Below are 120583 nucleotides of genomic sequence, written 5' to 3'. Positions count from 1 at the left end.
TGAATAGAAAAACTTAGCTTATCATGGAGGAGTTGTTCCTCCTATATTTGACAGTTCATGTTATCTTTTCTTCTGCTAGAGTTTCTTAAAATGGATGGAGAAGAATATGTTAGAGTAGCTGTGACTGTTTGTAGCTGGAGGGTGATGCATCATCATTCCTGACCGAGATAGAAGACACATAGTAAGCAAGCGTTGCTGCAGGTCATTAGCATACTCTGGATTTTTGCAGTCTTAAATTATTTGGAATACTGTGGTAGCTCAAAATCTTCTTGGGGGAGAAACAGCGCTGATGTTTCTGTCAGCACCTGCTGCCCCACGGATCTGACACCGCCTCCATTTTCATCATCAGAATTTTCACTGTGAGGTCAAGTCAAGGGGAGCAGGAGGGACAGGAGGACTGACCCAACAGGTGTCCAGAAAACACTGTGGGGAACGGCATATAAATGTAAACATGGTTATATGTGTAGTGGCCTGAGAGGAGGTAGTGAGGATGCACACCTTCTGGGGCTTGCCTTATTTTTGTAATTCTTGATGCTGTCTAGAGTTTGCTGTAAGTGTTGTGTGTACGCAAATGTCATACAGCAACAACATTCAGTGTATTTTATGACGATGAGTATTTTAATAAAAAAGACATTACTGGTTCTTGTGGGTTTTTTTCCTCAAGATTTTCTCAGGGAAATGTTACCAGGAAGCATAAAACTTAGTGATCTAGATGGATGGAAGAATACAGAGAATTAACTCTTCATCAGTTTTTTTCCCATACCTAAAAGTTTAGCTTCAAGGGTTTTTTCTGTACATAAATGAATAAAATAGAATTTTATTACTACTCAGAATGTTCTTTCTGACAAATCTAACAATTTTGGAAAGTTATTTATTTAGTCTTACTCATTTTGCAGGAAAAATCATAATTTATTTTGGCCTCTATTATTTTACCTGCATCTGGATACCAGAAAACCATCGCCTACATAAGTAATTTAGAATAGTTAAGAACATGTTTTAAAAACTTTTTTTTTAGCTAGGAATGTTCTCCAGGTAAAGCATTGGCCACTTTTATCACTGTCCTTTGGGACAGAATTGTAAAACACTGAATGTATAGGGAAGCAAAAAGGGAATTCATACAGTAAGGAGTTATACTAGTCCCTAGTGTGTTGGGGGTCTGACTGAAAAGGGGTTGAAGACCTTTTGTTCTTTCTCTAAAAGTAAAGAAAGTTTTTGTTCAGTTGCTATGGGTTTGGTTTGTTGGGGTTTCTTTGTTTTGTTTTTCCTCACCTTTTGCTCTTAAATTTCAGAAGCACTGACATTGTGCAGAAAGTGAGTACAGTGGTCATAATGTGACATTGCTTTCCTGTCATTTCTTAGGCTTCCTGGCTTGCTTTTACTACACTTAATGGATTTCACATCTAATACTTCAAAAATAAATTTAAGTACACTGATTGTATCTTTAATAATATATCTATGATCACTCCAGTATGCCTCCCAAAATTATGGTTGCTCTGCAGCCCCTCATCCTGCTGGCTGGTGTGCCCTGGTGTTTGCTGGCAACCACACACAGACCCACACAACACGGGCACGCTCCAGTCTCTCCAGCCTCATGACCTGTGGTCCCCTCTGCGATGGCTGGCACTTACACCCTCATGAGCAGAGCATGAGGACTTGGCACCCAGTAGAAGTTTAATGAGAAGACAGGACAGACCATGGTGATGAGGTACCTGCAGGGCACAGCCAAACAAGTGTTACTGACCAGCAACCTATTTACAGCTGACCTGCCTCTTTTATCTTATCCTTCTTTTTCTCCGCCTTTGTTACTCCCCAGACAAACCTCCCTTTCTTTGCCTTTGGTCTTGTGCCATCACAAAATGCTCTTCCCCTATGTCCCAGGAGTGTCATACTCCTGTAGGCAGTAACCCACATAATTCACAGTGATGGCTGCCACAGAATCACAGAATCATAGAATGATTTGGGTTGGAAGGGACCTTAAAGATCACCTAGTTCCAACCCCTCTGCCATGGGCAGGGACATCTTCCACTAGACCAGCTTGCTCAGAGCTCCATCTAGCCTGGCCTTGAACACCTCCATGGATGGGCCATCCACAGCTTCTCTGGGCAACCTGTTCGAGTGCCTCACCACCCCCATGGCAGAGAACTTCCTCCTAATATCTAATTTAAACCTACTATCTTTTAGTTTGAATCCATTCCCCCTTGTCCTGACACTACATGCCCTTGTAAAAAGTCTCTCTCCATCTTTCTTGTAGGCTCCCTTTAGGTACTGGAAGGCCACCATTAGGTCACCCCTGAGCCTTCTCTTTTCCAGGCTGAACAAACCCAATTCTCTCGTCCTTTCCTCATGGGAGAGATGCTCTATCCTATGATCATCTTGGTGGCCTCCTCTGGCCTTGCTCCAACAGGTCCATGTCTTTCTTGTGCTGGGGACCCCAGAGCTGGATGCAGCACTCCAGGTCAGGTCTCACCAGGGCAGAGTAGAGGAGCAGAATCCCCTCCCTCAACCTGCTGGCCAAGGGGCTTTTGATGTCCTGGGACAGTCCTGGGAGGAGCTCATTTCTCTGGGTACCGTACTGGGGTTCCCCTACTTTTCACTGTGCCACTGGGCTCCTTTGTGCTCATGGAGAGGAGTGTTGATCAGAGAACCTAACATTTTGCTGATCATACTATCTGTTGGGTTTTGCAAAGGAAACACTTGTATCAAGATTCCATATTCTCTCACCAAATCACCAGTACATCATTCAAGTTTGTGCTACTCACATAGAAAAACATACTTGGATACAAAACGTTGCACAGAACAGAGCAAATTCCTTTCAGACAACTCTATCTACGATGTAAGAGTGGCCAAGACCCAAGTTTTCTTACACCCTCTTCATTGTTTAAGTATTTATACATTTTCTTCCTACTGCAGAGAACTTGGAATTATTTGACTTTAAGCAACCTGTTCTAATGGAAGATATCCCCACCCGTGGCAGGGGGGGGTTGGAACAAGGTGACCTTTGAGGTCCCTTCCAACCCAAACCATTCTGCGATTCTATGATTCTGTGACTCCTTAGTACTGCCCATGGGGATATTTTAGGCAGAGTTCAGTGTCACACAGTTTCTTAGCTCTCTTCTGCTCTGTGGTACGTTCTAGAAACATCATACTTTTTCCTCCCAAAGGCATTAATTAATTTACTACTTCTAGGTTTCCTGATGTATATTCAGGCTCTTGTTTCACATGTTTGTTTCTGTATGAGGCCAACTAGTTTCTTTATGACTGCTGTATATTCCTTTATTGCTCATGAGAATTACACAGCATGTCTTAAGTTTATCCCAGAATGGTACAACCCACGTAGACTCCCATCTTTCTAAGACAAACTCAACCCCAGACTGGCTTTCTTGAAGTTGTAAAAGAAGGAAGGAATTATTCATTAACACAGCTATGCCTTTTCCCTTTTTTTCTCACTGACTAAATGGTTTCTAAAGTTCCCCTCCATTACCATTTTATTGTGTTTATGAGGCTCAGGTGAGACTGAATTTCAAAGCAGAGAGCTTGCCACCTCCGAATCCTTGTTTCATTTTGTTCTTAAAGCAGTAAGAATTTACTGAGTGAATGTGCAGCATGTGGAGGGTGTAAGAAAGTGCCTGGGTCTGTGTAAGTTGGCCTCAGACCTCAGTAAGTTTTCTAAGTCAGAAATCATCCAAATGTGTTTCACACGGCAGTAAATTGGTATAGTCAGTACTGTACACAATCACTTGTTTGTCCTCAAAAACTGGGAGAAGATTCATTCTGGGTTCATTAGCTGATGGGCCCATTGTGCATGAACTTTTCTTGGCAAAGGCCTCTGATAACACTCATTCTTCAGAGCTGAGAGCCTCTGGCCACTGTCACTTCAAGTGGAGATCCTCACAGGCAATCATCCTGAATTACTATGGAATGTTACAGAACTAAACTTTTTCCTCTTCTTTTGCCAGGAGTAACGTGGGTTTTGTATAAAAAAAAAGAGAAACGCATTCAGCTGTGAAGTTAAGTAGCCCAGTGAACCCTTGCTGTTAAACTGTTTCTTCTGGAGAGGAGGAGGTAGACTGGAAGTTGCGTGGTTATGTAATACGCAGTGGAGACAATATCCCTGTGCTCCAACACTAATCAGAGTGTTTACAACCCTCCCTTTTGTATCTTCTACTGAATAGCAGAAATTCCTGTGGGGGACCTTTTACATTACCGCAGGAGGTGGCACAAAGAGCTCATTTGACAGGGACTAAGCAGCATTGAATCTCAAGTGAATAAATGGAGCAGGTGGCACGCTGCCACAGTATTAATGTGTCCAATAGGCTGGGGATTATGCTTGAGGCTGTGGGAATGAATCGGCCCTGCTTCTGGCTGAAACAAATTCTTCTGTTGATGAAGAATCCTGAAAGGGATTCAAATTATGCAGGTGCTTAACATAACAGAAACTTGCATTGTAAGAGGCAAAAATTTGCAAAATTCCTTTCAGCATCACTGTAAACAGGATGCACATTTAGATGGAGATGTGTTCCTTGGCACAGGTTGCCTCAAGTCACATCCAGACTCCATTTCCTCATATTTCAGAGAGTGGCAGAGAGAGTGGGCAGCGACTCAAGGTCAGGTTTGTTATGCAGGATGAAGCCAAAGCCGAAGCCAACAGCTGCTCCCCTGTGAGCTGAGGAGGCAGCCCAGGTGCCCCCACCTATGGGGCTGTGTCAGCTGCTGTGCTGGGACTTGTAGTGTTCCCAGACTTCCCACTCTGACAATTATAATCTCACAACATGTTTGGCTGTACCCAGCTTTATCACTACTAACAGAATTACAGACTCCCAGAATGGGTCACGTTGGAAGGGACCACAGTGGTCCCTTCCAACCTCCGGTCCAACCTCCCTGCTCAAGCAAGGTCATCCCAGAGCACATGGCATGGGATTGTGTCCAGATGGTTTTTGAGTATCTCCCATGAGGGAGACTTCACAACCTCTCTGGGTAATCTGTCCCAGTGCTTGGTCACCCACACAGTAAAGTTATTCCTCATATTCAGGTGGAACTTCCTGTGCATCAGGTTCTGGCCGTTGCCTCTTGTCCTATTGCTTGGCAACCCTAAGAGCTTGGCTCCATCTTTTTGGCACCTCCCTTCTGATACTTATAGACAGTTGTCTCTTGTTGAGGCTGAACTGGCCCAGCTCTCTCAGTCTTGCCTCATAAGAGAGATGCTATAGTCCCTTGATCATCATTGCTCATTGGATTCATTGGATCTGCTCCAGGAGCTCCATGTCTCTCTTGTACTGAGGAGCCGAGAACTGGACACAGCACTCCAGATGTGGCCTCACCAGGGCTGGAGGGGCAGGATCACCTCCTCTGACCTGCTGTGAATGCTCTTCCCAATGCCCCCCAGGAACCCACTGGCCTTCTTGGCCACAAGGGCCACTGCTGGCTTAAGGACCAAGGACCCTGGCGTTTCTTGTAAACCTGCCCAGAGGAGCGGTGGGGCCGCTGCCCGCCGGCCCTCGGCGGCTGCTGTGGAAGCTCCATACACATATCTCGGCTGTCCCCGCCAGGCAGGGAGGAAGGGAGGCCGGGCATCCCTCAGGCAGCGGCTTCAACAGCCAGGGGGGCACGAGAGGCACCGTCGCTCCCCCCTCGCGGCGCGCGGGCCGCTGGGAGCTGTAGTGCGGCAGCCGCAGCCGCCTCGCACCCCCCAGGCAGCGCCCCCGGGATGAACTACAATTCCCGTCATACTCCGCGCGCAGCGAGACCAGCGCCTCCCGCCCCGCCCCCCTGGCCGCGCGGAGCGAGGCGGCGTGCATGCGCGGTGGCTGCAGCTCGCGCCGCTCCCCGGCCGTGCCTGCGAGCGCCGGGCGGCGGCGGCGCCGGGATGGGGCGCGAGGCGGGGCGTGCCCGCCGCGCCTGAGGCCGAGGCGGAGCCGCTGCGCCAGCGAGCGGGACCCCCGACGGTCAGTGCGGGGACGAGGGGGCGGCCGGCCCGGCCCGACACCCCCGTGGGGGGCGCGGGAGCCGTTCCGTATCCGGGCGGGCGGGGGCGGAGGAAAGGAAGGGGGGGGACAACGAGCGGCGCGAGCCGCCACTTCCCCGCAGCGCGCGGCTCCCGGGTGGGGGAGGGGCCGGGCCAGGCTGCCCGCGCGCGGGGGGCGTGGCCGCGGAGGGCTCCACCCACTTCTCCGTCTCCCTGTTACTCCCTTCCTCCTCCTTCCTCCCTGCCTCTCTGTCCTCCCTCCCTCCCTTCTTTCCCTCCCTCCGTCCCTGCTTCCTTCCTCTCTCCCTTCTCCCTCCCCTCTCTCCCTCTTCGTGTTCACTTACCTCTCTCCGTGTTGTCCCTCCTGCCCCTAAGGGAACAGGCGCCCTGTGCGACCTGTTTCCTGAAGCGTTTACTCCCTTTGGATCGTGCGGGGTTCGCTACAGCTCGGTCTCGGATGAGAGCTCTGCTGGACTGTGGGTTGGCTCCCCGCGGGGTTGTTTTGGGTTGGTGGGGGGTTTTTTTGGTGGGGAGGGAGAGATCAGGGTTTTTTATTCATTTACCTTCACCTAAAGGTCACATGTTTCAAAAACCAGAAGACTTGCTGTTATTGTCATTTTTACACATCTGGTGTGGTTAACAGTTGCTAAGGATGCTGTTCCCTACCTGATAATGTTTAGAAAGTGTATGTGTTACTGTACATCATAGAATCACGGAATGCCTTGGGTTGGAAGGGACCCTAAAGATTATCTCGTTCCAAGGCCCCTGCCATGGGCCGGGAAACCTTCCACTGGACTAGGTTGCTCCATCCAACCTGGCCTTTGAACACTTCCAGGGACATGTCAGTGTGTGATGTATGAGCAAATACATGACCCACTGATGAGGTCTTACTTTTAAGTGCTTATGTATGTTAAAATGAGCAACAAAGAAAACATCAGCAATACACATTGAAGGTGTCTGTTCATGAGACCGGTGTGGTTTGGATTCCCCCACCCCATCGCCTCTGAGGTTAATGATCATCCTTAACGGGAAATAATAATTAATAAAACAGGCTAAGGTCTTTTTGCCAGTTGCATAAGCCAGATGGATTTGTGCAGGTCCCTTGTTCCAGCACAGCAGAACAACCCTAATTGCATTCCTAAACGTGTTTCTCACCTGGAAAAGGCTTGAAGCGCTTACCATGAGAGTTCAGCATTGCCATAATGCACCCGTTCAGGGTGATGCTGAGGCTCTGTTGGATTTAATGGATGTAATGGATGTAAATGTATTAATGAGCTTAAAGGAGTGATCCCTTAGATCCCTTAGATTTGGGTTTTGATGTCCTCTGAGGTGTTGCACACAGCTCATGGTGAATGATGTCGCGTGACTTCTTCAGCTCATTTCGTTGGGGACTGTGTAAAGTCCATACAGTGTGTGTGACATATGCTTTGGGGGGGCTCTTTTCTACTGAGAAATAAAAAAAGGGCCCTTCCAAACTGTTGTAGTTTTGACTGTTTAGTACTTCTGAGTGTTTGAAATTTATTAACCCCCTTGCTGTAGTGTTCCAGGTAATTATATAAAAAATGGAGTGTCTGTTACAGAGAAGCAGGGAACCTTACATTCTCTGTTCTAGGGATCTTTTTTTCTGTCTTAGAGAAAATAAGTTGTATTCTGTAGTCTTCCCACATCTGAAATGGAAGATAGGAATAGCTGCCTCCAAATTTTAATACTCCAGGTGCAACTTTGGCATCGTTCAGTCCTAGTTACGGTGTGTTCAGGGGTGGAAGGGTAGATTTTGTGATTTGGTTTGGTGGGGTTTTTTTCCCCAAAGGAAGGATTTCACTGTAAAATCCCTGGTGTGATTGTAGTTATGCAGGGAACAAAGTTCTTTTTCTATAGGGAAGCTTATTTCCATTTCTGTATGTGCATGTCTATGCCAGAATATATTGTCCTGGAACTGCAGTAACTGCATTCTTGCTTCAGAGCTGCACGGCTTGATTCTGCAGGTGTGCCTAAAGCAGAGCTGATGTGTGTGAGCTTTGGGGTTTGATCTCTGCTGTACCCTTTAGGCACATTTCCCTAATGTGTTTTAGCTGTATTTTCTTACAGAAAAGATTTGCATATTTTCTAAGGAAACATTACTGTTTCTTACAGGCTGTTTTTAGACTAACATGGAAGATGCTGCTGTTCAGCAATAAATAGCAACAAATGCAAATCTATTTTCCTTCTGTAAAGTTCGGTGTCATGCAGCTGGCCTCAAAATGCCAAAATATAGTATGACATTTACCTTCAGTTTGTTATAATATAGTATAGCAAAATTACTAAGCTTTTCTCTGAACTAATGTGTCTGATTATGTTGAATCAGTGAATGATTCACTACCCTTAAAACTAGACATGGTTTGCCATGTGCCAGCTTCAGATTTTCACCTAAAGAATTCATCTCTTTCTACTGTTCCCCAGAGCCTCATGGACCATAATTTTCAAATTGTTGGTCAAAAAAAAAATTAAAAGTACATCAAACAGTCCCGTAGTTGGGCTGGAAGTACCTTATGGAGTGGGAGGCTTGTACTTAGGCTGCATCCCCAGACATGGTGGTCTTGAGGGGTGACTGCTGTCCAAATGATGTGCATCCTCTGCCTGCCATGGCCAGAGCCAGAAGGGTAAGGATGCAGGTTGAGTTTAGAGAAAGGAACGGTATGACATCTTTCCTGTTCATACTTATCCTTCCCATCCCAACCATCCCTCACCTTTTGGGTTTGACATCAGGGAATACAAACTCGGGTAAAGCTGTGGACATACAGTAGACTGAAAAATATTTTGATGGTGGCAGCAACAGCAAGTCTCTGAAACTGAATAGCAGCAGGGGTCCAGTGCTCCCTGCTTTTCTTTAGGCTGCAGTAGAAATTGGAGGATGAGTGCTTACTTGGAGCAGGTGCTGGGAAGTGGGATGTGGAAGGATGTATATGATATTACCCAGGTAAGGAGTGGTGATCCAGTTAGTCAGCTCGTGCAACCCTCAGCTCTAATATATCCAAAGAGCTGCTAGTTTTTTCTGTCCTGTTACTGGAAGATAATGTGCTAGGAAAAAGTGTTTTATTTAGATTTCATCAATAAAGTGCTGTGACACTAGTAGGGAAGAATTTGTGAAAAAGATAAATACGGAGTACAGTGGTTCTAGTGGATAGTAAGAAAGTAAATATGAAAGTTAATACCTAAACAAAATATGTTTGACCGAAAATATTTGGGAAAAATAACTGGAGTCTGTAGTGTTGTTTATTATTACTTGTGCATTAAAAAAGCAGTAGGCATCTCTTTTCCTTGCCTAATGATGAATTCCAAGTATGCATGGGAGACTGAGATCTGCAAATTCGAAAACATGAGATTGCAGTGTTTAGAGTGATCAGTTCAGTACCTACAGGTAGTATTTCCTTTGGTAATTAAATAAGATGTGTTTTAATAGAGAACATGATCTGGTATTTTTGTCTTGTCTAGCTCCTGCGATACTAAGTAAACAAAAGTACAGATAATGAAGATGTCCCAGTTTCTTCCAGAAGTGGCTTGGCATAACATCCAGACTGAAAAATAGCAACTAATTATTTAATAAACACAAGTTTTATAACAATAAAGTAATAAATAAAGAAGAAGTGCTCATCAGATGCTAAAACAACAATAATAATGTAGATCCGAGTAAGTATAGTGAAATGTTAATGTGTATCAATATTAATGTGATATTTAGCCCAGTTAAAAAAAATTATTAGAGAAATGTTATATTTTAAATAATCAAATCTAGTGTTGTGTTCTGTGTGCAGAATAAAATGATGCAATTATTCTGATATAATAATTGAAGTGTGTCACTTCATCTGTATTGGTGTGCCCTTAATTGTTAATAGTTTGCCATCTGTCCATTTATTTTAAGGAAGATACATAGAAATATAAACCTCAAGCAATCGATGTAACTTTGACATTTCTTTAAAAGAAGCTTTATGATCCTTGGTGTTACACACTAATTTATGTTATGATCTTGTAGACAGTCTGTGGCTTGCTTCCATCCAGGCTACTGCCTTCCCTGGAGGAAGCAGGGAATGGCTTAAGGATTCTTGCCAGCTACAGACCAACACAGAGCACAGTGCTGGGGAAGACCTTACCTAAAGGTGCAGAGATGCACTATTTTGTCTGCTGGGGGCTAAGCTTTTTTGTGGGAGTAGTTCCTGCCCTCTACTGCAGTACAGTGGAAGGGGCAGCAGCTTCTGAACCCGTAGGTGCAGATTTCTCATTGCCATGCTGCCTTCTTTATTCTCCTTCTTGCCCACAAGAAACAGAGCTTTTTTAGACTGGCTATTCTGGTCTCTGGAGGCACACAAGGAAAGAAAGGGATGAGTGATGGCTGTTTGCGTGAGGTGGGAACAGCCAGATGGTTGCTGTAGAGGAAGAGTGAGGAGCGAGTGCTCAGTGCTAAGGTTTGACATTCCAAATCAAAATGCAGGTTTGGACCAAGCCGAAAATTATTTTAAGGAAAACAAATTTAGTTTTGGATTGGTTATTTTGTACGTTTGTTAGCAGTGAATAACTCTCCACTCAAGTCAATTCATAGTTATGTATAGATAAAATGTATTTTTGTTTCATTTTTATCCTCTGTAGAATGAAAATTTCATGTGTTTCTGTGATCTGGGTTAAGGCAGCTCATGAAGTTTGCTTCCTGCTTTACAGTTCAGCAAGGTGCCTGGGCTTTTTGTATTACAAGTAAATGATCTTTGTGGTAGAGGACAAGACATCTGGCAGAAAGGAGCTCTTGGGACTGAACATCTATCTCTGGTACTACCGAAGCTTGAGTTGGATACATGTTTTTTAAAAACACAATATATGATGATAATACTGTTAACTTGACACTTTTGGAAAAAGATCTATCACAGCTGACAAAAACTGCAGCTTCTCTTTTTCACAAAACATTTAGTAAGAATTCTGCGAGAATATCACTTCTCTTTAAAACCATACCTAACTTTGTAAAATAGGAGTTACACCTAAGAGTTTGAAGCTGTAATTTTAATGTTTATCCTCTAATGACTTTTGTTAAGTTTAACATTTAACTTACCCTGGTAACGAGGCTTGTTGCTACTTTAACATTTCTAACCTGCCCAGTTAAGTTTTTTAAATGTGAGCATCACCAGTCAAGGTGCAGGATTTTTTTGGATGTTAGCATGAAAATAAATTTTCACTGATTTTTATTAACATAAATTACATTGAATGCTAAATGTAAATTGTAATGCTAAACATGCCAGGAATTAAACTCTAATTTCATGGGATTAGTAGTGGTTTTCTATCATATTACTATGGAAGTCCATAATAATCAATTATTATTGATTATACTGCTTTCGCATACTTAATACTGAGTCTGTTAATTTAGTGTATAACTATTGATGAAAGATAATTAAGTTGGCAGATATTTTACTATATTTGTAATTCTGTAACTCCAGTAGGTTTTAATATTGTGAACCAAATGCTATATAAAAGCATAATTCTAATCTGTACAAAACCTAAAATACCTTTTTTTTTTTTACAAATTGGATTCAAAGAAAAGTTTCATCTCCTCTTTTAATTTTCAATTGTGGTGGCTTCAAAGGAAATGCTGTTCTTTTAAGGTAGCCTAAAGAACTTTTCATATTTTATGGGATATTTTTAATTGATTGAATGGACTAAAACTGTAAGAGCTTGGGGGGGGGAAACAGCAAGTGATTGAACAGATTTACCCAGAAACTCATTGGATTATTTCAATCTACTGGTTGTAGCTTTTCTTGTTCTTTAGATGTTTTAATCTTTACAAATTCTGTAAGTTCTCTTTGTGCTGGCCACTTGCAAGCTAATCTTAGACGCAGAGATCTTTCACAGGTCATGCTTCTGAAGTTATAATCCTGAAATTTGGGGTTGCAGTTCTCTAAAATTTATACAGTGTGTACCAGTGGTGAGCAGGTGTGTTTTTAGCAGTCATATTTTGAAAAGGGTTTTAAACATTGTTGGGGGAAATGAAATGCAACTTTCCAGCTGAAAGAGGAAGTGATGAATATGCAGAATTCTTACTTTGCTGGCTGCATGGTTCAGTAAATTAATGTGACTGATATACTAAGATGTAGATTTAAATGTAAGTTCCTCCACAACAATAATTAAGAACTAATTTTCTGGCCATGTCCTTCACAAATGTATCTTTGAATGTGCCAAAATTGGTATGCTCTACCAAAAAGCAGTGGAAAAGTTGCATCAGTTTTATCTGCATCACTCCTTTTGTGTGCTGCAGTTTTATGATATTTTGTTTTATGATCAAGCTTGCTTGCGGTTTTCTGTTGTCTTCTTTTGGTTACTTCTTCTTTATAAATGCTTTAGTACGTAAGTTTTTAATATGTTGCTTCATCAAACTTTGAAGACATCCAAAAGATACACAAACGTGTGTCGCAGAGGTTTGCAGTTAGTGAGTATGATTAGAACAGTCAGCTGTAAATGGATATTTTCAATGGGTAATTGCAGTTGGTGTGTTCTAGAACTTAAGTGCAAGGATTTCACCACTTTTAAAATTGCCTTGTACCAGTGGAGGCAGTTTACCTTTTTTTTGGGGAGGGATTGGACAATGGCTGTCTTTTTCTTTACATATGCTGGGGCTCCCATTGAACTACCATTAAACTACCTACTCTAATTTTAATTAAAGTAACGTGACTTATGTTTAGACAAGGCTACACCACAGATTTGGGAATGGCAGTTAGAACTTATTTGGTCCTGTGCTATCAAATACTGAACTTTTTCTCCATCTATCTGAAGCATACATAGTTTTAGTGTCTTGTTTATGTTATTATTCAGTTCGATTTTATTATATTTTGCAAGTAAGTTGGAAACTTCAATCAGTGTGTATTTATTAAGCTATGGGGGAGGGGGTTTATGATACTCTCAAGACATAGGATTGCTGAAAATTACTACAGTAGGTGCTTCAAACTGAACTGAATGAAATCTGTTTCAGAAAACATATGTGAATTTAATTTTAAATTCTAAGGATGTTTATACATTTTTCTAGAGGGCTGGTGTTTTATGTAAGTTTTCTTGTAAGGGTGTTTGGCTAGGTAAATTGGCATAGAAGACAAATACTGTGAACTTGTGGGTCCTGCTGCTGTTTCAGTAATTGCCATTTTAATGAATGATGGATGACAGATTCCTGTTTCCCAACCATTCTCTGAAGAGACCAGCAGCTGTCCCAAGATGCCACACCTTGCATTGGATGTATTTATGAATGCTTTCTGTGTTCACATGCATGGCATTTTGCAACATCTCAGCCCTGGAGGTGATGATGTTAATCATAATTAATAATCTGCTGAGCTTGTAAATATTTAAATTGACTTTCCCCTTGGGTATTGAGTGAATCAGAGGCAGACAGAATCGGAACACAGAACTTGTTAATCCCATCTCTACATATGGTACTGAAAAAAATAAGTAAAACTTCAGAAATTTGCTGAAAGGCAACATCATGTGATGTTGATGAAAAGTTGTCACTGGCATTGATGGGAATATGTCTGAAAAGAGGAGATGATATAGTCCTCCTTCTTGTGCAGAAACCATGCTAAAAATAAAAAGAAAAAATTCTTTTCCATATAGCATGAGTTTGACAGACATCGACATCTATTGCAGCAGGTTCCACTGCTGTAGACATAACAAGAATCAACAAAACAATTATTTTGTTGGCTTGTCTCAAAACAGATCTCCAAGTGAAACAAGCTGCATCAGAAAAAAAAATCCTTGGGTAGGTAAAACTGCATTTGCAATAAGGGTTTGCTAAAAACTGCTGTACTGGGAGCACAGAAACAATATTCTCCTATCCATTATAGTTAAGTTGGGAAAACATTTGCGTGCAACTCAACCTACACTTGATTTTACTCAAAATGGGCCTAATAAAACAACCAGTGAAAGCAGAAGGAGGAGTCTTTCCTTTTGCTTTGGTTTCTAGGTCAATAGCCATTGATGTTAGCTTGGACTTTTAAGCCAAAAAAGTGATGCAGATAGACATAGTTATCAAATAATCACTGAAAATAATCAGCAGATAGACATGGTTATTAAATAATCAGGAAAAATAATCAGAGAAGTTATATAACCAACTTTTCTAGATCAAAGTCTTTCTTTACTTTCCCTTTCTTTTACTTCAGAATGAATTTTGTCTCAACCACTGTAGTTCTGTTTAATATTCTCTAAAAGTTGCATATGACTTGCCTGTTACATTTGAACATGCAGGGTTTTAAACATGAAAAAGAATGGAAACTGGTCATCTGTGTCATGTATCACTTGAAGAGATCCAAGCAAAGCTGTTCTTAGTTTCTCCTTATGTTGCAGAGTTGTCAGTTTGAGTGAGAGCCTGTAATTGATAGATCTCCTCATCTGTGTTCAATACATGGTGTCAAAAATTCAATGTAAAGCTAAGGAACTTAATTTTCACAGTTTTAACCCTAAAGGTTTGTGTGCCACTAATGTACTTTCAAAACCTGCTTACTTCTGGGAATGATAAAGCCTTAGAATTGAATATTCTTTGCCTTTGGTAAGATAAACTAGATAGTTTGTGCTGACCTTCCAGTTAAAGGATTATGAAGTGACTTCTGTAAAATTTACTTAATGCTGTTAGAAAATTCTATGAATAAAATAATGATCACAGTTCAACCAATTCAGTGAAGAAGCATGGTACTTCTAATTGATTTTTCTATATCCAAGCTGAGAGATAATATCTCAGTAGTGGATAAAAAAGCAGCACTGTCTGGATTCAGCGTGCAGTACTCGGTGCAGCATGTGCGCTCTGCCATTCCCTCCATATATTGAGCAGGTTTATGACAAAGAGTGGCAGGGCTTCGTCCATATGGACTCTGTGGTGGTGGGTGGTGGCGAGTGGCTTCTGAAGGGACTAAGCAGCAGACACCAGATAAGCGATGTCCGTGGGAGGCACGTGGGTTCTGGTGTCTTTGTAATTGGCAGGGTAAGAAAGATGACGGTAAATGCGGCAGCGTCTGCCTGTACATGTCAGCTGAGTGTGTTCCCAGGATTTTTACAGAGCTCGAACTCTACCTGCTGGCAGGAGCCTCATGTGTGTTACTGCTGCTGTTGCATTTCCAGGTGAATTACTGCTGTCACAGAAATGCCAGTGCATTATTTTACACATTTCTGGTGTGTGGGTGTGTCCCACATTTGTTACCAATGTTAAATCCAAAGCAAAGAGTCTGTAATAATTGCTGTTTACCTTTGTTATTTCTAGCATTTTAGTATGTGTTAGCTAGTGCACTCTTAAAAAAACCTCACAAAACTCAAAACTAGGCTTTTTGACTGGGTGATGGAACTGAATGCATAGAGCTCTAGCCTCTGGGAAACTGGATTCCATTCTCTGTTGTTTGCTCTGTCACAGGTAGTCTGTAGATTCTCTTGAAAGAATAGCAGAAACTTAAAACTCCAGTAAAATATTTTATACTAAATCCACTGGTTTCTCTTCTGCTTCATTTTGATTTTTTTTTCACTCTGATGAATAGCACTTGCTCTTTTAATAGCATTTTTAGTAAATTCAACTTAACAGTCAGGTTTAGGATGTTTTGGTTTTTTTCAGTGAGTCCACTGAATTGACAGCTGTTCTCAGGTTGGCTGTATGTTGGTGCTGGATGATGCTGTAGTTGAAATCTCTGATGGGGGGAATGTATCATTAAATAAACTCAGCCCAGGAACTGATTAAAGTATAAATATTAGTCTTAATTTGCTAAATCATCAATTGCTATTCCACTTGCTGCAGACCTTTATTGACTAGGGATTAGACAACTCTTCAAAAGACTTGTCAGAAAACATGACTTGTAAAAAAAACTTGTATACAGTCCCAAGGGCAAACAAAACCTGTGGTGTTACTATGCTTATAGTGATTGTTAAGAAAGTAAACTGCACATCTTTTGTTGTATTTTCCTGCCTTCCTCTCTTAAGTGGTAAAAGCAAAACTTTCTGTTTTGTTTTACAGGCATTAGTGCTGGTACAAGTGGGAATTTGGAGAGGTGGACAGGAGAGAAGGGGCAGGGGTTGTCACATCAGGAATAATTCTAAGGCCAGTCTAAGCAATAGTGGGTATTATATATGTTGCACAGTGTGGTGTTTTTCAAAAGTATAGGAGGGTTTGCTGTGTTAGCAGGACAGTTGGTAACATTCAGTTCAGCTCTCAGTTGTTCAGCTTTTATCAAGTTACCACATCTGGGTTGAAAAGCTGGGTTTCAGAGGCTGGTGTTTAAAAATTCAAACAAAAAAGCACTAACCAAATTCTTCAAACTGTTTCTGAGAATTCATCTAGCAGGAAAAAAATATCTCTTTTCTGTAATAACAAATATTTGGGCAATGAGGCAAACCTTTTTAATGCTATTTGTAGTTTAGAATTTGTAAATTTGGCTGGAAAAGACAGCCCAGATTTCCTTGCTTATGTGTGGCCCATAATTTTCAGAACTCTTAATTAGAACTGAGTGTGGGAGAAACAAAACATGGCAAGGGAAACCTGGGAAACAGTGAGCAGCCAAGAGGTGAGGTTAGATGAGACACTGGGTACAGAGAACAGGAATGGGGAAACTGGAATTGCACAGGTCTAGGAAGTCAACAAAGGCTTGGTGAGGAGGAGATTGTGAGATAGATGAGGTATAATCCTGATGGTGGAGGAACTGGACTGCAGGAGAGGGGAATGAAGAAGCTAATAGAGAGGGACTGAGCCTGGAAGGCAGTGGGATTAAACCATGGAGTGGGAGACTAGTGTACTGGGCTTGAGTACTATTACTGGAGATACTGGATTACTTTGTGGTGACAAGACCATGGGAACCAGGAGCAGGATTCACAGGTGGTAAAAATAGGGAATTCTAAACAGTGGACCAGCACATTCCCAAGGACTTTGAAGAATGAGAAATTATTCTCAGGGTGGGCAGTAGTAGTTGCAGTGGAGGTGACTGGTTAGTCAAGATCCTCCTGTAGAAGTCAGGCCTGATTACAGTGCCCATCTGCCTTTTGATGCGGAGCCCAGACCTTCTGCTTGTTCCTTGAGAAAGTTGTGATGTAAAGCAATTAAACAGCTCGTTACCTGGCCAGTTATTTCCAAGAATGCCTCATATGTGTGGTTGTGATCATAATACAGTGCACTGCTTTGAAACTGCTTCCATGACAATTGATTCAGCTGGGGAAAGGTCTGTGGCAGGGCTTGTTGCGATATCCCTGAAAGATAGGAATGAGCATGGGAGTCGCATGTGGCATAGTTTGTGTAACCTCTGTATAAGGCTATGTTTGTTACTCTAACAAAGATATGTGCTGAGGCTTTTCTCCTAGATTGCCTGCTTTAGCTTGCTGTGGAACAAACAGTATGATGTAAATTGTCACGTCACCCCTCACCAGGGAAGTAGGATGTTATGTCAAAATAGGCAGTGTGACGGTGTAGCCATTGCAGGGGCAGTGTCACGGGGCCGGGACTTTTCCCTTTTCAGGTGTGCTCTCTCCAGAGCAAAGCACTTAACACACACTCACACAACCCCCAGGAGTCCAATTTTTGTTTTTCCCAAGATGTCTGTTGGAAACAGTGTGCGAATTGCCTCCTGATGGAGCTCTACAGAATTTGTAGGCTAGGGGCTGTAGTACTGTTTCCCCTGAAGCGAACCAAACTGGAAAGCACGTGCTACCACATATTTGGAGATTTTATCTTCATGCAATTATATAAGCCTTTATCACAATAGGATTGGGAACCTTGTTTCTGGTATTTCTAAAATGTTTAGGGTATTATTTAATTATTTGTTTTAAGGCTGGCCCTCTGCTCACTGGATGGATTATTGAAGACCTGGAATACGCTCAATAATAGGGAATAACCTGGATACAGCTGCATATTCTAAATGTGAGCAGGCTCCTCCAAGAGTCCACTCAAACATGGATGTGGTCTAAAGCTCACTGATTGTCGACAGCTAAGTAGTTTTGTGTATTAGTGTATCGCTCCTTCTGAGCTGGTATGGACTCTCAGAGCACAACTTGAAATACTTGGGATGGTGCTGTGATTGCGGCAGACTTTATCCACCTACAGGTAAATGAGAGAACACACAAAAGCTGTTTATGTTACTTTTAGAGCTGATTTGATGCTGACATTATTTTTGAATGTACAGCTTGCTCCTCTACAGCTTCAGTTGTATGGTTGCATACTCTCCTTTGAAGTAAATTTTCTAACATTCTGATAGGATCACATATGCTGTAAAGTAATCTGAGGTTTAGGAGCTGAATGCTGCTAAACAGTTTGTATTTTATTCTCCTTATCCAAAAAAATTTTGTTAAGTCCCTTCTTGAGGCTTTAATTCTTGCCAGCTATGAAGAGTGTGTGACTCACAAGGGAGTTACTTAACGCTGTGTTTGTGTGATTACTCGTGACTTGCTTTGCCTGTCTACATGAAGTACTTCCCTATTCCTTCTCCTTTCATGGCCATGTTGCCTTATTAAAGAAAGGAAAGGGCACTGTTTTTGTACCTGGCTACTGCTTGTTAAATGAAACAGATGGCCTCTGATGTCATTTTGACACTTGACTGTATGGCAGCATTTCAGTCTAAGAAATGTTCAAGTGAAAGCAGTGATTTGTATTAAGCCTTTCACTATGTTGGAAAAAGTGCAATAGATACAGAACTTAGATGTGACACAGACCCTGTATAGTCTTGGTGAATAACTTCTAACTCAGACTTCTCATCTTATTGAAAAGTCTCAGCAGTTATATGAGTACCACTCATGGTTTCTGAAGTGTTTTGACATACTTAGACCACAGATGGTAGTTTTTATTCTTTCCTCTTATAGTTCATTACTTTCCAAAATGGAGCTGTGTTTGTTACAGGATAATTTTTGTCTAAACCTGATGTGCCTCATTTCTTCAAGTACTGTCAGGTTCTTAAACATGTCCAGATCTTTTGGGCTGAAGGTCTGTGATGATGAGGTACTGCTGTTCTCTCAGCCTTGCTTTTGGGTAGTTGTGATAGAGCAGGTACTGCTAGCTGAGTGAGAGTCCCCACTCTGCCTCCATCCTTTGATTACTGACTTCTCGGGATTATTTTCAGTGTAACACCCAGATATTCAGAGGGTGTCTGTTTGTGCCAAAATGGAGTGACCTGGGGACACCCACTGTGCTTCACGTGTGGTCTTGCATAATGCTTGTTGCAGAAAAACTCCATGTCCTCCATTCCGCCCAGCAGCTTTACAAAATAACATCTGTGCATGAAATCACCTGCTCTAATTTGCTTCTGCTGTTGCAATTGGTTACAAGGCAGAAAGTCACAATAGACTCAGTGCAAAACAGAAATAATGGAGCCTTCTGTACTGAGTGAGTCTCAGTCTTTGGTCTTTCAAACTGTGCCTCTCTTTAATGTGTTCGTTCTTAGATGACACACTGTTACAAGTGAGACCTGTTAAAGTTGGCTGTCATGTCTCTCTTGTCTTCTCTTTTCTATGGTTTTTCTAAACTTCATCTTTACTTACTAGATACGTAGCTCAGACTGAATTTTTTTAGGAAAGAGTTCGGTTATTTTCATAAATGATGCTTGAAAAACCACATTATTTTGCCTATGCAGGCATCTTTCTTCCTTTCCCCAATCCACTCTCCCGTGCTTGGTGTATGATCTAGAATGATGGTGATGGTGTGATGTGTAAGAGTTTTTGTGTTAGTGACATGTTTAAAATGTCTTATAATTTAGTCTTTCCTTGGGGGATAGAGGAAAGGTCACAATTTTGCACATGTTCAGTGAAGGCTTATTTTTGACATTCAGTTATTCTGCAGGCTTGACTCAATGTTGAGCAGGAAGATGGTTCAAGAAACTGCATTTTGGGAGTACTGGAAAAAGTAGCTAGGTCCGAGGAGGTGCTTGAACTGCAAGAAGCTCTCTGGTGCTGTCGTGTAACAGCATTTGTGGCTCCTGTGGAAGAAGAATCAAATGTCAAGTGAACGAGAAGTGGTGGGCGTCAAGGAGTGTTCTGTTGGTAGGGAGGTAAGGAAGAAGGTGACTTCTTGTGATACTAGGAAGAGAATGAGAGCCTGTGGGAGAAATGGGGACAAGGTGAGATGATGAGGTAGATAATCAAGAGGAAACAAAAGACTGCAGCAGAGAACAACATCCAGGATAGAAGAAACAGAGGAAGAAAAGGGAGTAGTTTATCTACAATAAAGCAGTGTGCAGCAGGAGAGTAGGAACTACCTAAAGAACAAGATGAAGGGAAAGTGGGAGACTGAGCTTGAGTCACAGAGACCAAAGCAGATGAAGATTATGTTGTGTGTGATACACTGAGGGTGAAAAAAGAGTACTGAGTCAAGACAAGAACCGTGGGAGTACTGACACTGGGTGGTAAAGAAATCAAAGCTTTATGTTGTGACAAAGATACTACGAATTAATTGAAGTCTGAGGAGATGAAGCTTTGCGTGCAGAATCACAAAACAGAGCTGCCCAAAGAGGGAGGTTGCACTCCTGTCCTTGTGGTTCTGCTGCTTCTCTGTTTGTCCTTGTTAGTGCTTGCTGAGCTCTTCCACACGCCAGCTCAGCAGCAGAAGCCTGTTGGAGCAGCCAGCAACTTGAATCATCTCACAAAGGGATCTCGAGAGAGCAAACTACTATAATTGGAGGCAGGGGAGAGTTAATAGGAGGGGGGGTGGTATGGCCTCATGTGGCAGAAGTGAGCTCTTAAATCTCCTGACTGATGAGAACTGCAAAAGTGAGGAAAAGCAGTTTGAAGGAGGGAGCCTGCTGCAGAGGAGAGGCAGGACTGCAGCAGTAACAGATTGGGAAGAAAGGGTCAAGTCTGAGAGGGAGAAGTTGGCAGAAGACTGAGCCTGTTGGAAATGTTCCTTCTCAAAATGCCTAGAAGATCCCTGATTTTTTTCAGTTTCACCATTTATTTGTCAGAAAAAAATTGTAAAAGCGAGAGGAAAGGTGCGGATTTATATGGCAGTAATACATTAACATCCATTAGTAAAAGTGGAAGAGGTTTTTGCAGTAGGCTTAAAGGCTCTCATTCTGCTGATACGTCATATAATTTGAGCATTCTAGAATTTCTCCTTTATTTAAAGGCCTAGGAAATTATGCATATAGGAAAGTAATTCTTCTTTAAGCTGTAAAATAAAAAAATTAAACCTAAGTGCAGTCTTAATTTGTTGCAGTTACAAATATACGCCATTATCTTTATTTTTAGTCAGTCTCTGCTTTAGCCAGAATAAAGAATGAACAGTATTAAAAGACCTCATGAATATTTTGTTTCTCATCATAATTCTGTGTCTTACTGTGCCCTATTCAAATTCTGATCTGAGTAACTGATAATTTCCATAAGCACTGTGAGTGATCTCCTTTAGTGAGGTACTATTGCATACATACATTAAAATTTCACTCTGATCTGCATACAGGGAGCTGAAAGATGAGAATTAAAAAACTAAAATAAAAAATCCCATCCCCAAAAAAATAAACCAACCACCCTCCCCAAAACCCACTTAGCTGGACACATCTCTGGCAGAACACAATTCTGTGTTATATTTTTTCTGTATGCTACCAATCTGTAAATAAAACCCTGGGAGTTGAGTAATACTGCTGAACAGTGTTGTGGAATGTATGGGCTAAGTCTGTCTTAATCCCAGAAGCTCTGCTGGGTTCCAGAAGCAAAGCCTGTGTGTCCTCATTTTCCAGGGTGATGGTCTGTGCCTTTGCAATGACCTTGTTCTTTCCTTCCGTGCACTTGCCCACCTTGTCCACTCTAAACATGGATTATTTGTAGGTACCATCCATCCTGTTCATTTAAAAAAACTTTATGCAATATTTCTAATTTAATTCCATTAGTTATTATTGAAATACCGTCTACTGTTTATCAGCTGCTGGTGGGGTGGGTTTGGTTCTGTTTTTCTTAGAGCAGGGGTGAGGGATTGGTTATGAAATGCAAACAGGCGCTGTGCAGGAATTTTACAGATCATTCTGATACTGAGATGAGATGCAATAATATTACCAGTCTTTGTCATTGGCAATACTGAAAATGCTAATGTAGTTGAAAATTTTGACATTTTTTGATAGCTGTAATTCTGAAGCTTTAGATACCTGGATATTTTTTGTGAAATCCCATGTTTGAGCATGCCATTTACTTGTTTAAATACAGTATCAAATAAGCATGGCAGAGGAGTATTTGATATCAATTAAAAATATAACAAAATACAACAAAATCCTTTGTGACCGTTTAGATACAAGGGGCCAAATTCAGCCAAGTGGACTCCAGAGGTGTGATGTCCCATACAGCATACCTGTTCTGTGGAATTTCTGAAATTTATCTGTACTAGGAAGAGGTTTTTTGCTTACAAGTTCCATTGCTGAGAATTTATGTATTGGCTTCCTTCAGTAATTTTTTTATTATCATTTATTTGTCTGTAACTCTCAAGCAAATTTACCAGCATCTGGGCGCAGATAACCTGATATAGCCTCTTCAAAGGTGAAGTTGTAGTATACCAGAAAAATTTAATTATCATTCTTTTACCTTCTTTAATTTGCATTTGCATAATTAAAAGATGGATTTGCTTTAACTCTATTTATTTTATTTTTTTTCCCCTTTATTGCAGCAGGCTAGGCGAGTTCTTATTTGCATCTATAAAATCTTCTTGGGAAAGATGAAAATGATCTTTGCCTTAAGGGCAATGCTCACAAACACTCTGAACTTCCAGACAAATCCATTTTATGTCAAAAACTTAAAGTTAGCTGACTATTTTGTAGTAAATTTTACCAATCAGTATGCAAGATGCCTATGAATTTTGTAAGAATTATTTCAACTGTTAAAGTGTTCTGATACTTAAATATATATTAAATATATATAATATATATTTAATATATACTACAAAGTAGAAATGGCTAAAATAGCAGCTCTCATATTATGTTGATATGGCTTAGGAGTTAATGAACAGATTCAGCAAACGCTGAGCTGATGTTGTGTTGCTGTGTCTTGACATAAGTTGGAAGATTCATTGTAGAAGGTGGTGTTTGTGATTTCAGGATAGAGCTCTAAACAAGGGGTTCTGAAATTCGTTGATTAAAATAGTGTGGGTTTCTTTTTGTTTTCCCCTGCTGCAGGTGTGATGGACAGGTAGCAGAAGATTTCGCTTTGATATCAGGGAATCAGAATGACCGAGTGCTTCCTGCCTCCCACCAGCAGCCCCAGTGAACACCGTCGGGTAGAGCACAGTGGGGGTCTTGCTCGTACTCCCAGCTCTGAAGAAATCAGTCCTACAAAATTCCCTGGATTGTACCGCACCGGTGAGCCTTCACCCCCTCATGACAGCTTGCATGAGCCTCCAGATATAGTATCTGATGATGAAAAGGAGCATGGGAAGAAGAAAGGAAAATTTAAGAAAAAAGAAAAAAGAAGTGAGTAGACAACTTCTCTTTGTAATTTGATGCTTTTAATGTTTCTTTCTTTCTCTCTCAAAATTGCTTAGTATTGCCACTGGGGTTTTTTGAACTTGTTTAGGTGTGAAGGAAGTTAACTTGTTACAAACAGGCTTTGTGCAGTACCTATTTCTCTTCCAGAAAAACCAACACCTTAACTAAACAATTGGTTGGTTTTTTGTTGCACAGATACAGGTACCAAAAGTGTGCCCAGAGTTACTAAGAAATTGTGTTTATCCAATACCTTTAATGATGCATTGGTAAATGCCTTGCATGGGTTTTTCTAATCTCATTATGAGTTCACATTCTAAGTGGAGGTTTTCAAATGTATTTCCAAATAGGTCCTTTTTTAATTGTAGCTGAAGTGCTGTCTAAAATAAAACTGTATGTTTGACCTGAATCTTATGCTTGGAAATTTGGAAGAGTCAGTTTCAACAACTTTAACCTTTTTTCCATGTATCTCCCGTACCATTTCAAATTTTCATGTGCACACTACACCACTATTTGAGGAGTAGTAAAATCTGTGACCTTCTTTTCTCTAGCTTCTCAGTTTAGTCTGATCGTGCAGGTTCCTCCACAGTGCCAAAGTATTATTGCAGAGGTCAAAAATATGCAAACCAGCACTGAGATCTGAATTTTCCAGAAGTGACAGAGCAAAGATTAGAAGAAAGTAAAGCTTTGACTATATAATCCATTCTTTGTCTTTCTCCCAAACAACAGAAACCTTACATTCCACCTTTAGATTTGTGCAGAAAATTTTGGAAATGTGCAAGATTTTATTCAAGAATGTTTTTCTATGTATTCTGAAAGAAGAAAGCACTTGGAAATACTGAGCTGATACTTAGCTGTCTCACTACCAGAGACACTTACTGTCCAAGTCTCTCAAACCTAAATATCACATCCTACGTGCTAGTGCTTTTTAACTGACATTTGTTTTAGCACAATTTCAAAATAATGTTCCTCTTCTACAGTACCTCTATCTTTGATGCCAGTGTATCTTGCTACTTCTTACATGTGGAATTTGGAAGATCAGAAACAATGAGGCAGCACACAGTATGCTGTTGGAATTAATATGGTGACTGTAATGTGCATGCACATATTTAAATAATTACTCTTTAATAATTTGCTGTCACTGCACTGCTTTTAATCAAAGCAGTTTCCTGGAATACAGGAATTGTTTCTACTGCAGTTCAGAAGGACTATTGCTGCTTTAACTAAAAACCGTGTGCTTGAAGAATACTGTAACTCAAAAATGCATCCTCAGGTAAAAACCAAGAGTTGAAATTCCTACAGGTTTTAACAAAAATGATTCCTTAGGGTTTTTCTCTAATGTAAACAACAGTGACCTAATAAGATTACTGAATTGGTGATGAAAATTCGTTGCTGATTGGCTAGGTCCAAATTCAGGCTATCAGTAATTGCTTTTTTTTTTTTGCAAACAAGCTTTCTGTTATCGTTCTGCATTGCACACCTCTAAATTTGGGGTTGGTAGAGATCAGCGTTGTACATCATGTGGGTTTCTTTGTGGTTGAATTCAGCATGGCTCATGGTGATAGTCTAAATGAAGGCTGTTGTTTAAGAGGAAAAATGCTTCTTCAGCAAATCCATGCAGGTCTGTGCACACTAGCACTGTAGCTGCTTTCTTCTGCAAGAAATTGCAACACATTTTATAGCTGATGTAAAGCAGTTCTTGTTACTTAAAAGACACCTTAAAGATATGAAAAATCCTCATAGAACACAAAAATGTAAAACATAGGAAGAATCAAATCATCTCTTGCAACTCTAATGTAAAAAGTATTCATCGTTTCTTAGCCCTAATACATATCTGTCATGTAATTGCTACTCAGATAGAAGAGTGAGTTACATACAAAGCTTTCAGTACATCTCATACAGTCCAAAAGTAGTCATTATTGTAGATATGCCCTGAACAGGCATTTTGCTTGTGTAAATGACAAGGGTTCTTTACAGTTGCTTATCATGGTTGATTTTTAAGAGTTTCCCTTCTGGCTTTGGCATTTTTTATTCCTCCCATACTTCTGATTCTTCAGTTTCTTCCAACTTTTAAATTCTGTTACATGTGTTCAGATTCTTTCTTTTCATATTTTTTGACTACCTGCTTTGATTTTGGACAACCTGCCATGATCATGTAGTTTGGGGCTTAAACAAATATAAATGAACATGTCAGTATAAAAACAACAAGTGGACATTACATTGTGGCAGAGTTTGTTGAATTTGCAATTAGTGAACTAATGACAAGGTCATTCTAACTCCTGAAACTGTAACTGTACCTTGGGCTATTTTGATAATACTCTAAATGTAAACTTCAGTAGTGCTTGAAGCGCAGGAGAGTTTATAGGGAGGGAAGGATAAATATCCCACAGTTATTCATTTTAGTTTTTCAGGTCAATCCTGTTTTCAAGAGCGATGCACTCTTAGCTTCATTATTAGTACCTATATCAAAAAAGCATTTTTTTCCTATGTGGTTAATATAATGATTTGATGTTTTTCATGTTAATGGCAGTAGTCTAATAATACACAGCAATTATTCTGGAGGAAAAGTGCTAGAAATGTTTTGGAGATAATAGAAAATTAAATGGAATATTGTTTTTTACATGGCATGTCAGGTGCTAGAAAAATATCTCAGCCACTAATTTCTATTCTCCACTCCTCTGTGATAGACTGGGTGTTGGTTGGCTGTGGAGTGAGTTAGATTAGGGGACTTATTAGGGATTAAAAGGAATTTTCCTTTTAGTGGCATAGTTTTAAATCAGATCTGTTTCCTGATTGAATCAGAACTTGTACTGTGACAGCAGGAGAGCAAAAATGGATCTGTTTTAGGCAGTAATGGATTATCTGAAACAGTGACCAATGTAATTGATTTTTTTTTTTAATGTTTAAATACCTGTCAGTAATCATGTGTTGATACAGTCATAAAATTTGCAGTTCTTTGCAAAAGAAAAAGGTTATAAGAAATACTTAAGAAGAAGCAGCTGTTCTACTCATTAGAGTTTCTGTAAAAAGTCTGTATGTGGTAGATCTTACTCTTACTTATTCTTTTTACTTCTGAGATTGATGCTGTTGGACGGGATGGGTTCAATATGCAGCTAGGATTTTTTTGTTTAGAATAATTTTCTTACTTTTTATATAATTCTTAGGAAAATCTGGAGTTGGTTGAATTATAAACCAAACTGTCTTTTGAAGGGACTAGTAGTATCACTAGTATGAACTCTTCTGAAATTTTCAGGAAATATTTTTGAAGGCCAAATCCCTAATATGTTGGCCAGGAGGTCCATCTCTTCTTTTGGGAAGTAGATTAAGGCAATAGCAAGTCACTGCTATTGCAAATAAAACATTATTTTAACTCATCTGATGAGTGGAGAAGCTCTGAATAGAGTTTCCAGATCTACATACTAAGAAGTTACTAGAATTGTCTACCCCGGTAAACATTAGAGGCTCTTCATATCAAGGTTTTCTTTGAGATAAATAGGATGTGTAGCTACATCCTATTGTACTGACAAATTACTGTGAATCTCTATATACCACTGTGCATTTATCTAGCAAAGTACCATTTGCAAATAGTTTAAAAGTCTACCTTTCAATGCCAGGGATTATTTTAAATCAAAACAAAGTAAGGCAAATTTCTTATTTCAGCTTCATTTGCTCTGCTGGCATAACTTTGTAGAGTAATCTGAATGCAGAATTTGTTTGGGATTGCTGTGCTCACATCAGTGAGTTGAATACATATTAAAGACAAGCCTTTCTAATTGAAAGTTGGATAGTAAGTGTTAGTAGTGTCTGTAAGGTGGAAATCTATGTTGATAGTAATGATACGTCTTGTGGGCAGGGAGAAGAAATAGAAGCCATCTATCTGAGCTCATTGTCCATTCATGTATCTTACAGTTCTGCTTAGAAATGGTATGCAGTTGGAAGGCAATCCCTCTGACAAATTGAAATTAGGTAACTAATGCTAGCATTGGAGATCGGTCATATTTGACCTACTAATTCTTTCATATATAAAAGCCATCCATGTTTTCTTTCAGTGAATTAATTACAGATGCTGCAGATTTCCCCAGGGAGCTGAATCATCTCTAGAGTTATAAATTACTTTAAAACTCATCAGAGACACGATGGACAAAAAGTATCTTGTTTGATAAGTGGCAGTTCTACATAATGCAACCCTTTGAGTTAACAATAAATAGTGTATAGCATGACTTTATAGCTTTGTTGTAAGAGTGCAGGAGGAGTATTCCCAAGTATGCAGAGTGATAGAATGATAGTGGCCTTGCTGCATGACAAAGCTTTTAAGCCTGTAAGTTAGATTTTTCCAATGTAACACTAGATTTTTTTTATTATTATTATTATTTTAAAAGAGGTTTTCATAATTTTCAGTAAGATAAGGGCTATACTTTTTCTGTAGATAAAGTAGGTAGTAGATCTATATGTACGTAGTAGATCTTACTCTTCTTATTCATTTTACTTCACATTTAAAATAACTGCAGTGAAGACATGCTTGTGGAAGGAAGGTCTAACAAAGCCTGAGCAAGGAACTGGCAGATAGTCCATCATGCCAGTGGAATTTGAGTATTTATTACATTAGTACTGGTCTCCTACATTCCTACTGGATGTAGGAAAATGTCATGGACATGTATTAGAGTGATGGGAAAATGGGGACTATTAGTACTAGAAGTCTTGAGGAAACAATGAACAGAAATATCAGTTTACTAACAGTAGATAATACTCTTTCCACATTTAGAATTACCTGATTTGTCAAGTGGTTTTGATAATATTTCTTCTGTATAAATTTAAGTTCTTTGTATTTCACTATATTGCGTCACTAGTGAAAGGGATGCAGTAATTTTATTACCAAAAATACAATAAAGTAAACTGGGCTTTTCTGAGAGACGTGCAAACCCCCTCTTGGTATGGGTGGGTTAAGCTCTACGAATCTGTATTAGTATTAGTAGATATTTCTAAACTTTGTTGACTTATGTTACTGAGACAAATTACAAAAGGCTGGTTTCGTATTTAACTTGCTGCTTCTTGTCTTCTCTCATGAAGTCAAGAATTACCAGTTTCAGTAATGTGCTATTGCTGGTGCTACATTACCACAGACCTAGAAAGGCACCAGGGTTTGCGTTGCAACATGGAGTGTTGAGACATGTGAGGCAGGAGCTCTCTTGGTGGCACCGACCTCCAAGCTTGGATCCCCTGTGCTGACATGTTCCTGGTGTGCGTGTGGAACCCCACGCTGTTTGACTGGGAGTTGTCTCAGCTATCCAGCAGGAAAGACTGGGGGCAAATTGTCCTGGGGTCTGTCTGGTGAAGGTATGGCTTTCTGTTTGGAAATTACATCTGTGGAGTCCATCTTGAAACTCAGTGCCACCCTGTCGCATTCTCACAAAGGCAGAATGGTGATGTGTGCTCCTCCTTTGTCCTGCAGCTGGTGCATCCACAGTTCTTTATAAGAGTGAGATTTGAATCCTTAGTTTTTGTAGTGCAGGTTTTCCTTACCCATTTCTGGTTTTTGTTTACAAAACCAGTGAATGATATAGCCAGTAAATAGAGAGGTTGGTGGTTGTGCTCCAGTTAACATTTGCATTTTTATATTAAAATCCATTTGGACAGTAACAGTTCTATGGTCTTTCACAGTCTGCTATGAAAGTGTGTGTTTGGTAGTCCTAGGGGAAGAGTCCCAGCTGGGAAGGGCAAGCTGGTCAAATAATTGTAATTATATTATAGTAGTTCCATGCTTTAATACATTTCCTATATTTATTTGGCTATTAAAAGCTATCTTCTACAGAGCTACTGAGGAGGCTTCAAAATACAGACAGCTCCTTAGATGTGCTGAAGTAATGCTGAGAAACTTTGCAACCTGTTATAGTTCAGAACTGGAAGAATAAAAGACCAAATGTCCTCTGGTTCTTTTGCGTCAGATCTTTCACCTAAAAAAATTACAGCCTGTAGTCTCATACATGATGTGCTCTCATATTATCTAAGAGGGTAATTTTCCTCTACCCAAAACTATTCACACAGCAAGAGCACTTGGCTGTCAGTGCCTCCTCACTGGAGCAGAGGCACTGCCGTAGGTAGTGGAAGAGCCTCAAAGGATCTGTATGTAATGGGGGCTTCGCCTTGAAGCAAGAGCTTGGTGCCCACTGCCTTGGGGGACCTGGCTGGTGCAGATGGCACATGAAATGTCATCCTTGTTGACCAGGTTTCAGGCTTACTTTTCTTATATGGGGTACTGAGTATGTAAAATTAGAATTAGTGGGCTTGGAAGTTGTGTTGGATTGCATGTTGTTTGTGGGTTGTTTTTTTGTTGGTTGGGTTTTTTTGTTAATCCACCTTTAGAGATTTTCATGTTCTTGCCTGAAGGCGAGGCAGGGCTGGCTGCAGAGGCGTAGTTAGTTAAAAGCACTGGTGCATGTTTTAGACAGCACTTGGTGTTTTGCTGCTGGAACAGTGTACTCAGCCCAGGGACTTGTTTGAAGCTCTCCCATATGCTTTTTAAGGCAAATTTGCACCTTCACGGGCAGGTATTGTGCTAGTGTTACTGGAATTGTTTTATTCATCTAGTGAAAAGTAAGTGTGCTAGTGCTTTTTTAGTTTTGAGTCTGGGTTTTTTTCTTGTGTTTTATTTGAGGCTGAAACTTTACTAACTTTATACCTTAAAATTCATAATATTCTGGAAAGGGATTGGGGTTTTAAGTGGCTGAAGTTTAGTTTGTTCTTAATAGATATTTGTTAGACTTATGTGTATCTAGTAGATGATCCTTAACAGCAACTCTTATACTGTTGATTACAGGAACATAGAGAAGTTGCCAGACAGTTGTTTTTATTTTGCATTTCCTTGACTATTAGATGGGAATCTAGCCCATAAGATGGACATTGCCATTATGAGTAAGTATATAAAGTATTCATTGTTTAGATCATTCAGGAGCTCTGTGGCTTATCTTTAGTGTGTTTATGCAACCTTGATTTAATCCTTGTCCACTAAAGTATGTAACAATCAAAGAAAACCTTTTGAGGAGTCAGGCAGGTGCTATTTTTTAATTCATGTTGCTTCTCTCCCTGTGTATGATTTTGTGTTCTCTCCCTCTTGCAGTATGCTGTTTAGAAACTCACAGCTGTCCTCTTCCCTTCTCTTCCTTTGCCTAACAGCGGAAGGTTATGCTGCATTTCAAGAGGACAGTTCCGGTGATGAAGCTGAAAGTCCCTCAAAGTTGAAACGGTCCAAGGGAATACATGTCTTCAAGAAACCCAGCTTTTCCAAAAAGAAGGAAAAGGATTTTAAGATAAAAGAGAAACCCAAAGATGAAAAACACAAGGAAGACAAACACAAGGAAGACAAACATAAAGAGAAGAAGTCGAAAGACTTAACTGCAGCAGATGTTGTAAAACAGTGGAAAGAGAAGAAGAAAAAGAAAAAGCCAATTCAGGAGACAGAGATACCTCAAGTGGATGTTCCGAGTCACAGACCCGTGTTTGGCATTCCTCTGTCTCATGCCGTAGACAGGACCATGATGTATGATGGCATCCGCCTGCCAGCAGTTTTCCGTGAATGTATAGATTACGTAGAGAAGTATGGCATGAAATGTGAAGGCATCTACAGAGTTTCAGGTACTCTGGGCACACTGACATGAAGGTTCCTAAGGTCTTTACTTGCCATCTTATTATTATTTACCGTTTCCAACACCTAGAGACTCTGTTTGTAGCTGCAGTAATTTTGATTATCCAAAAGTTAATCAGGTAGCCAAAGTTAAGGAAGGCTGTAGGTATGAAATACCAGAAGAATTGCTAATATGGTGGTACTGCCTAATGGCAGTAAAAACACACCTATTTTGGCCTTTTGTGATAGGATGGTAATAATGAATAAAATGCGTATGGCCAGCTTGTATTCTTTTTCTTCTGCAGTAGAAATACAATGGTAGCTGATTGCAAAAGCAAAAATGAGATATAACCATTTTATCACATAAACTTCTCACTAGGTTAGTTTCTCCAGTTAATTCCATTGTATGATTTTTTTTTTCTTAAAAACTTGTTTTCTTTCAGCAAATATGCTAATAACCAGAAAATACAAGTTTCACTGTTTAAGCTTAGCAACAGCTGGCTAATTAACCATGGTAGTTGCATAACACCAGCTTACATAAATGAGACCTCAGTTTTAGTCACATTAAACAAAACAGTCCCTTTATTTGTGAGCTACATCAGGAACGTAACTCATGTAAGTACCTCTGTGGGTACCTGTAAGGGGGCAAGAACAAGGGAGAAAAGGAATTTGAGGAAAAGTATTTGAAACAGGTTGGCCAGCACTGTAAAGCAGTAATCAAATGATATCAAAGGCTTCATTAAGCTGTCTTCATGCTGTCCATCTGCATGGTATTAGGTAGGTATGCATAAATACTGCAGCAGCTTAAGCAGTTGCTTTGTCTAGCCCCATGAAACATTTTGGTTGCTTGTTTTTTCTAGACACTGTGTGTTGGGAATTTTCACAGGTGTGTTTTCTGTAAATCATTTCTGCTCTGTGTACTTCATAGGTATTCTCCAGTGCAACAGCACCCTCTTGTGCGTGTAGGATTGTTTAAACTGAGAACTGAAAGAGAGCATTGCATTGGCTTAATTGCATTGCAGTTGCCAGCTGTTGTGAGGGCTCATTTTGGGCATGAAACTCAGCCTATTTTACCTGGGCTGAGTGTGCCCAGTTGTACTCATTGGGTATGAACCAAGCCATGGCAGCACGCTGAGTTGGTGTAACTCAAGTGGGTGCTGAGCTTTAATGAAATTTCTCCAAGTTCAGGAAGACTAGAATGTCACTGAGTTATAAAAACACCTTACAGAAAATCTTGGATGGGCTGAATAATTATGTGAACACACTTTTATTCATAGGATGCCTCAAATCAAAAATCTTGTGTGAGATTCTTCTACTGAGGAGGGCCAACTGGAAATCTGGAAACTAAGAAGTGTGGGTTTTATTTTGACAGAGGAAACCTGTTATAGGTAGAACTTGCTGCACAATATTTGAATTGATAACATATTTGCTGCTTGGCTTAGGGATGTATAATTGAACAGCCACAAAGGTGCTGAATGCAAATACAAAATTGATCTTAACGTTTCCCTACCCTTCCTCACCCTATTTTATGTTCCTTGATGAAGGGGAATTCTGGCAGCAGTTCTGATTCAGAGCTCTGTCAGTGCTGTGGTTTTGCTTCGTAGTACTAGTCAGTGCTTTTAGAACCAGTGATCATGTAATTGTGAGTCGTGATTTTCCCTTTGTTACGTGTGGATAACTTTTAAAAGGTGTTCCTCAATCAGCTTAAATTGTAAAGACAGGTGAAATAAGTGCATTTCAAAATAAAAAAAAGTTTAACTATAACTGTTATACATTTAGAGTCGAAATTCCCCTTAATTCTTGATCTGAATATTTTAAGGAATAAAATCGAAAGTTGACGAGCTAAAAGCAGCCTATGATCGCGAAGAGTCTCCTAACCTGGAAGAATACGAGCCCTACACAGTGGCCAGCCTGCTGAAACAGTACCTGCGAGAGCTGCCTGAAAACCTGCTTACCAAAGAGCTCACGTCCCGCTTTGAAGATGCTTGTGGAAAGAGCACAGAGGCTGAGAAAGTTCAGGAGTGCCAGAGGCTGCTGAAAGAGTTGCCAGAGTGTAACCACCTCCTAATTTCTTGGCTGATTGTGCATATGGACCATGTTATTGCAGAGGAACTGGAAACAAAAATGAACATCCAGAATATTTCTATAGTGCTCAGCCCTACTGTCCAGGTACGTGCACCACACAGCAGGTGTTAGAGCACAACTTCAACCCAAGAAGGACTTTTTTGTAGCAATTGTTGTGCTGGTGGGAATTGGATATTGTCTGATACAGTTAAGCTAAATTACAGCTTCTGCTTATGCCTCGGGAACCGGAAATTCTGGGAAAGGGGGAACAAAAGGCTTTCCACTTGTGAGTTTGCATACTATGGGTCTGATATCTGGGTTACTATGATAGAAAGACTGCTGTCTGTGTTTTAATTCTGTCATGAACAGCAGTCATTTAATGTTGAAATTGTCCAATAATTCATGCAGATACACAATTTCTGGGGGCTTCTGATTCAGTGATAATTTAGTGAAGACTAAATTGTTGCTTAATTTTAATATCAAACCGATGAACCCTGTCCAGCACATAGATCTTCTGGTGCAGTGGTGACATGGGTAGAATGGCTTTGGTGTCTGCAGACAAATGGCTGGGGAAAAACAACTGACTTTATTTTCCAGTAAGATATTGTGGTTTCTAGATTGATTCCTTAATAAACATCTTGGAAACATTTAATTTAAATTCATTCTGTGCATCATGAAAACATGGCATTATTGGGTGTGGGCCTTCCAGAACAAACCCCACACTTTAGAAAAGCTTGACTTTATAATTAAGAGTCCAGGTGGAGGCCCAGTAGCAAAAGGGCTGGGTGTTATTCTTGGCTGTTTTGCTGTGCCAGACACCTTTATAGCTGAGAAAAGAGGTAACAATTAACATAAAACAGTGCAGGCCCAATCATGTTTTGTTGGTAACTAGATCTTAGCAATTAAAGTGCAGGTAGTGACAGAACTCTAATATTTGTTTCAGGATAATTTTTTTTAATTTTAATGGAAGATACAGTGTCAAAATACGTACTTGCTTCTGTCTCATGTTAAAATGGGATACATTGGAAGATCCTTTCAAACTACTTTTTTTCTACTCTATTAAATCATCTGAGAGAGAAACTGTAGAAAATACTGCAGGTTGGGGTAGGAGCGAGAAGGTGTAGCCAGCCATCAGCCATAACATAGTACAGTTGGTGTTCCCTTTTACTAACTACCTTTACCTCAGTACAAAGAAAGATTTAATATATTTCTGTAGCTACCAGAGATGGAAATAATTATGGTAGGCTAAGACATGTGAAGATTCCGAGTTCAGCATGAAAATACCTCAGATGCACAGGTAAGAGAGACAGTGAAGTGACTCCTTATTGCCAGTGCTGCATTGTTCAAAGTGTCATTTTTAATCCAGATTTGAATCTCTTAGTTTCTCATGAAACTGGCATGACTGTAGATCATAGAAAGACATACTGAAGGCTGCTGTTTCCAATATCCTGTCTGTCCTTTCTTTGCAGATCAGCAATCGTGTCCTGTATGTATTTTTTACACATGTTCAGGAGTTCTTTGGGAACGTGACCCTAAAGCAGGTGACAAAACCCCTTCGCTGGTCAAATATGGCAACAATGCCAGCACTTCCAGAAACACAAGAAAGCATCAAAGAAGAAATCAGGCGACAGGTTGGCAATTACTTTAGTATCTTTCTGTTTATCTTTGCCCCGGGTTTTATACATTCAGTAGTAAATTCTGATAAGTTTCTAACATACTTTTTAATTCCATCACAATTATCCTATCAGTGGACACTGCTGGAAAGAGACTGATGGTTTTCTTTCCTTTTTCATGTGTATAAGGTTGTTACAGTCTTGTGATGATCATAACTGTGTCATTCATAGAGTGCTTTGCTATATAGTTCAACACTTTTATTGTGGGAGGAATGTCAGGAGAGCACATTAAAGAGCGTGGTTTCTTTAGTATTGCACTTCACCTGGCTCTAGGTCACGTGCTGAGTCTATGTTAACACTTGTTTGTTGACATGTCAGGGTCAGAAAACCAAAATTCCCAGCCTGTTGCCACAAAGCCAAAAAGATTTTCCTTTTCACTCTGCCCTACTGTGATATATTAAAGACACTTAACTTCTTTGGCAATATTTCTAGGAGTTCCTACTGAACTGTTTACACAGAGACTTGCAGGCAGGCATAAAAGACTTATCCAAAGAAGAGAGACTCTGGGAAGTGCAAAGAATCTTAACAGCTCTTAAGAGGAAGCTAAGAGAAGCTAAGAGACAGGTGAGTAACTTTTCTATTTATTGGCCAGACATCTAAATCATGGATCCGTAATCTGAGACAGTGCAGAGGCACACAGATCAAACCGTGTTTCAATCTTTTTACTGCAGATTTTCTTATCTTAACTTTACATTCCTGATGAGCAACTGTGTTTTCTGCTTAGCTGGCTCTCCCTAGGGACAGAAAGATCTTTGCAGTTGTTCACAAAAAAAATACGTGTGTGATGAAAAACGCAGTGTTTGACAGGGCATGTATTCATTATATGCTTAAAACATCGTATCCTGGAGTGCCAGGAGGAATTCGTGGAAGACTCAGGGTTAAGAAGCTTGAGAAGCATTTTCTTAAACTGTTCTATGTCCCAGAGAAGGGACAGACCTCACTGAAAGCTTTCGAGACAACTGAAATGGTGGTTCTAAATTCAAAAGAATCTTTCTTAGAGTAACTAGAGTGACTGGGGAAGGTGTCCTTTTAAATGTTGTTCTCTTTCTCTGGCAGGAGTGTGAAACAAAGATTGCACAAGAAATTGCTAGCCTTTCAAAGGAGGATGTCTCCAAAGAAGAAATGAATGAGAATGAAGAAGTTATAAATATTCTGCTTGCACAGGTAGCTGGCAGGCACTCACCTGTTTGCCTTTTGGTATTTTATATTTCAGATATATTGAACGCTCCTTTGTCCCTTCTAATGCAATGGGACATTGAAGGCTTAACAGGGTCTCTCTGTGCATTAAAACACAAGGCTTTGTTTTAAAGGTAAGTAAAGCAGGGAAGGAAAGCTGACTGCAGGAGTGAACCCAGAGCTGAGCAGACTCTTGTTAACAGCAGGAAGGAGACACTGTGCAACAAAAAAAATTAAAAAAAAAAAAAGAAAAAAGTAGTGTTTGTTGTTAATGTACTTAGAAAGCACTTCCAAATCAAGCCAGTTTTAATACCATTAAACTGCTTTCCTGCTGATCAAAGGAAGTAAGGCAACTATTTTGGCTTTTTTGCCTTCCGTTGCTTCCCCCAGTAGCTTTGATCTTCTCCCCACTGTACCTTCCTCCTTACATTCATCTTCAAAGACATATAATTTAGTTTTTCTAGTTATTTTGCTGGTTGGCCTGAGCTTTCCCTTGTGATTTAAGGAAAGGCAACCAAACATGCCAGGATTTGGTGTGTCATCAACGCAACTATTCAGTACAGCAGTCATCTTGGGGATTCAGAACAGACATGGTTGGGTTTGAACTTATTTTTGCTTTGAGGTCTTGATGGATCAGAGTTCAAAGCAGACATGCTAACCAGTGCTACTGGAAGTGTTTCAGGGGACAGCATCATCTCGTAAAGTCAAGACTTTAAGTGAACTAACTGATCATTGCAGGAGAACGAGATTTTAACAGAACAGGAAGAACTGCTGGCCATGGAGCAGTTTCTGCGGAGACAGATTGCCTCAGAGAAGGAAGAAATAGATCGTCTCCGAGCAGAAATAGCTGAAATACAAAGGTAAGAGGGACAGTTCACATCAGAGCCCTGCCAGGCAAGCACACTTTGATTACAACTACACACATGCTTTGCTGAAGTAATGCTCTAGACTACACTTGAAAGCTCACCCAGCAAACATCACAGTGGAAAGCCACTTATTTTTATTCAAGTCTCAACTAATTTGGATCTTTCAGGATATTTTCTGTTGTTTTAACTGGAATTATGATCTTAGGGAAACGAGGCCCTGTGCTGTAGAAAAATCCCCCTTGGAAATCACTGCTTTATTAAGCATTGAAAGGAAAGTCTGATTTATTTATTTTTTTAAAAACCATTGGCAGATGATTCGGTGGGTGCAAGTTAACTGTCTTATGCTGCCACAGTTCTGGCAGACTTGAGGAAGTGCTTAAATCAGGATTTGTCACTGGTCTTTCAGTCGCCAGCAGCATGGCCGAAGTGAAACCGAGGAATATTCTTCCGAGAGTGAAAGTGAGAGTGAAGATGAGGAGGAACTGCAGGTCATCCTGGAGGATTTGCAGAGACAGAATGAGGAACTGGAGGTAAGATTTGGTTCTTAGCATTCACTGGTTCTCTTCCCTTAGCAGTTACTTGCTGGAGCCTGTGCAGAGATGTTTGCACATGTGCAAACTGGTTGTTTGCAGTTCTGCCAGGCTGTGACCCACACACCCACGTTTTTAAGTTACTGTTGTGTGCAAGTCCCCGCTGCTGTCTGGGCTGGCAGCAGTGCTTCACTGCAGTGCTAAAACCCCCCAAGCTACAGCAGTTCTTTGTCAGAGGGAGCCCTGATGTTTGGTTTTCCTTCCTTAAAAGATAAAGAACAATCACCTGAACCAAGCGATTCACGAGGAGCGAGAGGCCATCATAGAGCTGCGGGTGCAGCTCCGGCTGCTGCAGCGAGCCAAGTCAGAGCAGCAGGTGCAGGAGGAAGAGGAGCCAGAAAAACGCGGGGGCGTTTCTCAGCAGCAAAGAGACAGTGTCCTGGAGACAAAAGCAGCCAAAGAGCAGCCAAAAGCAAGCAAGGAGCAGCAAGTCAAGCCATCGCCAAGTAAAGACAGGAAAGAAACTCCGATTTGATCAGGCTCCTTGGCTATGCATAAAATCAACTGAACTGTGCAAATTACTGTAATTTGAGTCTAACTGCACAAATTATTGCTGGCTGTGTACATTCTGTAAAGAAACTTTTCTTTTAAGCCCTGGAGACTTTTGTCTCTAATACTTGTGGCTTCTACTCATCAGACTCAGGTGAGTTTGGAGAGGCCAGAAGAGTTTTTCAGTTAGTATCAGATTATTTCAAAACTGGTTTCCTTCAGGTGATTTAAAATAATTCAGTAACAGTTTTATTTCAAACCAAAATCATTATTGACATTCACTGGAGCAGAATTGGAAAATATCATTTTCAGTAAACAAAAAAAAACCCACACACACTTACTAATTATTTGCCTTGTGGATCTGTTCATCCTCATTCACCATTATTTCTGCTTATTAACCGAGTCACTTCTTGCTTGTGCCTTTGATACCTTTCTGATGCAGATTATATACAAGGGAGCTTTAAATTTACTCTGGGTTGGCTGAAACGGTGGGAGACTGTGGGGTATCGTGTTTACCTGACATGCCCTTAAGCTTCATTTTTGTTCTGAGAAGTACTGAGCAAGTGTAAAAACTTGAGAGATGTTATTTATGTCCCCGTATGATGGAAATGTTCATCAAGAGCCGTTCACGTCTTTTAGCGGTGTAGGTAACACACTGACTCATTTATCAACCACCCTCATCACACCTGTTCAAGACAGGCCCTGTTCACACTGCTGCCATGTAGCCAAGAGCTTTGTCTTCATCCATCCTAAATGCTTCCATCCCTCAGAGATAGCCGCTGCTTGTAGGCAGGGATGGGAATGGGTTGTGTCACTTGGGATGTGTCTGCCTGACCAAGCAACACAGCGCTTCCCCTGCACGAGTGACGGTCACTTGTGCTTTCTCAGCAAGCCCGAAGGATGACGCCAAGGGGAAGCACCGGGGGTTCAGCAATAGCCTCCCTTGTGTTGTTGTTTAAAAAACCAACCACCCCCATCTGGGACTTGCTTTTGGTTTGGCTGTTTTAACTGCTTCTACCCTTCAAAATCCTCCACCCATGCTGGCATTTAAGGGCCATTTAATGTTTTGGATACACTCATGAGACTCATCCATCAAACCATATATAGACAGAAACTCCACAGAGTGCATATAGGCTATCTTATTTTTTAATCTGGATATTTATTTTCAGCACCTGTTGGATGTGGTGGTATTCTTTATCTATTGCACTGTTGTGAATCATTGGCCATGATTTGATTTTGTACAAATAATGCTTTGATATGTTATAGAAAACAGCATAGTATTTTTTTAAAATTTGGAAAAAAGTTTATAAACACAGAAAATGTGATCAGATGACAAATGTAAACTAAAGCATTCTCCCTTGCCTTCGTTACATACATTTTATATTTGCTGGCAATATTTAAACATTTTGTTTGTTTAATTCACACTAATTCCTATTGAATTGTCATGGATTTTTCTAATGTTCTTCAGACAAATCTCTTAATATCGGTTAACTTTTATTTTGTTAGGATTGTATTTATCAAGCAAATAAATTCAACAGCCATTTGAAAGTAGTTTCTCATTTATCTACTTCATAGTGCAAATCACAGTGATTCATCTTGGGTGGCTACCTGCAGTTCAGAAGTTTCTATGAAAAATTAATTTGGGCTTTGTTAATAACTCTTCTCTGAAAGAGAAGGCAACTGAATGTCATAGAAAGTTCTGTAACTCAGGAGAAGATCAAGTTAAATTTGATCAAATTAAAGATTTTAAGCCTTTGCTTCCCTGTTACCACTGGAGTTTTGAGTTATGAAGGCAAAACCATCCTGTTTACTCACATCATTCCTTCTACCACGTGGTTGCCACAGAGGTCTGAAACAGAGGTGGAATTGCTGCTCCTGCAGCAGTGCAGCAACTGTAACCAGAGACTTGTTTCAAACCCCCTGGAAGATGTTTCTTTGATGTAATCTGTCACATTCTGTGCCACAGCCCTACCAGGAGGGGGTGGGGCAAGGCCCTGCTCTTCCTGCTGCCCCTTACCCAGTGCTTCCCATGAAACAGCCCCCGACCAGCAGCAATTGGAGAGGCTGCTGTGGCAGTTGTGAATAATTGGCCAAAAAAGCTAAAGCTAATTTCAAATAAAGTGGAAAGTAATTACAGTACAATAATCTGAATGTGCTGTTCAGATCCCGTTATAAGCTGCCTTATCAATCCCCAGGGCCTTGGAACAAAATCTGTGAACAGCAGTTGCTCAGGTGATTGCCTCCCACCCAGGGCACCAACACTGCCTGCACAGCAGCCTGGCCCCCTGCACCAAGGACATACATGTCCTGAACAACCAGTTTGTCTAAATTGAAGTATCATTTAAACTGACTTAAAGTAATCCTCTTTCCTTAGAGCACAGACAACCTTAGAGCTTGTATGTGCTGAGTGCAGCAACAGAACCTCTGTCAGACCCTTTAGACAAAATGCCAGATTGACTCAGTTTACTGAAAAAAGGGAACAGGCCCACAATGCTCCGGTGTTCTTGACTTAACAGAACATTGTGACAGTCTGATGTGGCCCATTGGCTTCCTTCTTGAAAATTTGAGTGTTTCCACAGGGAAGGCAGGGGGTGATGGTACAAGGGACAACTATACACCTTGTTTTTCTAGCACAAGCCTGGAACAGATTTGGTCAGGTCAGTCGGAAGTTAAAAGGAGCAAGAAGCCCGGTATGAACAAGTCACCAGGACTACTGTGCCAACAGGAACCAGGGCACAAACCTGGGGTTTGCCAGCAGCAGGGTACTTACATCTAAGTGAGAACAGGATAGCCTTTATACCCGTTGCAAGTACTGCAACTGCACAGTGAACCAACCTCAGACATCTGGCACACTGAGCAGGATTTTTCCTTCTCAATAAGTCTTTTTGCTCTGAAAAACAGGAGCCTGAACTGGTATTATCTGAACAGTTTAAAAGAGTGGGGGTTACTTTATTTTATTTATTGAAAGATAGGAAAAGAATAAACAACAAGCAATACTCCTCTCAGATCACATCCCTACCACAAGTCTGAAAACATAAGCTCGTGTCCAAGGCCTTGCAGGATTCCAGCCAGCCTAACAGGTTTCCTGGGCTCTGCCGTGTACACACCAGGTTTCCATTGCTGGCTCAGCTTCACTCTCACCGAAGCCAAAGCCATCTGTGCTGGTATGATTGTGGAAGGTTTCCTCTCCGGTGCAGCAAGGCACTCTGAAAGCACTGTTTTGTAACACAGTCCTACAGGGAACCATATAAGGGGCTCCAGAAACTCATTGTCCTTGATGATGAAGATAAAGGGCTGCTGTACAGGAGGCTTCCACTTTCATCACCAATTCCCATACTAGCACTGGAGGGATTAATTTTTATCTCCGTGTCCCATCAGATTAATGAGCTAAGTTTAATTTTTAAAATCTGTGTACTGAAGCCAAGAATTTTACACCTGACCATGTAAAGCTACTCCCTTTCACTTAAATAACAAAGCATCGACCCAAGTCTGTGCCAGAAAGGTCTGATCAAGCTTAATCTGTCAAGGTTTTCATTTCTCAGCATGCACCTCTGACTCATAAATTCATCTGCAGAGGGAAAAATGCCTCATTGAGATCAAATATGGCTTACATCCAACAGCACAAGTCCTCCACAGTGTTCTTTGAAACACACTCCAACAACAGAATGAGCAGCTCCATGTCCCGTACCAGGGCATGGCTGTCAGTCCTTCCTATCCTGGGGTGAGGAAACACAGCCTCACTGGTGCAGCCTCAGGCCAAGCCCTGTCTGCTCCTCCACCCTCTCACAGATGTGGATATCCAAAGTGACACCCACCAGGACAAGCCCCTCTCTGGCTCAGCACTGGCCCTTTCACTGCTGACCCTCTTGGACACAATGGACTGCTACCAAGTTTCATCTGGAGTTTCTTATGCCACAGTCTTGGCAATGTGAGCAAGAAGGTCTGCCAAAGGATAATGTTGCAAAAAACATATGATTTGAACCAGACAACCCCACTCCCACACCTCACCCCAGTACCGTGAGCCACTGCCTGGTTTTATCACAGTGGAAGATAGGGGTAGGACATCTCTGCTGACAGTGCTGCTTACAGGAAACAATGTTGTCAGGCACAAAAATCCAGAAGGTGACTGGAAAAAAATTAAAATAAACCAAAGCAAAACACAAAACCCCTCAGTCAAGGGACCAGAAGAAACTGTGAAATAAATGACCAGTACAAGAGAAATGGCCCAGCCCCTATCTGAGCCTTGGTTGTCACCTTACTCAAACCAAGTTTTATTTGGGTTCTTTCTTACACCAGAAACCTGAACTGACTAAAGAATAACTGAAATTTCTTTTGATGTTCAAACAAAGGACCTTTCCTCTTCTCAGCCCTGTTAAAAATCTTGCAGAGAAATATGCTCAGTACATTCCATTATCACAGTCATGATCCCAAACCAGCAGTTAATCCCTTTAGAACATTTCCCACACAGAAACACTACTACACCTCTGCAGAAATGGGGTCATGGAATTTCAAGCAACCATGATCAGAGAGCTGCAAGATGTTTAAACATCTGGTTATTTATCTCTGCTAAGTCACAGTGTATTTTAATTATCTAGATGTAGTCCAACCTCAGCAGCAACTGAACCTTAAAATAATCCCATTAACTTGGGCTCTTTATTTATTTTTCTGATCTAAATAAAAAGTGAAGGTTAATTAAAGCTAAAAGGCAGAGTCTGAAAGCACTTGGGGGTGGGGGGGATGATTTGGAATATTTTAAATGAGCTTTCCTGTCATATTTTCATATTTTAAGGTAGTCTATGAGTATGTCCTAACTCTGCATATAAAGATTAATCACTTTAAATATACTTACCAGCACAGACAGGGAGACAAGCCTTCCCCATCAGTATCAAACAGAACTGACAGGAGAAAGTGTAACACAGAACAAGCTTTTATCCACCTGCCTGTCTCAGACTCCCCTTCCCATCCTATGAAGACAAGAGGTCCCTAGGCTGAAACCAGGTCAGAAAACACGAGCGCTGCACACCGGATCCCCCATCAAAGGACAAGGAGACCTTGCCAACAGGAAGGAACCCAATCAAGTGTAAGAGTGTGCCTGAGCCATGGGACAGACTTTGCCATCCTGCCCATCCGCTACCAATTCCAATCAGCCATCTCTGCTGCCCGACCTCTAACAGTGCAGGGAAAAGGGGACGAGCACTAACGAGTCTAACAAGTAACTCTGCTGTTCTGCAGTCCTAATGAACGTAGGATCTTGTCCACAGGGCCAGGACTTTGTGCAACAGCTATCTGGGACATTCAGAACAGCAAAAAAATGGTTTCCAAGCCTCATTCATGTCTTGGTTACAAACAATCCACCCTCCAGACATTTGCCAGTTCATTGGCATGAAATCTGCATGAAAAAGTGGCAAGGAAATGGTCCTACAAAATCCTGATGGGTCTCTGGGGAGGAACAACCAAAAAGAGAGAATCTGCTGCAAAAACACAGCAAGGAGGAGAAAGGCAGACAGTGTTGTAACCAGGACGTGGGAAAAAAAGGGATTTTCTGTGACGAATTCTCATGAGTAAGCTCCAAGATGAGCCAAGAGATTAAATGGAAATCCATGAAAATCACTTGTGAAGAACCAACCTGGTATTCTACCAAGAAGACGGGGATAGAGGTAGGATACAGCTTCTGGGAAATCACGGACCAACAGATGCTAATTGGGGAGCCACCTCATTTTCTGCTCAGGAAACCCTGACCAAAAGAGAAATGAATTGAGATACAGAGCTCAAATCTTTCTTTAGGGAAGACACACACAATGTAATTCAGCAGGATCTCTGGCAGCATCTCCCAACACTGCCCCACAGAAGAAACAGCTCCCTTTTTCCCCGCTCAGAACAGAGATGCACATTCCCCCAAAACCCATATCCGGAGGGACAAGTGGAAGGTTGAATTACTGACATCGGTAACGCTGCCAGCATGAGAAAATTCCCTATCATAGTTAAGCAACAGACTCCACATCCCTCAGGCTGTAAATCAAATGTTCTTGGGAAACGCTGAGAATAAAGCAAGTCTTTCCTTCCCTTCCGCTTCTTGGGAATCACCAAATGAAGCAGAAAAGAGGTAGACAGATCCATGGCACGCTGGATGAAAGAAAAAGGAGAAAGACAGCTATTTCTCCTCTTCCCTGAAGATGATCCTTAGTTGTTACATGTCAGGGGAATTCAGGCACTCCACAACTGAAGACACTCCGTCTTCCTTACGAAAAAGCCTGAAACTTTCCCTCCATTTCACAGGCCTGCACCAGCATGGCATAAATAAAGCATCCAGAAGATCTGTCTCATTTTTCAACATAGAGATGTTTTACCTTTAAATGACTAGGAAATACTTAAAAGGATCAGAGATAATCCTTCATTTTACTGGACTGGTGGAACAGTATTTAAGTACAGTGATGGAATTAGGTTGGGCCATGTTAATTCTGGACTCCAAAAACTGGGATTTAAGTCCCAATACTCCTCCAGTGAATCCTGCGCTCCGTTCACAGTTAGAGGATGACCTGAAGTATCCTCTGGTCTGAACAAAGAGCTGGTCCCTTTCACCTCAGGAATTGCACACATGATCCAACTACAATTCAACTGTCATTACAGTGAGGCAAAAACCAGATGAAGATACTTACTCTGAACAAAACACAGAAATCACCTGGACTTCAGTGCATATTTCTAAAATGGGAATCATCTGGCCTGGGAGAGAATGAGTTACTTTTAGGTGTTCTCCTTATGGCAGCAGGGAATGCTCAGAAATCCTCCTGCCTGAAGAGCTCACTGCTTCCTGACAGCCTGTTACCACCCACAGTGCTGTCACACTGCCTAGTCCTCGAGGGATTAAGACAATTTTGAAAAGAAAAAGGGACATGCAAAGGAAAAATTATAAAAAACAAACAAACAAAAGAACAGATTAAAAACGCTCAAATACAAAAAGCCCAAAATAAACAAAAATCCAAACACAAAAATCCCCAGGCCTAAAAAAAAAAAAAAAAAAAATCAAACAAACCCTCCAAAAACCCAAAACCACCACACTTAAAGGCAGAGATGACTCTGTATCTTAACCACCTCCATGGCTGTGCTAGGAGTACAAACGCAACCTCTGGGGAGTAAATAGCAACTTCCTGTTTACAACAAAAGAAACAGTAAAAAAATCTATTTTCCCAAGAAAATAGGAGGGAGAAAAAAAATAAAAAAGAGACACCTGCCTGAGGCTCAACTGCCAGGGCATCAGGTACCTGACTGATAAATGAAAGTGCTCTGCTACAATACATCAAAGACAAGCTGCCACAGCCATTTCTACCTCCCTCAGGGAAGAAAACCGCTTCACACACTTTGGCTTTCACAGGCTGGAAGAAAGGTGATTTAAGCAAGTTGCCCCTGGAGGACACAAGAGATACGGTATCAGTAATTTTAAATGAGAGGAAACAAAGCAGTCAACAGACTGAAGGCAGGTTAAAGGCAGTTTGACCTCATGGTTTCCTGTAAACCTGGACTGAGGTGGATATTCAGACTTACTTCCAGCCAAGATGCCATTTCATGCTGCAGTAACAGGTTGCCAAGCACAACAGGGATGCTTGGAAGAAACTACCAAAACCTCGGCTACACAGTCAAAGTACATCTATGCTGTAGTATATTCCATCTCAAAATGCAAAATTCTTCACAATCATTAAGCAAACCCCTTGCCCCTGATATAGCCATTGAAGTGTAGAGAACTGAAAGAAAAAGGCCACTTAAATTTCAAACTTATTCTTTTAATGTCTTAAAAAGGTCACAAGATTTTTTTCAATCTTATTAATAAATTTTATTTGGACAAGTAGAGAACAACTTGTATCACAACAGCTTTTAAACAACATGATTAAAGACTGCAGCACTCCAAGGAGGCTCACAGATATGTACAGTATATGAAGAAAAAAGTTGCACCTTCAGAGCCGATCATGATCAAGTTAAAAATACCTGACTTAAAGTACATGTGCTAATAAATTTCCTTTAGGTCATGACCAGCATGAAAATAATTAGGACACAGGTACTCAGCAAAGTTTTCTGCTAATGGGTACAGCAATATGCTGCATTTAAGGATTAAAATCAGATTCTAGTTTAGTGTTAGCACTGAGCCCTTAAGAGAAATCCAAATTTCTACTTTTCCCCATTTACAAACATCAAAGCTATTCCCACTTAAGGGTGTGCCCAGCTGCACACAAATCAAGTCCTTGAATGATAAAAACTTTTAGCGCTAATACTGGAGGTCTCACGTCCTGGTACAAATTTGCCTCTCCGGCCATTCCATCTATCAGTTGCTACAGAAAATACTTGCTAAGTTAACTCCTCAGGAGAAACAATGCAGGTCTCTGGAAATCACATCCTTTCTACAATGAAAATGATCTGCCAATTCAAGTTTCATTTGTTCAGGAAGACAGAAGATTTAAGGCTTCGGTGGCAAAAATAATCCTCTGAGCAGTGTTTTTCTAAAGTCAAGCTGACATAGGTATGTTTACTTTTTCTTGACTTAAAATCCCTGGTTTAGATAATATCCACCTTTTAAATCTGACAAGAAATCCCTCCTTCCAAAGAGGTTGTTCTAAATCAACCATTTTAGAAGCATTTGAGGATAGTTTGTTTAATTTTTTTTTTTTTTAATTATAGCAACATTTAGAACTCGTTAATAAGTGGAAGAAGCAGTGCTCATGGCATCATCCGCAATTTTGGTACTGGCAGGGTGGATGCTTGCAAAATACTTGACATCACTGTCCTCATCCATTTGAAGTGCCATAATTGTCTGTTCCACAGCTTCTTGATGAGAGTTGGCAGAATTGAGAAAATATTCTGTAAGAGAAAATGCACAAGACTTATGGGGGGAGAAGACAGCAGATGGTTCAACGCAAACCTCAGCACACTACCATGAGATACAAAATTTCAGAGGACAGTGCACACTTACAGTCAAACTGGAATATCTGGGCAGGCTCAAAATGCATGTCTGAATATACCTATGAATCCATCTTTTAAAAAATTTCATTCCATCTTACAGAGCACAGTTTCTCTACTGGTGCTGTTCGAGTACAGGATTTCTATGGCCCTTCAGTACAAAAGTGTGACAGACTCCATAGCCAAAGAGGAAGAAAAAACCTGCAAATGACTCAGGAGGAGTGTGCCTGTATTTAGGACAGAGAGAAAATATCACCAGCTTGTGGCCATGCCGCTCCATTTCACTGCAAGCCTTGCCAAATGATTATCAAATGATAAAACTAAGATAACGTGAAATAAGAGTGGAAGAAGTGCCAACATCTGACTGTTTTCATAAACTACAGAACACAAGGTGCACAAAAGCAACTTAACTACCAAAAGCTCACAGGAAGAGCAGTTTAGGTCTGAGGTTTAAAAACTCCTGAACTTATTTTTTAAATCTGCCTTTTAAATCTATCCAACATCCCTAATCATACACAGAACATCTCTGAGACAGGGACCACACAAAAATACCAATACCACAGGACAGCAGGAAGAACAGTGAGATCCTTGGCACAGTTAACAAAGGATAAATCACTGCACATCAACTGATCCATCTTAACTGTCTCCTTATGCTTATTCAGAGACTCCAGCATGCACAAGGCAGCTCACAACAGCCCAGTGCTCACTGTGTTGGCATCCTTTGCATTGTCCAGTATTTTGAGCATTCTGCATTTTTCTACAGCAGTCCTTGAGCCAGTGCATGATTTTGAGAATGAAAAGTGACCAGAACTGGATGAAGTGTTCCAAGTGTGGACACTGCTGTTTTACAAAATAGCATAATATTTCTAATGCTCTTTTCCTTTACAGTGCTTTGGACTCTGAGCACTGCTGACTCCTCTGGCACCTGCTGTGCACCAGGGATGCTTTCCTAAGCCTTTTCCAAAGTCTGTAATTTGAGAGTTGCAGCTTATTTCCCTGAAGAGAACCCAGAGAAGCTTTTTTCCTCACTGCTACCATAAAATATAAAACCCACAAAGCTGCCACCTCTTCTCCCCCCAGTGAGAAAACAGACAGTGAACTTGTATGGGAGGATTTTTCTTTCTTACTCTTTTTACACAGAACATGAACAGATTTTTATTTTTTTTAACCAAATAAAGGGTACTGCTCAACAACTTCACAGTTCCTAGTTGTTCATTTCTGTTTTTTGGTGACACCTCTACAAACTAGCTCCTTCAAGGAAAATGACACCAAAAGAACAGGCTGGCACATGAGCAAGAACTTATATTTCCTCAGCATTACACAACAGCAGGTCTGACACCATAACAAGGGTCATAGTTTTATCTCAGCCAAGGTAACATCCCACGCCAAGGAGAATGTAAAAGCAAGAGCAGCCCACATTTGATATTGTGTCTTCTTTTCCAGCTCACTATAGGAAAGCGAAGGGACAAAAAATCCCCACACAGTCAGCCCATTGCAACTCTCTCTGCCACTAACCTTTCTCTAAAAGGGTTTGCTTTAATGTTTTCGCGAGCAGGACTCGAACATTTGGGACCTTGTCAGATGCCAAGTGTAGTAAGTGTGGCAACAGATGCACAGCAAACTGGTCCATGGGCAGGCAATCATCTTCACTGATAGTCTGGCAAGAACACAGAAGCAATTTCACTAAATTTCAGCACAGTGAGGATAAAATCCCAACACACAGTCAGAGCTAACAGATCCTATTAACTTCATAGCATGGATACAGTAGTTAGTATCCACAAAGGTTTAAAATATGGTACAATACTTTCTAGCACAAACCTATACATAATGAAGCAAGTTAGAGTTGAGGAAATTCAGGCTCAGTTACAAGCCCAATAAAGTCTGGAACTTACCTTTTTTTTTTTTTTAATGACTGTACCATTTGAAATCAGGAAAGAAAAGTGGAAGACCTTTTCAATCCTTCTCAAAATTTAGTCTTTGTTTTACCTGGGTACCATATTAAAACAAGAATGGTTCATCTCAATAAACATCTGTGGTACCCAACCGTGTTTCTCTTTCAAAGCTCACATTTCTCCAAATACTTTTAAGAATTGTCCCACTTGGGCAGCAGCCATGCTGGTTCCCAATCTGCACCTCTGCTACACCCTCCAAATTTGACCATTTCTGTGGGACCCCAGCTAGTTTCAACTCTTCTGCTTATTTTGCTGAGAATACATTGTTTTTGACCAAGCTGCACAAGTCAGCTAAGGAGGTACAGGCAGCTCCTGCTGATTGATTTCTAAACGGTAACCCAAAAGGATGGTGGGCTACTGCAGAATATTATAAAAATCAACACAGCTCAGGGAAACTTCTCAACTCAGGGATTATTTTGCTACATTTCTGCCCTATATTAAACATCAGAATTGATGACCTGGTGCTAATATGCTAAGCTAAAGATGTATTCAAGTTCATCAGTGGAGAAACAAAGGAGAAAGCAGCCATGAAGCTATTCCCTTGGAAACAAAGTTCTCAAATATCCATTAAAATACTGTCAAAATTCAGCTGGAGAGTTCCAGTTGCCATGGCCCCATAATCCTGGCCACCACCATCACCACCTCCCAAAACCAAAACCAAAACAAACCAAAAAGACATTTCACCTGGCAAATAAAGACAAAAGTTTGCCGACCAGACCATTTGTGGCATCTACAGAACTTTTCAACAAGCTCATTCATGAGGTCTACCACGAAGGTTGATGTTGAAGCCATGTACAGCTTTTTTACCATCTCACTAACCTTGAAGAAATGAGAAAAAAAAAAAAATCAAAATTTTTTTCTGGCCACCAAAGCTCAGAAGTTTGAAATCCTAAATTTATTTAGATTGCTTTACCAGCTTGTAGGAAATCCAACGGACAGAAGACACTTTGTCTGCACAGAGGCTGAAAGCAATAGGTCGCAAGTAGTCATAGATGTCTCTGGCACTGTACAGGTCTAGAAGCAAGATCAACTGCCTACAAGATGGAAGAAAAACCAAATAGAGCATATTATAATAAGAAAAAAGGTAGCTTAACTGAATATCATAGTTTATATGATAACACATCAAATATGCAATGTGGCTATAATAAAATTACTGGGAAGCAAAATCTTCTATTTTTCAGTGCCATCAGTTTGACTATGGGTCACTTGCAAATATTAAATTGCCACTTATTCACAATACTGGCAAAACGCTGTGTGAGTTTGAAGAATGAAAAGCTAGGGCAGAGGCAAGAGACCAAGGCTACATTTATCAAGGATCCTGATAACAGCTACAATGTAGTGCAGAAAGTGAGCCAGCTGTGACACTGGGCACACAGGAACATCTCAATACCCAGTAAAGACACATCGCATGTAAAACACGTGTACAGCTATACAGTAACCCCTCTGACTTAGTTTGATAAGTATCCTCGGTCACTTAAGCACATCGATTTATCAATAAACTTGCTCTACTTCAGAGCGCACTGGACAACTGAGAAATTACCAGTCTTCTTCAACTCGCAAAGAGCTGATTAAGATTTCAGCAGGTTTCAGACATTAGTACATGTCATGGATGGCAGAGAGTATGTCAAAAGAAGTGACATGACACACTACAGGCAGTCGAGAGAATGTCTTCATACCAGCAGCAACAGGTAAGTGACTTGTAGCTGGTGAATCAAAATCACACCCAAATGTAGTAAAACCATTATGATCAGTTGTTAAACCAGGTTTCTCAAAATTTAATTCACTAGACACACTGTAATAAGTCATTACTGTATGTTCCTTTCATTTTTCTTGCTAGAGAAGCCCTGGCCACAGTCTCTCCCCACAGGGTAAGTGCTGCAGCCTTGACCACCTTGGTGGCTGCCTGCTGAACTTGCTCCAGCTTATCAGCACCTTCCCTATACTTTCATGTACACCTCTTTCATGAGCAAAAGTCTGCTCAGATGAAGTCCAAGGTCCACTACACTGCTACTCACTTTTGTCAGTCCCCTCGAGACCCTGATCTCCTCCATTTCATAGTCATGAATTCAGCCTACCCATCAAATACAGCAGCTGGGAGTCAAATAGCTAGAACACTTCTAATGACTGCAAGAGCAACAGATGTGGTCCTAACTTTTAGCAGCTTCCCTTTTATAGAAAGGTAATGCTTTCAATATACAGTGATGAGAAAAAAACATTCAAGCTCCAACTATTATAGGTGATATACAACTACTGGGAATTTCTAAGCAAGGGGATGAGTAGGATAAGGGCTATCTACTAATGAAAAATGAAATTAAGTATATTCCAGTAAAACATCTATTACATTATTTTCACAATTTTAAATATCCATAACAATAAAAACGAGTATTCAGAAAACAACATACTCAGCCAGCTCAGCACGGAAACGCCAGTTCCTGCTGTTATCAGTCACCAGGAATTCCTGAAGTTGATAAAGATACTCTCGTCTTTTGTCAACATGAAGAAGCTGTAACAGTAAATATAAACATACATAAAGAACTATAGGATACAATCACCAGACAGAACAAGAGCTTTAAAATACAGCTAATGAAACGCCTATCTTTATTTAAAAACCCCAAATCTTTAGTAATGGTGTTGCCTTCCTGGGCTAAACCCTAAGGGTTAAATCACATGGGGCACTACTGAAAGCAAAATCTACTCTAGCCTCTACTTTTACTCCAGGAAACGAGAGGCATAGGCAGTAAAAACAGTTTTATGATTTTTGTCTTTCAGCTCCTAAAATGAAGCAGTTACAGAAAAACCTTTACAGAAATTTGACAAGTTGTGTAGAGAGGTGACAGCCAGCAAAAAAATCATCCACTACCATCTATATATTGAATAAACATGCACAAACAAGGCTCTTAAGAGAAAAGAAAGTATCAGCAACACAGATCTCCTGTAAAATATATTCTAGTATTCAACAGACATCTGCAGAGATTCCCACAAAAAGCTATACTGGTGCTATGTTAAAAAGCAGGTGCCTACAAAGAAATTAATCACTCGTAATTGCACTTGACCAGAGTTGAACACAGACGTACCTTCAGAAAGTCATGCAAGTGCTTAAGCACACCTATCCTGACTTCATCCAGGTCTTTCAAAAAGCCATTGAAGACAGGAACTAAATCTCCAGCTGTAAGTTGGTCTCCAAGGATGACAGCAAGTTCATGTATAGAAAATGCCAGTGTGCGCCGAACCTTCCACTGCAACATAAATAAATTAATGTTATCGATATGAAGTGCTCTATTCTAACCCTCTATTGAGGGTCAGTATCCAAGCTGGACTCCCAGCAAGCTACAGTACTGACAAACATCTTCAAAGTGTCAACTGAAAGTTAAATTGGAAATTTAAAAGAAAAAAAAAAGGAAAATTAAAGAGAGGACAAATGATCAGGTATCATCTCTTCCACCTGAATATCAAGGAACCAGGCAAACAGAAGTAATGAAAATATTTTAACTTTATGGGTGCCAGGAAGGAAAATAGTATTCCTGACATCAGTATTCTTGCACACATTGCTTTTTGCTTTAAATTCTTTTGTATAAATTAGTTTCAATGACTACTCTCTCCCCAATTTAATTTATAGAGCAGAATAAAATATATATGCCACAATATTTCAGCTGGGATATTTTAGCTTCCATAATAGGTAAAGTTTCTTCCACACTGAGTGCTCAGTAGCCCAAGACTAGTAGAGCTTTTAGACAGCCTAAATTGAGGGTGCACTATTTTAATCGAGGAGCTATTTCAAATAAGTCTTTTAAAAATAAAAGAACATCTATTCTCTAGCCAGCACTTTCCAACTAGCCTGGGTACTGTTCTTTTGCCCTGGTTTGGTGATTTGATCTTAATTCAGATTAGACTGGCAAAGAACTCCAGACTGTTTTGAACAAAGGGTAATTTGTTTTTACTTGTGTTTTAAATTTATTAGCTGTTTGTTTTTAATGGCTGCAGAAGAGTTTGGAAAACATGAGCAACAGCCATGTAAAAATTGTTCACTATGTATCACTGAGAACTGCTGCTCTGACATTGCAAGCAGCAAGTTCAAGAGAGGTGAAGTAGTCTGAGAATATTTAAAAAAATGCAAAGAGCATCTCCAAAAAAGGAAACAAGGGAGGACTGGGAAACAACTGCAAACCAACAGCAAAATGAACAAAGCCACCTCCTTACCACCTGACAACAAGGAAAATAGTGCTATTTCCAGCATTTGTTTTTAAAGTGGCAATGCTGTGTGGTGACAAGTGATGTTGTTCCTTTATGACTAACTGGATGCAGCACCAAAGGCCTGGCGTGAGGCTGACTCACTGAGCTCCAGACATGCCTGCAGGGGCAATGTCTGCTCACAGAGCTGCACAGCCCAGATTCTCATACCTATGAGACTCCCAGACACCACCACAAGATTTCAAGCAAGCAGAGGAAATCGGAGACCACTCCTCACTTTCCTACTGGAGATAACACCTCCCACTCTAACCACCCCATTTCCTTACTACCTGAGCACAACACACCCCCAGCTTCTTCTGAGACAACCATTACACCTTCATTCCTTACATAAATAACTAACATCAGCAGTGGAAAGCTCCATGTAAAAAGCAGGGCAACCCAACTCAGTAAACAAGAGAAATCACCACAGAGGTTCAGACTGTTCATTGTCACATCACAGAAGTTCAGATCATTTGCTGTGAGAGCTGCTTGAGCTTACCTGCATGTCAGATGCCAGTGTCTCATAGGTGTCTTTCAGACAGTGCCAATTCTGCCTGCCCAGTGTCAGTGCCACCCCTGGCAGGCTGTAGGCACAGTGCTTGGCAATCTCGGTATCGACTGTTTGTGCGCGAGATGGATCAGTCATTGATAAGTACTGATCCAGCAAGGCTTGAGGTACAACATCCTGCAGGCAACAAAAGGGTAGAGCCTTTATACTATTTTCAATTAATCCTCATAAGGTTTACTAAAATTCCTGGGAACACTGTCAGAAAAAAAAACAAACATTTTTTTCTACCATAACTATAGAATATTACTTAATTACAGTGTCTTAATTAGAGCACAAAGACTTGGTATTTCCTAATTTCCACCAAAAGGTTCCAAAGTAACTATGACATGACTGGGGGCTATCTGAAAATATACAGATCCACAGAACAGATGAACAAGTGGATCACAGTTGTCTTAGGTAGAGCAGGAAATTAAAAGACTACATTCTACCTCTTTGCAAACATTCAGGCTCATGGGTTGTGCAAACTGGTCATTTTAACCCATCCATAATAATAGGTAAAACAGCAAATGATGAGATTTGCTCAGAAAAACATTTTTAATTCTCTCAAAATCTTGGGAAGGTGGAGAGAAGAAAACTAAAAGCAGGGAGCAGAGTATAGTGTGTTCAATATTGCTTCCAAACTCCCTGAATAGTCAAAAGGAAGGAAAAGGCTTCTCCGGAGACAAAGAGATCTCCAGTGAAGACTAATCCTTCTGTCCACTGAGAAACAAAAGCATCTGAATCAAAATTCTGTGAAAATCTCTTTGCATTGACTTCACCGCTACGTTTGCACTGACTCTACTAAGGGGTGCACAAGAATATTTCCCTGACACAGCCATGCAACAGCTTTGCTGACAAGAAACAAGAGGGACTGAGGTTCCCACTCAAGCGTGCTGCCCAGTGGCACACTTAATGTTAAACTATGTAACAACAAACATTTGATTCCTTTTGGGAAAAAATACCAGAGAGACAGTTGGAGCTCAATGAAATACTTCCACAACTGTTCTGCAAGAAGCTATCATGGGGTGGGGGCGGTTCCACTCAAATCATGTAATTAAAAAATCCTCTTTCCTCAATAACCTAATTTCCATTACAGCATCATTTCCATAGAAAATTAAACCAATTGAAACTAGACCCTGGAAATCTATGACAACTGTTACCTCATGTCAAAAAACTATTGTGACCTCTTACGCATAAATATAACAGAAACAACCGCTGAACTAAGCCATTATCTCTGGAAAGAAGGAATATTTCAAAACTACTTAAGAGGTTTGCTCATTTAATAGAAACCATATCACATCAGGAATAATTGAAAGAAAAGGATAAAGGTGATCCTCATACACATAAAAAAGAATTCCACTTATCTGATACACATAAGAAAACCAGAAGTCACTTTCGTTTACCTGTACTTTGGATTTTCTTTCTTCTTCAGGGCTGAAACTACTGTTGGTGCTCAAATCTGAATCATTATGAATATAGTGAAGTGTAGAATCCATACTCTGTGAAAAAAAAGAGAACAAAAGGTCACACAAAATACACTCTAGGATTAAACACAAAAGAAATATCAACATGAGGAAGTGTTGCCCTAACCTCAGAGTCTTTTTTTAGATTAAAAGAAAATATGTTTTAATATCAAATACAATTTTGCTACAGCCCAAAATCAAAAGATAAATCTTTCTGCTTTCAATTTCAAACTGAGGCTCTTCTTATTCTGCTCCATTTTGGTTCTTATGGAATGAAAAATCACAAGAGAGGAGTAACTTTAAGACCGCATTAAGGAAAATGTAACCAACATACGGGTGGCACTGCCTGTCCCCTGAGTGGAAAATGAGAAAACACCTGTAACCAGTTTTGCTGGATTTGTTGCTTTGGATTTGTACTAGAAAAAAGTCAAAACAAAGCCACCCTCACAGTGAAGAGTAGAAACTGATGAGACTTATGCTGTTGCTCATTTCCTAGAGGTGACTATTCTACAATCTTCTCTATGGATAAGCTTCACCTTATAATATGGAGTCCTAGTTGGCCATAGCTGCTGACAACAGTCATAACCTCTCTCATCAGTTCCATTAAAATAATTTTTAGCAATCATTCAAGCATCCTGGCTACATATCTGGACCTTGAAGATAAGGGCTGAGACTGTTTCAGAATTCTGCCGAGCAGCAGAGGTTTCATATGCTGTGATGAACTGTGCTGCTGAGGGGATGTAGCACTGTCACTTTCCATACAAGTGAAGATCTCCAAATACAATGGACTTTGCATAATAAACCATGAGTTTCAAGAAGTATGCGATGAATATTAGAAAAGCAGATCAGGCTGCTGTGTGGTGGCACAGGACAAAGGCATTTTTGCTAGATTTGAGCCAAGGTATCTATCTATTCACAGGTGCTGCAGGGTGAGCTCCCAGGGTCAACACAAGCAATGAGAGCATGCCTACTCTACCAGCTGTTCAGATTATTCTGACAATGAGAATTTTTGAGCAAACTATAGACTTCTCCATAAAAGCCTCCAGGATACCATCTGTCTTCCGTGGTTTGACTTCAGACAGTTGCTTTTTCCTCTCCCATGAGCTGCTTTTATCTAAGAACTGGGCTGTAATTTTAGTTGCTGAGGTATAATTACAGGTGATAAAGACCAGGTAGAGCTGTGAGGCAACTGCATATTGCTGGCACAGCAGTCCATGTCACCTGCCAGGCTTATCAAGCAGCAGCAAGAAAGTGCCAAAGAGCCAAGGAAAGAACAGATCTGCAAGTAACTCCCCAACTAAATGTGTCCAGCAGCATACAACTCCAACTATAAAACCTCCAGAGGCTCTGAAAACCACCTCTGCAGGATTCTTCGTTTGACAGTCAATTCCTTCACTCTTTTTTAGCCTTTTATTTGGCTGGGTTTTTCTCCCCAGAAAAAGAGATCATTTGCAGTATTGTCAGAAATTCACCGGTTTTGACCTCTTTCAAATCAAGAAATTACAAGGCTGTCAGTACACCCTATCCACAGTGCTTTCCATGAGTTGTCCAGGAGCACAGGAACAAAGGCTAGTCATCCATTCTGCTACAAAAAAAATGAAAGGACTCCATCACACACATTCTCTGCTACCCCAGTTCCAAAAGGCTAAGTTTAAAAAACACAAAATAAAAATCATATTTTATGGATTGAACTAAGTTGAAGTATGTCAGTATATATATATACACTGAATATACTGAAGATGGGAACATTTTTACCCAGCCACTTTTAAAGTCAAATATGCATTTCAGAGAGGAAGAACTTCTGTACAGAACCACAGCATCAGTCAGTATTTAAGTTATGCAGTATCTCTATTCCTGAAGATGAAGTTCCATCTGTACTTCTCCAGGCACACACTGAACTGAGCATTTCAGAGAGCCAGGACATAGAAATTCAGCAGGGTTTAACCTGAAAGCTTCTTGTCTACCAAACTGGTGAACCACCGCCTCTGAGATGCAAAAATCTTTGTCATGGTCTTACAAATCTCTAAGGTGAGGTTTCCTTTAGCTCCTCTTCTTAAAGAGAGATACTTGTGCCAGACAGGAGTGGACTGGTTTTAATTCAGTTTCCTTTCCTTTTCTTTTCATTCTTTTCTATCTCTAATGAAAAAAAAAGGAAAAAAGGACTCCCACACCCATCCACTGGGTGGATGTGACTTGGGGAATTTCTTAAGGCTTACATTTCTTTACCAAACCTTTTAGAGAATGTACAACCTAAAGAACATAAAAACAATGGCTCTTGAGTAAAAATAAAACATCTACCTTCAACAAGCAAGATTCATGTCCCAAAATCTTACTGGTTCACTCTATTACACCATTTATTTCATTTGAATAGAGAACCTCTTAGTAATACATAGCAATAACTCCTTCAGGAGCCAATACAGCTACTGAAGGACAAGCAAAGTGTGTTTTGCCTGGTGGTATCCGTGTACAGCTGAGCAGGCTGCATTCAAATAAAATACTTTAGCTTGATTTTTTTGTCAAGTGTCCAGTACCCAGTCGACACATTGCTATGCTGAGACTTACAAACAAAAAAACAAGCAAAGACACAACAACACCAAACCACAAAAAAACCCACCACCAAAAAAAAAAAACACTAAACCAAAAAAACCCGAACAACCACCTGTGAAAATCAGAGCTCTCTTCACTGCTAGGGGCAACAGTCTACTTGCTCAACAGATCACAGCTTGATTCCCAGAATTCTAGGTCACCTCTGTAATATCCGTTCACTTATGAAATAAGGACTTGATTCAGTGCCAGTAACAAACAAGGAACTGACAGATTAAGAGCATTCTCTCAAAGCATAAAACTGAAACATGCGAAACTAACATATACTAGAAATGTGACAGGTTGTTACACTTTCTGTCAGCACCATACTCTGTAAAGACATAAAACGTAGGACAAGTCCCTCTGAACAAACACCACCCTCACCATCCCCAAAAATTCTTAAGGACAGAGGATATATTTACACTGCCATTTTGCAGACTGGCATTAGAAAAAAGTGACTACAACAGATCCTATGATTAAAAATCATATCGAGTCTGACATAAAGGAATCAGGGCAGGTTGGTCATTTTGAAAAAAACCAACTGCATTTGTAGAGTTAAATTATGATTGTGTATAATCAGCAGTATCCAAGTAAATGTCACATTCCTAAACTCCTCATATGTTTAGATGGTAGTCCAACAGTTTAGGTGAGAAGTTAATTAAATGTCACCAAGAAACACTGTTCTGATTAAAGAAGGATGAAAATGTTTGCACTGAACTGACACTAACTCCTAGATGTTTCAAAGACATCAAAATTTCATCTGAAGATACCATTTCAGCAATATGATTGAACAAATCGCTGTGGTTTTATGGAGCATGTTTTGGAACCATTGCTTTCTGCATAGCCATAGCTTTTAATACCACCAGAGCTTGTGGCACCATATGCAGTGAACATAGTGGGTTTGGCTGACACACAGTAAAGAACAGAAAAAGAGTATCAAAACACCAGGACTACAGTCAGGCAGGGGGCAGTGGTGGGGGGCTGAAGAAGTAAGTACAAAATCCTTAAGATGTTACTGATTGCTAGAATCACTTTCTCTTTCAGCAGTCCATACAACATTTAGATTGCAAGTCCTGAACTTCTCTTATGCAGACCAGTAAACTACTATAAATCATTTCACAGGGAGCAAAAAGAACAAAGTACCTCATTCTCCAGGTTCATGTGGGGGCACCGGAGAAGAGGATTGTCTTATTTTAAGTAGGGCTCTGTTTTAAGGAAGGCAATTTCACAGCAATAAACTGCAATAGCATTAAAACATCTTCAAATGCGACAGTCACAACAGAGATTTTAACAGAAACAATTTCAAAAATTTACATGGACAAGCACAGAACTGGCAAAAACAAAGGCACCCAACACAACTCATTTTATTTTAGTAGCTAGCACTTTAACACCAGCCAAAAAACCCGACTGCCATGCTAGCCAAAGTAGGAAGCAATTGGCTGCAATCACCACACAAATGCAAAACACAGTTCTGTTACTGGAGCCCTGGAAATCCTAGTGGGAAAAAAAAATAAGAGTACAAAACTCACTTCTTACCTCAACAGTATCACCAATTAAAGGCACAATATCACCCAGTATAGGTTTAAAACTTTGTTGGTCATTGATGGTTAGTTCAGTCTGTGAATCTGTTCCCTTGCTGATGCTGGTCATTGTCTCTTCTTGAGGATCCAAACTGGATGCTCTGAGCGCAGCAGACAACACCTCCACTTGTGCTGCAGCACATGAAAGAGAAATACATGAGAGACTAAATTGCAATAAAACTTTTAGCAAATCAACTTTCAGACAGTGACTAATTAACTGAAAGATGGTGGAGGAACTACAGGGGAGGTACAAACCTAAGGTCATTAACTGTTGGTAAATCCCAAAGTGGGGACAATTAGAGTTTCACTCTACTCTTTTCACAGGGTGCTTAACCAAACCACAGCATTTATCCTTAAAGAAAAAAAAAAAAACAAAAACAAACAAAAAAAACCCCCAAACCCAACAGGAACAAGAGACTGTTGTTATGGTAGGATCAGTTCTTTAAGAATCTCAGTACATATCAATGGTGCAAATACTTTTTAGGGCAGAACAGCATATGAATATTAATTTACAGACTGGGCCATATGAGGGAGGTGGGACTAAGAGAAAGAAGGGAAATGTAATTCAAATAAAGGTTAACAACATGTTTACTCATACAGAAAGCACTTAAGTTCTGAGAAATTGTGTCTCTTGATATATATGGTCAGTAAATTCTTCTGGTTTTATAGCAGCTCTAAAGCCAAGATCTAAACAGAAGGATACCAGTAGCTCTTTTCTGGACAGGATACTTTAGCCTCATTGCATCCATCAAACAAATAATGAAGGTTGTACTGTTTGATGTCCTCCTATTTATCAAAAGAAAACATTAGCACTTCATGCTCTGCCATCCACTCTTCTGAAAAAGATACAGCAGTTCTGAGACTGCTCTGCTTTATATCCCTCTGCTTAATACTAATTTAAAAAAAGCTTTGTCAAGCACAGTCCTTGGATATAGCCTGACCTGAGCAGATGAAGTATCAGAGGCAATCTTCACTGCAAGCAACACAAAATTCAGTGCAGGTTAATCTACCCTGCCACTCTCTTTTTCCACTTCCTTCCAAGAGAGTAAGGAAGTCTCCTCACTCATTAAATTTACTCAGGCATCCAGAAGCTCTGTTCTTCATATTTTGTCTTTTCCAAGGTTTGTTCATTGTTAAAATAAACGACAAACCATATGTTTGTTTTCAATCCCACGTTGCTATACTAAGCTACAGAATCTGAATTTCTCCCTTTAGCTGTTTTAATATGGTTGTTAACAAGAATTAAACACAGAAAGTTGGACTCATTCATAGATAAAAGAAACATATATGCAATACAACTATTACAAGAAGCCTAAAAAATTATAACACAACTGCTGCTAGCAAAAACTGGAAAACACTGGTTTCTAGGTAGAGTATGATGAGCAGGAGTAAAGATAATTCTTTACAACATGCAATGCTAATTCTCTAACTGCATCAAATTTCTAATAGAGTAACCTTATTACATTTCTGTAATTTACCTCAACAGAAAAAAATCATCATTAAAAACTTAAAAACATAATCATCATACTAATACTTCCACTACAAAACTGATTATGTTAAAATATACAGTTTTAATATATCTATATGTAATATCCATTATAATGTATAATTTCTAATTGTACAGGGAAGAACATCACCTTATTACCATCACTAGCTATTTTGCATAGTCAAATAATAAAAATTCAATGTGATCTTTAAAGACTTCAAAACCACTGTGCCAATGATCCTGGTTCAAACATGGTTCCACACTACAGGAATTAATTTTTTTCTTTAAGTTTAGAAAATATTTCAAAAAAAAAACCCCAAACAAAAACGTTAGGAGAAGCCTGCTGAATTTGCAGAGTCAAGCACAGAGAGATGAGGTACAGCCAGAGTTAAGGTCTTCTGAACAACTTAACCTTATTGACACATGCATAACATCGTACACTACAGTCTTCATTCCCAAACCACGCTTTTGCTAAGTCATCCCCACTTCATCTTGTGATGCCTCTAGGATGCCTGGCCAGTTTGTTACAGGAGCTCTCCTATAGCAGGCATTCGCTTACCCACCACAGAGAACACAGTATCTTCCCCTTCCATCCCTTGACAGCAATAAAGATAAGAGCACAGCATGGAAGCAGGAGTCCAGGACTTAGGTGACAGTAAATCAATGAAGAAAGTAAGTGCAAGAAAAAGGTCACAGGGATTTAAAAAGAAAGACAGAGAGGAAGAAAAATCCCTAGCTTGCTTAGTGTTTGCTGTCAAGAACCAGCCCACTCACAGTACAACACTCATAAAAATGTAATAGCTAGCCTTGTGGGGAGGGGGAGGCACAGGTGGGAAAAGACCCTATGGAGCATATGGGACCAGGGCTGTTTAGCAAACATATGTAAGTCATATATACTAGAGACAAAATTATCTGTGAAATGAAGTAATTTCACAACATTTCTATGAAAACAAGAAATTAAGGTTATCTTTGGAGTGAATATTTATATCATCAATAAGCAACAACAATTTTAGATGGTGAAGATGGAAGCCTTAATTCCCGGTATCGCCAGAAGCAAGGAGGCAGTCAGGGCTCTGATCTTCCGGATCACCCTCAGACCAAATCTATCTCTTGTGTGTCACAATTCATGAACTGTAATGTTGAAAGCATAGGCATTAAGTCAGCTACTCAGAGACTAAAGTCTGGATACCTACCACTTCTACATGCACTTCAGTGTTTGAGACAAGCATGCAGAATAAATATTATTTGCAGTTGGTGCAAACTTAAAATGGCAACATTACCAAATCAAAACAGGCATGTTGTTAAATTCCAGCTTCTCAAGAATTTAGACCGAATAATGAGACCACAGGCCAGAGGAAAACTAGGAATGTTTTCACTACACAGCCTTGCCCAAGTCAGAGGTACTGAATGGAGTACAAATGTGACTGAGTAATCAAGACCATCCACTCCCACCTTCAATTAGAATACATGGCACTGTTAACCCTAATTCAAGTCTTTTCTAACTTATGATCACTGAGAATCCATGGTGTTGACATCCTAGTAACAGTGTTCTTCTCTTGAAATGCATAAACTTTGGTAAACAACTGCACAGAAAACCTCCTGGCACCCAGTCAAGAGAACTGCAAACAAACAAAAAATCCAAAAACCTGCTCTGAAACAAGACATGAACACACACGAGAGGAACAACCTCATAACACAGGGCAATTCTAGATGTACAAGTACATATGTATGCTTACATAAATCAGTGTGTTTAAGATATGTTCTACAACTAGATAAAACAAAGTTTTACAAAGTAGACCTAAACAGCAGTGTGAGTTTTAGCAGTCAGCTTCAGGGATGGGTTCTGTGAAGAATGAGATAATTAGCAAGGCTGAAAGTGCCCAAAGCACTCCTAAAGCAACAAAATTTTATCTGCTGACTTCACAGTTGATTAAATAGAAGCAGCCCAAAATAGATTTAAGAAAAGTTATTAGCATATCAACCTACTAACAATAAAAATATGCCAAAAGCAGTATCAGCTTATTAAAAAATGTTTTTCCCCAACTTGTCTCTTCTTTTCCTTCCTATTTTTTCTCGTAAAGAGATATGCTTCCTCCTAGAGATTCTTCACCTCTGGAATAACATGGCTTAGTGGTACCTCTGGACTTTCTGACTGTGATGCTCAAGCTTGACGTGCCTTACCATTTATTCAGCATATGAATACCAAGAGAAACCTATTTCCAGTAAGTACGTGTAAATGAGCCAAGTCCTTTTAGCCCATGACATGTTTCTGAGGTGCTGTTCCACCAGCTTGTCATACTTATAAAAACCCCTCTTCACCCTTCACGAGCTTTTAAAATGGAGGATGTGTGTTCACTTCAAGAATTCAGCTTGGATCAATTATCAGTCTGATCCAACAAACTTGTCACATTGAAGTTGACAACACGAGACTGCAACAATAAAGCTCTTGCAGAAAAAATGGAGAAGACCAATTCATCAAAAACAAAATGGATAATGCACAAAAAGAAAACCTTTAATCACACTGATAATTTCAAAAAAGACTCCTATTAATCTGCCTTATTTTTCATGTGTGCTAATTAGAAATAAACTTGCTTATCAACAGCTTATGCCTTTGAACCATCTATTTGATTATAGTGTCAAAACAGGCAATCAGAACCTTATACTACTAACTGCATGTGCATTCAGTTTACAGAAGGATTCATACTCCTATTAAACATCTTTACAGAAATACAAGTTCTCTTTTAGTTCGCCATCAATTTTCAGAATTGATTTCACATCAATTTTCCTCAACCTCTTTGACAACCAGGAGAAAATAGAATTTCTGACTTTTAAAACTACTAAGAGATTAAAGTCCAAGTAAAGCAACATATGCATACCTCCAAACACTAAAAATGCTTCAGTATCTTTACCATACCTTTAACATCTGGATCATCTATATGGGGTTCCAAATTTTCTATCATTTCTTCTAATTCCTTCCTTGTTGCCATAGGAATGCTTGGAGACACTGGCATAGTGAGTTCCTGTATTTCTCTATCGAGTTTTATATCAGAAGTCTGCTGAAGCTCAAAGTCAATATCTATTTCAGGAAGTGGAGTCCTCCAGAAATGGAAAGAGTTGTACAATTCCTGCTCTGAAAGAGAGGTTTCCTGTGAATTCAGTCCAGCCTCCTGCAGACCTGCTGTACAGCAATGAGAACTTTCCTCATTCTCATCCGCCATTTCCCCACAAGATTCTGAAGATAAAGTGCAATGGAAGGATGACTCAGTCTGGTAATCACTTTCCCTCTGGGAGTTATTTGACACTGTATTTTGATCTTCCATGGCATTTTCAAGTTTTGTTGCAAGATCATCACCATCAACATGTGAAGACAGATCCTCTGTCCTGTTGTGCTCTTCCTCTGTTGTGACATCTTCTGTGGTCCTGACTTGTTCACTGTTGAGTGCCAAAGCAAATGAACATTTACAAACCAAAATAAACTTGTTGCAAACAGATGCTCTTGAAAATTCAAACACATGCTATCAATTTGTTATTTATCAAAGTGCATTTACTTACACCATAACTAAAAAAAAAAATCATAGAATCACAAAATGATCAAGGTTGGATGGGCCCTCTAGAAGCTATCTGGGCCAAACCCCCTGTTCAAGCAGTGACACCCAGAGCCTGTTGCCCAGGACTGTGTTCAGACAGCTTCTGAATATTTCAGATGATGGATACTCCACAGCCTCCATGGACAACCTGCAGTTGTGCTTGGTCATCCTCACAGTAAAAAAAAGTGTTTCCTGATGTTCAGAAGGAACCTCCTGTGTTTCAGATTGTGGACATTGCCTCTGTCACTGGGCACCACTACAAAGAGCCTGTCTCTGTCCTCTTTGCACTCTCCCTTCAGGTATTTATGGACATAGATAAGATCCCATTGACCCCTCTCTTTTCCAGGCTGAAGTCCCAGCTTTCTCAGCCTTTCCTCAGAGGAGACATGCTCCAGTCCATCATCTTGTGGCCCTTCACTGAACTCTCTCTGGTATGTCCATGCCTCCCTCTGGATGGCAGCATTACCCTCTAGTGAATTAGCCACTCCTCCCAGTTTTATGTCATCAGCAAACCTGTTCCACCATCCAAATAGGACTGGACCCAGTATTGACCCTTGAGTTACATGACCAGTTACTGCACCACTGATCAGTGCCCTGTGGGCCCAACCATTCAGCAGCCATCAATCCACCTCACTGTTTGCTCACTGAACCCAACTTCATCACCTACTCTATGAGGTTCTTATGGGAGACCATGTAAAAAGTCTGCCTGAAGTCTAGGTAGACAGTACACACTGCTCTCCCTTGTCTATCAAGTCAGTCATTTCACCACAGAAGGTATCGTAACTTGTATTTTCAGTAAATAACTGAAAATTTCGGTCTCTTAAAATGAGATTATTCAGATCTCTCCATATATCAAGATACTCAATTTATCCAAGTAAGTTAATTTTCGAAACTTGCAGTTTATACAGAAGAAAAACAAGGAGAAAAAAATAGTTTGTAGATTTTGCAAATTTACCTATTTTCCTGTGTAGAACCACAATCTTCTGTGTTTTTACCATCTTCTTCTTTAAAGTACTGGCCACTGCTGGATGGATTAGCAAAAGTTGATATGAAAGGCCCCAGAGACTGAAAAGCTGCTTGGCGGACCTAGTGGAAAGGGTCCAAAGGGAAAATAAAGTTATATATATAAATTTTGCTGTCTTATGAAACATAAAATGTCAGCTACTAGGAACTGGAAGGTTCATAAGTGTACTAAGGAAGCAAGAGCAGAGGCTCTTGTCCGGAAAGAGTCAGCCAGCCGTATACATAAAGTGCCAAGTTAAAAAAAAAAGTTAAGAAAAAGGAAAAAGCAGGGTAAAACCAGTTAAATCACAGGTAACCGAGTTGACAGGCCTATTCCCCACAACCAGAGAAATCAGAACCTGTTAAGATAGTAGAAACAGGTATATTTGAAAGCTCAGCTGAGAATTTTAAAACTTGAAAGGAAAGCATCATTTACAGTGAAGAGACATTTCACTACCAGAAGTTTGACTGATAAGCTCTACATTTCTTTCCCTTTACTATTTGGCTATGTTGTACATTTGCTCCTCCTGTCTCCTATTATTTAGTCTCCCCTTGTCAACAATTCTCTATCTCAATTTTTCTTATTTGATTAATTCTGCTGGGCTACAACTTGCATGACTTTCCAAGATGTTCCTATGCATAAGATCCTTGGTTCTCAGAAGCAGTCTGCTTAATAACAAACTTAAGGTTTAAGAGCAGATCTATAAGACAACAAGTAAAATAAATTAAAAACCCCCAACAAACCCAAAAACCAACAACAAAAAAATCCCACACTAGAAACAATAAAAAATAAAATAATAAAAATCCCCACCAACAACATCCAAACCACCCACAAAATCAAACAAACCCCAAACCAACAACAAACTCCACTGCCCCACTCCCTCCCAAAAAGACATGGTGGTAGGGAACCTGAAGGAATGCAAGTAAGTCACATTAATGTTCCAGTTTTGTTAATGATTCTCAGCAATGTTAACTCGCAGGCAGTTCTGTAGCTAAAAAAAGCTATCCCACTGACACAGTTTTTCTTACATACTGCAGTGAAAATGTGAGGGACTCTACACTCATTGACAAACTAAGAACAATTTTGCTCGAGGTGCGTGAAACAGGTTATCCACACCTATGAGAAGTTTTATAAGGAGTACTGCAGCAAAACCCTTTAAAATGACAGCTATTCAAGAAATAAAAAGCAATTCTTACCCATCGTGAAGGATCACTAATCAGATTAATAAAAAGGGTTGACAATTTTGTCCTCCGGACTTCCTGTGATGTTGCACAAGAAACTGCCATGAAGCACTCAGCACAGGCTTTCCTAACTCCCCACACATTATCAGAGCAGAGCTGGAAAAACCTCGGCAGCTGTTAGGAACATAGTGAGTTTGCAAGTCTTAATAGGCAGCACTTGTTTCAAGGCAAGTTTTCTTTTCACATTTATTTCCTTCATCTGGTTCTCCACCCTCAGAGGAGTTAAGTTTAACATTTGCAAGACAAAGAACACACATTTAGTAGCACAATCCCTTCTAATCAGTTGCTTTCATGTTACTTATGGATACAGATAAGGAAAATTCACCTGTCTGAAGAACAGTAAGGAAATACTAACTTTTTAACCTGTATTACACCACAAGAAAACCCACCAAATCCACCAAGCCCAGCAAACCTATCGTAAGACAAAATCTTATGTCTACACCATTCTTTTAAAGCAGGAACAAGAAAAATAAAGAACACTGGTGCATTATTAGGAAAAAATTCTTTACTGTGAGGGTGGTGAGACACTGGTACAGGTTGTCCAGGGAGGCTGTGGATGCCCCATCCCTGTCAGTGTTCAAGGCTGGGTTGGATGAGGCCTTGAGCAACCTCGTCTAGTAGGTGTCCCTGCCCAAGGCAGGGGGGCTTGAGACTAGATGGTCTTTAAGGTTCCTTCCAGCCCTTAACACTTTTTGACTCTGTGATGAACATTTTGCCTATCAGAGACCACTTCAGGTGTAACATTCTAACTGATATGCAAAGGAATATCATCTTCAGAAAGAAAAACTTTCCCACCTAAACTTCTCTTTGTTAGATTTATCAATCTCTGACACCACCTACTCTAAAAAGCAGGACCTGAACTGCAAAGGGGAACAGGGGAATGAGAAAAACAGTATATTTGGTGCAGGAGAAGACATGTTTGAGCAGAGCAGTGGTTTTACTAATAAAACCGAAGCACTTTAAAGTTGCTCAGATGCTTGGGTTTTTTGGAAACAGTAATGGTAAGGGTGGACAGAGTGCAGGTGAGGCACAGACATGCAGGTCCATCACATGCCTGCCTTGGCTTGGAACAGGCACAGTGACAAGACGTAAGTAATGCAATGGCTGTTGCTACAGCTTTGTTTGCAATTATTGATGTTCAGCTGATCCTATACCTTGCATCAAAGTTTACTAGACTTTGCCTTTAACTAAAAAAAAAAAAAAAGAAAAAGCTTTTATGTCAGAAAATGAAATTTTATCATTCAGCTTTTTACACCCCTCCTTTCATTTTTATAATAATCCAAAAAGAGCAGAAAATGGCATTCTCTGTTATGGAAAGAGAACCCCAGCTGTCCTGCCACAAGCTATAGCTTTCAAATGAAATTTTTAATTTCATAGGCTAATCACACCCTCTACAAAGTTTTAATCCAAATTCATTACACTAATCACTAAAAGGGCAGTTGTGTGAGAGAAGTCAATTTACAAATCAAGAAACAGATGGGATGCAAATCCACACAACTAAACTTCATTGCCAAACTGCTTGAATCACTTAGTTCAGAGGGAAAAATGCAGCAAATGCTGTAAGTACATAAAAAATGCCCTGAGGGGCACAGTAAGTCTACCTGTCCCAATATCACAACTGCAAAACACTGCAGTCTCTTGTTGAATTCATCTACACTCTCTCTATATAAGCCCTTTGCTAAGTCAGGGCACTGACTTATCAACCTCTTCTAGCCCTCAGCAAGCTCACTGTCCACATCCTCAAGAGGAGAAAGCTTGAAGAGGGATCCCAGTGACTGCCAAGCTGAGTTCTGCTCCCCAGCCCTGTCATGTCTCCAAACCCAGCAGCATCCACCAGCTCCTTGGACACACTAGGGGAAGGGGGGTACTGTTAAGGATCCTCTTCTCACCACTCCATCCAGTTCCCTGCTTTTCCATTTTGAACTTGTCTCTCTTCCCTTTACTTCATTTGTTTTTGCCCAGCTTCATTTATTTCCTTTACCTTTCTTTCTCTTCCCCTTTCTTCCAGGAAGGCAAGTGAGGTTTTGTTTGAGGTAGGAAAACTGACTTGAAAAGATTAAATCCATGAACAGTAGCACTGAGTGATGTCATTTAAAGAGACCACATAAGCCTCACTGCTTCCAGCAGTTTATACCCTGTATCTGCAATCTCTCATTGCATTTATGGACATTAGAAGACATATTCCTGCCTACTTCCTGCCTAACGTATTTTTGAATTTGCAAATACTCTCTGCCTCCACAGCTGTTTTCCCTACTAAGGGAATGTAGTAGTTGTCTAATCATTTTAGCTGTTCTTCTTTACCTTGTCCAGCTCCACCACTGGATTGTGTTAAAAAGAAAAGCCCTTTAAGAAATGGCTTACCAGCATTTCTTCAGTGGCTTGCTGTCCAACCACACTGCAGATGTCTCCAAAATTGGCTGCACATACCTTGCAGACAGAATGCAAGAAATAACAACTAAGACAATAGTTTTAATACAGCAAAATCAAAGAGAAAAAAATAAACAACTTTTAAAACCATAAAAACATGTTTTGGTGCTAACTCATTATAAGCTACTTTCCCGTTCCATCACTTCCTGTGGTTTAAAAAAAAAAATAATTCCTAAAGATTAATCAGTCTTTTTTAATCACAGAAGAACCCCAGAACTTAAATGAAAAGGAAGTTTTATTCTCATAAAATGCATTCAAAGTGCTGTCAAATTAAAGAACATAAGCAGTCATCACAGGAAATAACCTAGTCAATGGCAGGGTGAGACCAAAACCTCAGCACCTAAATACTATGAGGGAGTACTGCTTTACTTCATTTTGACAAGTATCTTTAACTCCATCTATGCACAGAAATATGAGCCCAGGTGGCTGAGCTTGTATCAGTCACAGCTGGTTCATGTTCTCATGGCTACCAACACAATCACAAGCAGATATGTCCAACCACACTGCAGATATCTATAGCATAAGGACAAAGAGATTCTTTCTTTGTTTCTAATAATAAAGGTAGGGATTCTGGAAAAAAAAAATCTTAGTACCCAATATAAAAATCTGTGGAAATGTGAGCTACAAAGAAACCCCTATAGCTTTCACTTAATATATGTCACAAGTGAGATCTAGCAGGAAAGTCATTTAGTCACATGCAAGTTCCAAGGTTGTGACACTCTTTTCACAGATAATCTAGACCAGATGCTCATAATTCATACCTTACGAACATGAAACATTCTGCAGTCACAGCACATCTCGCAAAACCGAGGAAGAACAAGTCTTTCTGTGATGTCCTTTCCCACCATGGAGGCCATTTTACACATAATCTAATGGCAAGACAGACACTAATCAGGAATGGTTGCACAATACACTGTGTCAGTTAAGCAGAGGCTTTTTACATTTATTTTTCATTCTGATGCACGTAATTTTCTTGAAAACTGTGAAAAATATTGAAAACAATCCCCCACGTTTTGCACTGAAAAGGTTTGGCCACTTCTGCAAAAAGTTGGGTTTTCCCCCCACTTCCTTGTCATGATGTACCACAGCTGCAGAAGACACTGGACTTTCACTAAATTAAATCAAATTCCCAACTAATGGAGACAACTAGACTCTCAGAAATTACTCTCATACTTTTCCAAACAGACTTACAAAATAAAAAAAAAAAACAACCAAGTACAAGATTCTTTCACTACTGCAATACTTAATGAATGCGTACACATACAATTAACAGAAAATTCTTGATAATTAATATGATTAAGAGACTTCTAACTTCTGTATGATTTAAAGATTACAGCATTCCACATTGACCATCTGCAACTCCCTAACATGAAATTCCGTAAAAAACACCATACCAAAGAAAGAACTCTTCCCTCTAACTGCTCTTTCATTCTGATTTGTAATAAAACTTAAAAAAAAGGGTAAAACAATCGTTTTAAAATTTCCTAATCATGTCAGTAGAATTATTTAAATTCATTCTCCTGCAATAACAAATGATTGCTTTTCTAATGTCTAGGAGGTTGGTAAGCTACAGAAACTTTTGTCAAGTTTCAATATCTTCAAAACCATGAAGACAGGTAAAACTGCTCTGGTTATACTTTATTCCCTTACGTATTTGTAAGCTCCATCAAGAAGCACTAGAAACTTGGTGTCAAATGAAACAGTGCTGGGGACTGGTTATTGTTTATGAGCCCAAACACATCAGGAAAGTAAAATATTAAATGAGGTCTCTCTCAAGCAAAAAAGAAAAAAGTTCACCCAGCAGAAAGCATCAACATAAATTGCAACAATTCAAGGGAAACATAGAGAAACATCTGCCATTTCTCTTTTATAAATTAACTAATTTGCTTACTATTTTAATTCAACATAAATTTTAATTATTAAGGTTGTGTCTAATGCAAAAAAGAAAATCACCAACCAACCATGAGTTAATCAACTCAGATGCTTATTATTTTGTCCAATAAAACGAAACAAAATCAATAAAGCGAACAGACATACAGTAAAGACCAATAGAACTGAGGCATTAAAGCTTTTACACTGATGGAAATTTTCCACATAGGCAATTTAAACTTCCATAAAACAAACAGACAAACCTGTAAAAAAACTAAAAAGCCAACACAGCAGATGCTTTAGAAGTCAATAAAATTAATCCCCTGTGCTGTCTTGTCCAGCTGGGTTTTTTTCTTTACAGCTTATATAAGCTGTTGAATTTAAATCTAAGCTTGACCGGAGCATACCACAGCATAGGAAAAGTTACAGATTTGTTATGGAGCAGAATATCTTTTTTTCTCTTTAATAACGGATGTGCAACTTGGAAACACACGACCATTACTGCAATATCAAGCATTCAGACAAACTTCAGACTGTTGTGATTTGGTACCGCTGTTACTTACAGCCACAGCCTCCGTCTTCACATCGTCGTTGCTGTCTGGAGCTGTCAGATCTATCAGAACAGGACACACTTTGGTCTCCACATCGTATCTCTCTATGAGTTCTTGCTCCAATAGAACTAACAATGCTGCCTGGCTTGTTTTTCTTACCTATCATAAAAGGACAAAAATTGAACCAAGGAATTTGAAGAGAGGTTCTTCTGTATACATGTGTCCTGTATTTTGGAAGCTGTACCTATATATCGACACACCCCTATACTAGTTGCACACAGTGAGAAGACAAGTGCTCCACAAGCACTTTGCAAACACTTCATGTTTGAAACAAACTGTGTTTGAACCCAAGAACACCTGCATATTGTAAGCTAAGGCAATGCTATTCTAAGTGTCCACCTCCATACTTCCCAAAACATGGGACAGCAATGTCAACAGGAGTAGTCATGGCATAGTTCATGCAATACATAAAGAAAAGCAGCACAATTAATTGAGAGTAACATAGGAATGTGAATTTTACTAAACAAATCCTCTTTTTCTGAGATTAACAAGCTTGGCTGGCAAGGAATAACTGCATTTATTTCTAATGCATTTTAAATTCGGAGACACAATTTTGCTTAGTCCCATTTTAAAAAATTTGTACAAAAATAAGATACCCATTAATAATTGACTTCATAACTGGCTAACCCTTGCCTCTCAAAAGAGTAATATCATCAGAAGAGAAAACATTACATACAGCAAGAGACTACATATACTGCAATGCAGCAATTTTGAAAACACCTTTGAGGTCTTTGTTTCAGAGTTCACCAGCCAAATGAAGTATAGAGTATCAACAGAGGCTAAGACAATGAAAAGAATCTCTCTAGCAAAAAAACATCAAGCAGAAGTATGGTTGCTGCTTTACACATGAATTAGCAGAATATTGAAAATAATGTATCAGCTAGCATTAGTCAAGTCTGAAATGACTGGAGAAGCCTCTAGAAAGCTTTGGGCAAGCTAACAAACCACAAGAGTTCAATTCAAAACCTTCATCAGATTGATAAACAAAGGACTGGTCATGAAGGTTCATAACGGCATTAAAAAACTGAATTATACCAAGGACTCAGGTTCTTCACTACCACTCAATGTTGTCATTAAATCATATGATGCTGAATTTAAATAATTTGGCATCACACCAGCTATTCAACTAGCTAGTAAACTCCTGGTAGAAGACACTTACCTGGTTATTCTGGTCTGCGAGGTATCGCACCACAATAGGTAGTAAGTATTTGGAAAAAGCATATGGGATTGAAGGTCTGTTTTCTTGACAGAACATAGCAATATGAGGCACCTGTTCCATCAGCTCTGCCCGCACCGTTGGCTCTGTCAGGATCAAAATAAAACCAAAAAAGGCACAGAAAACGTTTACAAGCATACTCGAGATACTGCGAGTATAAGCTTTTTACAGTCCTGTACATACCAAGTATGTTCTCAAGTGTTCGTGCCAGTGTGTTTATGTCAAGCTTCGTTTTGACAATCACCACCTTTTTGCAAAACCAGGTAAAACTATTACAGCTACACTCTGTACTGACCCATATTCTCAGTAAAAACTCAAGAATAGGTATAAGAGAGCAAGCCACTGAACATCATGAGTACCAGAATCTGCCTAAACTCCTTACGAACATCATCCCCTTCACAGAAACCTGCTAAGCAGAAAGTCAACCCAAAACTAGTACCGCTATGAGAAGGAATGAATTGTGTGGGACTCTGGGCCACAGCCTCTCAGGCAGGAAAGATCCCACTGATCAGGACAACCAGCCATAAACGGAGATGCTGCTTCTCATCCTTTGCTTTTTAAGGCTACTCATGTCTTTGTCACACAGAGAAGGTCCTGCATCTTTCCAGTTGCTTGTGTTAAACCTTTCAGGTATGTTTTTCATCAAAGCTGGTGATTATTTGAAAAATATTTCATTCAATTTTTAAATTCAGGAAATGGTTCACTGCTTCAATGAGTCCTAACTCCCATAGAACATGCACATATATTTCAGGGATGTTAGGAGAAGCAAGAGAAGAAATACAAGTGTGGATTAAATTCCAACTATTAAAAAAACAGATGCAATTTAAGAAGTAGGACATTATTACATGCCTGACAGCCCACTTGTCCAAAGAGGGGAAAAAAAATTCTGAACTAAGTAATTCTGCCCTTCTAGAACTTGCTGACATCTGCGGTTACAATTATAGAACTGATTACCTATAAAAGCATATAATAAAACCCACTGAATACTCTCTAGTATTTACAATTTTTTAAATAGTAACATGTATACTGTTCACAGGATACATGTGCCTTAATGAATTTTTACCTATCAATTGTTCATGTAAAACTTGATGGTATGACCAGAACCATCTTCCTTGGAATATTTGTACTTAACACGATACATGAAAAATACAACCTTTTGTTAAAAAGAAGTATTTAACTTGCATTTGTATTTAACACGGCAAATATGTGCAGCACTTGGCTTTCTTGAACACTGATTACAAGTGTAAACTTAGGCCTGAATAAAACATACCAAAGACAAAGCAAGTACCACGCTGTGCGCAGTCTTTTCTTCACTGAGCATAAAAGAACGGAAAAGATTACAGTGCACAAAGTAATCAAATGCCTATGGGTTCCACTCTACTTCTCTCCCTACAGACTTAAATTACTTTTCTTATAGAAAAACATATCAAAATCATAGACTTACCGAACTGTTTGGGTTGGAAGGGACCTTAAAGATCATCTAGCTCCAACTCCCTGCCATGGGCAGGGACACCTTCCACTAGACCAGGTTGCTCAAAGCCCCATCCAACCTGGTCTTGAACACTTCCAAGGACCTCTGTAAAGTTTATGAAACTACAAAACTAAATCCCAGATAAATCAATACTGAATAGGTTTGCTATTCATTACAATAAAGTAAAAAAAGTCTTCCAGTCTGCTCTGTATCTCTTCCCAAACATTGTCAAGAACACACAGGACAAAAGTCTTTTTGAACGCCATAAGCAATACTGAAATCCTGAAGTTTGTATTGAAGAAGTCTACTCAAACTATGTCAAAGTTCTAGCAGACCTGAGTTAACAGAATTTAACAGATACAAAAGGCTAAACTCTAGTTTAGTGAACACTATGTTTGTAGCACTAAGCATGACAGCTGATCAAAATAAGCACCTGTAAATAGGACAAACTAATAGTTAATGAGATCATTCATTGTGCAAGCTGAAGTCTACATACCATAGTAATGCAAAGAAAGTATTTCTATTGTAGTAACTCATCTTTTGCTTTCTTACAAAAATTTGCCAAAGCAGTCCTTAGAACACAAGCAGGATAAGCTGCAATTCTTCATTAGGATGAGGGTGAGGGTGTGTCAAGCAAAGTAGATCAGCTGTTTTCAAGAATTAAGTTGGCAAAGACATCTATTTTCCTCCTACACTTAATTCTGGTCCTCTTATCTGACAAGGCCTAGCTTCTTCAGTTCTGTAAGAGGGGTTTGAAATGTGCTGGAGAAAGAAGTCCTTTAACATGTTAGCTTGTACATGTCAACACACTTTTTTCTATCTTGTGTGACAATCTGCCCAAAGGCGGCTGAGCTAAAACCTTGCAAACACCCTCCATCTGCAACTGCCCAGTATCTGACAGAAAGCATAGCAACTACAAATTGAAGAGTCCTTCCTTGCTGAGCATGGCAGAGAAAGCCATTAGCACTGTATGCAGTCCCACTTCCAAGAGTAACTCATTTGAAAATGCTGCAGGTGGCAGAGCAGAGAGAGGAACCATCAAGCTGGGCAAGAAGAGATGGAAGGCTGAGAGATAAGAGACAAGGAGGTAAGACTAGCAACTTAAGGGAAGGGAGATAGGAACTTGATGGACAAGAAATGGGAAACAGAGTCCAAAGCCAGGGCTGGAGGAATGTGTGCCCACCTTTCCCATAAGGCTGTTATTTCAAGACATGCCCAGGACATGATCTAGGGGTACAAGAGGCTTATGTCACAACACTTATCACTAGAATCTCGTTCTCACTTCCTGGGACTCATGCCTTGTTTCTTACAGCAGAAAGAAGATGACTTGGGGGGTGGGAGGGGAGAGTAAGTAAAATTAATTTGACTGAGGCTGCATGTTTGGCAGCAGTGCTTCTTCAATTGTTTCTGGATTTGCTTCGGGCAGTTCCCACTCTCCCAGAGGCAAAACCTGCAGCTTCCATTTATGCCAATGCAACTGTTTGTGCAGCCAGACAACAAACCATATCAAAGAACTGATATGGCTGATGCAGCTTTTGCCCCACCACAGCAGCATCATTAAACAGCAATAACTGACACTTAGATTGGTTTCCCTGTGCAATCACACACTTCACTCAAGTAGCAGGACTGTTTGATGATGGAAGCAAGTAAGTGATGGTAAGAGAGGGTGCAGGGACAGAGCAAATGGAGCAAAATGCTGAGAAACCCAATTTGTTCCTTTGCTTAGCATGAAGCTGTGCAAAATGCTCAAGCCAGGCTCTTCACCAAGTAACTGCACATTTGGATTGTAGTCCAAACTCTGTGTCTTCACTGCTGAAGAAATACCACCTCTGCAGTCAAAGCCAGTAAGAGCTCTGTACTAAGCCTAACATGAGCCCTGTATAAAGCTTTGGACACTGGGCACTCAAAATGAGCAGACTGTTTTGACACCTCTTTGATATCTCTACAGTTTGCCCACCCACTGATAAAGTAATGGCAACACTCCCTTTCACCAAATTGACTAGGTTTGCTGTGAAATTGAATTAACGAATTTCTTTATGAAGCATTCCAGTAAGAGAGAGCAACATGCACCAAAAACATAAGATCCTTTTTCCTTCAGAACAGGGTTCATCTATTATGCAGCACTTATGTCAGCTGCCTGACAATACTGAAGATCTGCAGATGTAAAGTGAGCCCCGTTCTTCCTGAGCTACTAAGTAAGCTCTGGCTTAGTGAGGAACACAGGCAGATGAGATAATGCAATTAAAGATTTGAAAAATTAATGCCCAGGAACGAATTAGAACTGTAAAGTCACCTTAGCTCTTACATTCCCTAACTTTTAAGTACACGGCTCTGCGATCTGTGCAAGGTCAATTCAAACCAACAAACAAGTGAGCACTGTGCACGTAACCGGCTGTGTAACACAACACCATAATTCGCTATCAAAAGGGGTTTGTGCTGCTCTGGGGAATTACTGCTGCTATGCAAGAACCTGAACCATAAGCCTACCAATTTAGATAAGAGCTCAATTCTTCCAAAGGCTGAAGCATATGTTCCACTGTGTACTGAATAGAGCCTAATCTTGCAGTCTGATGCTGTTACAGTAAAGTGGGTTTTTTTGCATTATGTTTCCTCAAGACCCAAGCAACAATGCCAAAAAAATACACTGGAGAGCTTTCTCATTCCCTTCATCTATTCCTCAGCTTTGTCTTTAGCTTCAACATGTGGCAGCTCCAAGCACAGATTCCAGCAGACTTCAACACATGACAGTGTCTACCACTTCAGTTTAAACTTCTCTGTTGTTTATAATCAAATTTACGGTTTGGTCATTGTGCTGGTTTTGGCTGGGACAGGGTTAATTTTATTCATAGTAGCTGGTACGGGGCCATGTTTTTGATTTTTGTTGGAAACCGTGTTGATAACTCAGAGATGTTTTAGTTACTGCTGAGCAGTGCTTACACAGAGCCAGGGCCTCTTCTGCCTCTCACATCATCCCACCAGCAAGCAGGCTGGAGATGCCTGAGGAGCTGGGAGGGGACACAGCCAAGACAGTCAATCCCAACGGATGAGAGGGACATCCCATACCATATGGTGTCATGTTCCGCATATAGACCTGGGGGAAGAAGGAGGAAGGGAGGGGGGAACCTTCGGAATGGTGGTGTTCATCTTCCCAAGTCACTGTTACGCATGATGGAGCCCTGTTCTCCGGGGAATGGCTAAACACCTGCCTGCCCACAGGAAGCAGTGAATGCATTCCTCTCACACTCACAGTGAGAACATGGGCATTATCCTGAGTTGTTACTTTCCTTACTCCTAAATTTAAGGCAGCTTAAGCACTGCTTCCAGCACAAATCCAAAACGGGCCCATATTAGCTACTATGAAGAAAATTAACTCTACCTCAGCCAAAACCAGCACAGTTATCAACATAGGGAACGGAGCATGGCAGTATGAGTTAAAATTATTACATGCAGCTTCTTAAAGCATAAGAGCATCCAGCTGGGGAAAATACTGCGTTACAAATTTTTTTGCACTGTACAATACAGTCAGGACCAGGCTTCCACACAGTATAAACAAAATCTGGGTGGAGCACTTTGCTTCATGTCAAGTTTCTATTTTAGGCACTCTGGAAAAATCACTGTGTACAGTTTTGTTCTCCATAACACTTGCCTGGAACAGTATTTTTTCTGTTTGGCAGAAGAAGTATTTTTAAATGCTGCTCTTTTCAAACTATCTCCTGAAAGTATACGTCTATGCCTTAAAGTAGCAATGTACTAGAAAAAAAAACCCTGCAATTTGTCCAAACAAAAACTTAGAAAATAAGTACTAATATAAAAAAATTAGATCTGAAGAAGCAAATTCATGCTTGCTTTTCTTACTCATTAATGTTTTATTTCATTCTATCAGAGCTTGCGTATTCTCTACAGAATTATACTGAATTGAGTTTTAGAAATCAAGCAAAATCAAGAGAATGACAAAGGACAGTGAAAACAGACTTCCATTTCTTCTGTTTGTGAAACAGGTTTGAAAAGAAGTTGCCCGAATAAAATGATGCAGTTCTACCTCTCTTGATTTCCAGCATGAAACCACATGAAACCAGCAGTATATTCCAACCAACATCTCCAGAACCTGGGCAGACTTTGATCTGCACACATAAACCTTCAATTTTAGCTATTTCAGAAATCATCACTTAAATCAACATCCTAAACTGAGTCCAAAATCATAGAAGCAATTAACTGTTTCTTCATCCATGAAAAAAACATTTCCCTAGAATTTGACACCATCTCTCATGTAAGCAATGTGCCAACATGCTCACCTAGCTGCTACTAGCACATACACTCAGCTTTCATATATAAATGTGTTTCGTCCCTGCTGAGGCTTCTGTATTCCACTTCAGCTATAAGGAAGCAAAGCACCACAGTTAGCTGTATGCTGGAAATTATAAGGGGATTAGTGCATGGTATAATACCAACTAATTGCTCCAGAACAGTTACTTGTAAATGAAGTAATTATTCCAGAGCCACCTCATAACTAGATTTATTTCACAATGCTTTATTCTGCAACAATGTCCAGTATTTAGAATAAAGTCTGCAAAGCTTCCATTATCCCAATATGACCATTCTGGAATACAAGCAGCAGTGAATTTCCACTACATTTGCGAGGGGCTATAAGGTTTTTGTGTTGAAAACTGTATACAAAGAATAACTACTTATGATATTAGTGCCACTTTAAATGACAACTGTGATGATGTTTTAAGTATATCTGAATAATAATAATATTGCTTTTTGTTCTTATTAAGGGTTGTGAGCAAGAAGGAAAGGTGCAAGTGCACAGCTCTTTAAAAAACAACTCACAGAGTCATCCTGAGTTGGAATGGACCCACAAGGATCATCAAAGCCCAACTCCTGGCCCTCCACAGGACCACCCCAAGAATCACATCGAGTGCCTGAGAGTGCCATCCAAATGCTTTGTGAACTTTGTCAGGCTTGGTGTTGTGACCACTTCCCTGGGGAGTCTGTTCCAGTGCCCAACCATCTTCCGGATGAAAAACCTTTTCCTAAGAGCCAACCTAACACCTCACACACACACACAGCTTCATGCCATTGAATTTGGCAACAGGCAAACAAAAATATTGATTTATATGTTCTAGAGAAAAATCAGCAGAGCAGAAAACACCTTCACACCCTTCCCTGTATAGATCCTCGTTTCTGTATTCATCCTGAATATAAGATCCACAGCATACAAAGGTGCTGATCTGCCAACAGCATGGCCAGTAGTACTGGGATTGTATCCATGACTGTTCTCAAAGTGAATAGCACTTGCACAATCAAAGACAAATTTAAATAAATTCTACAGTCTGTCATTCAAGATTTATCTATCCTCTTCTTTCCCAAAGACAGCTTTCCCTTTCCTTCTTTTTTGCCTTCTACTGACACCCATATTTTTCTTTTCGATTTCTCTCATTTCCTGTTTTATCTTTCCCTCCAACTTTCCTACCTTTTTTTAAGACAAAAGAAAATCTAGACAAGTAGAAATACACTGTAACCAGGGCCCATCCCTTCTATCTTAGGAGTCCAGCAGAAAGGCTGACGTGTCTGACGTGTGCTGTTTCAGCAGTCATGTTCTTTTCTCTCAGTAACCAGAAATGGATTTCTTACTGGCTTGTTACAGCAAGGAGTGAAATACAGACTAATGAGAGAGGGTACAGTCATCGTTAGTCACCCATCAGATGCATGGAGAGACAAAAGAAGTTTATATCAACCACAGGAAAAAATTCTTAGCGTAGCAGGAGGTGGGAGATGAGGTATGGAAAATCCTGAAACGTGAAGATGTGGAAGGGAAGAAAACACAGCTGGAGATAGTGACAGCTGGGAAAGACAAATATTAGCACTGCCATTAATATTGCTTATATATGAAGACTTTTTTAAATTAAATGCTGCAGTATGTGCTATTCAACAGGTATTGTTGGCATCCCTCACTATACCAACAGCAGTAATTGAACCTTAGTAAAACCATTAAGCACACTATTAAGTAATTAAGGTTGTGAGGCCATCCACATTAAGCCTGATTATAGAGCTTCAAAACTTAACAACCAATTAGTCTAATAATTGTTTTTAAAATCAGTTTGTTTTGCAAACTGCATTCACAACTGATTTTTGCAGTAAAGGGACTACTTTTCATTCAGAAGAAAAAAAATTCTAGTTGTCTATATGCAAGTGAAAAAGCACTAGTTCTTCAGGACATCACTTTGTTTTTCTGCCATCATTTCTTTAGAAAGATACCTATATGTATGTATTTCATACTACACTAAATTACCACACGTATTTTAGAAATGAAGATAACAGGCTTTTTAAGAACCCTCAGAAAATAAGATGTAAAGATTCTGGTGCCTATTACAAGCACACTAAGCAAAATGCCAATAATGCCATAATTCTGGCTAAGGCTAACTTTCAAAGCCAGTTAATCATACTTCAGCACACAATGATGAAACCTTGTAGCATCTAGGCCATTCACAAGCTGGTACCAAAACAAAAAGTTTGAATTATACTAATTTACTCAAGTGAAAAAATCAGACATAAGGCCCTTGTTCAAGCTCACACAAGTCTGGCTAGTCTACATTTGAGAATGAGAAGACCCAGCTGTTTTAACACAAAGATAAGCATTTTATCTTTAACAAGGGTTTATGGGGGATAACTCCACTTTTGCCAAGCACTGAGCTTCTATGCCAAGCTGCTTCTCAGCCTGCATAGATTCAAAGATACCATAAAAACATTTAAGTAGAAAGTCATACCTCATATCCTTAAAGAAACAGAGAAATTACAGAAGTGATTAAAAAGCAAATTCAGAAGCAATACAAGGTATCTCAGCTGTATCTACTCTAAGAAACTCAGTACCAAAGACAGTAGGGAAGTCCAGAGTTCAGCACTGAAAAATACTGGTGTTTGTTCTCCTTGCTGTAGTTGGGTGTTGTGTATGCTGGGTACACTCTTCAATTCCAACCTCATTATACCAACTACTGCCAAAAAAAGGAAAGTACCTCACTTTCTGTGACTTGATTTGGCAAGAGAAGACAAATACCTCAAAATGTTAAAAGAATAGGCATAAGACTAATGAGTATCAGCAATTAGAAATGAGAAGACCTGTACTCAGTCATAGTTGAGTTTGACTTCCCAAGTTTGTTTTTGTTTTTCCTAATTTATGCATTTAAACATGACGGATCACAGGATGGCTCTATCCATACAAATATCTGGCTCTAATCAAGCAAGTTAAAACACACAGATACTTTTACAATATTTTCTGATTCCAAATTCAGGGGTTTTTATGTTTTACAGATAAATTGGAAAAAATATTGTAAATGGAAAGCAGCATAAGGTAAGACAAAAATTAACAAGTCTAGTAATAGCAACTTTAAACACACACACAAAAGCAAGCTCCAAACCACGCAACAAAACCAGAACCCCCAAACGAAAAATGAACAGAGCCCATTGTGCTGCAGTATGAATAACAGTCAAACACACATATTAAGAAGATACAAAGGAGATCTAGTTCCCTAATGAATTTTCACATGGCTTAAGACACAAGGATATTCTAATAACCTGTCTTACCGAAACCACCTAAGTCCAATACTGCAACTGCTCGAGGCACAAGACTCACAGTTAAGTTTGCAGAAATTTAATTCGTGGGGCAGATGCAGAATCCAGTGCTACTAGTTTGGCAGATCTGAGACAACTTCTACAATGCAGGAAAAGCCTGAACTGCTGCTTTTACTGACGCTGAGAAAATATCAACCCTGACTAAAAATGTACTCCACCCTTGTTAAAGGCAACAAATTGATTTTAGCTCAACTCTTGGCTTCCACTACATTTCTGCCTAAACAAACTTCAATTTGACACACTTAGTTGGTCACCAATGAAAAGCCTAAGGCTACAAAGTTGCTGCAAGAGACGATTCTCCCTGAACACATCTGTCCCATATTATAAATTGAAGTGAAGTTTCATAAAGTTTCTGATGCTCCAAACTGTTCGCAGGATCACACAAACAGGTATTGTATATTCAGATTTCAGAAGCAGAGCTTTGCTAGGAAAGCACTCTAGAAACAGTAGCATGTCAGTGTTCTCAATTAAAGACATATTTTATCGTAAGTGAATAGTGACTTCCCACTTAAAGAATCCTTGGAGAGACACTCAATACAATTATGTAATGCTTACAACAGGCTATTTTTCCTGGCTAAACAAGGACATTCCCTCAGAAAAATACAAGCATGCATTTTAAATTAAGACAGTAATGACAGAATAACAGAAATCAGCAGAATATCTTTTTACCCTTACAAAGCATTATGCTCTGCAGTTCCAGAAGAAGGGAGAAAAACTAACAGACATTAAACAGAAGAAACATTTTCTTCCAATTCGAGATTTAACACACGTTTCTCTCCATAGTACTCATACAATAACAAAAGAATGACCTTCATATTCTTTCTGATGTTTCGCTGCTAAAGCCTTTCTTCCTTCTGGTGTTTCAACTGTATCAGCTACATTGAAATCAAGCCCTTAATTCTATCTAAAGCATCTTTAAGCTGGAATTCTGTTGCAGCTCTGTCCACACCATTTTCCCCTTCATCCAATCACTCATCACTTTTCAAGTACTTCTTTTCTCACACATTTGTTTTTCCTTATTCTCCTGCTTTTGCTCTGTATTCCAAACACCCAGCAGTCAGACTGTATCGATTAGCAACAGCCATGCTGTAATCTACGGAGATGTCCTACTCATAGCAAGGAGGGTGCACAGCAAGCTCACTACCCTGGACTTCAGGAGAGAAGGCTTTTGGCCTCTTCAGGAATCTGCTTGATAGAGTACCATGGGATAAAGTCCTGGAGGAAGGAGGGGCCCAAGAAAGTTGTTTAGTATTAAAGAATCACCTCCTAAAAGTGCAGGAACAATGCATCCCAGCAAAGGAGTCAGGTAAAAACACCAGGAGGCCTGTATGGATGGACAAGGAGCTCCTGAACAAACTCAAACAAAAAACGGAAGCTTACAGAGGGTAGAAGCAGGGACAGAAAGCCTAGGAGGAATACAGAAAAATTGTCTGAGCAGACAGGGATCGGGTTAGGAAAGCTAAAGCCCTGAGAGAATTAGATCTGGTCAGAGGGTCAAGGGCAGCAAGAACATCAGTGATAAATGGAAGACTAGGGAAAATGTGGGCCCTCTCCAGAAGGAAGTGGGAGACCTGGTTACCCATAACGTGGAGAAGGCTGAGGTATTCAACAATTTTTTTGCCTCAGACTTCACTGGCAAGTGCTTCAGCCATACCAGCCAAGTCACAGAAGGGGAAGATGGGGACTGGGAGGATGAATAACTGCTCACTGAAGAAGATTAGGGTCAAGATCATCTAAGGAACCTGAAAGTGCACAAGTCCACATGACCTGATGCAATGCATTCACAGGTCCTGAAGGAACTGGTGGAAGAAGCGGCTAAGCCATTATCCATCATACTCAAGAACTGTGGCAGTCCAGTGAAGTTCCCATTGACTGGAAAAGGGAAAACAAAACTCATTTTTAAAAAGAGAAAAAAGGAAGACACAGGGAACTGCAGGCCAGTCTCACCTTGGTGCTTAGCACGATCACAGCAAAAATCCTCCTGGAAACTGTGCTGAGGCACATGGAAGATAAGGAGGTGACTTGTAAAAGCCAATATATCTTCACAAAGTCAAATCATGCCTGACAAATTTTGTGACCTTCTACAATGGGGTTATAGCAGTGGTAGATAAGGAAAGAACAACTGGCATCATCAACCTGGACTTGTGCAAAGCATTTGATGCTGTATCTTGTTATGTCCTTGTCTCTGAACTGGACAGATGGGCCACTCCATGGACAAGCAATTGGCTGGATGGTCGCACTCAAAGAATTGTGGTCAATGGCTCAATATCCAAGGGGAGACCATGACGACTGGAGCTTCTCAGGTGTCAGTGTTGGGATCAGCTCTGTGTAACATCTTTGTCAGTGACATGGACAGGGGGATTGAGTGCACCCTCAGTAAGTTTGCTGACAACACCGAGCTGTGTGGTGCGGTTGAGATGCTGGAGGGAAGGGATCACATCCACAGGGAGCTTCACATGCCTGAGAAGTGAGCCCATGTGAACCTCACGAAGTTCAACAAGGTCAAGTACAAGGTTCTGCACCTGGGTCAGGACAATCCCTGGTATCAATACAGGGTGGGTGGAGAACAGATTGAGAGCAGCCCTGAGGAGAAAGACTTGGAGGTGTTGATTGACGAGAAGCTCAACACAAGCCAGCAACGTGCGCTCACAGCCAAGAAAGCCAACTGTAATCTGGGCTGCACCCAAAGCAGCATGACCAACAGGTCAAGGGAGGGGATTCTGCCCCTCTATTCTGGTCTTCTGAGACCCCACCTGGAGTGCTGTGTCCAGCTCTGGGGCCCCCAGCATAAGGAGGACGTGGACCTGTAGCAGCGAGTCCAGAGGAGGCCACAAAGATGATCAGAGGAGCATCTCTCCTATGAGAAAAGGCTGATAGAGTTGGGGTTATTCAGCCTGAAAAGAGAAGGCTCTGGGGGGACCATATTGCAGTGTTCCTGTACTTGAAGGAGGCCTACAAGAGAGCTGGAGAGGGATGTTTTATAAGGCCATGTAGTGACAGGATAAAGGGTAATGGCTTCAAACTAAAAGAAGTAGGTTTAGAATAGATTCAAAGCAGAAATTCTTCACTATGAGAACGGTAAGGCACTGGAACAGGTTTCCCAGAAGTTGTGGATGCCTCATCTTTGCGAGTGTTCAAGATCAGGTTGGATGGGGCTTTGAACAATCTGGTCTTGTGGAAGATGTCCCTGTCTGTGGTAGGTCCCTTCCAAGCTAAACCATTCTGTGATTATATGGTATTTTCATCTTGCTTACCAATTCCTGCTGTCTCTCTTACCTTCATAACTGGTTCCCCAAAAGGGTCTAAAAGAAAAACTTCAGCATTTAAATTTTCAAGGCAAGAAATTAATCTTTATCTACAGAGCTAAAATAATCACATAGACCTGCTGAGTAGAAAAAGTACATCATAAAAGTTATTGAAAATGTACTGCTGGAAAGTGTCCTACATTTTGAAGGGGTTTTATTCTGTTGACAAGAGTACTAAGGAAAAAAGTTACCTTTGGGGAATGATTTAGAGAAATTAAATTTTACAGTATTTTATTGCATTTGCAGAAGTCTAGTTTGAATACTGAAGATGAGAAAGAACTTATCGGTCCTGTGCTGAAGATAGGTTCAACGTTTCTGACTTTCCCACTTTAACCCAGTAAAATGTTTAATGCTACCTACCTGAATCATCAGCTAATCTGCTGATTCTCTCCAACACAGCAATACAATCTCTCTCATCATCACTGACTTCTTTCAAAGTGTCCAGCAAACTTCGAGCCACCATTTGCCTAATTTACAGGAAAGATTAAAAAAAAAAATCAGCATTATTTGTGTCCAGAAATACAGCTAAATGAAAAAATTGTGCAATCATACAGGTTTCTTACACCAAAGAGTAAAATGTTACATATATTCACTTTTAACTCAGTAAATTTAGTTAGCCCTGCTTTGGAAATTCTTAATTCTGATACCTGGCATAATCTTAAGAACTATTAACTTTAAATGTAACATTAAAAGTATCCTTTTGGTTTACAAGGATAAGATAAACCAGCTACCAAGACCAAAAACAGTAATCATCTGCTAGGTGGGCAAACAGAAGCTGAATATTAGAGAGTAAGTATCAGCCTTCCATCCTCATCTCTGAATTCCCTAGCTTGTTCCATACAAAGCAAGACAACACAACATCGTTAAAATGTTTTTAAATAGAATTCTGAACTTATTTCACAAAAGCATGAACACTCAAGTTGAAGATTTCTATATCAAGGGTGACATTTAGAAGTCAAACTTCATTAAAATGCTATAGGTAAATACTGTGAACAGCGTGTATATACCGTGAAAATAAAACATGCTACCCAACCCATGTGTACCTGGGACATACATTAAGCAAAGCAGAAAATGAAACATTAAGAAAATATAAAACAAGTCATAGTCAACTCAGTTACTACCTCTAATGTACAAGAAATTTTTCTATGGATTAACTTGTGAGTGACAAGATATACTCAAGTTTGTGGTTTTGTCCTCCAAGGTTCTGTTGCAGCCTATGCTACAAAGTCATACTCATCAGTTACCTAGACAGCCTTACACATTAATTTTTTAAACAATGCAGTGGGGAATGTGTGGCAATCAACCTTTCTCCTCAACAAGAGCCTGCAATGGTGTAACTCTCTTTTTTCACCCTTTCTGACAACATGGGTTGAACTTCAGACAGCTAGCATGACTAACCCAAGAGCGGAATGGGCCAAGGAACAGTGTCCAAGATGTTGGTAACTCCTGTACTACCCTGGAGCAAAATGCTGAAGCAGCAAGCATCAAGTGCCAGGTATTTCCAGAACTGACAGAAACACTCCTGGGATGCAGCCTAGGTATAAGCACTGCTGACAAACAGCAGTGCTGTAGACAAGAGCAGAAGCTTACCTAAACTTTATCATGTTCACTACAAACAGTGAACATGAGCGATGGTCAAAAACTGGTAAGAAACAGATGGTTACATTCCTAGCGCACGAGGAATGTAATTCCACACAATCAGAGAAATGCAGTAGGTTTTCATGAATTCCAAAAGCTAAGCAGACATTTCCATTTTCTTGAACTGAAAAATCAATATTTTAAATATATCACATTGGCTACTTGCAAAACAATCTTAAACTAAACTGTTTTGACATACAGATGAACAAAATCTTCTAAAAATAAACTGAAAAAACTGTTTGTCTTTAACAAATTTTCTCTCCCTCACAGTTTTCAACTCTTATTAAGTGCAACATCTCTCAGCAAAGACGTTGATATGCAGTTAAAAGTTCAGCTTTCAAAATCCTAGCAGAGAGAAACAGACTACGTGACACACTAACCTAGAAGCAGAGTTGACTTGGTCTTTTAAAGGGCTGGACACCCCTGAAAAGAGAAGAGGAAGAGATGAAGCATATTTCATAAACCAGCCTGTGTGGACACATTTGTCTCCTATATATTAAATGTAATCTTGGAAAGTGAGAGACAAATCAACTGACCCACTGATTAAAGTCTCAGCAAGTAAGGAACCACAATAAACAGAACTACATCTCATCTAATAAAAAGCACTACGTCCCATGTGACTCCTGGGGACTATGGAATGGCTCCCCGTTATGTTCAGAGTTTTGAGAAGACTCATCTCCTCACAGAGCTTTGTTAGCACTATCCTGGACTGTAGTGGCTGGATCCCAGAGTAAGTCTTTGCTAATTCCTGCAAGCTGGACAGAGGGCCATTCAGAGGCCATAAACCTTCTGCTCAAGAGGAGGAGATGAAAACAAATCCTAACCTGAAGTAGAAGAGACTTATATTAAATCCACTCAAAGCTAAGGGACATTCAACTTATTCCCTGGACTAAATGTAGAAGACGACCCCCACCTGCATCCAGATGGTATTTCCTTTTTTGGCTTGAAAAGGAATCAATGGATCTCCTTTTATGTTTAGCAGATTCTGGTTAAAAGCATTACAGCAAAGGGCACCAGGGTAAGCTACGCTCACTCTAGCAAACCTAACTGGGTGGGCAGCCAGTAATTACAGAGGAATCTCTTGATTCCATCCATCCATCGATGAGGGAGATGATGGCCACTCACATTCTCCAAACATCACAGGCTCTAATCTAGTTCTGCCACTATCCCAACAATCTCCCCAAATTCTTCTTGTCTCCAAAACACAAACATAGGTCACAGCTAAACCAACTTTGTATTTTCCACAGGCTGACAGCTGGCACTTAGGCCCCACAAGCTCACACTTAAACGTGCTCTGCTTACTGGAGAGTAGAGAGTAAGCAACAGTCCCTGGTGCCCTGACCAGCAGCCTGGTCTGACTTCTCACACGAGCACTGAGAGTCAAGCTACAAAAAGCCTACAACAGAGGATGTACTGAACTGTCTGTGCACAGGAGCATAACATAAGGCAAGCAGTAGCTTGCCCTGCAACTTGCCAGGTGAGTGCCAAGTGAGCACTTCAGAATTTTTAACAGAACTCTGAAGGATGACCTGTTTGGTCTAGACATAGACAAAACAACAAAAATAGGTGGACATGCTTCATGCTGCAGAGGTAAGAAGGTATCTCCTATCAAAGGGAAAAAGAGGTCAAGCAGGCTTTCTCTAGGGATAATGACATGTTCTCATAAAATGCATTCCAACAGGGAATCAAACTCCTTTGTGTACTCAGCACCTATGTGACAGAAATGATTCCACCAACATTAATGATGACAATATAACTGATGTGAATGGTATATATTCTGTTACTATACATTACTCCCAGTTATCAGGGTACAACTTGTAAACTAGGATTAATGGTTTCTCGACATTTCCCTCCTGCCACTGGCTTGGGTTTGTGCAGTACTTGCCTCTAATGAGACACTAAGCTCCACCATGAATTTCTACCTTTACACATTCCCAGTGCCAGAAGAGCTGTCTTCATCACAACAACTCATAGAATTGCATCTTCTTGCCCATTCAGTCAGATCTTGTACCCAGTTCCTCCAGGTCCAGAGAGACTTTTGCTAGCTGCTTTGGCAAGTGACGCTTCAAATCAGTAACCCTACAGCTGTGAATTCCCAAAGAAAATTATTTATTCACCATATGTGTCTTTGGTATACGATTGCCACCTAAGCAGCAATGCATCTATTTATCCATTAAATAGTTTACACACCAAAGAAAGGCAGAGGTCAAAGGCTGCAATGTGGCATGCAGTACAAGCACTTCCACTACCACGTGCAAAAGTAGAGGATATTTAGAAAAATTCAAGTTTTCATGAGCCTGTCCAACATCAGGATCCCTTGTAGGCACGCTTCACTGGGATCAGCAATGGGATAAAATAGGGATAGATTACAAACACACTGCCTTTATGCCCACACACATGTGACATGTATTTTGAAGACTCTATATATGGACATAATTAGGATTTGTGATGACATATTTAAAGAAAAACTATAAACACCTTTGCTTTGCTCACTCGAACTCCTTTGACCACCATTAGCCCTTACATAAATTTCCACTATAACACTTAAATGACTTCATCTGCACAAGGCAAGCATTTAGCTAGTAAGGATATTAAAAAAAAAAGAGAGAGAAAATTAAATAAGGTGATTTTTGTTCTTCACCCATTTTTGCAGAACTAAAACAAGATTAGATTACATTTTGTGTTCCAATTAATATTGGTAGTAATAATTCAGCTTGGCACCATTTTCCTCAAACAATCTCGAAAGATATCCAGAATAAACTCCCAATCTCAAAATCAACATATTTGTACCCTTCTTAAGAAAGACAACTAAATATGCAGAGGTACATATAGTATTAAGCAATTAAGACTTCTCTTAGTGCTCTGGGAAAATTCTGTCCTTTCTAGTCCAGCTTGTATCATTTTAATGTACGTAATACAATTTCTCAAGCTATACTGTTACACTTCAATAATTTATTTGGTATACACATATACGCAAATTTGTGTGCAAAAAATCCATGTTTTGAGGTTTGTTTCACTTTTACTAAATTTTATTCTTTGATATACAGTAGGCTCAGGAAGACTGAAACACAAAAATGGAGTAGAGTTAGAGATTAGGAGAAATAACGACATTTATGCTAAAGTGACGAGAAGTGTTCCAGTCAGAACAAAGCCACTACAGTTTCACTGCATGGCTTCGGTATGAGTTTAGCATTTCCTTACTGTCAGTACTCAAATACCCAGAAAAGAAACTTTACACTGGGTTAGGCTGTACAGAGAGAAGAAAAGTGATTGGGGACAGTAGTAACTGCAGCTGTGGATAACCAAATTCTCGATTACCTTCTTGGTTATATTCTGACCATGTCTAAATGAAAAAAAGGCAAGATAGTCTTGACATCCCACCAAACATACTGTCTCGAGAGGTTTTTCATAAACATTACAGTAGAGGGATGAAAATATTCTTCTGTTTTAGTGGGGGTACTTTATGCATGCAAGTCCTGGTTTTTAAATACGCAGCTAAATGATGTTCTTGACTCCACAGCGGTGACACATCTGAAAATTTATCATCATGCTTTCACTTTACCCCTAGCCAATTCCTTGGAAAGAAACTGACCTCTCGGTTCCTGACACAAGGCATATATTCTAAAAATTTCTATTTTGCAGAACTACGGACATGTAAAACCAAGGTTTATATTGGGACCGTTGGAGTGAGGAATCAGATAAACACATTAAAATAATTCATTGGTACAGCCTCCTTGCTGATGCCAACCTCTGTTCCCTCTGTAGTCTAGGAAGCACAAAGGGCAGCTTCTTTCTACCAACCATATGAAGAATGACATCTGTGCCATGAAGTCAGAGGAGTGTATCTTTCAGCCAAAAAAGACAAGTTACCCAGAAAGCCCTAGGCCAAATCTTCACCTACACTGCAGGCACTGAAACTGTTACTTATAAGCTATATGTGAGTACACACATGTATGCTTAATCCCTCCTTGAGATCCAGTATATATATCCTCAGTTACTGCTGACTGCTGTTCTACAAGTATTTTTAAGTTAAACTGTTTCCAAAAAACTTTTTCAAAAGACATCTCAAGGGAAAAGCTAAGAAATATTTCAGAACACAAAGAATCTGGCAAGAGGACTGCTTAAAGTTATCTACACAGATAGGCAGACACAGTCTTTATAGACAAGACTGATCATACTGATGAATGTGAGTATGCCAAGATCTGCTTTGGTTTGAAGAGAAAAAGCAATAACAATTCCTCATAGCCTTATGAAAAGGAAGGGTCTGTTGTTCAGGAACTGTCTCACTGTTCAAGCAGATCTACTGGTGAGTGTTCTATACTTCTGAGCCTTCTCAATGAAGAATGGAAGCAAGTTAACAGCAATAAAGATTAGGAAAACCCACAAGGGTTTTTAACAGGAAAAGATAGAAAAGCTCTGTTTTACAGTGGTGGCTTTAGCTTTCTGCTTGGCATCAAGTCTTTCTGCAATATGATATTGGATTATTAAGGCATATGCTAGAGATGCTTCTCAAATCTGGAAGTTGGAGGCTGGCTCTTCATTAATCAAACCATACTCTCACTTGCCTTGTTTTTCAGATACGAGAGAAGTAATTTAGTGTAACATTTGTCAGGTTCCTCTCCATTCTCACAGACTAAGACAAACCTGGGGTGCTGATGAGCAATAGCTGAAACAGTGAGAATGTAACCTGTAACATAACAAAAATTGTCACAAAGCAACTCCTTCCACCACTTGGGAAGCTGATAAGGGATTCCCTACCTCTGATTTTTTTTCAGTTCATTCTGTCAAAAATCTTATATATTTAAACAAAGAAGACATTCCTAGTTCCAAGTTCCAAGTCCAATCTACTGACATTTCTTAGAATGCAGTCAGATCCATTTCCATCTCAAAACAACTGGCTGAGGAATCATGAGTGCTTGAGGAATCAACTTTAAGGAGACTAGACTTTCGCAGGAGTTGTTAAAAATTCCTTCACTTTAATCATTCAGTATAACCACAGACTGCAAATATGATGCATAAATAGGTGACTAACCAGATAGAAAAATATAACAAAACCAAATTCAAAGAGAAATAATACTTAAAATTAAAGTGAAAGATAAAAAAAATCCCACAGTAAAAGTATTTAAAGGGAAGAAAAAAAAACATCTTACCCTAATTTACCCAAGCTCAGTGACTATACTTCAAGGGTTTGGGCATCTATAATGCCCAAATTTCAAGCTTCCACACAAATGCAGGTTCCAGATCACAGAAACAACCAAAACATTATTAATGCAGTCATAATATTAAAAAAATGTTAAACTACACATAAGTAATTGGATGTGTTTACATCACACTAAGAGACATAAGAATAAACAAATGTAATTTATCTTTTTCCTATTAAATGCTCCAGTTTCTCTGTCTAACAAAAATCCCTCCTATTATTCCTGCGACTGACTAATGCTGAATCATCATAAACTGCCTGCAGTAGTCACTAACACTTAGTGTGATATAAGTGCTACTCACAGTTATATCACAAATAGTTATCATATGCTATTTTCTACATTTTCTTATGCTACATAACACAACAGGCCTACAAAGAGAGCTAGGATCAAAAAACATGTTTGTACCAGCAAAAATAATCCAAACAAGCAAACACATTAAAAAAAAAAAATCTGGGAAAACTATAGTTTTCCAGCCACCTGTAGGAAAGGACAGGATGCATAAAGCTGGACAGAGTAATTAAAAAGATTTCAAGCTTATGCATGCCCCACATACCACGCTATCCATACTGAGAAAATCAGATAGAGTTTTTTCTTAAGCAGGCAAGTAAAATATTAGAACCACTATACTTGCTTAAAATTCAAGTCACACAACTTGAGTTTTTGATTTTCTTCTTCTCCCTACTGGCTTTTATTACATAATTGTCACCGATAGCCCTAAAGGCTCCTCTTCTCTCCCTCCCCATGTAAAGTCAAACACACAAAAAACTCTCTGCTGGTTGTCAAATTGCTGATTTCATCTCAAATTGTTTAATACAACAAACTTCAGATTTCAGGAGAACAGGAAACTTTAAAATTAGGCATTTCAGAACTAATTTCTGCATACAGATTTATGCAGGTTGTAACAAGAGAAACTATTCTATAATTGTCAGCTTCAATTTAATTGGGATGAAAACCTTTCAAATAGGGGTATGTTCATACATGTAGTATGGAATTTTAAGTACAGTTCACATGACTGAAGTTAAGCACAGAGTTAAATTCTTTCCAAACTCGGGCCATGAACAACAAAATAGAGGCTAACCTATAGAGTGGTTAATCACAGACTAAGCTTCTGCATACTACTGAATTAAGAATTCAACATAAAAGCAAACACCCTTTACTAAAAATTTACTTGAAGCCCAAACTGTTAAAATGAAATACCAGAAAATTTTGACCTTAACATACTTTATACATTTCTGTGATACTGCAACGGTTTATAGCTACAATTAAAATAAATGCTGGGTTTGAACTTCTCCATTCGTTTGCAGAATGTCTGTGTGCAAGGGGTGGGGTGGGGTGTGTGTCTAAATGAACTATGCTACAATACCTGTGCATTACAGAAATAAAAAGGGAAAAATGCAGAACACAGTATTAACCGGGCAAGTCCGTTTTCAGTAACCAGAGGCAGCAATACTCACACTGTAAATTACAAAGGAGATTGATCCTCAAGAACACTTCTTGGGTTTCTCTAGGAACCTACAGTGCTGTTCACTATGCTTTCCTGATGTATTTTCTTAAACTCAGTTTCCACACAGAATTATGGATTGAGCTTACTATCATCTTATAGTTCTGTGCCAACAGGAATGTAAGCATCCACAGAAAAACTTAAAAGTATGTTTTGTAATTATTTCTGTAAGTAGGAGGAACATTAGCAATCAGGAGAAGGAGTGAAAACTGAAGCATCTTGTAAAGGTGGTTTTTTGGGGGGATTTTTTAAAATTATTTTTATTCCATACAAATTAACTTCAGTCAGATTTGAATAGGATGACAGGACATTTAAAAAGCATACCTGTTAAATATGTTCTCACTTGCAGCGTACTTGTCCAATCTTCCCAACGGCGTCAACATTTCATCTTGTGAGACAAAGTCCAGGGCTGAAGGTATAATAATCACATCAGACTCTGAGCTGTAGTCATCCACACCAACTATCAGAGACATCAGAAATATTCCTTATAATCACAGTAGTTTAACACTAAAATGATGTCTGTTGTTGGTCTGAAATACAGAAGTCTAGGCAAGGTTCCCTTAGTAACTGTACTGCATCATTCCCCCATCTTTCCCCATTCCCATAAAGCCTTTTCCATACAAGTGTGACTGATGATGTATAAATGGATTTTGAGTAATTTTCTCCAAATTCCCGAGTAAGATGCATTACCAAATTTCCAAAGTTCCCGTTATTTTTGTCTGACAAACAGCACTTTTATACCTTATATTTTTATCAAGCAAATTACTTTTAGTTAATTGTAAAGTCAGCTTTTTGAAGACACATACTAAAATCATTGCTGCAATTTGCACAGAGATAGAGTTAACACAACATGATCTAACAGAACAAAAAGACTTCGTCTGAAAAAAGAAAAATCTAAATTAAGCCTGTTAAAAGAGTGTGTTGCTAGATACGACTACCAAATAAAAGATGCACAATTCACTTACTGCATAATTATCAACCGGCACATCAACAGGGAACTTCGCATACACAGACACCTTTATCAACACGGAACCACAAAGAAGTGGAAAAGGGGTCCAACCCTGCTCTGCAGAGCTGCTTGAAGACTGAGGATTAGAATTACCACCTTTTTTAGTTTCCATATGCCTTCTAAACTGCTCTAAAACTCAGTCTCATAACAAACGTAGACTTTAGCCTGAAAATGCAATCACTTATTAGCAAGAACTATGCCAGGTCATCTCTGTTACCCCTGAAAATACAACACAGTACAGTACACCACCTCTATTCTTCAGTCCAGTCAAATTTCTCTGAAAAGCCTTTTCAAAACTTGCAAATAGAGAAGGTCAGAAGATGGACAGATCTACAGGTGCAATAACGATTTTTTTTTAATGAACTCTTAGAAGGAAGAAAAAAGATTTTTGTCCTCTTACCTTCCATACAATTATCGTATGCTATATAAATTGGTTATCAGACATGGTATCATTATCTGCAACATTCAGAATACACAAGCAACTACCATCTTCCTTACAATATTTCAAATGTCAAAAGACAAACACTAAACTTCTCTGGAAGAGTAATATTTTTAGACCTAAACTGAGTTAACAGCACTCTTTTACCAACAAAGTATTTCTCCATTTTCTATGTAGAGAATCCATGGATATCAACTGGTTATAAATGGATGCCATCCTTGCATAAGAGTCCAGATTTTGCAGTTGCCGATATGCAGTTGCATGGCATTCTTGCCAGAAATCAAATGAAGAACTGATGGGGAAAGAGCAAGTGTGTAAGAAGAATCTGGCAGATGAGGGCAAGGATGAAAGTGTAATATGAGCCACAATATATGGAAGAGCAATCTGAGGAGAGGAATCAGTGGTCTTGGATATGCATAAGGTAGAGGATAGGATACCAAACTGCAGGGGCAGGAAGGGAAGGCCGAAAAGAAAGATCACCTACAAAAAGCTTTTGCAACACAGAGGGAAAGCGTTTAGCAACCCCAGGTTTACATAACTGTTTGAACCTGTGTTTGGTTTGGGTTTGTGGGTTTGTTCGCATTTAATTTTTGTTGTTTGGTTTGGGATTTTTGCAAGAATCAGTTTTATTTTCACAGGAAGTGGGGGGGGGGGGTGTAAAAATGCACTGATAATGCAAGTCTGGACTTTATGCCAGGTTAAGTTAACAAGGAACAGGTGATACCCTCTCACAGCCTCATAGGCCTTTAATTCAACCCATCAATCCAACTGAACTACGGTTTTCCCTGTGTTTATAGTTATGCCATCTCACACCTAGACTATTTCAGTGGAAGGCAGCTTCAACAATCATCTAGTCCAATTGGCCAACCACCTCAAGGCTGACTAAAAGTTAAAGCACTTCCTGCTCCCCTTCTTGTCCTCAGAAAGCTGCAGGGACTGATGAGGTGGCTCATCAGCCTCCTCTCCAAACTAGGCAAGCCCAAAGCCCTTAGTCGTTCATCACAGGAACATTTTACTGCATGTGAGCTCCTGCTGTCCGGGGCTGACTCAAGACATACTTTGAAACAACAAACATACTCTGCAGCATCCACAGAAGAAATGTTACACAGATACTCCTCATTCCAGGTAACAAATTAAATAATACTGGGGAGAGAAGGGGCATAATGGCTCCCTTCACCGGGAAACCAAACCCCTGTATTCAGGCCAATTTCTAAACTACAGAACTAAAATCACTACGGTTAAGTCGTGACTTAACCAACTGGGGAGAAAAAAAAAACCCATCACTCTAATATTCACTGAAATTAGCTCTATAATAGAGTCCTGTTTTTCTATTTCAATGTCTGTTGATCACACTATAAATTCCAAAGCATAAATTGAAGAAACTATGTCAAAATACCAGCATCATTATTGCCAGCAGTATAATTATTTAGCTATCAAGTGCATGAATAGGGAAAAAATATAAATGTTGACCATTATATGAACCACCACTAATTTTACTTCCTGCATTTCTCTCTTCTCAACCTCAACTTTATGTTCCATGTTCCTCCTTTTCCCCTTCTACATTTATTCTTCCCTAATAGTCCTACAGTGAGTGGTCTAACATAGATGCCATCTTAGATGATGTAGGACTGCTCACTCTTACACAGACATCAGTGTATGTCTGTGTGACAAGACAAAGTTGACTGGATGTCTGATGCCTTTGATTTAGCGAACTGAATGTTATGATAGTTTTTGCCTTGTGAAACCAGTTAAGTAAACTGAACTGCTAAATCCACTCTATATCAGATGTAAATACCAATGATAAAAATATGGACAGCTGCTTACAATTTATCTGTTTGATGTCTCCTACTAGTTCAAACAGAAAGTGAGTTCTGTGGATTTGGCTCTGCTGTGCTTGTGCATTGTAAAATTTAGCTTAGCACTACACTGGGCTTGATGTGCCTTGGTTACTGAGGCTGAACAACATTTATTATTTAAATAATTCCAGCATCTCAGCTCGTAGTCCCAGAAGAGATCATTCAAATGACAGCATCCTTTTAAACACAACACTAATACAAACAGGGAAGAAAAAGGTGACGAAAAGAAATCAATCAGTACACGACCAGTTTGTAGTTGTAGTAAAGTACTATTACAGTTATCTTACATATTCATTTCCACTTTCAACATCAGAACACATATCCAAGAGATAGAGGTAAGGTCCGGTAGAATTCTCATTCTAACAAAGCCCCTCAAGAGGATGCTTTTCTTTAACTCGCCAAAAATATGATTTGCCAGTAATCTAACCACTCCTCATCTAAAATGCATAAAGGGCATACTCTGCATTATTCAATAAACCAACTCACTTTGCTATTCCCTACACTTGGAAGGTTATTCCAAAACAGTTATCAAAAAGGCTGTTAGCTGAATATTGCCTCTTCAGCCCTCCTCTGCTTTCCACCCAGCTTTGAGCACTTGTCCAAGTACTGCAGAACCTTTTGTAAATTTTACAAATGTAAAAAACACCCCTGAACAACACAAGTGTACTGGTTTTCACTGGGATACAGTTAAAATTCTTCATAGCAGCTTATATTTTGTGCACCTCCAACCTATTCACTGGCAGGGCAGTGGGAGGAGTGGAAAAGGCCTTGACACTGTGCAAGCACTATGCTCATGTGCTATCAACACTAGTTTCAGCACAAATCCAAAACATTGCCCCATATAAGTTACCACAGAGAAATTTAACCCAGTCAAAACCAGTACAAATCTTGGGCTAGTTCAAATGCAAAACATCCGGATTTATTCCCACCTCAGAAAGCAGACCAGGCAACAGGGGCACATGTTACTTTTCTGCTGCAGAAAAACCATAGGTCAATTTTCTCCGCTTTTTCAAACTGGCACAAGTATGGACCGAATGCTCAGAAGGCATCTAAGCTACAAGACACCACTGAACACTAATGCAAGAGCAGAGCCTACCTACCTTCTAATCTGGTCTTACATGTTTACCCCAACATGAAAAAGCAGAGCCAAGCAAACAGGAGTTTCCATAAAAACACCCTATACCAGTTTAAAGTCACTAGTAGTGTCAGGGAGAGAAATAGCAATTGCATAATGGTGTGAAAAGCAATCACAATGCCCTTATTTCTGTCCACACATGTACTAAAGTAGAGCAAAATGAATAAATGCAGTAATTTATCCAGATTAAGTTTGCAAATTTCTGTTCAAAACTCTACACCAACTACCGCCAAACACAAGGCAGCATCACATAACAAGATAGTCAAATACTGAAACAAAATTCAATGTCTATCACTGACTTGGTGTATTAGAAAACTTCTCCTCTCTATACCTTCATTTTCCTGTCCAAACATTTGTTTGACTGTTTTTTGTAGAAGTTGTTCAGGTTTGTCTACCTATCTTGCATCTAGTCTATACTGTGCTGTGAATATATTAACATCCCCCACTTTAAGTTCTCTTTGCTATGGCAAGGATACAACAATTACTTGCCACATAACTAACTCAGACTATAGAGCAATCTTGCTCAGACAGTCTATGTTAGAGGTGCTTAGTCAACTGCTGCCAAGCTTGGCTGAGCCTACAACAACAAACCAGAGGTCCATTTAAAACTCAGAATCCTATAAAAACCAGTCTGTAGGCCAATTTTCAATTGAGCTCAGTTTTTCTGTGTATCACATCTTCATAGCGTCTTTCACAAGGATTTCGATCATATTGAGTCTTTTATAGACAGGTGCACAAGATCACATCTGAAAAAATAACAGCTATTTTTCTTTTATTTAATAATGCATGAACTCTTGCCATTCAGTAGCAAAGCCTACATGTATTCTTTTTGTTCATCTGTATTTGCCAGGGGCTCCACGGCAGAAACACGTTCTCCCTCATTCTGGCATAGAAACTCAGTAACAAGAAGCAGCATATTCTAAAAAATAAGCAATTTTTAATTCTTAAAGCCGAGCAACAAACAGCTTTAAGGATTCAAGATTTCCAACTAATACTACAGTTCCCTCATTTTATCTTCTGCATTCCCAAAACATCCTCAAGATCTATTACACAGTGTCTATGGCAGCTGCTACAGATATATCTACTAAAATGGACTAATTTTTATTCAGCTGCAGAACAGGCTATTTACCACACTCTACATCAATTGTTATATGGACTTTCAGGTTAATACACCACTTACATGCAGAAGGGACTCATTTCTTTTCTGCTGCTCAGGCAAGTAATTTTTCTGCTTAATTTTAAGGTAAAAATAGTCTTGTAAGGACAAACATTTGATATCATGATATTTTATATCATCATCACAAACTAACAGCAGCAGGTTTTGTTCTAAATTTCTGTCCTCTATGCTATAAAAGAATAAATTCACCTTACATTCAGACTGCTGCAGAACACAAGGAGTATTCTCAGCCCTTCAATACTGTAAATACATTAACTTCTGTATCATTTTCTATAAGAAATACCACTTTGTATCTTGATGTTCTGCAAAGAGACTTTCACCTCACCAAAAGCATGGAAGCTAAACACCTACATTTGTTCACAGTTGAACTCACTACTCTCACCCTTTCCTCCTGGATGATGTTCCAGCTCTGGTACTGCATTGACATCACAGACCAAAGAGTCAAGTCATGCTATTTCAGCTTCATTCACTACCACAAATTTACTGCCCTGCTTCAGTAACATTAACCGAGAGCTACTGCAATGACAGCTACACAAATATTACAAAATGTGTTTGTCATGCAGAATTCCACCACCCTGCCTGCCCAATCCAGACATCTGGTGATCAGAGAACCCATCATCAATAAGTGGGAGCCAAATTTTCCAAGAGACACATAAAATTTACTATTTCTGTTTTCTTCCTGCTGTAGTCCAAGACTGAAAATGCAAATCAGAGGCCACAACTTTTCCCTGATATTGCAAACGTTTCTGGAGAAAAACACAAGTCTGAGAGGTGTATGATTTTGTTTGAGCAAAAGTTATCACTGTAAATGATAATATTAGATTCCAGTCTGCCTACCATATTAGCAATAATAAGAAGCACTCTTTTCTTTCTCCGTTTATCCCCTAAATTACCCCTTCAAAACACAGAGCACTATCCACCTTGAGCCTCTTATGAATCCAAAGTTACCACACCTGTATGCCCAGACTTTGTTGTCTGAACAACTCCAGTTTTGGTGGGGCTGGGGCTGGGAGTGGAAGAGAAGGAGGAGGGACAACAGAGCAAAGAAGCAGATAAGAAGGCAGAAACGCAAAGCAGCTCTGATGCAAAGCTGTCCTGCCAACAGCAAAGCTTTACCACATTAGCCCCTGTGCAGCACTTTGATAGCAGAGCTTGCTAACACCTCAAAGCATAGACACAGCAAATCCTTCAAAATAAAGCTTCAGTACAGGCTTAAGGGGCAAGTGGGAGCATTTAGCAGATGAAAGAAAGACACAGAAATCAAAATCAGCAGCTGTTTACATAGAGAACTGATGCAAGTATGGAACAGCAAATATCAAAGACCCACTAGCCTAAATATAACAGACTATGAGAATATTTTCACTTAGCAAAGGCCTTCACAAAAAAGATACAGTTATCAAGCATGCCAAAGGAGTTGCCTTTCTCACCAAGCATCACAGGACACAAAGGATGATACAAAATTCTTTAAGCAAGGAGAACAAATGAGGCTACAGACAAGTTCGTCTCTTTCAGGCATACGCGAGCAGCACTGAAAATCCTGATTTGCTCTGAAACAAAGGAATAGTTCTATCTCATATCACTCACTAGTTATTTATTTGCACAACAGCTGAATGTACCTTCTCCCGGTTAACAATTTGACCTGCAACAAAAGCTGGTCTGGAGGAAACTGAAACAAAGAGAAGGACATCCAAGCGACCAGTTAAAACAATCAAGAGTTTATATTTTGTCTGCTGATTTCCTGTTGCGAGCATGCCGTGCCCATCACCCTAGTACTGAAGGCTCCTGCTGTTTAAGTCTCTGTCTTCTACCCCTTCCAAACAACTGCATACACTTAAGAATGGAATGAGGTTAGAGGGAAGCAAAAGTCAGCTAGGGCGAGCAGGAAGTTCCTCTGAGGTATTGTTTTTCTATGTTACAAGTACATTATGGTCAGAGAAAGGTATCCCCTCTCTCTCTGCAGAGGACTGCTGCTTGTGGGATTTTTAACTGACCCCATTACTGACTGAGAATTTCGTAGCACTGCAAGGAAAATCCCACTTTCATCTTCAACCAACACGTTCTCCCTGGTCCTACCACAACAGGACACATGCATTCACCGTGCGTGGGGCCATGCTCAAGTTCTGCCCCAAAGAGGTATCCGGTACATGCAAAAACACCAAGTTCAAACTGTATGTGCTTTAACCTTGGACTAACCTGGGAGGAAGAGCGTTACGAAGCAAGCAGTTGAATCTCCATTACTCCAAAGGCTTGTGCTGGCTTTGCAATGCTGATGTGACACCGTGAGTTATGATACATCAGCTACTAAGTGTTGTTCCCCTGTGCAGTTACTTCAACTGGTTCAATTGCAGTAACTGAAAAATACTTACTTGGGCTAAACAGTGCAGAGAAGGCAAGTTCTACAACTAGCACATCTATGGTCCATAAAACATGGCTTTGCAACTTAAATCACTTTGAACTTCCTAACTGTACTTTTCCTCTCTCCACTTAAACCCCAGGCAATGTTCTTGAGACTTTGTTTGACAGCTTTCAAAACTCTCAGTAGATAAACCTTGGTGTTTCCTGAGTGCGCAGAGGCGGAAATTCTTGCACTTTTCTTACTTCTGCAACTCTCCACACTTCTCCTGTCCATGCTCAGCATAAAGCATAAAACTGGTCTATGGGAGAAGACTGAGAAAGACAGAATGCAGCAGATCCACTCTTAGAAAAAGTAAGAACAATCACAAGGGTTCATTTCAATGCTATTTTATGTTTACATTACTTGCACAAGCAAGTATCCCTACAGACTAATAAAGCTATTTCTCCTCTAGGCTAAAGAGGAAGGAAAAGGTAGTCTGTCTTCCATTCAAATATCTGGGAACTGTTCAGGCACTATGGCAACAACACAAAAAAAATTCCCTATGCAGACTTGTTTATCAGAGAAAAACGGTGCAACACCCTTCAATATCACTCATATAGAATGTCAGTTTTATACACTAATATATTGAGCTTTTCCAGAAATTGCATTGCAGAATAATGCGCATTTATTGTACTATTTTCCTCTATTTTTTCTTTACCTTAAAAATAGTAAGAAAAACCCACCAAACCAGTACTCTCAACTCGCCCTGCAGTTGTTCTCCAGTTGCAAACGAACACCCTTCACAAATGTATTTTGATATTTTGCTCAACCTATACATTGGACAGGGTTTTCACACCTTTCTGCCAGAAAGAACCGCAGCACCCCTCCTAAACCAAGAAAAAGCCACACTAGTTTTTCTTATGCTATAAATTCTAAAGCAGAAAGAGGAGCCCTGATGTTCTTGGAACCTTCAGGGGCAGTTGTCCCTGCCTCGCTCTTCCAAAGAGGGAACTGTTACTCCAGCTCTCAGAGCCAAAGCTATCCTTTCATCCAGTTCTGCTCCTGTTACAAGGTATCTCTTGCAGCTACTACTCTCGCAATGAAAACTTCCTGCCCACACTGAGGGAAAGTCTTAGCAGCAAAAGACACACACAGGAAAGAAAGGCATTTTATCTTCAACACTCTGCGGTCTGCCACCTCCACAACAGGTCAGCAGTCAGAAATAACTGCAAACACAAAGGTTTCACTCACTTAAGCTTAAGATTTTGAAAATTTCCAGCTTCTGCCTGACTCTTTCACTCCTTCTCCTCTCTGGCTTTTTTCCTCCAAGTAGGAGAGAAAGGGAGAAGCCTAGGAGATAAATCATGAGACAAGGGGAAAAAAAATGCTGGCAACCTCATTTGAGGATCCTTGCCAGAGATGGCAACATGAAAAGTGATTGGTGAAAAGCACATTTCCACATCACAGGAAAGCTGAAAGCCTAGAAAACTACCTCTTCTTCAGTCCTCTGCTAGGTGTAAAGGCAAAAACATGTGCAGCTGCACGAGGAGGGTTCATTAGCCTACATCAAATCAAGCACAATCCTTCCCTCACATCATCATCTTCTCTCTAGCATCCTAAGAGGTTGCTCGAGAAAGAGAGACTAACCATTACCCACCTGAGACCACTAAAACCAGAATTCCATGGGGACACAGCCATCCACCTGAGTCTCCCAGCTTCTATGAGGGTCAATCACCACATTAAAAGACAAAGAAATGAACTGAAGAGTTGGGAGAATTAAAACCTGCTCTCCGGGGAAAACAGCAGGCTTAACAATTATGCTTCATTACCATTAAGAAATGGCTATTAGATTCCCAAAGGAGTAGAATCTCAGTCACACCAGAGAACTGATTCAAATCACTACAGAAAGTCTGCCATTCTTTTCTGTTACTACTTTTTTGGCAACACAGCCATTAAAGATTGCAGAACACTGAAATGCCAACCCAGTAACACAAAGTATCTCAGTACTCTTTCACCACAGCTAAGACTCTGATGGGACCAAAAGGTTAGTACCGCAACATGGTATTTGAACATCACGCTGGAAATTTAACTATCCTCAAAGCTGGAATTAAGTTTAAGAAGTGACATGACTTGCAGTCTACACATAACAACCAACAGCATAACAAAATTTGCTAATTCCTATTCTGTGGCAAAGGAACAAAGAAACTACAATGCAAAAGCTTCTGACATTACTATGTACAGCTGTGGGAAAGGGAAGGTGAATTTTAACACACTGAATGTGTGTTATGCCACCATAATTCACTGCACGAGAATAAAAACTACCACACAGCATCAAGCTGTGATTGTGATTTGACACCACAGGGAAAAAGAGACTGATTATATAAAAACAAAACAACAATAACAACAAAGAAAAAAAACCTTTTGACTTTAGTATAATTAAAAAAAAAACTTTAAAAATTACATTGAAATTAGCTTCCAATTGGAAAGAGAACTGTGCACTATTCGAAGTCTAAGAGAATAATTTAATTAAAAGCAATCAACTAACACAAGCTAATGCCAGATGATTTGCTCATCACCTGGAAAAAGAACATAGCATCAATGATAAAACAGCTTTTGACAACTGCAGATGCACAAAGCATATTTTCTTCAGCTCAGCTAAATAAAGTGGTTTGCTCACAGAGAAGCCTGCTGAGAGGAAAGACTAGGAAGACCTGTCCTCCCTTTCCAATCAATGAAAAAGAATTCAATACTAAAAACAGAGATATGTTGGATCATCACTACTCTATTTTTAATTTTTAGAACTGTTTCATCCACTAGTGAAATCCAAACTAACATTACATTTGCCAACTGTAAAAACTATCTTATTGTTGAATTTTAAATCTATCATACCACTAAATCCTCATGCTAAAGAAAACAAGTTTACACACAGGTGTATATACATATGTATCTCTAAAAGCTCATTTATCTGTTTCAAACTAAAACTGTCTAAACTATGCCTAGGTATTAAAATTCCATCTTCTGCATTTTTAGTTAAAAGATCTGGAAACTGAGTATAGAGAAAAAGGAAACTGTCACTCACCATTTTGCAACATGATAAAAGGCAAAGCTTCAAAATCTGAATCTTACCCTACATAACCACATGCACACAGCACTTGCAACTATCAAAAGTCCTGATGCTGCCTGCAAATGCAGCTGTCAGTTATCAATAATAAAGATTTCTTCCAGACACAAAAGCAAAACAGTATTAAAACCAGTAATTAGATCAAGATTTCTTTGCTCTCCTGCTTTAAATCACAATTAAAGTAATGAGTTTTACAAAGCTATCTTCTTTCAGAATCTGAATACTAATTACAGATGGCTCTATTTTTTAGAATACACACCCTGCACACATCAGTGGTCAGACTGAAAGACATCAGCATCATGGTACGTTTGATTCCATCTATCTATACTGATCAGTTCAATCTTCAGAAACAACCAGGGGAGGGGGAGAACAAAACCTATCTAGGAGGAGTCAAAGTACATTCTATTTATCGGCAATAAGCCCACGTTTGCTTTTCAATCATTTTTGTTGCTTATTTTCTTCTCTGTTATATACTTAGCTTACACAGTTATACTATTCTACTTCAATTTTGTAAGCACAAAAGAAAGATTTGAACAAAAGCCAAATTCTCCCTGACTTCTTTTCACATACTGTGCAAGATTTCAGACAAAAGACCAAGGAAGCCAACAGTCCAAGTAGTGCTATGGGTAACTGTCCAGCTGACAACGAATTACTGTCTTCATTTTGCCACCTTATCACAGCCAGACGGGATAGGGAGTCTTCTTCAGGCTTCCACTTCTAATTCTTTAATTTTTACCCTACTGTCTTTAGGGTGGGGTGCTTCTTTGGTCTTTTTTTGCCTTCATGTATATCACACAAGGATTTTTGTTAGGTTTACCTTCACACAAATTAAATGCAATGGTATGTTCCTTATTTGGTGGGGTTAGAGACAACAACAAAGTTGTATTTCACAATAAAAACTTACACTTAGGAATTAAATTTTTCTTTTATAGCCTTCTGTATGTTCACCCAGCATACATTCACTGTTCAGGTTTTGAGTTTTTTTCCTTTTACTTCAAACTCCCAAACAAGTAAAAGCCACTGGCTGAAAATGGAAGAACCAGAATTTCTCTAATTATTATCATAGCCTGTGACATCAGGAGCTACCTCTAAAGAAGCAAAATAGCAGCTAAAATAAAACTACTGAAATGTCATTTGTCAAGCTATGCAACTACTTAAAGCAATCATGTGTGTAACGTACCATCAGGTGTAAAGTATGCATTCACTTCAGAAACAAAAAAAAAAGAAAATAAAAATCAGAGCTTTCTAGTGGTTACCAAGCAACCAAGAGCAGAAAAAATATGAAGCTTTCGAAATAGAAATGCAAACCAAAGCTGAAATTAATTATTTAAAAGTCAATCCAGCTGGTTTATCAAGCACTCTCTGAAAGCCTTTCTTATAAAAGCTCTTGTTTAATCTCTGACCTCTTAAACAAATAAACAAAAGGCAATATTTTTTTTAAAATAGATGCCTTCCACAGCATATATTCTGAAGGTCTCCCACTCCTCCAAAAGCAGATTTACTACTCTCTGGTGAAATCTAACAATATTTCATTAACTTAAATATTTAGCAAGTTCTCTTCAGGAAAAAGGTAAACTTTTGTTTACAAGTAGCTATTAAAATAATACTCCAAATATTTTACTGTTTTATATTTCAGGTTAATTAGCATCCAATGAGTTGGCCTAATAAATGAGGGGAGGCACAAATTGTACGGCTGTACAAGTTGTTAAACACCAATGTTCCAGTAAAACCACTAATTCCAGAAACCTTACAAGATAAAGATCATAAAACAGCTCTTCTTGACTCTGCATATCTAAAAAGATGCACAGACGCTTGGTTCATTAGTTTTAGCAGCAACTGTGTATTGTTGTTTGCTCAACTCCAGGACTTTTTCCCACTGCTTTACAACATAAGCAATAAAAGGTATCTCTTAAGTCACCTTAATGATTCCTTCATTAGGAGGAAACACTGAATCACACTGTAGATTCTCATTATCAAAGAAAAAAAAAATCAAACCAAACAATTTTGTGATTCAGAGTCACAACTAGGCTCACTGATGAGCTACAAAGGAACACCCAATCTAGTAAGATGTCCTGAGCTACACGCCTAATCAGAGACCCAGCTTCAGATGTCCAATCCAGATCTTTACACATCCATCCAGTCTTAAGCACTCCTGGTTTCTCCAGCATGCCTCACAGGTGTTTGCTTGATATTAGATCTATTAAAAGCCCAAAAATTTACTAAAAACATGGTTCACTTTTCAAAATAGCCAATCAATTAGTCATATAATTTTACATTTATCTAATTCCTCCTCCTAAATTACAGCCCCAAGACTACAGGTATGCCCACACATCTTTTTCCTTGTTTGTCCTTAACTATAGCTTAGCACACTTAATAGCAAGACCACAACTGGCAGAATCATGCACACGTAAAAGCTGCCAGCACTTTCAGTTTTCTCACAATTGTATTCTACTTCTGCAGGAATACACCTCTAAACCAGTGTTTACCTCCACTGCTTGACAGACCTGCAAATATTTGAAGTATTTACAACAGAGAGGTACTGTAGGGTGGGGTTCAGGTAGAAAGTGTAGCTTTTTTTCTGCCTCATTTTTTTAAATGTAATACTCAATAATCCTTCAATTGGAAACACTTTTATAATTGTGTAAAACCTGTTGCATGTGGGTACAAAATACAGTTATTTCAAATACCACTGCACAAGAAATAGTGATTTTGACTAGGTACGTACAGTCTTCACGGTCTGTATTATTTTTCTTTGGCTCACACACACCTCACAAGAACAAAATCACATAAAATTTAGAACTATAAAAGCCATTGTGTGACTGGAAGTACATCCAGACAGCAAACATTGATTCATATAGAGTCCCTGTTTTTACTCTTAAAATAACATGCATAAGTATTGAGCCATTTGCTTTTATCTACTTCCATCAAAACCTCAGTAATTTTTAATGAGGTTTTGAATTTTTAGATTTCTATGGTTCCTGCTTTCAGGATGTTCTCATCTGGACTGAGTCACATCCCCATGCATATATTGTTTTCATTTTTAAAGACAAGACCATAGCATTCAGACCACCACCGGGAACCCACAGTTTCAGAGTCACCTCTCCAATGACTACACATAATTTCTTACTTCAACTCCTGTCTTACAGTCAACTAAAACCATAAACTAAGTGGAAATTTAAGAATACATTTTTTTGTTTCTGAACAAGTCCTCTTGTAATCACAGAGAGTTTTCAAGCAACTACATTATCAATCTGAATTAAAAAAAAAAAAAAAGCCCTAGGGAAAGGTTCTCTCTTTGTGCAAGGCAAAGCATAATAAGAGCCTTCTAAAAATGTCAGCTGACAAAACTGAAAAAGAAAATGTAGCAGTTAAATCCTGAAAAGTTAAAATAGCTCTCCTCTAAAAATGTGAGCCATGAAACAAAAGGTCCAGCCCTGGTGAGGGGATCTCTCTGCAGACTGAGCAGCAGACAAAATACCTTCAGACAGCAACCAGGGGGTCTGCACACCCATGGTAGGCTGTGAGGCAGGCGCTTGCCTCCACCTCCATTTTCACTTTCCACCCAAAATTCATCCTGCCCTGCTTCCAAGAAGCTCCCTTGGTATTGGCATGACCAACAGACAACTTCTCACCTGAGTAACATCTCACAGTCTGCCAAGCTAAGGCTTCATACCCCTGAGTTAGAAATATTGCACCACCACAGCCACATCCTGCTCCTTGCACCCTAACATTAACTCTTTTCCACACATCTCTCCAGTGGGGTCAGGAATCACAGAATCAATTAGGTTGGAAACTCTTGAGATCGTTGAGTCCAACCTACAATCGAACACCACCCTCTCACCTAGACTACGTTCAGTCTTTTCTTAAACACTTCCAGGGACAATGACTCCACCAACTTCCCTGAGCAGCCCATTCCAATGGCTAATCACCCTTTCTGTGAAGAAATTCCTCCTGGTGTCCAACCTAAACCTGCCCAGGCGAAGCTTTAGGCTATTTCCTCTTGTCCTGTCACTTGTTGCCTGGGAGAAGAGCCCGATCCCCACCTGGCTACAACCTCCTTTCAGGTATTTGTAGAGAGCCATAAGGTCACCCCTGAGCCTCCTCTTCTCCAGGCTAAACACCCCCAGCTCCCCCAGCTGCTCCTCACAGGACATGCGCTCCAGACCCTTCACCAGGAAGAGGTAGCCTGAGGACGGGGGGCGGGGGAGGGGAGGAGGAGGGATGAGGGACACAAAAAAATACACAGAGATATAAAAGGAACGAGCAAAGGAACTAGCAACCCACACGCTGCTGCAGTTGCAGCAGCCTTCTCTTCCTCCTCCTCCTCCCCGGCGGCGCCCCGCCGTGCCCGGGCCATGAGGGGACACCGCCCCGCCGGCAGAGCCGCCCTTCCCTCCCTCGTTCCCCTCCCTCCCTCCCGCCGGGGCGGCCGCTAACGGCGCCCCCGCCCCGCCCAACGCACCCCGCGGGAGCGCCCGGCGGAGCCCCACGCGCGACCGGGACCGGGTCATGGACACTGGGGAGCGCGGAGCATGGCCATGGCTTCCTCGTCCTCCTCCTCCTCCCCGCCGCCGCCTCCCACAATGCACCCTGGGCGCTCCCCCGCGGAAGCCACTTCCTCGCCCGAAAGCCGCCCCGCCGCCCCCCCCCATCCGTCCCCACTCACATCCGTCGATATCCTCCTGCAGGTCCTCCTGGAGCAGCGACAGATCTGCGATGGGGGAGACACACACACACACCATGTGCCAAACGCGCCCGCCGACACCCCCGGTGCCACCCGCGACCCGACTCCGCCCGCGGGCTGCGCCCCCCGGACCCGACCCAACCCCACCCCGCAGACCCCCGCGCTCCGAGCCCGGACAGCGGCTGGAAGCGCTCCCGAAGCCGGGGCGGGAGAGAGGAGGAGGAGGAGGGGGGATAGAGGAGGGAGGGCTGGCGCCTCGCCGGGGAGGCGGCGTGTGCGGGGAGGGGGAGGGGGGCGATGCCTACCCGCCATCTTGCTGCTGCAGCCCCCACGGGGCGCCCGGCTACATCCAGCCCGCGGCCGTCGCTGGGAGCAGCGGTGGGAGAAGGCGGGCACCCGTGCGGTTCAGGCCCCGGGCCCGGCGGCGCCTCTCCGCGTCCCCGGGAGAGCCGCGCAGGGAGGGAGGGAGGAGGGAGCGGGCGGAGGAAGGCGGGAGGAGGGGTCTGGGCCGGACACGCTGCCCCCGCCTCCGCCCGGCGGAGCTGCTCCGGCTCGCTTGCCGTTCGTTCGCACGGGCGGCCGCGCTTCCACGCCCCGCGCTCTGACTCACGCCCGGAGCCGCCCGGGTTGGCCCTGGGGCCGGAGAGCGCCCGGGCTCAGCCGCACTCCCCAGCCCGCTCACCTGGGCTCGCCGCTCCCCTCCCCGCCGCCGCCATCTCGGGGCTTGGGCTCCTGCTGCCGCCCGCCGAGGGGCTGAGGCGAGCCCACGGAGCTTCCCCGGCCCTGAGATTCGGGTGTGGTGGGGTCACCTGTAGGACGCGCCTCGAAGGTGCTCCTCGCCTTGCTCAGCGTGGGGTCGCTTCCAGAGGGAAGGGGTCTAGTCGTGGAGGCAGCGGGGCCGCAGAAGTCCCTGCCGCCTGGGGAGAAGGGTCCCCTGACCTACTAGAGAGCAGCTGTGCTGAGAAGGGTCTGGTAGCCTTGGTGGATGACAAGTTGACCCTGCGCCGGCAGTGTGCCCTTGTGGCGAGGAGGGCCAATGGTAACACGGGGAAGAGTGTGGACAGCAGGTCGAGGGGAGTGATCATCCCACTCTACTGGGCCCTAGCGAGGCCACATCTGGAGTACTGTGTCCAGTTCAAGAAAGACAAGGAGAGAGTCCAGCACAGGGCTACAAAGATGATTAGAGGTCTGGAGCATCTCTCTTACGAGGAGAGACCGTGGGAGCTGGGCCAAATGAATGATAAAGGGAAATGATGGGGTAAATTAAAGTGTAAACAAACAAACAAACAAGCAAATAACAAATGAATGATAAAGGGAAATGATGGGGTAAATTAGTCTAGAGAGGGCATCTCATTAAAGCATATAAGTATTTCAAAGGCAGGTGTGAAGAAATCCCGGAGTCTTTTCAGTGATACCCGAGGAACAATGGCCATAAACTAAAACACAAGAAGTTTCACCTCAACACGAGGAAGAACTTCTTTACATTGAAGGTGGCAGAGCACTGGAACAGGCTGCTCAGGGAGGTTTTGGAGTTTTCCTCTCTGGAGGCATTAAAAACCCACCTGGACATGTTCCTGTGTAACCTGCTCTAGGTGACCTTGCCTTGTCAGGGGGGTTGGACTAGATGATCTCCAGAGGTGCCTTCCAACCCTAACAATTCTATGATTCTGTGACAGGTGGCTGTGTCACCACCACACAGCCCACGAGCATCCTCTTCACATGAACTGCCAAGTTTCTGCAGCTGGGATCCTGTGGCTTAAACACATAGAATGTTCTCCCACTGCACCGCTGTGCCTTCTGACTTCAGGTTTCAAAATATGCAATTTAGTCATATGTACACACAAAGGTACCCATCATTTTTACTTTTTTTGGCTGTACCTTTTGGTCACTGCTGATGGTTTTCATTTTAACAGTTTTGATAGATTTCTTTCCCCCCCCCGTAGACTGGAAGATAAAAGTGTTGGATAAATGCTCTATTTAGTTAATAACCAGAGCACTTGATAAAGGAAAGGGCCATTACTGGTACTGTGCTACTTGGGAGTCTTACCTGTGTCTTCCACAGTCTTGTTTTAATAGTGATAATAATTGATGAAGTTGTTGAAGAAAAGCAAAATAAATTATTTTTAGTTTTCAAAAAAAAGGATGCAATTTCATTAGCTCTGTTTTTAGCTGAGTCTTTGACAGTATGTCTTGTAATTTGCTTTTTAACATCAATTTTTTGTTTTTATTTGGTAAGTTGGACAAAGATTAAATCTCTGTAGCCATTCATTCGCTTTGCCATGGTGGATGAAAATGTGTAATTTTCTTTTAAAATGCATACATCCCTTTCTTTACAATCCTGCAGAACAAACTCTGCCCTATTTCACACCTGTTCAGTCTTTAGATGAGTCACTGGGGCCTACTGGATCCTGATTATTTAACATTTGCTTTTGTTCAGATATATAACCTCAAAATCTTAGTAAATCAAGTAAATTCACCATGACTAAGTTATATGAACCATGCTATTCTCTGCCACTGTAATTTAAGAAGAGATTCAGGGAAAATATTTGACATCACAAATCTCTGGCAATGCTGGATGTAATAGCAGTAGATGTAGAACAGGAAAATTAAGTATACTTGAAGATCCCATTTTGTTATCTTTATATCCACAAGTTATTTTCAAGAAGTTTTCTCTTATCTTCTCTGCATTGTTCACCACAATCAAGGCCCGGTTTTGATTCCTCTGAATTCAGTAGAAGTGAATCTAAAAATTTGGCACTGCTAAGATGTGATGTGCTTCATTTTACTGGAAGAATCAAGGGGTTTGGTTCCATTTTCCAGCTCTTTGGGAAGAGGCACTAATTCTCACTAACTGTAGATTGCTCTGGTCTGGAAGCATCAAAGCTACCTTGAGCATTATTATTATCACCATCATCATAATGAGAAATAGAACTTAATGAGATGCATCTATGAAAATGGGGTTTATAATTAACAGAATTACTGCTCTTTAAAGTGCATTAATAGTGTTAATTATCATCCATTAATCATTGGCCCATATGTAATGGTCTCTAGAGTATTTAGGTGTTTTTTTTTTTTTTATTTCTACCTGCTTTTAAAGACAAGGAGTATAATTTATGTAATAAAGCAATGACAATTGCAAGCAGTCATACTTAGCGTAAGTTCATATAAATGAATTCTGGGTCTTCCTATGTGCATGTGATCTTAAGTGGTGGTTAGTTCTTTCTCAGTAGGCAGGACTGTGTGGTATTTAAGTAGCACAGATAACCAGGGGCAGTGTGTTACAAACTATAATTGTTCAGGAATTGCAATTTTTTTTTGTGCTATATGTTACATATAGAACACCAGATTTTGTTCCTCAGGCAGAGTTGGTTCCAGCCCCATCGCCAGCAGCCATCAGGAAAGGTCTCTTCCTCTGTGAGTAGAAACTCTGTGGCAAAACCTGTGGCTCACACAGTGACACACGCAAGGTGGGGGTGAAATAATTTAATAAAAAAAAAAAATTGGCTTCATGCCAACACACAACACAAAATCCACTTAATGACTAAGTGACCAGGTATTTCTAAACTTCTCAGCCTCAGTGAATCCCGAGGTACTCCTTGGGAGCCTGCTGCAAAGTTCAATTGATGGTAAGCTTCCCTGCCACTGGTCACAAACAAGCCAGGCAGAGACCTTCTAAGTGTAGGACAGATGCTGACTCTTCCAGATGAACTGCTATTCTAAAACAGCATACCTAATTATGGAAGCAAATTTTCATAACAGACTTGTTTTATTAGACGAGATGTGTTAAGGAGCAAGTAATATAACACCTGCCAAAACGTTCTAGCAGATTTTGTGCTGGAGTTCTCGTAGTCAGTTTAAGTACCCGTACAGGCACTGGAAAGTAAAAAAACGAAGAACAGATAAACTTGCATCCTCACACTCTATCTCAAGGAAAAAACACACTACAAAGGGTGGGGGCCAAGGCTATGGATGGGAGGACACAAGTGGAAGACTCCTTGGCAAGGTCCTTTGCATGTGATAAAAGACACCTGGGTTGCTATCTACAAGATATATCTCAAAATAGTCCATAGCAATCAGCCAGACAGTATAGTATTTACATGAAGTGCTACATAAACCCTTTCAAACTTGCATGTTAGACACAAGATACTCAACATCCACCTAGACATATTTGCAACATGTTATTCTGTAGTTTGACTGGTGACATTTCTTCTATCAAAACTGCTCTAGGTATAAGGATCTCAGGCTCAAAAACTGCTGCACCCAGAATTCACCCATGTTATTGTATTTATTATCTATTTTTGCTCATTTGTTGTGAAGAAGCAAGTCTGATCAGATAACTATGTCAGCTTTCAATGTCCACAATATTAACTCGCTTTACACTTCTCCCAGGCTACCTCTGTGTGTGGGAAGAGCTTCCCATAAATATCTGTGCAGCCATCTTGCTATCCTCCTTCGTATTCCTCCGCAAAACTCCCTTTTCCTGTAAAGCCTACCAAAAAATGTATCAGGGTTAGACTGCTGGTGCACCAAGGCAACTGCTTATCCTCTTGAGTAATACTGACTCATAGTTTTCTTGTCCACCCCCAGAATTCTGTCTGCATGCATATGTTGTCCTTTATGGTTGAACTATTCAGTCTCTACTTTTCAGACTCATCTTCCTGTTCTTTGCAGAGTGCTTAACCAAAAATTGGCCCATAACTAAATATACAGATTAAGATACATATACACACATAAGCACACATGTACCTATAATATGAATGGATACATATGAAACCCCAGTGGCTGAAGCCTGGGATTTGCAGTCAATCTGCATTTGAAAATATAGTAAAGCATTTCTGCTCAAAAGAGGTGTTCGTCATAAAATGTTTCCTTTCTTCTCCTTTCCCTTTTCCTTCCTTCTCTCCTTCCCTTCCCTACTCCTCTTCTTTTTTCCCTCTCCAATAAAAATACTGGAGAAGTTTTTTTCTTACATCCCTTATGGCTGCAAAAGTTTTTGACTCTGCAACACTCGGTTTTATTTAATTTTTCCTGTTTCCTGGGTAAGAGGTTGAGCTGGTGACTACTGGCACTTAATATCAGAGTCCAGCCACTGCTCCTAGTGAAGGCCTTGCAGAAGGATTATAAACACACACTATGCCAACCATGAATAAATTAACACCTAAATTTGCTGACAAAGATCTTGGTTAATATAAAGTTAAGTTTGCCTTGTGGGTTCCTCATGTCATTCCTGGTCAGCAACAAATGCAGTGGCATGTTCAGATGATGCTCAAACATCTAAAGACTAGGAAATGCCCTTCTGAAGTACATCGTGGTGCAGCATTAAGGCTGCACCTGGAGCTCACAGTGGCTCTTGGCATTAATTTGCAAGCAAATCTCTTGCACCAGTGGCATGAAGATGGTAATGTGTGTGAAAAAGGAAGAGAGGCATGTAAATCAGGAGACAAGTCCTGATGGCCTCATGTTTCAAGTAAGACCATTCCCTGTGGTGATATCCACTCTTTTGGCTATAGACCTGTCATCTCAATAGCAGTCAAGTGAAGGTCTGTATCTGATCCTGTAAGTGCTCAAGATCACTGTGAAAAAACACAAAGAATGCGTCCGAGGCTGTTTAGGAGAGCTAGGTCTCAGTGTTTGAGTGCAGCATTTGTACTGCATTCCTCATTTAGTAGCACTCACCTGGACACAGGTTTTCCTTTAAGAGCACTGTTCTGCAGCTCTGGGATGTTCTGCTTCAGGAACCATGCGTCATGCATATGTATGTTACAGGAAGCCTGAATCACTGATCAAACAAGGCAGAGTTCAGGTTGTACCACTGCATTTTAGCTCTGGATTTCCTGGTTCTCAGAGATCTGCATCTCACTGACATACTGGAAGGAAACAAGACTGGGCAACCAGAAACGGAATCTTTTCCTTACTGAATTGTCTGAGGTTTTTTGTTGGGTGCAGGGGGAGCATTGTTTGTTTGTTTGTGTTTATTTGTTTCGATAAGACAAAAAAAAAAATCTGTATTTTGGCTATTTCAAGAAATTGCAGCAAGCACATAGATGTGTAGCTGGGATACTATTGTAGTAGATACATTTATCCTCCAACCCTTCATCCTAGATCTCCAAATCATTTTGAAAGGAAATGTGTGTCATTATTCTCATCTCACAGATAGACAAACAGAGAACAAAAGAAGCAAAGTGACGTGCCTGATACAGCTTGAGGCCTGAGATAGAAATTAGTGCATAAAATAAAACATGCATTAAAAAAAATCTTCTGCACTATTTTTCGGTATCTGATGCCATCATATATATGACAGGTAGCAATCTAATGCATGGTTCCTAATGTGCCAGCTCTGAGTTGTATGCCAGGCCAGACCCTGGCTACCTGTTAGATTTGTCCTTGAGCCAGCCAGGCTTTCCAGCCTTTCCTCAACCCACACAGTCTCCCTTCCCCACCCAACTAGTCCCTACCTGGAAATGCCTAACCTGATTTTCAGATTATTATATTTGCATTTATTCACTACTTTGCTTCCTGTTCCACTGAATTTAAATTTGCATCTCTTTAGATCTACTTAGATATTGGCATATATAAGCTGATAGCTCACACTCTTCTGAATCAGAGATGAGTTACTGAAATCCCAGAACATATCTCAAAGGGACAAATGGGTCTGATTTAACACTACCCCCAAATCTGCTCTTCCTTTTGGCCGTTGTCCTCCAACATCAGTTTCATATCCCTCCAACTGGTCCCTTCCTATGATCCTTTCTCTTCTTACTTATGCACCAGCTCTCTTCACTCTTCTCCATCCCAAACTCCTCTCAGCAAGCTGCTGTGTACAGCGCTTTTCATTCTGTTTTCGTTGGCAGTTTTTGAGTCTTCTTGCTGTTTTCTTATACTCACATTGCATTTTTCCAAAGTAAAATAGAAATAAAATCAAAATTCTGGTAGAACAGGAGCCTGGCACCCCGTCTGCAGACCTTTCTCAGATTTTAACTGGACTTAGGTCAGATTCCAGAGTGGCACTCTTTCATAACCCACATGAATACTAGCTGGCCAGAAGAAGTCTTGGCAGCCCATCCAGCCAACAACCAGTGTAATCCATTTAGTCAGGGAGAATTGGGTACATGCCTGTGCAGGCAGCCAAGCTCTTTTTTGCTGATCTGTAGGGTGGTAGGTACCAGTGGGATGCATGTCAGGAGAATGATTGCTTTAGGACACGGCTTGTTATCCTGGTCTTTATCTCTAGCAATTGCTAGGACCTGACAATCCTTAAAAATGTGAGGGGTGGAGAAGTCAAGAGGTTATTTCCTAAGAACCCTTTGTTTAGATAACCCTGGCTCCTGCAGGAAGCACACTGAATTTCAGGGTCAGTTACACATGTGTATTTTAGACCTTTGGAGGAGGCAGCCTTCAGATGCGCGTGTTTGTACAGTCTTTTGAGGGCAGATGTGAAGTCATTCTGCTTGTGCTCCAACTCAATCAGCAACCATGTAATTACACTTCATGTAGCACTGAGCCCAGACAGAGGTATGGACAGACAGTGGCACAACATTTGGAAACTAGTCAAATACTTGCAAAATATAACAGAGGTCCATTCACTGCAGAAATAATTGAAATTGTTGTTCCGCTCAAAGTGGAGGCTGAGAATATCCTAAAAGACTCAATTTTTATGTTACTTAACAGTGTTAGAAGAGGATATACAGACTATGAGCAAGGATTATATAACTGAGGAAACAACCACCAAAAAGCTACCCAAAATAAGGAGAACAACTGAATGATGGTTCTTGACATATGCCAATTTCTACACAGAACTTTTCAGCTTTTGAGCTGAGAGGGAATCCAAAGAATTAAGTGTTTTATCTGAGATAAATGTACACAAAACTAGAGGAGATACAAATAAGATAAAAACTCTTGTATAATCTCTGAGGAAGATGGTGCTACAGTATGAGTTAAGAAATCTGACAATATCCAGGTCATATGATTTGTAATAGCAAGTACCAGAAGTTTAAAAGAGCTGTCTAGTCCAAAAATAGCTCCTTTGTTTAATTAAATTACCTAAGATGTGAAAGGGTAATTACAGTCCTAAAGCAGCTCTTGGGTAGGCTGATTTTCTCAATAATTTCCAAATCAACTTTGCTCACTTGATATATAAATGATTATTTCCTTCTCTCTCTTTTTTTTTTTTTTTTTTTTTTACCATCATATATGGCTTGAACCCCTGGGTACCTCATTGTGGTACAAATGTAAGCTTATTTTTTAATTGTGGGAACAGTTAAAGGGTTTCAGGTATATTAAGAAACTTTACATTATGCATTTCAAATTCTTCTTGGATTCAAGCACCGGCAACATTTCAGGTTTCAAGTTTCTGCTTAAAATGAGATTTGATGTACATACACTATAGTATTGCCAGTAATATCTGGAAGTGTGTGTGTTTTATTGGGTGATTCATAAAAAAAGACAGACAAAGTATGCACAGTGGTATTGGAATGTGAGTGGGATCAAAGTACTGATTTAGTGGAATATGTTTGTCAAGCACAGCATACAGGAAATCTTTCTGAATGAAGATGGATTTAGCCTATGAGAACCCCAGTATATTTCCAAGTGTCATTTATTCCAGCAAACCCCAGCAAAAATATTAAAGTAAAATGAGAAAGCTGCATCATTTACCCTCAGATATTCCACTGGCAATGAGACTACAGTAAGACTTGTTGGAAGTAAAGGGCAAGAAAACTATTAAAATTAATAAAAATAACTGATTTAAAGGGACACTACCCACAGTTCCAACATAGAAGAAAATTCTCTCTGTTCTAACAGAGTGTCTGCAACATTTTTATTTAAATACAATTTTGCTATTAATTGAGCATCCATGAGCCTACTGAGCTGGGTATGTTGTGATTGTACATTTGCATGCATGTACCTCACTCCCTCTGCACTCTTCCTGTTCACTTCTCTTTCCAGGCAGCGTTTTGAAAACCACAGTGTTGATTTTGTTTCTGAGACTAAGGACCCACTTCTTGAGAACAAGGAGCTCTAACACTGGGAAACTGAGCCCTACATAGAAGACTTCACACTAGCATGAGTGATAATGTTGTCCTGAGTTCCACTATTAAAAAGCAAGCTGTTACATTTATAAAATATCTGTATAATTCATTATGTTTAATTTCTTTATGACTGCTGATCAGAGATTATGTCTCTTTTTTATTACATATTGCTTGCTAAACAGTAGGAACAGAGTAGTTTGCCTTTATCCCTGCTTTCTCCACTTAGACACACTCAGAGAGCATAACCACCTTGGAAGTCCAGCCATGCTTTCCCACAACCGCACCAGGCTGAGGGATGTTGTGGCCTGATCAGCAGAACAATGCCACTTCCATGCATACCCACAGGATGGCATGGCATGTGCAGTACCATGCAATGAACATGCACTGTACATCAGGAAGCCAGAGGGCACAGGCTTTCTCATGGTTTTAACAGTACCAGTGCCATCTTTCGCTGCCTCAGTATGGTCCAGTGCATAAATTATGTTAGTACAGTGGTCCTGACTGCTTCCCTGGCAAAATCCATGCATTTGTAAGGTAGGACAGCTTACTGAAATAAAAGGAAAACTAGCAAAAGGAAGGCTGTGGATACCCAATTTCATGAAGAAGAGTTATGTGGAGGAGAAGGAGCTTGCAAGACTCACATTCCTACAAAATGGGCAGAATGGGACAAGGTGAACAGCTCCTGCTAACAGAAGCTAAAAGTAAGACTCTAGGTCTGCCCCTAGTGCTGGAAAGCATTCAGTACAGGAATCAGTGCAGGTATAATGTTTTCAGAGGGCTTTCTACCTTTGGCTTTGAAAGGCAGTCTGCTGTTTTTTGAAGACCTGTGTATAGAGAATTAATATTCCAAAGATGCTATTTAGTTCTCAAAATTTTCGAACAACTATGAATGCTATTAACCCATAGGTTAATGGATTAGTTTTAAATAATATATTACATCCTTTCCCTCAAATGCACTTTAAGATTTATATTGGATTAAATATACAGGGAAGACTTTAGTTTGTAATTTGCCTCAGTGAGAAATAGATGAAATAGAAAGCTGCTCTTGCTGTGGTGTCCTTCACCTTCCCATGAAAAGTTAATCTGTACAGTTCTCAAAACTGCCTTGGAACAAAACTTCAGGATGTTGAGAACTTAAGAATACAGGAAAAATTCCTTCTCTTGGAAAGCTCTAGCTTTATGTATTAGTTATCTCATGATACCTTTGGGTAAGCAAACAGAAAAGCATGCAATGTACAGCATGCCAGTGCAAGTTAGAGGAGAAGCAGTGAAAATTTGGCTTATCTTGAAAAAAGAAGCTGTAGAGTGATTTTGTTGCTTTGATCTGGAGACAGATCTTTTGTAAAGATAAGAGCTGGGAACAACGTGTCTTGCTTTAAGATTCTTATCCTCCCATATCTCTGCATCCTTTTTTCTTCCACATTTAGCTCCTGAGAGGCCACTACCACAGCATATGTGCATTGAGCCTGATTACTTTCCTATTTTACTTCTTCCTTTGGACTAGATAAACAAACCAAACAGCCCTCAGTTTGATCTTATTTTTTGGGTCACAAGTCCAAGAATAGGTGTACAATAGGTGTCCTCCTCAAAGAGATGTTTATGTCCTCACTCCTGTGCTGGAAAAAATAAGACATTATGAACTTGCTGTTGCTCTGGGATAATATACTCAGCTCTGCATCTGGATAGAGGTCTTTGAACTCCCACTGTATAGTTAACCTTTCCTTACTGCAGGATAAATCCAAATGGTAGTTCAATATTTTCCCCGTCCTCTCTAGAAATCATTAGGGACCCAGATCCCCAAATCCTCTCTTATTTCCAGTGGTCTTTTTTCTTTACTTTCCAGGCTCCTGTCTGTTCTACAGCCACAAGCAATTGCTATGGCCTAGGTCATCCAGATGCCCAAGTGCTCCCATTCTCTGTGTAGGAGCCAAAGGGGGTATTCCCACCAAGGTGCAGCTCATCTGAGCTTTTTTTTGGAAGAGAAATTACAGTCGACACATAACTCAGAAGTTCAGTCAACAATAGTAGCTCACATAAAGTCCAAATCATTCACAGGCTAAGCTCCTCCCTTGCTAATGACTGCATGAACACCTGGACCAGAGGGTTGGGGACTACATTTCCATTCCAGCCACCTGTCTTACTGAAAGGAATTATTTGGCTTCAGCAGGGCTACCTCAAATTCACACTTTGACCAAGACTTGAAGAGTTCAACCATGAGAATTTTTTTAATAAATTCTAAGACCAAAATAAGACTTTTGACTCCTTCTGGGTTTTGACCAAATGATATTTTATCTCTGCCAGAGTGTAAGTTTTAATTATTTTCTAATCCATTTTATCACTCTCCTGATATCATTAGGAAGATTATGACTGTGGTAGCTTCTCTCTAAGGTTGTCCTACAGATAGATCTTCACTTTGCTGACTCCATTCAAAATTTATGACTTTATTAGTTTTTTTATTCTCATCTGTTCTTAAAACTTTTCTAACTGTGAAGC

At 40.2% G+C, this 120583-nt stretch overlaps 2 protein-coding genes across 20 annotated transcripts; one reads left to right on the top strand and one right to left on the bottom strand.

Annotated features, from left to right (window-relative positions):
- The first annotated feature begins 5790 nt into the window (after positions 1-5790).
- RALBP1 (ralA binding protein 1) lies at positions 5791-39376 on the top strand. Of its 6 annotated transcripts, none has more exons than XM_051773476.1 (10): positions 5791-5942; positions 23047-23340; positions 30523-30981; positions 32790-33139; positions 34504-34665; positions 35140-35271; positions 35764-35871; positions 36622-36743; positions 37156-37279; positions 37551-39376. In XM_051773476.1, the coding sequence occupies exons 2-10, from the start codon at positions 23097-23099 to the stop codon at positions 37812-37814; spliced, it is 1965 nt and encodes a 654-aa protein (XP_051629436.1). In that variant the 5' UTR covers positions 5791-5942; positions 23047-23096; the 3' UTR covers positions 37815-39376. The 6 variants fall into 6 exon arrangements, with proteins under 6 accessions (XP_051629436.1, XP_051629444.1, XP_051629462.1 ...); XM_051773484.1 differs by lacking the exon at positions 5791-5942 and adding an exon at positions 6184-6438; XM_051773502.1 differs by lacking the exon at positions 5791-5942 and adding an exon at positions 6184-6442.
- A 6206-nt stretch (positions 39377-45582) lies between these two features.
- Positions 45583-109507, bottom strand: PPP4R1 (protein phosphatase 4 regulatory subunit 1). Of its 14 annotated transcripts, XM_051773306.1 has the most exons (21): positions 109047-109061; positions 93633-93717; positions 88529-88691; positions 86987-87029; positions 85329-85435; positions 72507-72649; positions 71300-71446; positions 69629-69736; positions 68802-68867; positions 66396-66554; positions 65152-65282; positions 63524-64041; positions 59080-59255; positions 54901-54996; positions 53450-53635; positions 51798-51959; positions 51126-51226; positions 49637-49757; positions 49408-49542; positions 48287-48428; positions 45583-46672 (listed from the first exon to the last, which is right to left on the bottom strand). In XM_051773306.1, the coding sequence occupies exons 3-21, from the start codon at positions 88563-88565 to the stop codon at positions 46509-46511; spliced, it is 2742 nt and encodes a 913-aa protein (XP_051629266.1). In that variant the 5' UTR covers positions 88566-88691; positions 93633-93717; positions 109047-109061; the 3' UTR covers positions 45583-46508. The 14 variants fall into 14 exon arrangements, with proteins under 14 accessions (XP_051629266.1, XP_051629225.1, XP_051629248.1 ...); XM_051773265.1 differs by lacking the exons at positions 86987-87029; positions 88529-88691 and adding an exon at positions 109370-109507 and having other exon boundaries at positions 93633-93768; positions 109047-109091; XM_051773288.1 differs by lacking the exons at positions 86987-87029; positions 88529-88691 and adding an exon at positions 109370-109507 and having other exon boundaries at positions 109047-109091.
- Positions 109508-120583: the final 11076 nt, after the last annotated feature.

This window comes from Manacus candei, unplaced genomic scaffold, assembly GCF_025592945.1.
Source record: "Manacus candei isolate 608988 ecotype Guabito, Panama unplaced genomic scaffold, ASM2559294v1 h1tg000008l, whole genome shotgun sequence".
Taxonomy (NCBI): Eukaryota; Metazoa; Chordata; class Aves; order Passeriformes; family Pipridae; genus Manacus; species Manacus candei.
This window is presented reverse-complemented; position numbering and strand designations above follow the sequence as displayed.

Coding starts and splice junctions, on each gene's coding strand:
- RALBP1 (XM_051773476.1), top strand. CDS start 23,097: ATGACCGAGTGCTTCCTGCCTCCCACCAGCAGCCCCAGTGAACACCGT. Junction 35,272..35,763: donor TAAGAGAAGCTAAGAGACAG/GTGAGTAACTTT, acceptor TTTCTCTGGCAG/GAGTGTGAAACAAAGATTGC. Junction 37,280..37,550: donor GACAGAATGAGGAACTGGAG/GTAAGATTTGGT, acceptor CTTCCTTAAAAG/ATAAAGAACAATCACCTGAA.
- PPP4R1 (XM_051773209.1), bottom strand. CDS start 109,032: ATGGGGGGGGGCGGCGGGGCGGCTTTCGGGCGAGGAAGTGGCTTCCGC. Junction 85,436..93,632: donor AGTGAGAACATATTTAACAG/GTATGCTTTTTA, acceptor CCTGTAAATTAG/GCAAATGGTGGCTCGAAGTT. Junction 51,227..51,797: donor ACTTGCATGACTTTCTGAAG/GTACGTCTGTGT, acceptor TTACTGTTACAG/CTTCTTCATGTTGACAAAAG.